Here is a 144179-nt window from a genome sequence, read left to right as displayed (position 1 = left end):
GTTTTTCTCTTTCTGACTTACTTCACTCTGTATGACAGACTCTAGGTCCATCCATCTCACTACAAATAACTCAATTTTATTTCTTTTTATGGCTGAGTAATATTCCACTGTATATATGTGCCACATCTTCTTTATCCATTCATCAGTTGATGGACACTTAGGTTGCTTCCATGTCCTGGCTATTGTAAATAGAGCTGCAGTGAACATTTTGGCCATGACTCTTTTTGAATTATGGTTTTCTCAGGGTGTATGCCCAGTAGTGGGATTGCTGGGTCATATGGTAGTTCTATTTTTAGTTTTATAAGGAACCTCCCTACTGTTCTCCATAGTGGCTGTATCAACTTACATTCCCACCAACAGTGCAAGAGGGTTCCCTTTTCTCCACACCCTCTCCAGCATTTATTGTTTGTAGGTTTTTTGATGATGGCTATTCTGACTGGTGTGGGATGATAACTCATTGTAGTTTTGATTTTCATTTTCTAATGATTAATGATGTTGAGCATCCTTTCATGTGTTTGTTGGCAATCTGTATATCTTCTTTGGAGAAATGTCTATTTAGGTCATATGCCCTTTTTTTTTTTTTTTTTGCGTACGTGGACCTCTCCTGTTGTGGCCTCTCCCATTGCGGAGCACAGGCTCCGGACGTGCAGGCTCAGCGGCCATGGCTCACGGGCCTAGCCGCTCCACGGCATGTGGGATCTTCCCGGACCGGGGCACTAACCCGTGTCCTCTGCATCGGCAGGCGGACTCTCAACCACTGCGCCACCAGGGAAGCCACCTTCTGCCCATTTTTGGATTGGGTTGTTTGTTTCTTTGATATTGAGCTGCATGAGCTGCTTGTAAATTTTGGAGATTAATCCTTTGTCAGTTGCTTCATGTGCAAATGTTTTCTCCCATTCTGAGGGATGTCCTTTGGTCTTGTTTATGGTTTCCTTTGTTGTGCAAAAACTTTTTAAGTTTCATTAGGTCCCATTTGTTTATTTTTGTTTTTATTTCCATTTCTCTAGGAGGTGGGTCAAAAAGGATCTTGCTGTGATTTATGTCATAGAGTGTTCTGCCTAAGTTTTCCTCTAAGAGTTTGATAGTGTCTGGCCTTACATTTAGGTCTCTAGTCCATTTTGAGTTTATTTTTGTGTATGGTGTTAGGGAGTATTCTAATTTCATACTTTTACATGTACCTGTCCAGTTTTCCCAGCACCACTTACTGAAGAGGCTGTCTTTTCTCCACTGTATATTCTTGCCTCCTTTATCAAAGATAAGGTGACCATATGTGTGTGGGTTTATCTCTGGGCTTTCTATCCTGTTCCATTGATCTATATTTCTATTTTTGTGCCAGTACCATACTGTCTCGATTACTGTGTCTTTGTAGTATAGTCTGAAGTCAGGGAGCCTGATTCTTCCAGCTCCGTTTTTCTTTCTCAAGATTGCTTTGGCTATTCGAGGTCTTTTGCGTCTCCATACAAATTGTGAAATTTTTTGTTCTAGTTCTGTGAAAAATGCCAGTGGTAGTTTGATAGGGATTGCATTGAATCTGTAGATTGCTTTGTGTAATAGAGTCATTTTCACAATGTTGATTCTTCCAATCCAAGAACATGGTATATCTCTCCATGTATTTGTATCATCTTTAATTTCTTTCATCAGTGTCTTATAATGTTCTGCCTACAGGTCTTTTGTCTCCTTAGGTAGGTTTATTCCTAGATATTTTATTCATTTTGTTGCAATGGTAAATGGGAGTGTATTCTTTTTTTGGGGGGGGGAGTGTTTTCTTAATTTCAGTTTCAGATTTTTCATCATTAATGTATAGGAATGCTAGAGATTTCTGTGCATTAATTTTGTATCCTGCTACTTTACCAAATTCATTGATTAGCTCTAGTAGTTTTCTGGTAGCATCTTTAGGATTCTCTATGTATAGTACCATGTCATCTGCAAACAGTGACAGCTTTACTTCCTCTTTTACGTTTTGGATTCCTTTTATTTCTTTTTCTTCTCTGATTGCTGTGGATAAAACTTCCAAAACTATGTTGAATAAGAGTGGTGAGAGTGGGCAACCTTGTCTTGTTCCTGATCTTAGTGGAAATGGTTTCAGTTTTTCACCATTGAGGACGATGTTGGCTGTGGGTTTGTGATATGTGGCCTTTATTATGTTGAGGAAAGTTCCCTCTATGCCTACTTTCTGCAGGGCTTTTATCATAAATTGGTGTTGAGTTTTGTCTAAAGCTTTCTCTGCCTCGATTGAGATGATCATATGGTTTTTCTCCTTCAATTTGTTAATATGGTGTATCACATTGATTTGTGTATATTGAAGAATCCTTGCATTCCTGGGATAAACCCCACTTGATCATGGTGTATGATCCTTTAAATGTGCTGTTGGATTCTCTTTGCTAGTATTTTGTTGAGGATTTTTGCATCTGTGTTCATCAGTGATATTGGCCTGTAGTTTTCTTTCTTTGTGACATCTTTGTCTGGTTTTGGTATCAGAGTGATGGTGGCCTTGTAGAATGAGTTTGGGAGTGTTCCTCCCTCTGCTATATTTTGGAAGAGTTTGAGAAGGACAGGTGTTAGCTCTTCTCTAAATGTTTGATAGAATTCGCCTGTGAAGCCATCTGGTCCTGGGCTTTTGTTTGTTTGAAGATTTTTAATCAAGTTTTAATTTCAGTGCTTGTGATTGGTCTGTTCATATTTTCTATTTCTTCCTGGTTCAGTCTTGGAAGGTTGTGCCTTTCTAAGAATTTGTCCATTTCTTGCAGGTTGTCCATTTTATTGGCATAGAGTTGCTTGTAGTAATCTCTCATGATCTCTTGTATTTCTGCAGTGTCAGTTGTTACTTCTCCTTTTTCATTTCTAATTGTATTGATTTGAGTCTTCTCCCTTGTTTTCTTGATGAGTCTGGCTAATGGTTTATCAATTTTGTCTATCTTCTCAAATAAGCAGCTTTTAGTGTTATTGATCTTTGCTATCGTTTCCTTCATTTCTTTTTCATTTATTTCTGATCTGATCTTTATGATTTCTTTCCTTCTGCTAGCTTTGTTTTTTTTTTGTTCTTCTTTCTCTAATTGCTTTAGGTGCAAGGTCAGGTTGTTTATTCGAGATGTTTCCTGTTTCTTAAGGTAGTATTGTATTGCTATAAACTTCCCTCTTAGAACTGCTTTTGCTGCATCCCATAGGTTTTGGGTCGTCGTGTCTCCATTATCATTTGTTTCTAGGTATTTTTTGATTTCCTCTTTGATTTCTTCAGTGATCACTTTGTTATTAAATAGTGTATTATTTAGCCTCCATGTGTTTGTATTTTTTACAGGTCTTTTGCTGTAATCGATATCTAGTCTCATAGCGTTGTGGTCAGAAAAGATACTTGATACAATTTCAATTTCTTAAATTTACCAAGGCTTGATTTGTGACCCAAGATATGATCTATCCTGGAGAATGTTCCATGAGCACTTCAGAAAAATGTGTATTCTGTAGTTTTTGGATGGAATGTCCTATAAATATCATTTAAGTCCATCTTGTTTAATGTATCATTTAAAGCTTGTGTTTTCTTATTTATTTTCATTTTGGATGATCTGTCCATTGGTGAAAGTGGGGTGTTAAAGTCCCCTACTATGAATGTGTTACTGTCGATTTCCCCTTTTATGGCTGTTAGTATTTGCCATATGTATTGAGGTGCTCCTATGTTGGGTGCATAAATATTTACAATTGTTATATCTTCTTCTTGGATCGATCCCTTGATCATTATGTAGTGTCGTTCTTTGTCTCTTCTAATATTCTTTATTTTAAAGTCTATTTTGTCTGATATGATAATTGCTAATCCAGCTTTCTTTTGGTTTCCATTTGCATGGAATATCTTTTTCCATCCCCTTACTTTCAGTCTGTATGTGTCTCTAGGTCTGAAGTGGGGTTTTGATGTCTGTCTCCAGTGGCTAAGGTTGGTTCAGTGGGCTGTGTAGGCTTCCTGGTGGAGGGGACTAGTGCCTGTGTTCTGGTGGATGAGGCTGGATCTTGTCTTTCTGTTGGGCAGGTCCACGTCTGGTAGTGTGTTTTGGGGTGTCTGTGGACTTGTTATGATTTTAGGCAGCCTCTCTGCTAATGGGCAGAGTTGTGTTCCTGTCTTGCTAGTTGTTTGGCATAGGGTGTCCAGCACTGTAGCTTGCTGGTCGTTGAGTGAAGTTGGGTGCTGGTGTTGAGATGGAGATCTCTGGGAGATTTTCGCCATTTGATATTATGTGGAGCTGGGAGGTCTCTTGTGGACCAGTGTCCTGAAGTTGGGTCTCCCTCCTCAGAGGCACAGCACTGACTCCTGGTGCAGCACCAGGAGCCTTTTGTCCACTCGGCTCAGAATAAAAGGGAGAAAAAGTAGAAAGAAAGAAAGAAAGAAGGGGGGGGGGAGGGAGGAAGGAAGGAAGGAAGAGAGGAAGGAAAGAGGAAAAAATAAAGTAAGATAAAGTTATTAAAATAAAAAATAATTATTAAGAAAAAAATTTTTTTAAAGAAAAAAGGGACGGATAGAACCCTAGGACAAATGGTGAAAGCAAAGCTGTACAGACAAAATCTCACACAGAAGCATACACATACACACTCACAAAAAGAGGAAAAGGGGAAAAAATCATAAATCGTGCTCTCAAAGTCCACCTCCTCAATTTGGGATGATTCGTTGTCTATTCAGGTATTCCACAGATGCAGGGTACATCAAGTTGATTGTGGAGCTTTAATCCGCTGCTCCTGAGGCTGCTGGGAGAGATTTCCCTTTCTCTTCTTTGTTCGCACAGCTCCCTGGGCTCAGCTTTGGATTTGGCCCCGCCTGTGCGTGTAGGTCGCCGGAGGGCATGTGTTCTTCACTCAGACAGGACCAGGTTAAAGGAGCAGCTGTTTCGGGGCCTCTGGCTCACCCAGGCGGGGGCGGGGCACAGAGGGCGGGGTGCGGCGGCAGAGGCCGGCGTGACGTTGCACCATCCTGAGGTGTGCCGTGCATTCTCCCGGGGAATTTGTCCCTGGATCCCGGGACCCTGGCAGTGGCGGGCTGCACAGGCTCCCCGGAAGGGAGGTGTGGATAGTGACCTGTGTTCGCACACAGGCTTCTTGGTGGTGGCAGCAGCAACCTTAGTGTCTCATGCCCGTCTCTGGGGTCCACGCTTTTAGCCGCGGCTCGCGCCCGTCTCTGGAGCTCCTTCAAGCAGCGCTCTTAATCCCCTCTCCTCGCGCACCAGGAAACAAAGAGGCAAGAAAAAGTCTCTTACCTCTTTGGCAGGTCCAGACTTTTCCCCGGACTCCCTCCCGGCTAGCCGTGGTTCACTAACCCCCTGCAGGCTGTGTTCAGGCCGCCAACCCCAGTCCTGTCCCGGAGCTCCGACCGAAGCCTGAGCCTCAACTCCCAGCCCTGCCTGCCCCGGTGGGTGAGCAGACAAGCCTCTCGGGCTGGTGAGTGCTGGTCGGCACCCATCCTCTGTGTGGGAATCTCTCCGCTTTGCCCTCCACACCCCTGTTGCTGCGCTCTCCTCCGCAGCTCCGAAGCTTCCCCCCCTCCGCCACCCGCAGTCTCCGCCCACGAAGGGGCTTCTAGTGTGTGGAAAGCTTTCCTCCTTCACAGCTCCCTCCCACTGGTGCAGGTCCCATCACTATTCTTTTGTCTCTGTTTATTCTTTTTTCTTTTGCCCTACCCAGGTACGTGGGGAGTTTCTTGCCTTTTGGGAGGTCTGAGGTCTTCTGCCAGCGTTCAGTAGGTGTTCTGTAGTTGTTGTTCCACGTGTAGATGTATTTCTGGTGTATCTGTGGGGAGGAAGGTGATCTCCGCGTCTTACTCTTCCGCCATCTTCCCGATTCCCGCAAATTTTTATTGATGCACATCACCATACAGTACAAAATTCTTTAGTTTGGGGATTACATCAAGGCCACTTAAAAAATATAGTTTATGCAGTTAATTGATGTTACAAGTTGAGAAATCTTTGAACCTGAACAGTGAATGTTTATAAAAATATATTAATGCATAGAGGCAAAAATAAAATAATTGAAATTAATTCCAAAATATTTATACATTTTTTGCATGTTGCATTTCTTCATAAGCATAATATAAAGTAGGAGCTGAATTAAATGTCTATGCTTAAGTGTAAGGTAAATTTAATCAAGTGCTGCATATCAAATTAACATAGAAAATTACAGAGCAAAACACAAATATTTTAAGTCAGTTAATGATAGCATTAGCTAAGAGATTTCATTTTACCTGTTTCAATTAACAATATAAGTATATTTGCATTTCAGAAATTGCTTCTCTTATGTTGTTATAGTTAGCAATTTGTATCAACACAAGTTTCAGTTATGTATATTCTTGTAATCATTTTAATTTTCAAGAGTTGCAGAATTTGATTTCATTGGTCTTTTTTAAAAAATTAATTAATTAATTTTTGGCTGTGTTGGGTCTTTGTTGCTGTGCATTGGATTTCTGTAGTTGCAGTGAGCGGGGGCTACTCTTCGTTGCGGTGCACGGGCTTCTCATTGCCATGTCTTCTCTTGTTGCTGAGCACAGGCTCTAGGCGCACAGGCTTCAGTAGTTGTGACATGCGGGCTCAGTAGTTGTGGCTCATGGGCTTTAGAGCGCAGGCTCAGTAGTTGTGGGGCACGGGTTTAGTTGCTCCGTGGCATGTGGGATCTTCCCAGACCAGGGCTCAAACCCGTGTACCCTGCATTGGCAGGCGGATTCTTAACCACTGCACCACCAGGGAAGTCCCTGTTTTCGTTGGTCTTAAGCAAATGCTTCCTGAATTTTATGATTAAATGAGGTAATTGATTTTATCAATTGGATATTGAGTATAGTGAGAGTATAGCTATTAATGGGCATAGATAAATATGTTTATAAAATTTATAAATATATTCCATTGGTTTTGAGAAACTGTGGAGAAACATTCTGTTCATTGTAACTGTCCTAAATTTTATGAACTTTACCTCATAAAAGAGGGCAGGAATTAAAAACCTGAGTCAGACTTAGGAAGAATTTATTCAAAAATAAATTAATTTTACTTATTTTTTACTTTTAAAATTTATTTATTTATGGCTGCATTGGGTCTTTGTTCCTGCGCACAGGCTTTTCTCTAGTTGCGACGAGTGGGGGCTACTATTCGTTGTGGTGTGCGGGGTTCTCATTGCAGTGGCTTCTCTTGTTGCGGAGCATGGGCTCTAGGCGTGTGGGCTTCAGTAGTTGTGGCTCGTGGGCTCTAGAGCACAGGCTCAGTAGTTGTGGCCCACGGGCTTGGGTGCTCCGTGGCATGTGGGATCTTCCTGGACCAGAGCTCGAACCCATGTCTCCTGCACTGGTAGGTGAATTCTTTACCACTCTGCCACCAGGGAGGTCCAAAAACAGATTAATTTTGTGTATAGCTTGAGTATTTGTCTTCTGTAAATCACTCCGAGTGTTAATTAGAATTTTTATTCTTCAGGATTCACTGCACACTCCGATGAGGGTACAACATGTGTAATTCAAATGTTAAAAAACATTTATGCGAAGTGGTTGAAGATTTGGGATTTTTCTAGGGAAAATGGGAAAAAATAAGTAATTAAATTAAGAGATCCATATGAGCAGATGTTTTCTTAAGGTGATGCTTCTCAAACTTAAGTGTGCATATAAATCATCTGTTAATTTTGATAAAAAATGTAGATTCTGATTCACTAGGTCTGGGGTGAGGCCCAAGGTTCTGTATTTCTAACAAACTCTCCCAGGTGATGCCCCTCCTTCTGGTTCGAGAAGCACATTTTGTTTCTAGTTCTTAGTACTCTGTCTCTCTGAAAGCAGTTTAGAGCAAGGTTTACTGGCTATATCACAGCAAAGGAGTTTTATACTGGGAAGCAGCAGAGGCTACCATGCCACCGTACTTCTGTCCCAACAGTATTTCACACTGGGCTCAATTCCTAATGGACATGGCCTGAGGATGGTGGTGGCTTTCGATTTGTCAACAGCTCACAAGTGCACCTAGCCTCCACTCTGAGAAATTGTCCAAATGTACAAAAGGGACATTCTCTGCTCCCCTCTTGGCCTTGAGTTGAGAAAAACAGCCACTGCCAACTGTGGCCAGGCAGGGAAGAAGCTGGGGGACTTCTGTTTTGTCCTACCCTTACATCCCCTGCTCATGCCTCTGATGGGCCAAGCCCAGCCAGAAGCCAGAACATAAGAGACCCAGCTGGTGCATTCCATGAAGATTAGTACAGGGCACAGGGAAGGGAACAATTAAATGGAGAGGGAAGCAGAGAATATTCAGCATACCCATTTAAAATACCTTTAATATAGCTCTGTCATGGTATAGCACATACCATGAACTGGTTAGAGCAATATTTTGTATGGAGTGTATGAATCGGAGTGGGGAGAGGGGTTATCACTTGGGTATAGATATGAGAAAACTCCTTAATTGGTTTTGCCCATTCTCAGCCCCAAAATATTTACTGCCATTGCCAAGTAGGGTTCAATCTGGAAACTCATTTATAACATATCTAGAGGGTCTCTGTAACTTTTATCTTTAGGAAGAGTACAAGAGAATGCTGAATACATTGATTTAATGGGAACTATAAGCAATTTAATATATAATGAATATTACATAATTATATGCAACCACTATAAATTAAATGAAGTGGGTTCTGATATTACTTTCCAGTTACTAACTCAAGGGACAGATGAAAACTCTTTCTTAGGAGTGACTAAAAGAATGGTCCCTAAGGAAACTTGCTCAAGCCTCTTAGATAGCCTCATGCACCAGAGGGCAGACAGAAGAAGCAAGAAGAACTACAATCCTGCAGCCTGTGGAACAAAAACCACATTCACAGAAAGACAGACAAGATGAAAAGGCAGAGGGCTATGTACCAGATGAAAGAACAAGATAAAACCCCAGAAAAACAACTAAATGAAGTGGAGATAGGCAACCTTCCAGAAAAAGAATTCAGAATAATGATAGTGAAGATGATCCAGGACCTCGGATAAAGAATGGAGGCAAAGGTCGAGAAGATGCAAGAAATGTTTAACAAAGACCTGGAAGAATTAAAGAACAAACAAACAGAGATGAACAATACAATACCTGAAATGAAAACTACACTAGAAGGAATCAATAGCAAAATAACTGAGGCAGAAGAACGGATAAGTGACCTGGAAGACAGATGGTGGAATTCACTGCTGCGGAACAGAATAAAGAAAAAAGAATGAAAAGAAATGAAGACAGCCTAAGAGACCTCTGGGACAACATGAAACGCAACAACATTCGCATTACAGGGGTCCCAGAAGGAGAAGAGAGAGAGAAAGGACCCGAGAAAATATTTGAAGAGATTATGGTGGAAAACTTCCCTAACATGGGAAAGGAAATAGCCACCCAAGTTTAGGAAGCACAGAGAGTCCCATACAGGATAAACCCAAGGAGAAACACGCCAAGACACATAGTAATCAAATTGGCAAAGTTAAAGACAAAGAAAAATTATTGAAAGCAGCAAGGGAAAAATGACAAATAACATACAAGGGAACTCCCATGAGGTTAACAGCTGATTTCTCAGCAGAAACGCTACAAGCCAGAAGGGAGTGGCATGATATACTTAAAGTGATGAAAGGGAAGAACCTACAACCAAGATTACTCTACCCAGCAAGGATCTCATTCAGATTCGATGGAGAAATCAAAAGCTTTACAGACAAGCAAAAGCTAAGAGAATTCAGCACCATCAAACCTGTTCTACAACAAATGCTAAAGGAACTTCTCTAAGTGGGAAACACAAGAGAAGAAAAGGACCTACAAAAACAAACCCAAAACAATTAAGAAAATGGTCATAGGAAGATACATATCGATAATTACCTTAAACGTGAATGGGTTAAATACTCCAACCAAAAGACACAGGCTTGCTGAATGGATACAAAAAGAAGACCCATATATGTGCTGTCTATAAGAGACCCACGTCAGATGTAGGGACACATACAGACTGAAAGTGAGGGGATGGAAAAAGCTATTCCATGCAAATGGAAATCAAAAGAAAGCTGGAGTAGCAATACTCATATCAGATAAAATAGACTTTAAAATAAAGAATGTTACAAGAGACAAGGAAGGACACTACATAATGATCAAGGGAATCAAACCAAGAAGATATAACAATTATAAATATATGCACCCAACATAGGAGCTCCTCAATACATAAGGCAACTGCTAACAGCTATAAAAGAGGAAATCGACAGTAACACAATAATAGTGGGGGACTTTAACACCTCACGTACACCAATGGACAGATTAAAAGGATCATACAACAACACATTAAACAACACATTAAAAGTATCATACACCATGATCAAGTGGGATTTATCCCATTGATGCAAGGATGCTTCAACATACGCAAATCAATCAATGTGATACACCATATTAACAAACTGAAGAATAAAAACCATATGATCGTCTCAATAGATGCAGAAAAAGCTTTTGACAAAATTCAACACCCATTTATGATAAAAACTCTCCAGAAAGTGGGCATAGAGGGAACCTACCTCAACATAATAAAGGCCATATATGACAAACCCACAGCCAACATCATTCTCAATGGTGAAAAACTGAAGGCATTTCCTCTAAGATCAGGAACAAGACAAGGATGTCCACTCTCACCACTATTATTCAACACAGTTTTGGAAGTCCTAGCCATGTCAATCAGAGAAGAAAAAGAAATAAAAGGAATGCAAATTGGAAAAGAAGAAGTGAAACTGTCACTGTTTGCAGATGACATGATACTATACCTAGAAAAACCTAAAGATGCTACCAGAAAACAACTAGAGCTAATCAATGAATTTGGTAAAGTTGCAGGATACAAAATAAATGCACAGAAATCTCTTGCATTCCTATACACTAATGATGAGAAATCTGAAAGAGAAATTAAGGAAACCCTCCGATTTACCATTGCAACCAAAAGAATAAAATACCTAGGAATACACCTACCTAGGGAGAAAAAAGACCTGTATGCAGAAAACTGTAAGACACTGATGAAAGAAATTAAACATGATACCAACAGATGGAGAGATATACCATGTTCCTGGATTGGAAGAATCAATATTGTGAAAATGACTATACTACCCAAAGCAATCTACATATTCAATGCAATTCCTATCAAATTACCAATGGCATTTTTTACAGAACTAGAACAAAAAGTCTCAAAATTTGTATGGAGACACAAAAGACCCCAAACAGCCAAAGCAGTCTTGAGGGAAAAAATGAGAGCTGGAGGAATCAGACTCCCTGACTTCAGACTATACTATAAAGCTACAGTAATCAAGACAACATGGTACTGGCACAAAAACAGAAACATAGATCAATGGAACAAGATAGAAAGCCCAGAGATAAACCCACACACCTATGGTCAACTAATCTATGGCAAAGGAGTCAAGGATATACAACGGAGAAAAGACAGTCTCTTCAATAAGTGGTGCTGGGAAAACTGGACAGCTACATGTAAAAGAATGAAATTAGAACACTCCCTAACACCATACACAAAAATAAACTCAAAATGGATTAGAGACCTAAATGTAAGACTGGACACTAAAACTCTTAGAGGAAAACATAGGAAGAACACTCTTTGACATAAATCACAGCAAGATCTTTTTCAATCCACCTCTTAGAGTAATGGAAATAAAAACAAAAATAAACAAATGGGACCTAATGAAACTTCAAAGCTTTTGCATAGCAAAGGAAACCATAAACAAGACAAAAAGACAACCCTCAGAATGGGAGAAAATATTTGCAGACGAATCAATGGGCAAAGGATTAATCTCCAAAATATATAAACAGCTCATGCAGCTCAATGTTAACAAAACTAACAACCCAATCCAAAAATGGGCAGAAGACTTAAATAGACATTTCTCCAAAGAAGACATACAGATGGCCAAGAAGCACATGAAAAACTGCTCAACGTAACTAATTATTAGAGAAATGCAAATCAAAACTACAATGAGGTATCACCTCACACCAGTTAGAATGTTCATCATCAGAAAATCTACAAACAGTAAATGCTGGAGAGGGTGTGGAGAAAAGGGAACCTTCCTGCAGTGTTTTTGGCAATATAAATTGATACAGCCACTATGGAGAACAGTATGGAGGTTCCTTAAAAAACTAAAAATAGAATTACCATATGATCCAGTAATCCCACTACTGGGCATATACCCAGAGAAAACCATAATTCAAAAAGACACATGCAGGCTTCCCTGGTGGTGCAGTGGTTGAGAGGCCACCTGCCGATGCAGGGGACGCGGGTTCGTGCTCCGGTCCGGGAAGATCCCACATGCCGTGGAGCGGCTGGGCCCGTGAGCCATGGCCGCTGAGCCTGCGCGTCCGGAGGCTGTGCTCTGCAACGGGAGAGGCCACAACAGTGAGAGGCCCGCGTACCGCAAAAAAAAAAAAAAAAAAAAGAAGACACATGCACCCCAATGTTCAGTGCAGCACTATTTACTATAGCCAGGTCATGGAAGCAACCTAAATGCCCATCAACAGATGAATGGATAAAGAAGATGTGGTACATATATATAGTGGAATATTGCTCAGCCATAAAAAGGAACGAAATTGGGTCATTTGTTGAGACGTGGATGTATCTGGAGACTGTCATACAGAGTGAAGTAAGTCAGAAGGAGAAAAACAAATATCGTATATTAATGCATATATGTGGAACCTAGAAAAATGGTACAGATGAACTGGTTTGCAGGACAGAAATTGAGACACAGATATAGAGAACAAACGTATGGACACCAAGGGGGGAAAGCGGCGGGGGAGTGGTGGTGGTGGTGTGATGAATTGGGTGATTGGGATTGACATGTATACACTGATGTGTATAAAATGGATGACTGATAAAAACCTGCTGTATAAAAAAATAAAAACAAACAAACAACAAAGAAAAAAAAAAACCCAAAACAAAACAAAAGAATGGTCCCTGGTCTGCTAAGACTGGATTTCTCTCTTTCATGACCCACTCTACTAGTTAGGATGTACCTTCTGCTGTCTGTAACAGAAATGGAAATTAAGAATGGCTTAAACAAGATAGAAATTTATTTTTCTTTTAGGTAATAGTCCCTGGCAACACTGGTCTACATGGCTGTACAGGGATCCAGTTCCCTTCAGTCTTCTTGCTCTTCTGTCTCTCCTCTGTGTTTGTTTATGCAGTTCCAGGTGGCTTGCCATAATATTCACGTTCCAGACAGTAGAATAGAAGAAGCCATAGGAGGGAGGGAACTAAAATATGCTTCTCTTTTTAAGGATGAGAACTAAAGTTTGCACATGTAACTTCTCTTCACACCTTAATGGCCAGAACTTTATCACATGGCCATACATAGCAGCAAAAGAGGCTCAGAAATTCAGCTTTTAGTTGGGCAACCATAATCAGCATAAACATTTTTTAAACATTTATTTATTTATTTTTGGTTGCATTGGGTCTTTGTTGCTGCATGTGGGCTTTAGTTGTGGCGAGTGGGCACTACTCTTCGTTGCGGTGCGCGGGCTTCTCACTGCGGTGGCTTCTCTTGTTGCGGAGCACGGGCTCTAGGTGCATGGGCTTCAGTAGGTGTGGCTTGTGGGCTGTAGAGCTCAGGCTCAGTAGTTGTGGCGCACGGGGTTAGTTGCTCCACAGCATGTGAGATCTTTCCAGACCAGGGCTTGGACCCGTGTCCCCTGCATTGGCAGTTGGATTCTTAATCACTGCGCCACCAGGGAAGCCCAGCATAAACGTTTGATTACATCAAAAATGGATCACAGATACAAATGTAAAAGGCAAAACTATAAACCTCCTAGAATATAACATAGGAGAAATTCTGGATAACCTAGGGTTTGGCAATGACTTTTTAGATAAAACACCAAAGACACAATCCATGAAAGAAAGAATTGATAAGCTGGTCTTCATTAAAATTAAAAATTTCTGCTCTGTAGAAGACACTATCAAGAGAAAAAAAGGGAAGCCACAGACTGGAAAAAATATGTATTTTACTTATATTATAAAAAAATATGGTAAAGGACTGTTATCCAAAATATGCAAAGAACTCTTAAAACTCAACAATAAGAAAAGAAACAGCCAGATTTAGAAATGGGCCAAAGTCCTTACAGACACCTCACCAAAGAAGACATATAGATGCCAAGTAAGCATATGAAAAGATGATCCACATCATATGCCATCAGGGAAATGCAAATTAATACAATGAGATACTACTACACACCGATTAGAATAACCCAAGTCTAGAACACTGGCAGTGTCAAAAACTGGTGAGGCTGTGGAGCAACAGGAACTCCCATTAATTGCTGGTTGGAATGCAAAATGGTACACTTTGTATGACAGTTTGGTGGTTTCTTATAAAACTAAACACACTCTTATACAATTCAGTAGTTGCTTTCCTTGGTATTTATTCAAATGAGTTGAAAATTGTATGTCCACACACAAACCTGCTCACAGATGTTAGTAGCATCTTAATCCATAATTGCCGAAATGTGGGAAGCAACCAAGATGTCCTTCAGTAGGTGAGTGGATAAATAAACTGTGGTACTTTGAAACAATGAAATATTATTCAGTGCTAAAATGAAATGAGCTATCAAGCCATGAAAGGTGTGGGGGAAACTTAAATGCCTATTATTTACTGAAATAAACCAATCTGAAAAGGCTACATACTGTATTATTTCCAACTATATGACATTCTGGAAAAGGTAAAACTATGACAGTAAAAGGATCACTGGTTGCCAGGGGTTAACGAGGAGGGTTGGCAGAATAGACAGAGCACAGAGGATTTTTAGGGCAGTAAAAATACTTTGTATGATACTATAATGGTGGATATATGTCATTATACATTTGTAGGGACCTATAAAATGTAGAACACCAAGAGTAAACTGTAATTTAAACTGTGGACTTTGGGTGATAATGATGTGTAGCTTCTTCAGTTGTAACAAACGTACACTCAGATGGGGCATGTTGATAATGGGGATAATGTGCATGTGGGGGCAGAGAATATATGGGAAATCTTTGTACCTTCCCCACAGTTTCGTCGTAAACCTGGAACTGCTCTAAAAAACAAGGCCTATTAAAAAAAAAAGATACTGGGGGGGAAAAGCCCATAGATTAAGGCAGGGTGACTTCAGAGGTAATCTAATTGAATTCATTCATTTTGCATTTGGGAAGAGTGAGGCCCAGAGAGGGTGAATGACTTGCCTGACATCACACAACTAATTACAGTATAACCAGAACGACTCTTGACTGAGGGATCCCTTTTTGGGGGCATGAAAGATAACCATGACTCCACAGTTGAGCAGAATCTCTATCTGACAAGATCATCCCCAATCTTCAAGGCCTGACACAGCTCATTATCTCTCTGCGAGTCTTGAGCAAGTTTCTGTGTATTTCCATGGCGTCCTCATGGCCACCATTTTCACATGGAGAACATGAGGCACAATGAGCCTGCTGTCATGCTGAGGTTCCACAGATAGTAAGAAGCTATCCAGAGCCTGGGTGCTAGGTCTCTTGATTTCATTCCTTACTGTCCCCATCTCCCTCTTGCCAGAAAAGAGACCTTCCCCTTTCACGTACATGTATAATGTTGAGCACCACTCAAGGCACCACAGACGAGGCACCTCCCTGCAGCCTTTTCTCATGCCACGACACGCAGCTTTTCCCCTGTGCTTCTGGAGCTTTGCCTGTATCAGTCATGGCCACTACCAAAAAACTGTATTACATAAAAGAAAAGGAGAGCAGATGTTGGGGGACAGCCAGCAGCCCCTCCCATACTTGGGTGCCTGTGATCTTCCTCTGGATCTTTTGCTGTCATTGCCACATAGCCATCACGCTTGGAAAGTCACCTGCTTGTATCAGGGCTCTTGGTATTTGTGGGAAATGCTCGGTATTTGACCCACATTTAGATATTTTTTTGGCATTGTATTTCATTTAATTAATTAATTAGTTAATTAATTTTTAATTGGGGTATAGTTGTTTTACAATGTTGTGTTAGTTTCTACTGTACAGTGAAGTGGAGTTCCCTGTGCTATACAGCGGGTTCTCATTAGTTATCTATTTAATACATATTAGTGTGGATATGTCAATCCCAGTCCCCCAATTGAGATTTTAAATGTTGTAATCTTTGTATTGCTAAGGAAATTTAAAAGTTTTGCTTCTTGCCAATATATTGTGCCTGCTGCTGTACCTTTTTAACTGGAAATTGTTTCTCGTTCTGTCTGTAGGACCTGCAGCTTTTGTCTGTTACATTCACCTGACCACCCTATTTTCTCGTTTCTCTAGTCGAATGCTGCTTACTGTTTTTATGTTTGACCAGCAGTTTTGCTCCTTTGTATGAGGATGTTTTGGTTATTTCTTTGTTTATTCCTTCAGGAATATTTATTGTGTCTACTATGCCCTGGGCAGAATATTAATTATTGGGTAGTGGACAGGACAGGCACAGTTTTTGTCCTCATGAAATTTATGGTACAGTGGGGGAGGAAAAAATAAACATTATATAATATACATATGTATACATATATACACAAACCACACATGTATACATGTATATGTACATATATACATGAATATATACACATATATCTTAGAAATGTTGCTAATTGCCTTAAATAAAATGAAAGGATGGAGTCAGAGTAAATAATGGAGATAAATATAATTTAGTTTGGGTGGGAAGGTCAGGAAAGGGTTCCCTGAAGACATGACACTTAAGCTGAGACCTAAAAGATAAGAAGGGATGAACTGGGGAAAGAGAGGGGAGAAGAGGAGGCTAGGCAGAGAGAAGAGCATGGATTAATGTTCTGAGGAGGGAAAGAGCTTAATAAAAATTGGGAAAAGTGAAAATAGGTGAGTTTTAATGGAACAACGTGGAGAGTGGTGCAAGATGAGGTTAAAGAGGTTGGCACAAGCTTGAAATTCATGGAAAGCTATGGATGTCATTTTGAATTTTATTCTAAGTGCAGTGGAAATTTGAAGAACTTTAGGAGAATAACATGATGTAGCTTACATTAAAAATTCCTTTGGCTGCCTTTCGGAAAGTGGAGAGCAGGAAGGCCAGAGTGGGAGCACAGAGACCAGCTCAGAGACTATCAGGATAGTCCAGGAGCATGATGATGGTTGCTTGATCTAGAGTGGTAGCGGTAGAGATGTGTTTGAATCATATTTTGGGGGTAGGTTTAGCGGGATATGGCAATGGGCTGAATATTGTAGATGAGGAAGAAGAAAGAATCAATAATGTCTGTCAGGTTTCTAAGTTTATCAATGGGCTGGATGGTGGTGGCTTTTTCCTGGATGGGTAAGAGTGAAAGTGGAATAGGTTTTGCAGAAAGATGAAGAGAAAGTTTGTGATTGGGTCTGGACTGAAAATAGCCTTATCTAATGGGTTAAAATCTACTCGTGGACACAGCAGGTCAAGGGTTTATGGTTAATCATAGTGCCTTGATTTTAAGATGCCATAAGTTTTAAGGCGCTGAATTGATTTAACATCAGCTTTTCATAAAGAAAGGAATGCTATCATATTAAATCTGTACATGGATGTAACACACATCTCAACTGAACTGTTAGAATGTGGAAAATACATCTTAGATTTGAGGAAATTTAATATTTCAAGCCCACTACCACATAAAGTACAATTGTAAATAAAGGATAATAATAATGGATAGACCCAAATAAAAAGTTTATTTTTAATTTCTAAAGAGCTTCAGGAAATCCTTTCACAACTTTGCAGAAATGGATATCCATTTGTCTATCGGATGTCTTTACACAAATGTCTCATGAATACCTCAAGGTGCTGTGTGTTTGAAATGGAATTCACTCTTTCCCATTAATCCCAAATCTGCTTCTCTTCCTAAACCTCCTATTTTGGTTAATGGTGCCACCATCCTCTCAGTTTTTCTTTCTTTCATTTATTCATCCATTCAACATGTATTTTTTGAGCTCTGACTAGCAGTTAGGTACTTTGTTTTCATATCCCTTTTTATATCTCTTATCTTTCTGAGGGATTAGAGTTGCGGTAGCTTGGGCATGTGACATGCTTTGGACAATGGGACGTAGTAAATGTGATACAAGTGGACACTTAAAAAGTACTTGCACAATGGGGTTTGACCTCTCTTGCTGCTCTTGGGAACTTTGTGATTATCACTGTGTGAATAAGCTTAGGCTAGCCTGCTGGAATGATGAGAGTTATGTGGCCAAGCTCTTCTTATTATCCCGTCTGACGTCAAGTCAACAGCCAGACATGTGAATGAGGCCAGTCTAGATCACCTAACCCAGCCAGGCTGGCCCAGACCAGAAGAAATGCCAAGACAATTCACAGAAGTATAATAATACATGTTAGTAGTTTTAAACACTAAGTGGTGAAACGGTTTGTTATGCAGCAAAATCTAACCAATAAGAGTCGTGGACTATTTCCTTAGTAACTCTGTAGGAGTGAGTGGGTGAAGGAGTCTGGTTTCATGTCTGTGTTCTGACATTTACATTTAGATACCTCAAGCAAGGAGAGTCCCATTCCAGCATCCTATGATGTTAGACATTAGCGTCTCCAGTTTTACAGAAGGAAAAACAGATCGTCGCGGAAGTAAAGTGGCTTGTCCAAGGTCACATGTAAAGTTGGAGAGCTATGATTTGAACTCAGTTCTTTTTGAATCCAAAACCCTTGCTTTTTTCTGTAATATCAAATTATATATTTCTCTAATATTCCCTCAAATCTTCTGGATTAATGTTAAAGGATATAGCATGATTCCACATATGCTAAGATGTTTCCAAATAACTTTTATGTTTCTGCAAAACAAAACAAAGCAAGATCAAAACTCCCGAAATCATGTCATATTGTGCATTTTGTGTGGTTAAGAGACTCTTAGCTAGAATAGTACTTAATACATTTCAATTTCAAAGCACTGGATTTGTAATCTGCTTTTAATTAGACAGATGTATGTATTTACATGTTCTTATATAAATAAACATCTGTGCAGTGCACTGTAAGTACTTGAGATGATTACATTTTCACTTAAGGAAGAGTCCCTTCATTCTGTGCCTACAACCTGTTTACTTATCCTCTTATACTTCCATTTCATATTCATGCTCAGCCCTAAATGGGCTCATACTGCGTTTCTCTTCTTAGTTTCCTTTGTGTAGCATCAGTTACTACAGAGAATGAAGTAGATCCTGTGGGGTGCACAAGCTCCTGCCTGGATATAAATTAGGAACCTAAAAATATTTAAAATATATATTACATTGATTTATACTATATTATCATATTTATAATAGCTTCAATTTTTAAAATAAAAACTGTGGGCCTTTAATTCTAAAAGGCAAAACATATGCTTGAATATATAGTACAATACACTGATTTTTTCCATTTTTATTATTGTTTAAGTATAAATATGCTCAATTACACATGTAGAATATAAATTTTCAATGGCCAAAACTTGAAGGTGGAGTGGGGACTGAAATTAGTCTCTATCTTGAACTCAGTTTATAGCAGAAAATGTAATTTAGTCAGTTCTAGGTAAACTCAGTCCCTTCTAGTTTCTGTTTTTCTGTGTCTTTTTCAAGTTAAAACTCTGAGTTTTCCATCATTCAGTTTTCTCCATGAGCTCCTAATTCCATTCTACTTCTATTACGGAGTTTCATCTTAATATAATTTATTTTATCTTTAGATGTATGTTACTTCTCTGCCAAAATATACATAAATGGTTTAAAAATTTTCTGTGTCCTTCATGGGGCTGAAAGTGTTAAAACAGTGGCTTTAAATTTAAATTAAATTTCTTTCACAGGCACTTCCCTTAAAGTCTTTGCACATTTAATCCCATTTTGGCATCTGTTCTTGAGAGGACCTGGACTAACACATCTGTCTTTCACTTATTGATTCATAGGAATCCTTTCTATAGTCTCGACATAAGCCCTTTGTTTTTTATATGTATTACAAGTATCTTTTCCCAGTCTGAGGCTTGCCTTTTCACTCTTTTGCTGATGTCTTTTGATGAAAAGGTGTTCTGAATTTTAATGCAATACAACTTATTAATGGTTATTTTTTTTTATGTTTAGTTTAAAAATGTTATTGCCTCAAACGTATGGACACCAAGGGGGGGAAAGCGGCGGGGGGTGGTGGTGGTGGTGGTATGAATTGGGAGATTGGGATTGACATGTATACACTGATGTGTGTAAAATGGATGACTAATAAGAACCTGCTGTATAAAAAAATAGAATAAAATTCAAAAATTCAAAAAAAATGTTATTACCTCATGCCTGGATCATGAAGTTAATTTCCTACCTTCTAGAAGACTTATTGTTTTTTTAGATTTCTGAATTTATTTTTGTATATTGTGTGAGAATGGAGTCAAGTTTGTTATATTTTCCATGTAGATATTAATTTGACTAAGAAGCATTTATTGAAAATGCCACCCTTCTCCTCTGATCTGCAGTACCACCTTTGTCATAAATCAAGGGTCTTTATATGTGTGAGAGTTTGTTTCTGGACTCTCAACTCTGTTCCATTGTTCTATTTTTCTGTCTTTGTGCCAATACCATGATGTCTTAATTTTGGTAGTTACAGCGTAAGTTGATGTCCAATAGACTGAGTTCTCCCACATTATTTTTCAAGAGTGTGTTGGTTGTTTGATTTCTATATACTAGTTTATGCCCTTATTTTTTCCCTAACTCTACTTTTTTGTTGTAATTTGCTCTTCTTTTTCTAACTTCTTGAGGTAATGCTTAGATCATTGTTTTTCAGGCTTTCTAATAGATGCCTTTAAGTTTATGTTACCCCTTAAGCATAGCTTTAGTTGCATCCATAGGTTTTGATACATTGCTTGTTTGTTTGTTTTCTGAAATTATCGTTCAGTTGAAAATACTTTCTGATTTTTGTCATTATTGCTTCTTTGAATCATGGGTCATTTAATTAATTGCTACTTAATTTCCAAATATATGAAAGATTTTCTAGTTATCTTTGTTATTTATTTCTAGCTTAATTCTATTGTGATCAGAGAACATACATTTGGTATATGATCAGCTTCTTAAATTTTTTTTTTTTTTTTTGCGGTATGTGGGCCTCTCACTGCTGTGGCCTTTCCCGTTGCGGAGCACAGGCTCCGGACGCACAGGCTCAGCGGCCATGGCTCACGGGCCCAGCCGCTGTGCGGCACGTGGGATCTTCCTGGACCGGGGCACGAACCCGTGTCCCCTGCATCGAGCAGGCGGACTCTCAACCACTGCGCCACCAGGGAAGCCCCTTCTTAAATTTTAATTAAATTTAAATAATACATTAAATTAAATTAATTCTATATAGAATTAAACAATATTAAATTATTAAAATAATAAACTTTAATAGTTGTTTTATATAGTTGTATTCTTTTATGTGTACCTACATATTTATTCATGTGTTTAATTTTCATTCTTTTTTATAGCTTCTTCCACCTAAGAATATTTTACTTGTGATTGAATATCATGATAGTGAAGATCTGTTAGTGATAAATTGATTCTTCTAGTATATGTCTAAAAATGTTTTTATTTTACCTTAATTTTTGAAAGTGGGATAAAATTTCAGGTTAGGGTCAGCACTTTAAAATTTTAATTACATTGATTTATGGCTTCCATTGTTTTGTTGAGAAGTTGGTTGTCAGTCTTATAGCTGCTTCTGTGAAATGAACCTATTTGTTATATCTATCTGTAGTAGGACTTTCCTTTTTGTCTATGGCTTTAACAAGTTTTCTGTGATGTGCCTAGGATGTTGTATTATGGTTCTTCAGAGAAACAGAACCTGTAAGATCTATCTATCTAGATACACATCTATAGATATCTATCTATATCATCTATGTCTATCTTACATCTATATCTATAAATAGATATAGTAATATTCCATTTTTCCCAGTCCAGGAGGGGATCTTCCTGGACCGGGGCACGAACCTGTGTCCCCTGCATTGGCAGGTGGACTCTCAACCACTGCGCCACCAGGGAAGCCTGCACGTACACTTTTGATTTTTTTATTTTTCCTTCAGTAAAGCTCAGAAGTTCTCAAATTTTAGGGGGCCTCAGAATCAGTTTGTGTGTAGTACACAGCATACCATTTGTTACAGGCAGTAAACTAATTATTATGAGTAATTTAAGGGATTTTCAAAAGTGATTTTTACTATATGCAATATTTGCTTTGCATGTTGAATTTAGTGACTAAATCCCAAGTAACTCTCCTCTGTAGGCTTAAAAACATCATCATGGCATGAAGGGTTGAAGGTAGTAAGGTGGAGAAAAGGGAAATGGAGACATGAGTATTCGATTTTGGAGGGTAGAAAATTTAGCAAATACAGAGAAGAATAATGTAGAAAAGCAATCAGCGTTAACTTCACCACCCCAGAGATGATTACTTTTAATATTTTGGAATATATTCTCCTAGCTTTATTTATTAATTTAATAAACATAAGATAATAATTTGCATATTATTCTGTAGCCTCCTCATTAATCTGTACTGGGTTACAAACCTTGTGTGCCATCTCATGTTTCTTTAACCATTTCCTTTTTTCTGCCCTTTTGATTAATGCTCCATCTGCACTGAGTTATCCTCCACATTCAGACTGAGAAGAAATATTACAGTGGGTTGTAGGATCTGGTTTCTTGATCAGCTGTCCAGGGGTCATTTGGTATTACTGGGGAATGTGCGAAATGGGAGCGGGAAATGAGTGATAAGGAGCTTGTCAGATAGAATTTGCCTCCTTCCTTTCTCCTCTGGAGTGCTCTGAAGTACCTACGAGTCCTTCTAGCAAAGCTTCTAGAGAAGTCCTATGTGCTGAGCAAATGCGTCTGCCGAGTGTATTATTACTGTGTCTCTTCGTGGCCCCTTGTGGAGGCAGTCATCATGCTAAGTAATTGCATGTTTTGCATTTTTCCTTATCTTGCTCCTTACCTCATCCCTTTTTTCCTCACTCTTACTGCCCAAGTTTGCACCTCCCAAATAAAGTTTAATGTCTTAATCCTTGCCTCAGGTTCTGATTTCTTCATGACCTGGGATAAGGTGGCACAAGCTTAACTATATATCGTGCATATTTTCTTAAATCATTTTTGGCATCTCATATATTATTTTTATGTATTTTTATTTTAATAATAAAATAATTTATGGAGAAATGTACACATCTTACATTCAGTGAGCATACAGTCAAATATATACACGTGTGGCATCCCAATCAGATTTGGAATGTTTCTGTCACGCAAGAAAGTTCCTTTTTCCCATCATTAAATATTATTCACTAATACCCTAGCTATAATTGTCCAGTGCTTCCTTGTTGAGAAATCAGTGCTGAAACTGGGGTTTCAGAGTTGTAGTGGAAAGAGCAATGAACTGTGAATAGTGAGACATAGGTTTAAGTCCAATTGTCATAAAAAATTAGCTAGGGTGACCTTGAAAGAGTCGTTAAAATGCTTTGGATCTGCTTCATTATATGTCAAACAGAAGGGTCAAATTAAATAACTCTTATTGTTCCTTCAATTTTAACATTCCAAGCCTCAGCTGTACTTTGGGAAGCCCCTTTTCTTCTTTACCTCATGAGCGTAGTAGTTGGATGCTTCTTAAAGCAACCCCTTTGCACCAGGAGTCACCATCAAGAGCCAATTCAGTCATCTTATGTGGAAATAGTGACATTATGTTTTGGGTTCTACCCAGAGTTTCGGTGACTGTTGGTGTAGCCTCCTTTGAGATGTTTGGGGGGATTTCCTTCACACTCAACCTCCCTTGATATCTCAATGAAATGAGAGCGACCTGTCATATAATCAATGAAAGTCTTCCTTGGGCCACAGCAAGGTAAAGTGCCACTTTGTCCCTTCTCAGGCTTTCCTTTTAGGTTGTGAGTAGTGAGGTGAGGGTTTACTTGGGGATCAAGTATGTACTGAATGATTATGCTTCTCTTTGATGAATAACATAGAGGTCACCCAAGACTGTAAGAATAGCTTTTCTGCAGGGCACATAGAGGTGTGTTCTTGTGTATTGCATGAAGGTGTTTAAGAGGAGGATACCATGTGGCCTAGAGTTCACATACACACACACACACACTTCATTTTATTTATAGTTAAGTTATAAAAACAACCGTCTCATTTTCCACTCAATTTTTTTTTAAATACAATTACTAGGATCGGGCTTCCCCAGTGGCGCAGTGGTTGAGAGTCTGCCTGCCGATGCAGGGGACACGGGTTCGTGCCCCGGTCCGGGAAGATCCCGCATGCCGCGGAGCGGCTGGGCCCGTGAGCCGTGGCCTCTGAGCCTGCGCGTCCGGAGCCTGTGCTCCGCAACGGGAGAGGCCACAACAGCGTACCGCAAAGAAAAAAAAAAATTCCTAGGATCGAACAGTTGGAACTTGGCAGCAGTTTCATATTTGCTTGGATTGTCTCATGTAAATTGATTGGAGTCTTGTTTGTGTTCTCTCAAAGAATAAATTATTGGCCATTTAAGTGCATAGTGTAGGATTTAATATGGATAGGGCATTTCTACTATAATTTGGTTTGGGATGATTCATACTAGTTGGAAATTTTTAAATAATGTTCACTTATGAATACCTAATTTGTCACTTTTTTAAGCATTCCCAGAGAGTCATAAGCATTCATGAGATTTATTATTAGCTGTTCTATTTATGACTGGGATTCTAAACTATTTTTGAATTAAGGAAGAAACAGTAGAATGCATAATCTCCAATAGTTTGATCTTGAGAAAATGATAATACCATTTACTTAGGTAAACTTCCACAAGAGAACAGAAAATGAAGGCTTCCCCGGTGGCACAGTGGTTAAGAATATGCCTGCCAATGCAGGGGACACGGGTTCGAGCCCTGGTCCGGGAAGATCCCACATGTCGCGGAGCAACTAAGCCCGTGTGCAACAGCTACTGAGCCTGCGCTCTAGAGCCCATGAGCCACAACTACTGAGCCCACAAGCCACAACTACTGAAGCTCATGTGCCTAGAACCTGTGCTCTGCAACAAGAGAAGCCATGGCAATGAGAAGCCCGTGCACCGCAATGAAGAGTAGCCCCCCCCCGCCACAACTAGAGAAAGCCCATGCGCAACAAAGACCCAATGCAGCCAAAAATAAACAAATAAAATAAATTTATTTTTAAAAAAAGAGAACAGAAAATGAGTACTTTAACATACACCATAAAAAATCCAGTTTCTCATAGTTTTATTAGTGCTATTTGCAAGTGGTTGATAAAAATTCATTGGTGCCCTTCAGAAGAAGATCAGTATTACCCCTTTTTGGGTAACTATTTTCATTTTTGAAATTTTCTGTATTTCTAGGTAATCATTGTTGTCTTCCTGCTATGTTCTCTAGGTGATTTTTCCCCGTACATGGATGGAATTGCCCTGTTCTAGTTATACTTCAAAATGCTAGTCCATTTACAGGATAATAGCCCAAATTAAGTGGGAAGTATTTGACCACAACCCAGAGGAAACTAACCATGCCACAGCTCACATAAGCCATGACCTTGGCCTCTTTCCTGCCTTGGGGACAAGAAATATTCTCTTTTCCTTTATCATACAAAGGGATTAGAAAGGGAAAGGAGAGAAGTGAATTGCTCTGATAGATTGTATTATTGTTCCCAAATACTAGCTCCCTTACTGATGAGAAGTTTTTATGTTTTTGCTTGTTGGCATTTGCGTTGCTGTGCCATCTTTTTTTTTTTTTTTTTTGCGATACGCGGGCCTCTCACTGTTGTGACCTCTCCCGTTGTGGGGCACAGGCTCCGGACGTGCAGGCTCAGCGGCCATGGCTCACGGGCCCAGCCGCTCCGCGGCATGTGGGATCTTCCCGGACCGGGGCACGAACCCGTGTCCCCTGCATCGGCAGGCGGACTCTCAACCACTGCGCCACCAGGGAAGCCCTGCTGTGCCATCTTGAAGGCAGAGTTTATAATACTACTACATTGACTTTAGGCTTGGACATGTGATGTAATTTAGCCAATGGAATGTGAGTAGACGTGATGTGTGCCACATCTGAGCATCACGCACTTCCATCATCTCTCTTGCTTGTTCTCTTTGCTATTAACATGGGTATGTCCCAAGTAGGGGCGTCGCCTGGAGTCTGGACCCCAGAATGAAATCACATATGGAATTGCAGCAGCACACCTGCAAGTGCACCATGATATGAGCAAGGAATAAATGCTTGTTGTTGTAATCTTGAGATATTTGAGACTGTTATACAGCAGAGCTGACATTAATACACTTGCTCTCTCAAGGTATGAAGGGTCCTTGGGATATTTTAGGGTAGGAAGTAGAAATATTATATGTAAAGGGGAAGAGATATGGGAGCATATGTATATGTATAACTGATGTACTTTGTTATAAAGCAGAAACGAACACACCATTGTAAAGCAATTATACGCCAATAAAGATGTAAAAAAAAAAAGAAATATTATATGTATATTTTGCTATGTGGCTTCAAAACTTTAAGGGACCTGAGACATTATTTATACTGGTGGCTTTGAAACTTTTTGACGACAACGTACAATTAAAAAAATAATTTTACATTATAATTTAGTACATTCAAACATATATGTTCATGTATGTGTATGTAGACATGGTATAAATGGAAATAAATATACATTATATATGTAAATAGCTATATACATGGAAATAGATTTTAAGAAACAATTCTTACTCTTAAGCGTACTCTAATATTTTCTAGTTTTCTGTTCTGGTTTATTTCTTTTAAAATGCTGCTTTTGATATGCTCAATCAGTTTTACAGTTCACCAATGAGTCTTAATCTGCAGGCAAAAAAATCACTGATTTAGAGAAAACTCTTCATTATAAAATGATGACGAGCTAAAAAGAGAGTGTACTTACAGTTACACTGCCATTATTTGGAACTTGGCAAAATTTAGATGCACTTGTAAAGTTCACACACTCAAAATATTTTTATCTATTTTTAAGGGAAGAATGGAGGCCACTAAGCTATGAAATAAAGAGAATTAAAGCTTGTCACTGCTTTACACATGGCAACTGATACATGAGCATAAAAATGAGCAGTTGATAAAATTAAGGTCAAAAGATACATGTGCAATCCATTTTGAGTTTATTCTTGTGTATGGTGTTAGGGAGTGTTCTAATTTCATTCTTTTACATGTAGCTGTCCAGTTTTCCAGCACCACTCATTGAAGAGACTGTCTTTTCTCCATTGTATATCCTTGCCTCCATTATCAAGCAGCTCAATATCAAAAAAACAAACAACCCAATCCAAAAATGGGCAGAAGACCTAAATAGACATTTCTCCAAAGGTATACAGGTCACCAGCAAACACATGAAAGAATGCTCAGCATCACTAATCGTTAGAGAAATGCAATTCAAAACTACAATGAGGCACCACCTCACACCGGTCAGAATGGCCATCAGCAAAAAATCTACAAACTATAAATGCTGGACAGGGTGTGGAGAAAAGGGAACCCTCTTGCACTGTTGGTGGGAATGTAAATATGATTATATTTTAAATGGCTGATTCAATACCAACCAGTTTTGCTATGCCAAACTGTTGCAAACTTTCCCACTCTGCCAGGATAATACTAATAAACTGGAAATTACCTGAACCTTAAAAAAACCCCATAAAACAAAACAAAACAATAACAAAAACAAAACACGAAAAAGCAATTCTGCCAGTGATACTCTGGATCCTATCACCCTTATCTTCGTAAGCCCTTGCTCCTTCAATTATGCTTTTTCTTTCCTGCAATATATATTTCTGTTTGTCTTATTTAGATCATTCGCCCAGCATATATGCTGTGGTCTAGACATCTTAAGAACCACTCTGCCCCTCAAAAAAGAAAACCCAATATTGGCTCTGCATCTTTCTTCAGGTACTAAATTATTCCTTTGTTTTACTTTACAGCGAAGTGCTCTAAAGTAGTCTACAGAAACTGTCTCACTTCTTCACTTCTCATTTACTTTTTCAAAGTTTAATTTGGTTTTATTTTTGTCAAATGCATACACATCCATTGTTAATAATTCAAATAATTCTACAAGGCTTGCTCTGAAAAACAGCTTGTTTCACCTAGCCACCACCATTTCTCACTTCCTAGAAGCAAACACTTAACTCTTTCAGTTCATTCTATTGGTATTTATGTCCATATCTAAATAACATGCTCACATTGTTATGTATCATTATCCCCCATTATCAACATTCTCCACCACAGTGGTACGTTTGTTATAATTGATGAACCTACATTGACAGATCACTATCAGTCAAAGTCCATAGTTTACTTTAGGGTTCACTCTTCATTTTGTACACTATATGGGTTAGGATAAATATATAATGACATGAGTCATTATGGTATCATACAGAGTATTTTTACTGCTCTAAAAATCCTTTGTGGGGAATTCCCTGGTGGTCCAATGGTTAGGACTCTGAGCTTCCACTGCAGGGGGGACAAGTTCCATCCCTGGTCAGGGAACTAACATCCTACAAGCTGAGAGGCACGGCCCAAAAAAAAAAATCCTTCGCGTTCTTCCTATTCATTCCTCCCCACCCTTTCCTACATGTTCTCTAAATAACATGCTTACACAACCTAAGTGCCAACTGACAGATGAATGGATAAAGAAGAGGTGGTGTGTATATATATATATATATATATATATATATACACACACACACACACACACACACACACACACACACACACACACACAATGGAATACTACTCAGCCATAACAAGAATGAATTTTTGGCATTTGCAGCAACATGGATGGACTTGGAGGGCATCATGCTAAGTAAAATAAGTCAGACAGAGAAAGATAGATGCTGTATGATATCACTTATATGTGGAACCTAAAAACCACAACAGACTAGTGAATACAACAAAAAAGAAGCAGACTCACAGATAGAACAAGCTAGTGGTTACCAGTGGGGAGAGGGAAGGAGGGAGGGGCAATAGAGGGGTAGGGGTTAAAAAAAGGGTTATTATGAGATTATATGAAATCATGTGTGTGAAACTTTTGAAAATTGTGAAGCACTATAGAATTTACTTTTTTCTGTTGAATTTTTATTTTTAAAATTTATTTTAATTTTAAATTTTTATTGGAGTATAGTTGATTTACAATGTTGTGTTAGTTTCAGGTGTACAACAGTGTATCAGTTATACATATACATATATCCACTCTTTTTTTTAGATTCTTTTCCCTTATAGGTCATTACAGAGTATTGAGTAGAGTTCCCCGTGCTATACAGTAGGTCCTTATTTGTTATCTATTTTATTTATAGTAGTGTGTATATGTCAATCCCAATCTTCCAATTTATTCGCCCCCTCCTTACCCACTGGTAACCTAAGTTTATTTTCGACATCTGTAACTCTATTTATGTTTTCTAGATAAGTTCATTTGTACCCTTTTTTTTTAAAGGGCGTATGCGTTTTTTTTTTTAAAGAAGATGTTGGGGGTAGGAGTTTATTAATTAATTTATTTATTTTTGCTGTGTTGCATCTTCATTTCTGTACGAGGGCTTTCTCTAGTTGTCGCAAGCGGGGGCCACTCTTCATCATGCTGCACGGGCCTCTCACTGTTGTGGTCTCTCTTGTTGTGGAGCACAGGCTCCAGACGCACAGGCTCAGTAGTTGTGGCTCACGGGCCTAGTTGCTCCGCGGCATGTGGGATCCTCCCAGACCAGGGCTCGAACCCATGTCCCCTGCATTAGCAGGCAGTTTCTCGACCACTGAGCCACCAGGGAAGCCCCATTTGTACCCTTTTTTAAGATTCCACATATAAGCAATATCATATGATATTTGTCTTTTTGTGTATGACTTACTTCACTCTCTGTGACAATCTCTAGGTCCATCCATGTTGCTGCAAATGGCATTATTTATTTTATTTTATTTTTTACGGCTAATATTCCATTATGTGTGTGTGTGTGTGTGTGTGTATACACACACACACATATACAATCACATCTTCTTTATCCATTGCTCTGTTGATGGACAAAGAATCTTTAATTCAATGAAAAAAAAGGAAAATGATAAATAAATAAACAAGTAAATAAATAAATGACATGCTTACGTTGCTACTTTGTGAATTTTTAGCTTTGGCCAGAACCATTGGTTTCTGACTAGAGAAGAAGAGGATTTAGTTTCTTTTACTACCATCCCATCCACACCTACATGCTTGTGCACACACAGAAGGACAAATCCTTTTATCCACCATTCCAATATTATAATTTTAGTTATATCACTGTTCAGTATTTATGTGATAATCCCTGTGTAAAATGTTCTTCACATTGGTTTACTCCTCATTTTGATGGAGCACAGCTGTGAATAGAGCACGTTTTCCATTGGCTTCCAGAGAAGGGATACATAGAAAGTAGATAGATTTTAGAAATTACATGTCTGAAATTATCTTATTTCTACCATCCCACTTAATTGTTAGTTCACTGATACTTTTAAGAAGAAGTAAAATAATATTTTATCCATCTTTTTTAGTTGTCCTCAGTGGAAGCATTGATCTAAATTACCTAGCCCACTGTTACTGGAAGTGGAAGATTCATATGTTTCTTTTTTATTTTATTAATTTCTTCTCTCATCTTTTGTACTTCCTTCTACTTTGTTGGGGATTATTTTGCTGCACTTTTTTCTAATTTCTTGAGATGGCTGCTTTAGCTCTTTAATTTTTAGTTTGTCTTCTTTTCTAATTTATACATTTGAGACTATATTCTCTAAGTTCCACTTTAGTTGCAGTTAATATGTGGTATTTCTTTATTCTCCAGTTCAAAATATTTTATAATTTTTATCATGATTTCCTTCTTGCCCAATGAGTTATTTAGAACTGTGTTTCTTAATTTCCAAACATGTGAGTATTTCTAGTTTTCTTTTTGTAATTTTTTTCTGTGTTAGTTGCACTGTTGTCAGAAAATATGCTCTGTATGATTTGGTCTTTTGAAATTTGTTGAGGCCAGCTTCATGGTCAAGCATTTTGTTTATAAGTATTGAATATTCTGAAAATAATTCTACATTGAGTATATTTTATTGTTGTATTTTATAAATATCCATTAGAACTTGTGTGTTAATCATGTTCAAATTTTCCATATCCATTCTGATTTTTTATTCTATTTATTTATTAATTACTGAGACGTGTGCTAAAATCTCTATGTTTATGACTTTGTGTATTTCTCCTTTTTCTTTCAATTTTTGCTTTAATTATTTTGATGCTATATTATTAGGTACAAGTTTTAAATGGTTTTATCTTCCTGGTAAACTTTACCTTTGATGTATATAAAGTGATTATCTTTATCTCTGGTAATACTTTTTGACTTACATATTTTCTGACAGTACTATAGCTAGCTATCCTAGCTTTCTTTTGATTAGTGTTTGCATGGTATATTTTTTTCTATCCTTATACTTTAACATTTTTCTAGCCTTAGTTTTTAGATATTGTCACTTTTGATCAAAATGTAGTTTTTTGATTAAAATGTAGTTTTTTTAAGTTAAAATATATCTTTTCTAAGAACCTTTGTCTTTTAACTGGAGTATTGGATTGATTTACATTTGAAGGAATTAGTAATAGGTTTTGGTCTTAATCATTCTGTTTTGTGCTTTGTATTTCTCTCTTTTATTGCATTATTTCAGATTGAGTACTTTTTAAATCGTTCTAATTTTTTCTACCAGTTTCAAAAATTAAACATTTTTTTCTTTTAGTGGTGCTCTTAGATTACAAAATGCTTACTTAATTTGTCAAGTCTAAAATTCATAGGTACCTTTATTTTTCTCTTGGATACTGTAAGGGTCTTAGAACACTTAATTTCATTATTTCTCTCTTCAGTTATAAATTATTCTTGTTTTGTAAAAATTATATTTTAATCTCAAAAACATTATTATTATTGATATTTTAAAGTAATTTTTAAAAGATTTTCCGACAGCTCCACTTCTTCCTTGCCTCTATATTCTTTGTTCCATCATAATTCTTCCTTCTGGAATTTTTCTGCCTGAAATGCATTCTCTAGAATTTTCTTTAGTGAGATTCTGCTGGAGGCAAATTCTCTCCATTTTTGTTTGTCTCAAAACGTCTTCAATTTACAATCACTCTTGAGAATTTTCAACATAGAATTGGTGGTTATTTCCTTTTAGAATACTGAATATATCATTTTACCTTCCTCTGGTTTCCATTGCTCTTGTTAAGAAGTCAGCTTTCAGTCTGTCATTCATCTGAATGCAGTCTGTTCTTTTTTTTCACTCATTGCTTTTGAGATCTTCTCTTTGTCTTAGGTGTTCTGCAGTTTTACTATTATGTGTCTAAGGTAAAAGTCCTTTTATATATCCGGTTGGGACTCACTGGATTTCTTACGTCTGCAGATCTGTGTTTTTCATTAATTCTCAGTCATTAACTTTTCAAATTCTTACCCTTTCTTTTCTTTCTTGGAACTCTAATTAAAAATGTGTTAAACCTTTTCACTCTACACTCTACATAGAGTCTCTTAAATGCTTTTTACTAATTTTCTATGCTTTTATATTCCTGTGCTGCATTTTGGATTCTTCTGACCTGTATTTCATTTTACCAACTCTCCCTTTTGCTATATGTAATCTGCTGTTAAACTAATCCATTGAGTTTTAAATTTTAGATTTTAATTGTTTTTTTTTAACATCTTTATTGGAGTATAACTGCTTTACAATGGTGTGTTAGTTTCTGCTTTATAACAAAGTGAATCAGTTATACATATACATATGTCCCCATATCTCCTCCCTCTTGCATCTCCCTCCCTCCCACCCTCCCTATCCCACCCCTCTAGGTGGTCACAGAGCACCAAGCTGATCTCCCTGTGCTATGCGGCTGCTTCCCACTAGCTAGCTATTTTATGTTTGGTAGTGTATATATGTCCATTTCTATAAGTTCTTTGGCTACATTTTCAAATCTCCCTGGAAACTTTTTGTGGTTTCCAGTAAAGTTACTTTCAGGCTTGTGTTTTATTTCATTAAGCTTAGTAGGAATAGTTTTAGGTCTGTGTCTTAACAATTCATTCCTATATTCAAAGTCTTCGAGGGTCTGTTTCTACAGTCTCTTATTTTTTCTTAATCTTAATTATGGTATCTCGTTTTCTTGGGGCTTTCTTATTTTTGTCTGTGTAATGGTTATTGTTCTTGAAAACGGTGTGGGACTTCTTTGCAACCTAGGAATGATGTGCCTTCCTCCAAATAGTATTTGCATTTACATATGCTTTAGGATCACTAACAGTGGTTCTTCAACTTGGCTATATATAGAATTGTCTGATGAACTTTAAAAAATCCTGATGTCCAAGCTGAACTATATAGACCATTTAAATCAGAATCTGCAGAAGTCGAATCCAGGCATCAGTTTTTAAAGCTACTCAGGTGATTTCAATGAGCATCCACGGCTCAGAACTGCAGATATAAAATAACAACCCTTTCTGACTTACTTATATACACTACCAAATGTAAAACGGATAGCTAGTGGGAAGCAGCCGCATAGCACAGGGAGATCAGCTCGGTGCTTTGTGACCACCTGGAGGGGTGGGATAGGGAGGGTGGGAGGGAGGGAGATGCAAGAGGGAAGAGATATGGGGATATATGTATATGTATAGCTGATTCACTTTGTTATACAGCAGAAACTAACACACTGTTGTAAAGCAATTATACTCTAATAAAGATGTTAAAAAAAAAATAACAACCCTGCTTGAAGTTGTTTTTGGCCCACCCAGGTGATTTGACTTTGGGATGCGAATCTGCTGGAAGCTACTGTCTTTACAAATTCTAAGAGATTTCCCCTTCATCCACCACTTGCTGAATGCCAGTTGGCATATGGTAACTTTTTTCTAATGTCAACAGTATATTGAAGATGAGGAATACAGGGACAGGATTATAAGAGATTTTGAGAGAGTATTTAATTCATCTACTTCCACCATTTATGAATCATATGCAAAGCATTTTTTACCTTATCCAATTATTCATTCATTACATTAGCTGTACTAAGTTAAAGGTAACGATGGTGAAAACGTAAAATGCTTTTTGAATTTTATGGTGTTGTCCATGAAACATGTTGGTTTTATCATGTATTATTTAATTTCTTCTGGGAAGCTTTCATGCTGACCCCTAAAGAATATCTGTAGGGTCTGATTATTCAACTTGTAAGTAAAACGATTAATTTTATTGAAGGTGGACCTTGCTATCTCCTGTTGGAAAGACCCCTAGACAATGTTAATGCATTATGAAATCATAAATTGAAATTGGCTTGCTTTTATCTGTAAGGATCTTGGCATGTGTTAGGATTAATCAGTATATTACTCCCATGTATACTTCATTTTTTGATAACACATTACATTTAGTATGAGCAACAGAAATCATGATTTTATGTTAACAGGGAATGACATCATCTTCCTTTTTTCCTTTCAGCATTAAATACCTCATTCCTGTGTTGGGAAATAACACGTTGCGGCATTTGTCAGTGTTATTTCCAGTCCAACTTCTCCTTTTTAAGTTCATTATTCTTTTAGGTTCTTAATTATGAGCTGTCTTCTACTCAGTGTAGTTCACTATTTCTGTAATCATAAGAATCCATTCTCAGTCCTTTATAGGTGAAAAAAGGACAAAAACTACCCAAGCAGCCATTGAGTGCTGGGTACTGGAGCGCGTCCATTAACCTGTCAGCATTTCCCAAGATGTGTGTTGGGCAGAATTAAGTAGGTTCATAGATATTCTGTAAAATATATTTCCATGGTCAGGTAAGTTCAGGGAGGGCTAGATTAAATGAAGTTAAGCTGGTTTGTTTAAGGGAGGCTTGGTAGAATCTTTAATATCCAAATATGCATTTTGAATTTCTCAAGGAAATATTTTATTTGAGCATTTAAAATGATTAATGTTCTTCAGAAATTTGGAAAATACTCATATATGATGATATTAAACCTTCATAATTGCCTTTTCACGTAATTATTGGTCCTGTTTTTACAGATGAGGGAACTTAGGTTTAAAGAAGTTGTTAGTTTGTTCAGTGTCAAAGAGCTATGAGGTGGAGTCTGGATGCGGATTCAGATCTGTTGTATACAAGAGTCTGCATTCACTCTTCCTCTCCCTTGCTCCCTCCCTCCTTTCTTCTCATCCTGCCTTTTAAAATTACATTTATTTATATGATTGTAAAATTAAGATATATTTTCACTGAAGACTCTGAAAAAACAAACAAAAGCACAATGAAGAAAATAAAAATTACTCATAACCTCCTTCCCTGAGATAACATTAGAATTTTAATTTAATTAATGGCTGTGTTGGGTCTTCGTTGCTATGTGCGGGCTTTCTCTAGTTGCGGCGAGTGGGGGCTACTCTTTGTCTTGATGCACGGGCTTCTCATTGCAGTGGCTTCTCTTGTTGTGGAGCATGAACTCTAGGTGCGTGGGCTTCCGTAGTTGTGGCATGTGGGCTCAGTAGTTGTGGTGCACGGGCTTAGTTGCTCCACGGCATGTGGGATCTTCCAGGGCCTGGGCTCGAACCCATGTCCCCTGCATTGGCAGGCGGATTCTTAACCACTGTGCCACCAGGGAAGTCCAGCATTAGAATTTTAACATTTTATTTTATTACTCTTTTTTTGGACTTTTTTTTTTGATGTGGACCATTTTTAAAGTCTTTATTGAATTTAATACAATATTGCTCCTGTTTTATATTTTGGTTTTTTGGCCACGAGTCATGTGGGATCTTAGCTCCCTGACCAGGGATCGAACCCGCACCCCCTGCATTGGAAGGCGAAGTCTTAACCACCCGACCGCCAGGGAAGTCCTGAATTTTAACATTTTAAATGTTTTAAACACACATGTAAATTATATCTATATAGTGTGTGTGTGTGTGTGTGTGTGTGTGTGTGTGTTTTACAAAATCCATATCACACTGTGTGTATTTTTAAACCTGCACTGTTAATGTAATGTAATTAAATAATCTTCTATAATTCAACTCTAATGGCTGCAAATTATTCCATCACAGGCATGCACTAAATTTACTTAGCCAGTTCTCTGTTGTTGGACTTGTAAGTTGTAGCCAATTTTTCACTGTTATAAATAGCATTATGATGAACAACTTAGTACATTACATCTTTGTGCACTTGTCTGATTTTTCCTTTGGATTAAACATATACACTCTACTAATAGTGTAGGAGAGTGCTTGTGTATTCATGTTCTGGTCAATATAAGTCTTACATATTTATTTTTATTTCTTGACATTTTTATAAGCAAAACATGCTTTTTATTGTTTAGCTCATTATTACCTCAGTTGTGCCCCTTTGGCTGTCATTAAGCTGCCCTCCCAGTAGTAGGGCTTGTGCCCTATATGATTCGTCCATGAGTGGAGGTTATTTTGCATCCAGCTTTCTTGCTGGTTTTGCCTTATGATATGAATTAGTCAAATCAATCAGTGAGGTAAGGAGTACAATCTGAGTATAAGACAAGTAATCCACATGGGTATTAAACCTACAGCCATGGTTTTCTTAGCTTCTTGTTCCAGTCTAGCAGTTTTCAACCCGTAGTACACATAACAGATGGCATTCACATGTTGGACACATCATATGGGTACACTCTGTGGACTTCTCACAATTTGTGACATGCTCCATATAATTATACTTCTTTTCTCCTGCTCTATAAAACATTTTGGAATAGAAGTTAGTGTGAGTAGTATTATAATAGGACAACTACTCTAATTTAAAACAAAATAAATAACTCGCAATCATCCATCCTTAAAATTTTATTAGTAAGAAATTACTTGCCATGTATCTGTAATAGTATAAAATCTCTGCTCTAGCAGAGATGAAAATGAACAATGCCTTAAACAAGATAGAGGTTAATTTATTTATCAAAGTAAAATCTCAGCAGTTATGATGCTGCTGTACTGAGATGTCATCTAGAGCCCAGGCACCCTCCATCTTTTTGCTCTGTCATTCTTAGAATGTTGACTTCATCCACATGATCCAAGATGACTCTCCTAGCATCTGAATTCCAGGCAGCAAGAAGGGTATAAAATGGGAGTAGAGGGCCACATTCTTGCCATTAAGGACATGACCCAAAAGATGTAAACTTTACTTTTGCTCATCTTCCTTTGACCAGAACATAGACACACAGAACCACACCAGTTACAGAGTAGCATGGAAAATGTTTTAAACTGGGGAGGCTAAGAGTCTAGCTTAAAATCAGGGGTTCTCTTATTGTGAGAGAGAAGGGGGACAGCTGGAAGTGCCTGTCATAATGTTTCTCATGAGTGTATTGTTTCTGGGTACTTGATAAAACTGCCTTAACAATCTCAACCCTCTGGACCACTGATCACTGCAGTATCTGCTGTCCTTCCCCTGCATCCCAAACTGGTCAATATGCATTCCCAGTGGTCCTGTGTCTAGATCATTAACCACATTAGTGGACTGAACTGAATATGGGATACATGGTTTGAGACCCACATTGTTCAATATTTAAATTGCTCTTTTGTTCATGGTTTGAATTTTAATGAGAATTTAATTTGTGCTGGGGTCCTGGCCTTAATGTGAATAAACCTAAATGGTTAGCCTTACCATTTTTCTATACTGTTTACACAGGAGCAATGCTAAGCTGAACTAAATGGAAATTATCATGTGTTAGTTATTGGCATTTAGAGAATAAAGGGTATACATATTAAGAAAATGTAAAAAGAAACAATTTTATCACTGCCATTTCAAAATGTGCCTTTAATATATCCCCCCTTTTTACCCAAAGGAAAATAAGCAAGTCAGCAATACATTTTAACTTGAAAAATTCTAGCTGAAACTTTCTTGGTTGGGGTGGGGTATGGATTGTGGAAAGGTGGGATGACTACTCTTATTGTTAAGAAGCTGGCATCACTGGCATTTTTTCTGCTTTATTTTCCTAAATATTTGATCATGTAATCTCCCAGTTACATAGCATCTGCTTCCTTCACGTTTTAGCCTAGGGCTGGCCTTGAACGTGGTTATATCGTCATATGAAACAGAGAGGAATAGCCCTTGAACAGTCTTTAGTCATGGTTGATATGATCCTGGAAATAAAGGATCCAAGCTAATGAACATTAATATTAATGCATGTTTTACAGGTGCAGCATGAGTCTTTGATGTGTACTCAATTCAGGCAAACCCAGCAACTTGGAAAGTGTCATATACATCAAGTTCAGATCCGTGAGTAGATATGAATAACAGATGCTTCTGTGTTCTGGAGCACAGTTCTGAAACTCAACATGTTCTGAAGGTTCTTTATACTCAGGGAATTTAACAAGCCAGATCAACATAATGACCATTAAACTCATACCCCACCCTCATAGCCAACCCTTTTTCTGAATACTCATTTTAGAGAAATATGGGACTTTTTAGGATATGTCTGGGTGAGTCTACCTGTTGAAAGACAATTTCACACCTCTACCAATTTCCTAATTCTCTGTAGACCCCGATGGCTTTTTTTTTCTTCTCCTATGTTTCTTTTTTTTTTTAATCTTTATTGGAGTATAATTGCTTTACAATGGTGTGTTAGTTTCTGCTTTATAACAAAGTGAATCAGCTATACATATACACATATCCCTATATCTCCTCCCTCTTGGGTCTCCCTCCCACCCTCCCTATCCCACCCCTCTAGGTGGTCACAGAGCAGTGAGCTGACCTCCCTGTGCTATGCGGCTGCTTCCCACTAGTCATCGGTTTTATATTTGGTAGTGTATATAAGTCCATGCCACTCTCTCACTTTGTCCTAGCTTACCCTTCCCTCTCCCCGGGTCCTCAAGTTCATTCTCTATGTCAGTGTCTTTATTCCTGTCCTGCCCCTGGGTTCTTCAGAACCATTTTTTTCTTTTTTAGATTCCGTATATATGTGTTAGCATATGGTATTTGTTTTTCTCTTCTGACTTACTTTACTCTGTATGACAGACTCTAGGTCCATTCACCTCACTACAAATAACTTAATTTCGTTTCTTTTTATGGCTGAATAATATTCCATTGTATATATGTGCCACATCCATCTTCTTTATCCATTCATCTGTCGTTGGACACTTAGGTTGCTTCCATGTCCTGGCTATTGTAAATAGTGCTGCAATGAACATTGTGGTACATGACTCTTTTTGAATTATGGTTTTCTCAGGGTATATGCCCAGTAGTGGGATTGCTGGGTTATATGGTAGTTCTATTTTTAGTTTTTAAAGGAACCTCCATACTGTTCTACATAATGGCTGTATCAGTTTACATTCCCACCAACAGTGCAAGAGGGTTCCCTTTTCTCCACACCCTCTCCAGCACTTATTGTTTGTAGATTTTTTTGATGATGGCCATTCTGACTGGTGTGAGGTGGTAATCACTGTTGTTTTGATTTGCATGTCTCTAATGATTAGTGATGTTGAGCATCCTTTCGTGTGTTTGTTGGCAATCTGTATATCTTCTTTGGAGAAATGTCTATTTAGGTCTTCTGCCCATTTTTGGATTGGGTTGTTTCTTTCTTTGATATTGAGCTGCATGAGCTGTTTATATATTTTGGAGATTAACCCTATGTCCGTTGATTCATTTGCAAATAATTTCTCCCATTCTGAGGGTTGTCTTTTCGTCTTGTTTATGGTTTCCTTTGCTGTGCAAAAGCTTTTAAATTTCATTAGGTCCCATTTGTTTATTTATTTATTTTGCAGTACGTGGGCCTCTCACTGTTGTGGCCTCTCCCGTTGCGGAGCAGAGGCTCCGGACACACAGGCTCAGTGGCCATGGCTCACGGGCCTAGCCGCTCTGCGGCATGTGGGATCTTCCCGGACCGGGGCACGAACCCGTGTTTCCTGCATTGGCAGGCGGACTCTCAACCACTGCGCCACCAGGGACGCCCCCATTTGTTTATTTTTATTTCCATTTCTCTAGGAGGTGGGTCAAAAAGGATCTTGCTGTGATTTATGTCATAGAGAGTTCTGCCTATGTTTTCCTCTAAGATTTTTATGCTGTCTGGCCTTACAGTTAGGTGTATAATCCATTTTGAGTTTATTTTTGTGTATGGTGTTTGGGAGTGTTCTAATTTCATTCTTTTACATGTAGCTGTCCAGTTTTCCCAGCACCACTTATTGAAGAGGCTGTCTTTTCTCCATTGTATATTCTTGCCTTCTTTATCAAAAATAAGGTGACCATATGTGCATGGGTTTATCTCTGGGCTTTCTATCCTGTTCCATTGATCAATATTTCTGTTTCTGTTCCAGTACCATACTGTCTTGATTGCTGTAGCTTTGTAGTATAGTCTGAAGTCAGGGAGCCTTATTCTTCCAGCTCCATTTTTCTTTCTAAAGATTGCTTTGGCTATTCGGGGTCTTCCATACAAATTGTGAAATTTTTTGTTCTAGTTCTGTGAAAAATGCCATTGGTAATTTGATAGGGATTGCATTGAATGTGTAGATTGCTTTGGGTAGTATAGTCATTTTCACAACACTGATTCTTCCAATCCAAGAACATGGTATATCTCTCCATCTGTTTGTACCATCCTTAATTTCTTTCATCAGTGTCTTATAGTTCTCTGCATACAGGTTTTTTGTCTCTTTACGTAGGTTTATTCCTAGGAATTTTTTTCTTTTTGTTGCAGTGGTAAATGGGAGTGTTGCCTTAATTTCTCGTTCAGATTTTTCATCATTAGTGTATAGGAATGCAAGAGATTACTGTGCACTAATGTTGTATCCTGCAACTTTACCAAATTCATTGCTTCGCCCTAGTAGTTTTCTGGTAGAGTCTTTTGGATTCTCTATGTATAGTGTCATGTCACCTGCTAACAGTGACAGCTTTACTTCTTCTTTTCTGATTTGGATTCCTTTTATTTGTTTTTCTTCTGTGACTGCTGTGGCTAAAACTTCCAAAACTATGTTGAATAATAGTGGTGAGAGTGGGCAACCTTGTCTTGTTCCTGATCTTAGTGGAAATGGGTTCAGTTTTTCACCATAGAAAACAATGTTGGCTGTGGGTTTGTCATATATGGCCTGTATTATGTTGAGGTAAGTTCTCTCTATGCCTGCTTTCTGGAGGGTTTTTTTTTTAATCATAAATGGGTGTTGAATTTTGTGGAAAGCTTTTTCTGCATCTATTGAGATGATCATATGGTTTTTATCCTTCAGTTTGTTAATATGGTGTATCACATAGATTGATTTCCATATATTGAAGAATCCTTGCATTCCTGGGATAAACTCCACTTGGTCATCGTGTATGATCCTTTTAATGTGCTGTTGGATTGTGTTTGCTAGTATTTGGTTGAGGATTTTTGCATCTATGTTCAGCAGTGATACTGGCCTGTATCTGGCCTCTTCTTTCTTTGTGACATCCTTGTGTGGTTTTGGTATCAGGGTGATGGTGGCCTTGTAGAATGAGTTTGGGAGTATTCCTCCCTTTGCTCTATTTTGGAAGAGTTTGAGAAGGCTGGGTGTTAGCTCTTCTCTAAATGTTTGATAGAATTCGCCTGTGAAGCCATCTGGTACTGGGCTTTTGTTTGTTGAAAGATTTTTAATCACAGTCTCAATTTCAGTGCCTGTGATTGGTCTGTTTATATTTTCTGTTTCTTCCTGGTTCAGCCTCGGGAGGTTGTGCTTTTTTAAGAATTTGTCCATTTCTTGCAGGTTGTCCATTTTATTGGCATAGAGTTGCTTGTAGTAATCTCTAATGATCCTTTGCATTTCTGCAGTGTCAGTTGTTACTTCTCCTTTTTCATTTCTAATTGTATTGATTTGAGTCTTCTCCCTTGTTTTCTTGATGAGTGTGACTAATGGTTTGTCAATTTCATTTATCTTCTCAAAGAACCAGCTTTTCTGCTAACTTTGGGGTTTTTTTGTTCTTTTTTCTCTAATTGCTTTCGGTGTGAGGTTAGGTTGTTTATTTGAGATGTTTCTTGTTTCTTGTGGTAGGATTGTATTGCTGTAAACTTCCCTCTCAGAACTGCTTTTGCTGCATCCCAAAGGTTTTGGGTCGTCATGTTTTCATTGTCATTTGCTTCTAGGTATTTTTTGGTTTCCTCAGTGATCTCTTGGTTATTTAGTAGTGTATTGTTTAGCCTCCATGTGTTTGTGTTTTTTACAGATTTTTTTCCTGTAATTGATATCTAGTCTCATACTGTTGTGGTCGGAAAAGATACTTGATACAATTTCACTTTTCTTAAATTAACCGAGGCTTGATTTGTGCCCCAAGATATGATCTCTCCTGGAGGATTTTCCATGAGCACTTGAGAAGACAGTGTTGTCTGTTGCTTTTGGATGGAATATCCTATAAATATCAGTTAAATCCATCTTGTTTAATGGATCATTTAAAGCTTGTGTTTCCTTATTTCTTTTCATTTTGGTTGATCTGTCCTTTGGTGAAAGTGGAGTGTTAAAGTCCCCTACTGTGGTTGTGTTACTCTCGATTTCCCCTTTTATGGCTGTTAGTATTTGCCTTATGTTTTGAGGTGCTCCTATGTTGGGTGCAGAAATATCTACAATTTTTATGTCTTCTTCTTGGATTGATCCCTTGATCATTGTGTATTGTCCTTCTTTGTCTCTTGCAATAGTCTTTATTTTAAAGTCTATGTTGTCTGATATGAGAATTGCTACTCCAGCTTTCTTTTGATTTCCATTTGCTTGGAATATCTTTTTCCATCTCCTCAACTTTCAGTCTGTATGTGTCCCTAGGTCTGAAGTGGGTCTCTTGTAGACAGCATATATATGGGTATTGCTTTTGTATCCATTCAGCCAGTCTGTGTCTTTTGGTTGGAGCATTTAATCCGTTTACATTTAGGGGAGTTATTGATATGTATGTTCCTATTACCATTTTCTTAATTCTTTCGGTTTGTTATTGTAGGTCTTTTCCTTCTCTTGTGCTTCCTGCCTAGAGAAGTTCCTTTAGCATTTATTGTAAAGCTGGTTTGGTGGTGCTGAATACTCTTAGCTTTTGCTTGTCCGTTGAATCTGAATGAGGTCCTTGCTGGGTAGAGTAATCTTGGTTGTAGGTTTTTCCCTTTCACATTCAGCCTTTTTAAAAAAGAAGGATATTTTGCCATTTGTGACAACATAGATGGACTTGGAGGACAGTGAAATAAGCCAGACACAGAAATTAATTCTTATTGTAGCATATCCCATCCAAAACCATTGGCAAAGACAGGCAGCAAAGAAATGTGCCACGCCTGGCTCATCATTTGCTAACCCCTCTCGACCTAATGCTGTAAACTCCTCATCACGTGAATGTTACATAAGAGCAGAAGCTTTGTTTTGTTCATTGCTGTATTGCCAACAGCTAGAACAGTGCCTACAAGCAGCAAGTGCTCAATACAAGTTGATGTTGCTGGACATATATATAGCTCTGAGCCTTGAAAGAACAAAGTCACCGTTTCATAACCAAGGTTATATATGCAAATATTAACTTCTTCTAATTCCCATTTCCATTATGAAAACTTTTTTGGCAAAACTCAAATTTACAGGTCCGCATCTGATCTGCTAAACCAGTCACAATACATGTCATTGGAATAAAAGTACATTTCAGATCTGAGCATTTGTGAGTATACAAGTATAAAGATTGTTATTTCCAAGGTTCATGTTTTACCAAATTAACATTTCATGCAAGATAAATAAGTTCTGTGCCTATAGCTAACAATACTGTATCATATACTCACATTTTTCTAATAGGGCAGGTTTTTTTTTTTTTTTTTTTGCGTACGCAGGCCTCTCACTGTTGTGGCCTCTCCTGTTGCAGAGCACAGGCTCCGGACGCGCAGGCTCAGCGGCCACGGCTCACGGGCCCAGCCACTCCGCAGCATGTGGGAACTACCTGGACCGGGGCAGAAACCCGTGTCCCCTGCATCGGCAGGTGGACTGTCAACCACTGCGCCACCAGGGAAGCCCTAAGGCAGACCTTATGTTAAGTGTTCTTACAACAAAAAAAATAATGAAAGTGATGATAGTAAACTTTGGGAGGTAATGGAGGTCTATGGATGTCTTAATGGTGGTGTATACTTATCCCCAAACTCATCAAGTTGTATGCATGAAATATGTACCGATTTTACATGTCAGTCATACCTCAGTGAAGTGTTTTTTTAGAGAATGTCTTAGTTTGCATTTCCCCAGAAGCAGAACTCAAGGCAAAGACTCAAGTACAAGTAGTTCATCTGGAGGTGAGGAAACATTGGTATGGGAGTGGGGAAGTGAGACAGGAAAGAGAAGGTGGCCAAAAAAACCCCACCAATGTGAGTGATTGTTGCTTAATGTCATGAGAAAAGTCTAGGAAACAGAGCCTCCCTCCTGCAGGGCAAGGGAGCTGGGATGTTTATATGCCAACTCCCATTAGTCATCCATTGAGGCCTTTTGGGAGCAAGGTTGATGCTAAGTCTGGCTTTCTGTGTGAGCAGCAAGGTGGGCTTTGGTAGTCTAAGAAAGCCCTGAGGCCCAGGCACACAGGTTCTGGATGCTGGAAGACAGCACAGCATGCAGTGAGTTTGTAAGGACTGAGGTTAGAGGATGTGGGCTGGGCTGCACAGATGTTGAGGGAGAGCTGGTTTTCCACAGTAAATGAAAGCACTCCTCCTGTTTCACAGATGGAACTGATGCATGGGCAAAGCAAACTGAAATAATTTTTCTAAGATTTCGTTAGTGGTGTAGTGAGATAGGTGTGTCACAATGGGCTACCTTTTTTTTGTTGTTGGAGTATAGTTGATTTACAATGTTGTGTTAGTGTCAGGTGTACAGCAAAGTGAATCAGCTATACATATACATGTATCCACTCTTTTTAAGATTCTTTTCCCATATAGGCCATTGCAGAGTATTGAGTAGAGTTCCCTGTGCTATACAGCAGGTTCTTATTAGTTATCTATTTTATATATAGTAGTGTGTATATGTCAATCTCAATCTCCCGATTTATCCCTCCCCCTCCCTTATCCCCTGGAAACCGTCAGTTTGTTTTCTACATCTGTAATTCTATTTCTGTTTTGTAAATCAGTTAATTTGTACCCTTTTTTAAGATTCCACATATAAGCAATATCATATGATATTTGTCTTTCTGTGTCTGACTTCACTCAGTTTGACAGTCTCTAGGTCCATCCATGTTGCTGCAAATGGCATTATTTTGTTCTTTTTTATGGCTGAGTAATATTCCACTATATATATGTACCACATCTTCTTTATCCATTCCTCTGTTGATGGACATTTAGGTTGCTTCCATATCCTGGCTATTGTAAATAGTGCTGTGATGAACATTGGGGTGCATGTATCTTTTGGAATTATGGTTTTCTTCAAGTATATGCCCAGGAGTGGGATTGCTGGGTCATATGATAGTTCTATTTGTAGTTTCTTAAGTAACCTCCATACTGTTCTCCATAGTGGCTGTATCAATTTACATTCCCACCAACAGTGTAAGACGGTTCCCTATTCTCCACACCCTCTCCAGGATTTATTGTTTGTAGATTTTTTGATGATGGCCATTCTGACCGGTGGGAGGTGATACCTCATTGTGGTTTGATTTGCATTTCTCTAATAATTAGTGATGTTGAGCATCTTTTCAGGTGTTTGTTGGACATCTGTATGTCTTCTTTGGAGAAATGTCTATTAGGTCTTCCACCCATTTTTGGATTGGGTTGTTTGTTTTTTTGATATTGAGCTGCATGAGCTGTTTGTATATTTTGGAGATTAAACCCTTGTCGGTTGCTTCATTTGCAAATATTTTCTCCCATTCTGAGGGTTGTCTTTTTGTTTTGTTTATGGCTTCCTTTGCTGTGAGGAAGCTTTTAAAGTTTCATTAGGTCCTGTTTGTTTATTTTTGTTTTTATTTTCATTACTTTAGGAGATGGATCAAAAAAGATCTTGCTGCGATTTATGTCAAAGAGTTTTCTGCCTATTTTTTCCTCTAAGAGTTTTATAGTGTCTGGCCTTAAAGTTAGGTCTTTAATCCATTTTGAGTTTATTTTTGTGTATGGTGTTAGGGAGTGTTCTAATTTCATTCTTTTACATGTAGCTGTCCAGTTTCTCCAGCACCACTTATTGAAGAGACTATCTTTTCTCCGTCACTTTAGCAGTATAATTTTCTCTTACTGCTAGGTAAAACATACACTGGATTGGAGGTGGTACCTTCTTGTGGAGACACTAGATGGTGCTGTTCTCTAAGTAGAAATCTACAACTAGCATTCTGATGCTGGTCTATTATTACAGCTTAGCACACAATTTTAAATCAGTTGGGCTTCAATCAATCAGAAAGTATTTACTGAATACCCATTAAGCGCCAGAGTTGGGCCTGAAATAGAAAGGAAAATAGCATTAAGAAGAGAAAGGCAGCAAAGCCCCAAACCTAAGCAGGAGCTTTCCAATTTAAATCAGCCTGGATTTTCCCTTTCTTTAGAGAACCTGTAGAGAATTTATGTAGCATAAGAATTTTATTTTTTGTGTGAAAGAACTTTGTATTAATGCAACCATATTTAGCATCAGTGTTTGACTATATTTTTGATTGAATGTTATATATTCAGTTACTGATTAACTATATTTGCTTTCTGACTTTATAACAAAATAAAAAGCCATGTTTTCTGTAAAATAATGTTTTAATATCCTTCTCAAATATGTCTTCTCCATGAAGCTTTACCTGTGAAATCCCACTAGCTTTAATTACTCCAAACTTCTCTTCTTTCCCTTAGTAACTCTAGGGAGTCCTTAAAGCAGTGCTTCCTAAACTTTCATGTGCATAACAGGTACCTGGGGATCCGGTTAAAAAGATTCCGAGTCAGTGGTCTGGGGTACAGTCTGAGATTTTGCATTTCTAATGATCTCCCAGATGATATTGATACTGCTGCTCCATAGGCTGCACTCTGAGTGGATTTTCACTGGGAAATATGGTGGTTGAATGAGTTTTGCCCCAGTTAGAAACATGTTTTAACTTTAATTTCCTGTAGGAAGAGTACTTTCTTCCTTTGTGACTCTCCTTCCATCTTCAACTTCCTTTACCCCAGCCCCACCATGTTTTTATAACTGTGTACATTGCATATAGTAGACACTTACTATATGAAGATGATGCTTGGGAAAAGAAAAACTCTTTTGCCCTAAAACATGGAGTGTTGGATAGATTCCATTTGTCCTTCCAGAGCCAGTCTCCTTTTGTGTTTGCCCTGGGATGCTGACCTGTGTGGATCTCATCAAGGTGTTTTATGTCCTCTGGCTTCCAGGCAGGTTCAGCCCATGGTAGCCCCAGCAGAAGTTCAGAGAGGGAGTGAGATCAGGTATTTATCTCTTGGCTCCCACCCTCCAAAGTTACCTTGGGCTGGCTGAGAACTTCTGAAGGTCAGTGCCCTTCACACAACTCTCTCCTTTTGCTTTCTGGAAACTGTTCCCTTCCCCCGCTCCCTTTCAGCCTAGGGGTTGTAATTGTCCCTGTATTATTAACCCTGGGCTACTTGTGGTTCCCCTGCATCTTGCCCACACCTTTTTAAAAGAGGTCCTTTTAATATAAATCCTCGTCAAATTAACCTAATTTGAGAGTGCCAACCCATTTGGACCCTGACTGAAACACTTGGTTGCCACTGATTTTGGAAATATAAATAGGTAAAATTTGATGGAGCTGTAGGAAGACATAAAATAACAGAATTTGAGCCAAATAGAAAAGGCTTGATTTTGACAAATATTTAATTGCTTTACAATTTCAGGGACATGTCAGTATTGTATGAGTTTATCAACTCTGTGGGGCAATGACTGAAATTTGACTTAGGTTTTCCATTATCCCTGTGGTATTTGAAAGATTCATACAAATTCTTCTATTTCTCGCGTCAGTGTGGGTCAGAGTCTAAGTTAGATGTAGCTGAGCAGGGGCTTCTGGCTTGTTAGAGATTTCCCAGACTGCTGGTCTTTATTCTCATTACAATGGATTATGACAAACAACAGAAATGTAAATTTCACTTACTCTGCAAAACAATGGTAATCATTGTCTCTCTTTGACTCACCCTTTTTATCTGAACAGATTAATTTTGCTATTCTCTCATCTGATGGTATCTGTGCATATGTATGGGCATATAAAGATACTCAATCCAAGTATTTACTTACAAAAAAAGAGCTTTATAGTGGTCTGATTGAAGGAGATATGCTTTGTGTTAAATGTACCTATTACCATATTTAATTTACACCTATTAAAATGTCAAAGAATGATCCATTTTGAATTTGACCTGGAATATTCCAGGGTGATAAAGTTTCTAGTCCTCTTTGCAACAGGGATTTTCTTTTTGGCTGTATTGGCTCCTTCTCCACGAGACTCTAGCACTTGAGGCTGCAAATTCATTCTTCTCCTAAATAAATGGTCACGGTGTTTACCAGAATTTTATTACTATGGCAGAGACCTCATCATTGGGATTTTTTTTTTAATGGGGAAATTGCATGGCCTGTTTTCAAGGTTATTACTCAGAGCACCAGATATGTAACAAGGTTTTATTTTTCTTTTATATATTGTCACAGTCGATGCCAACATAGCAGTTTCAATTGCTCAAATGACCATGGCAGCAGGAACTTTTTCATTCAAGACAATTAGGAAATCTAGTCGGAATGTTTAGAAAAATAAACCGTCGTTGATGGTTTACTAATTGATTTCTTCTTCACTTTAATCATTCATCCATTCACCACCTGGTGATTGAGAACAAGTGCTAAGTATGTAGATAGGAACAATAAATAATCTTTCCTCATAGAGGTTATCTTTTTAGATGAGTAGCACCTGTACACAAATTAATTATAATTTATTTTAGCAATGATAAGGATACTAGGTACGTGACATAGAGGAAGGAGGGCCTAAGTGGTCTGTGGGGAGAGGGGTTAGTTAGGAGAGCTTCATAGAAGAGTTGACATCTGAGTATGGTTTTGAAGGTTGATTAGGAGATAAAGAGATGGCAAATAGGTAGGAGCCAATTTATAAAAAGTCTAAGGAAGTTGGGTTTTATCCTGTAGACAATGAAAACCTCTAGAGAATTTTACCTAGGGAAGAAATATGGTCAAGTTTGCATTTTGGAAAGACAGACCTTTTTTGGTGAGGATGTAAGGGATGCCCTGGAAGGGAGGGGTGAAATTGTGTGTGTATGAAGAAAAGTAACTAGTTGCTACAGAAAGAGCCCACATAAGAGCTAAAGACATTCTGGACTAAGGTTATAGTAGTGAGAATGAACAGAAAGAGGCAGATTCAAGAGATAATTAGGAGGTAGAATTGGCAAGACAATGTATGAGAAATTATTGCTAAGATATGGAGTATACATAAGAATATGTTGGGAAAATGGATAGGGAGAAAGGATGAGTTTACTTTTGGATTCTTTGAGATTGTGGCATCCCTAACAAGACAGCCAGACTACTAGATAACTCTGGAGCTCAGAAAATAAGTCTAGAGTAGAGCCACATGTTTGGAAATCAGGAAGTTGTTAAAAACCAGAGGAGTAGATGGGATGTTTGAGAGGTTGAGTGCAGAGCAGAGCCCTCCAAACTGCTTTTTTGTCTTCAGCTTTTCCTATGTGCAACACTCTAATGTCGCTAATTACAGGAGGATTTCCACCAGGATGCGGAGTGGGAGGGACATGCCCTGAGTTCAGTTAAGAAGATGGACTGCGAAGTTGCCTGTAAATGTAGGAAAAGAATGAGGAGAAGCTAAAGTCCCAGAGTCCAAGGAAAGAAAGAGTTTTAAGAAAGCAAAACTCAATTGCTTAATGGGATAGGTTGGTTTAGATTAAAAAAAAGAGAGAGAACATTAAAATTTTTTTAAACATGTGCAGTGATAGTCATTCTTAAGCAGAGGTCTCATTTTAGCATGGAACATGGATGACTCTGAAGTCAGAAATAATTGAGAAGGACCCCGAAGCATTTGAAATGGTTGTCATGGACTGCTTTGCTGAAACCATATGTCCTTGATAGGCTTATCTTCACTTCACTTTGAGCCATCTTTGCTATTTTTAATACCAGCAAGAGGTACTTTGAACACATATTTAAAATTATTTTCTTCAGAATTTGCCTAATCATTGTTTTTTCTATTCTGAAAAAATTTCCTCTGGTAAAATCAGGGGTGCAAAGCCTGCTTTTCTAGAAACAGAATGATATATTCAAACTGCTGAGAGTGATTATTAGAATTCAGGGTCCAAACAGGGACATGACGGTAAAGTTCCTTCTGTCTATGCTGTGAGTAACCTTTGGTGAATCCACTTTGCAAAAACTGCTGCATGAGAGCCTGAGAGTGCTACATCCAGGCTCCCCACTGCTCCTAGTTTGCGACTGTTGATCAGACTTATTGCATTCTGTAGCAATAGGGATGTCAAGCTGCGCTATACTTGAATCAACAGAGAGAATAAAAGGAGTTGTTTATCTGTAAAGAGCGTCACAGAAGTGTTACAGGAAACATGCGCTTGCACATATATACCTATGTTTATGTCTCGTTCAGTCTTCTGAAGTGAGGCTGGGAAGGTGATGCCCCTTCTCTTGGCCGCTTGTATGTAGGGAGAATCTGGGACCCTGCCAAGAGGTCTGTCAGTGAGCTACATGCCAAGACCGGGTGAGAAGGCTTGGTGGGGTCTAGGTATTAAAGTATTAAAGCAGGAAGATTATGACTTCAGAAGTCAATGGAATGGCTGGGAAGGGCTGAAAACAAGCTCAAATAACAATGGAAATGCCCAAATGTGGATAGTCATTGTTGAGATGAGACCCAAATGGAACTAATGCTGACCTCCTAGAAGCAGGCAGTGGCCAGATGGTTAAAAGCCACATACATCCAACTAAGGGAGTTAGATTTTTTTTTTTTATCCTGAAGGCAATGGGAAGCCATCTGTTATCTCAGATCTTTGGTTTAAATATGGCATAGGATGTCCTAGGATTTCTATGCATTCCTTCTACATAAATGGCTTTCATTCAGGTTTATTGAGATATGATTTACATACATAAAACTCAGTCATTTTAGTGTACAGTTATAAAAGTATTGACGAACACATACAGTTCTGTAACAGACAGCACCTTCAAGCTATAAAATAGTTATATCACTCACTTTGTTCCGTTGTGGCCATCTGTAGCCAACCCTTCCCTCCTCCCCAGCCTCTGGCAACCACTGGTCTGTTATTGTCCCTGTAGTTGAGCCATTTTGGCACAGCCGGTATGGAAAATAGTTTGGCAGTTTCTTCTAAAGTTAAATATACATTTACTATGTGACTCAGCAATTGCACTCCTAAGTACTTACCCTCAAGAAATCTAAATTTATGTTAACATTAAAACCTATATGTGAGGGCTTCCCTGGTGGCGCAGTGGTTGAGAGTCTGCCTGCTGATGCAGGGGACACGGGTTTGTGCCCCGGTCCGGGAAGATCCCACGTGCCGCGGAGCGGCTGGGCCCGTGAGCCATGGCCGCTGGGCCTGCGCATCCGGAGCCTGTGCTCCGTAACGGGAGAGGCCACGGCAGTGAGAGGCCCACGTACCTCAAAAAAACAAAACAAAACAAAACAAAAAAACAACCTGTATGTGAAAGTTTATAGGCAGCCTTACTCATAATTGCCCCAAACTGGATAAAAACAACTGGTTTATCCATAAAATGGAATACTACTTGGCAATAAAAAGCAAGTAACTATAGATACAAGCAACAACGTGAATGAATCTCAAATGCATTATAAGTGAAAGATAAGTAAAAGAAGGCAGCCTCAAAGTGCCTCAAAAGGCAGCATGCTGTATGATCCGCAATGGCTGTACCGTTTTGCATTCCCACCAGCAATGTATGAGAGTTCCAGTTACCCTACAACCTTGCCAGCACTTGGTAGAGTTAGTTTTCTTAATTTTAACCATTGTAATAGATTTGTAATGTTATCTCATTGTGCTTTTGATTTGCATTTTCCTAATGACTAATGATGTTGAACATTTTTTCATATGTCTATTCAGTATCCATGTATCTTTTTTGGTAAAGTGTTTTTCATATCATTTGCCCAGTTTTTATTAAGTTGTTTGTTTTTATACTGATGAGTTTTGAGAGCTCTTAATGTATTCTGGAGACAAGTCCTTTATCAGACACATATTTTGCAAATATTTTCTCCCATTCTGTGGCCTGTTGGTACATTACTTTAGTGTCTTTTGATAGAGAAGTTTTTAATTTTGATGAAGTGCAGTTTATTATTTTTTTCTTTTACATAACCTGATTTTGGTATTGTATACAAGAATTCTTTGCCCAACTCAAGGTCACAAAGATTTTTTCCTATATTTTCTTCTAGGATACTTATAGGTTTAGGTTTTACATTTAGGTTTATGATCCATTATGAGCTAATTTTTTGAGCCATTTGATGTGACATCAAATGTCACATTTGATGTCATCACATGTCACATGTCACATGTGACATGTCATCACATGTCACATTTGATGTGACAAATGGACTAAAATTATTTTTTCTTTCCTTTCTTTTCCTTTTTTCCCCTTTCCTTTCCTTCCTTTCTTTCTTTTCTGCTTACATGGGGATGTCCAAACGTCCCAGCACCGTTTGTTGAATACACTGTTCTTTTTTTTTTTAATGTATTTTTTATTTTATTTAAAAAAAATTTTGGTTGCATTGGGTCTTTGTTGCTTTGCACACACTTTCTCTAGTTGCGGTGAGTGGGGCCTGCTCTTCATTGTGGCCCCCAGGCCTCTCACTGTGGTGGCTTCTCTTGTTGCGGAGCACGGGCTCCAGGCCCATGGGCTTCAGTAGTTGCGGCTCGTGGTCTCTAGAGCGCAGGCTCAGCAGTTGTGGCGCATGGGCTCAGTTGCTCCATGGCATGTGGGATCCTCCCAGACCAGGGCTCGAACCCATGTCCCCTGCATTGGCAGGCAGATTCCCAACCACTGTGCCACCAGGGAAGCCCTAGACTGTTCTTTCTCTTTTGAATTTCATTTGAACTTTCGTTGAAAATCAATTGACCATGTGTATGTGGGTCTGTTTCTGGACTCTCTTTTGTTCCATTGATTTATGTGCCTGTCCTTTGGCCAATAGCACAGTGTGTTGATTATATATAGTAAGTCAGTTAATCAGGTAGTGTGAGTCTTCCAACTTGGTTCTTTTTGAAGACTACTTTGACTATTCTGGTTCCTTTGCCTTTCCACAAACGTTTTAGAATCAACTTGCTGATTTCTATAAAAATCCTGTTGGTATTTTTAAAATATTACATTCATCTATAGATGAATTTGGGGAGAATTGCTAACTTAAGAATATGAGTCTTCTAATCTACTAAAACTGTATATCTCTCCATGATTTTTATAGTTGCTCTGATTTCTTCGATAAGTGTTTTATAGATTTTATCATATATTTCATCACTTGTTTTGCTAAGATTCATACCAAAGTATTGTATGATTTATTTGATGCTATTTAAATAGTTTTTAAAAAATTTTATTTTCCAATTTTTCATTGCTAGACTATAGAAATACAATTGATTTTTGTACATTGATCTTGTTTACTGCAACCTTGCTAAAGTCACTTGTCTGTTCTAGTTACTTGTTTGTAGATTCTTTGGGATTTTCTACATAGACACTCATGTCTTCTGCAAACTATATGCCTTTTATTTCCTTTTTCTTGCTTGACTGCACTGGCTAGCAATTCCAGTTTGTTGAATAGAAGTAGTAAGAGTGTACAGCCTTGCCTCATTCCTGATCTTAGGCGGAAGCATTCAGTCTTTAACTGAGGAGTCTGGCTCCTATATAAAATACCTATATGTGATTTATCAGGCCTGATCATAGGCAATTCCAAAGGCTTTACCTGGCAGACCTCACAGGGGAAATGCCCTTCCCACCAGACTGCACTGCAGTCTCTGAAGGAGTTGCAGTCAAAGACTCAGATCTCTCTGGACGGCCATGTTCTTACACATGTTTTCATTCTTAGCCCAGGTACTCTTTGGGCAAGGCTTTCCTCAGGAGCCTCTGTGAAGGGTTCCTTTTGGGGGTTAAGGGGAAAATTGAAGACACTTGTCCCCATTCTGAGTCAGTACTCAGTATTTTTCCATGCCTAGCCCTCCCCCCTCTCCCTCTCACTGGCCTGAGTCCATACAGGAGCCTTTTGTTTGGGATACGTCCACAGTGAGAGGACCCTCACCCACATCTGTGCTGATTTACCTGACCCTCAACTGCTGGGGAAAATCGAAGTGGGTGTGGAAGGGTAGGGAAAGTCAGTACTTTCTCTAGCTTTAGCCATTTTGCTTATACTATTACAATAAATGTTTAAAAGCTTTATTGTTTGTTACTTTCATTCTTGGCTTATTTTTTTAATTGTCTACTCTAGACACCTGGCAGCTTAGCTCTCTTAACTCAGCTGAGCTCCTGCCATTCACCATTAAGTATGATGTTAGTTGCAGGGTTGTTTTGTAGCTGCCCTTTATCAGATTGAGGATGATTCCTTTTATTCCTAGTTTGATGAATTTTTTCCTAAACCTTGAATAGATGTTGAATTTTGTCAAATAAGTTTTCTACGTCTGTTGAGATGACTCTACACATTTATTCATTCTCTGCTTTAACATTGTTTTATGCTTCCCACTCTGTATCTAGTTTGTTCTTTATAATGTGTAATTCTTGATGCCAAAGGATTTGAGTCATTCAAGAACCATATAAAACATAAGGAGCTAGGTCCTTTGGTTTATTCTGATGAACACTCTCCCAAGCCCACAGTTTCCTTAATGGGAATGGAGAGGTGAATAGTATGAAAGCAGTTAAAGATTTTGAGTATTTGGATGTGGCTTCATTCTTTTCTTAAAATAATATTTATTTCTTTAGTATGTAATGAATACAGATATGCACACTTCTGCCATCTTTTCTGTGTTTGTACCCCTGATGCAGGACTTGGGAGGCGGGACAGGAAAAAAACCAGATGCTTTCTTATATGATTGTTCATGACAAGTTGACTCTCTTCTTTATTTTGGTCACAACTGCTTTTCCCATACAGGAGCAGCAACACTTTTGGTAGTTGGAAGAGTGGTAGTCCTTTCTGTGTGTCACCCAAGTAGATCTGTCTCATTTGTAGACTTATCATGAACTGATTGTGTCCCTAACAGGCCTGCTGGAGGGGAGCTCAATCCTAAGAACCTCTCCTAGTCTCCTAGGCCTTGGTGGTCCTTTGGGAATTTCACCTACCTCTTCTGACTGGTGACCTCATGCCTCTTTTCTCAGATCTTCTTCTTTGTCCCATGTTGCATTGGTTCACAGAAAGTGGATAGACCCTATCTTTCTTCTCTCATTCATTTCTCCAACTCTGGTAACACTGGTATATTCCAATTTTTGTTTTTAAAAAATTTTTTAAAGCTCTGTGTTTCTATTTTATTTTATTAAAAAAATTTTTTGGCCACACCACGTGGCATGTGGGATCTTAGTTCCCCAACCAGGGGTTGAACCTGCGCCCCCTGCATTGGAAGTGTGGAGTCTAACCCACTGGACCACCAAGGAAGTCCCTTTGTAAATCTTTTGAGACCTGAGAACTTCAAGGGAGAGCAATCTTTGCCCACTTTATACCTGGTCATACTATGACACTATTTCTGAACACTTTAGACCTCCCTTCTTTCAGAATCCACCAACTTAAAAAATAATTATTTTTTCTCCCCCTTCTCACTTTAGTTTTAAGGACAGAAATATGGCAAGTCTCCCCTTCTTTAAGGTGAAGTGAAGGCTAGCTTCTCTTTATAAATTCAATATTCTTCTTAAAAGGCACATTTCCTTCTCCCTTACAGTCCTGCTTTTTATATCAGTTTAGCTTGTCTTGTACCTAGAGGAAGGCTAGAAATTTTATACCAAGGATGAGGCCTTTATTAAATTTGAACTTGGAGAAATAAGTAACTTTGCTCTCAACAGGGTTTTTAAAAATCTTTGATACTATCCTTGTAGTAGTTGTTAAACACCAAGGTAAATAAAATATTTAAATTATCATCTCGTGAGATTTTTGTCACACGTTCAATATTCTTTTTCCTGTGAGTGTTAAGATACTTTGGGGTATGAGGAAAAGAACTTCAGAACTTGTAAAGCAACTTGAACTTGCTTCAGAAATGGAAACTTACTCAAAGAGTACCTGTTAGTAGATATAATTCAAGGAACGAACGATGGAAGGTCACATTCACAGGTTCTGGGTAGACATGAAGTTTGGGGGGGATACTATGCAACATAGTATATATATGCAGTCAATAAAAAGAATATGTATGTGTATACATATATATATATATATATCCGTCTGAAGAATGCTTTTTAGTGGCTGCATGTTTTTTAATCATATGGTTAACTATAAGTTATTTTTCTAATTTTTGCCATCTAGGCTACTATTAATGAGTTTCTATTGTAACCAACACTGTAGTAAATATTCGTTTTTTTTTGGTTCCAGCATTGTGATTTTTTAAATTTAATTTCTATTTTATATTGGGGTATAGTTGATTTGTAAATGTTCTTGTATATACATCCTTATGTGCATATCCAAAAAGTTCCTTGCAACAAATTCCTAGGTGTGTAATTCGGGATCGGTTCCATTACATTTAATGTAATCTTTAATTTTTAAATTTTATTTATTTTTATTTTTTTATTGGAGTATAGTTGTTTTACAGTGTTGTGTTAGCTTCTATTTTACAGTGAAGTGGAGTTCCCTGTGCTATACAGCAGGTTCTCATTAGTTATCTATTTTATACATACTAGTTAGTGTATATATGTCAATCCCAATCTCCCCGTTCCTCCCACCCTCCTTTTCCCCCCTTGGTGTCCATACGTTTGTTCTCTACGTCTGTGTCTCTATTTCTGCCTTGCCAACCGGTTCATCTGTACCATTTTTCTAGGTTCCACATATATGCGTTAATATACAATATTTTTCTCTTTCTGGCTTACTTCACTCTGTAATGTAATCTTTTATAAGATACTTCTTGTAAAAGCATTTTGCCAAAGAAATTGCAGACAACTTCCTGTTCCAAAGCTAGAATTCTAGGTAGTGTCATTCTTTGTCTTTGAATTAAAAAAAAAATTCAGAACCTAAAAGGGAAATGGCTCTGCTGAAATAAACACACATACAAATACACAGATACCTTTTTGCTTCTTTGACAAAAACCTTCTAGCTGGCTTCCTGTATGCCTCTTATATGGTTGTCCTTAAAACTGATGCAAGGAAAAGTAGTTGAAACCACATTTCATTATATTACCAAAAAAAAAAAACAGTCACACACAAACAGTTCAATGGATTATGCACTGTTTGTTCCTATAGTATCAACCTCTTGTCAGTGCAAAGAGAGAAGGCCTTTGTGAAATCTTTTTTTGTTATATTGTCAAAATACAATTTGTGTCATAGTGTTGTGAGTGTCTACTTATAAGGTGCTTCTGATATTCATGGTAGCTACTCTTGGTTGAAGTGCAGTCACTGCTAATGGCCAAGCTTTGTCGTTTATTTGGAAGGGATTGTTGCTATTGAAATTCCTCCTATACAACTTAAGAGAAATACTTAGGAAATGCCTGTAACTATTTCTGGTGCCAAGCTGACCTTTTGGCTTGGTTTGCCTGTAACAGTCATTTTGGATAAGCTAGTTTGGTTACTTGAGTGTAATTTCTATGAAAGTGTAAGAAAAACTCACTAACTTTTATACTAATTTCTGGGTCTTTGGCATGGATAAAGCTTTCTGGTGATTCTGTTCTTTGGGAGAAATGATTTATTTAAAATCTGATGACTGAATTATGGGAAAGTTGTAAAGTGGTATTACTGTTACTCCCAATGACATTGTTTTCTGGTAGAGCCAAATGTCATGACCAACAGCTTTATGATTACTTTTAAAGGATTGCTGGCTGGGGTTGAAAAAAATTACGTTGGCTTCATTGAGTATGCATTGGCTTTATACATGTTGGTTTAAAATTTATAGACAAGCAATGGCCTGAAGCAAATTCAGTCAAGTACATCCTATAAACAGATTTTGGTATCAGGGTTATTCTAGTCTTATAAATCAAATTGAAAGTCTCTTCCTCCTAGTGAAACCAATTCCCCCTAAAACTGAGTTCCCCTGCAGAATTTATAATTAATCTCTCTATCCAAAACTTTATTCCCTTTCTTGCCCCGCCCATGTTCCCCTCAGGATTGAGGAGTGTCAAAGAAAAGGGATTGAAACCAAGCAGGACTCTATAGGGCCTTCTTGGGTACAAAAGTCCTCTGTGCCCCCTGTCTCTTGTTTGTAGAAAAAAGACTTTAGTCTCCTAGGCCTTTCCTGAGTTCCAAAGAGCAGACTCAAGCAGTTAATGATTAGAATAACAGAGTCATGGGACTCCTAGTTCCTCCTGAAGGGATATAGATAACAATGTGATGCATATCTCTGAGTTGTTCTGCAGAAACTAAGACCCCTCACCCAGTGGAGGATGGTGACTCCATGCTGATCACAAGCACGTAGACCTCAGACTGGTTGGAACCAGAAGATTGCTGACTGAGATTCCCAAAACATCATCCTATGACCTCACCACCAACCAATAAGAAAGAAGGTCCACAAGCTAATCAGGCATCCTACGACCCTCTCCCCTAACACTGTCTTTAAAACCTTTGCCTGAAAGCCATCCAGGTGTTCTGGCTGAGCTGCCCATTCTCCTTGCTTGACACCCTGCAATAAATACTATACTTTCCTTCACCATAACCCGGTTGTTAGTAGATTGGCATTGCTGTGTGTTGGGTGAGCAGACCCGAGTTTGGTTCAGTAACACCGGGTTTTCTGAAAGATTTTGTGTAAATTTGCTGTAATTCTTTCTTAAATGTTTGATAGGATTCACAGGTGAAGCCAAACTTGCCTTCAGTTTTCTTTTTAGGAAAGTTCATAATTTCTTTAAAAGATATAAGGCTATTCAGATTTTTGATTTCTTTTGTTAGATTTTATAAATTATAAATTTTGTTATTTTGTTTTTCAAGGAATTTGTTCATTTATGTTGTCAAATTCATTGGTATAAAGTTGTTCAAATATTACCTTATTACCTTTTAATACCTGTAGTAGTATCTGTAGTAATGTCCTCACTTTCATCCCTGACACTGGTAGTTGATATTTTCTCTGATTTTTTCTTCATCAGCCAAGCTAGAGGTTTATCAATTTTATTAACCATTTAGATAGCCAATTTTTAGCTTTTGTTTTTCTGTTTTCTATTTTATTTATTTCCCTTTTATTATTTTTCTTACTTTCTATCTTAAACTTACTTTGGGTTTTGTTTGCTCCTTTTTAAGTCTGGCTTCCTAAGGTAGAAATTTTCTTTTCTCCTAATACAAGCATTTTAAAGCTATAGGTTTCCTTCTAAATACTGCTTTAGATAAATCCTACAAATTTTGATATATTGTGTTCTCATTATCATATAGTTCAAAATATTTTCTAATTTTGTGTGATTATTTTTCACCCATGGCTTCTTTCAAAGATATGGCTTAATTTCCAAATATTTGCAGATTCTCTAGTATCTCTTTGTTATTGATTTTTAAATTAATTCAGAAAATAAATTATGTTTGATTCTATCTTTTAAAAACGTATTGAGACTTGCTTTGTAACAGCATATCTTTGTGAATATTAACTCTACACTTGAAAAGAATTGTTTATCTGCATTTGTTGAGGGCAGTGTTCTATACATGTTAATTAGGTCTAGTTGGTTGATATTATTGAAGTCTTTTATGTCATTACTTATTTTTTCCTACATTCTGTCTATTACTGAGAGAGACAGGGAGAGAGAGACAGACAGAGAAGGTCATAAGAGAAAGAGAGGTGTTAATATTGCAACTATGATTAGTTGTCTATTTCTCCTCTTAGTTTGGTCAGTTTTGCTTCATACATTTTGAAGTTCTGTTATTAGGTGAATAGCGATTTAAAATTGTGTCTCCTTTGCAGACAAAGATGTCACAAAAAAAGAAAAGTATAGGCCAATATCACTGATGAGAATAGATGCAAAAATCCTCAACAAAATACTAGCAAACCGGATCCAATGACATATTAAAAGGATCATACACCATGATCAAGTGGGGTTTATCCCAGGAATGCAAGGATTCTTCAATATGCGCAAATCAATCAATGTGATACACCATATTAACAAATCGAAGAATAAAAACCATATGATCATCTCAATAGATGCAGAAAAAGCTTTCGACAAAATTCAACACCAATTTATGATAAAATCCCTCCAGAAAATAGGCATAGAGAGAAATTACTTCAACATAATAAAGGCCATATATGACAGACCCACAGCCAACATCATTCTCAATGGTGAAAAACTGAAACCATTTCCTCTAAGATCAGGAACAAGACAAGGTTGCCCACTCTCACCAGTATTATTCAACATAGTTTTGGAAGTTTTAGCCACAGCAATCAGAAAAGAATAAAAGGAATCCAAATCAGAAAAGAAGTAAAACTGTCATTGTTTGCAGATGACATGATACTATACATAGAGAATCCTAAAGATGCTACCAGAAAACTGCTAGAGCTAATCAATGAATTTGGTAAAGTAGCAGGATACAAAATTAGTGCATAGAAATCTCTTGCATTCTTATACACTAATGATGAAAAATCTGAAAGAGAAATTAAGGAAACACTCCCATTTACCACTGCAAAAAAAAAGAATAAAATACCTAGGAATAAACCTACCTAAGGAGACAAAAGACCTGTATGCAGAAAACTATAAGACACTGATGCAAGAAATTAAAGATGATATAAATAGATGGAGAGATATACCATGTTCTTGGATTGGAAGTATCAACATTGTGAAAATGACTATACTACCCAAAGCAATCTACAGATTCAATGCAATCCCTATGAAACTACCAATGGCATTTTTCACAGAACTAGAACAAAAAATTTCACAATTTGTATGGAGACACAAAAGACCCTGAATAGCCAAAGCAATAATGAGAAAGAAAAATGGAGCTGGAGGAATCAGGCTCCTGGACTTCAGACTATACTACAAAGCTACAGCAATCAAGACAGTATGGTACTGGCACAGAAACAGAAATATAGATCAATGGAACAGGATAGAAAGCCCAGAGATAAACCCATGCACATATGGTCACCTTATCTTTGATAAAGGAGGCAAGAGTATGCAATGGAGAAAAGACAGCCTCTTCAATAAGTGGTGCTGGGAAAACTGGAGAGCTACATGTAAAAGAATGAAATTAGAACACTCCCTAACACCATACACAAAAATAAACTCAAAATGGATTAAAGACCTAAATTTAAGGCCAGATACTATAAAACTCTTAGAGGAAAATACAGGCAGAACACTCTATGACATACATCACAGCAAGATCCTTTTTTGACCCACCTCCTAGAGAAATGGAAATAAAAACAAAAATAAACATATGGGACCTAATGAAACTTAAAAGCTTTTGCACAGCAAAGGGAACCATAAACAAGACCAAAAGACAACCCTCAGATTGGGAGAAAATATTTGCAAATGAAGCAACTGACAAAGGATTAATCTCCAAAATATACAGGCAGCTCATGCAGCTCAATATCAAAGAAACAAACAACCCAATCCAAAAACGGGCAGAAGACCTAAAGAGACATTTCTCCAAAGAAGATATACAGTTTGCCAACAATCACACGAAAGGATGCTCAACATCACTAATCATTAGAGAAATGTAAATCAAAACTACATGAGATATCACTTCACACCAGTCAGAATGGGCATCATCAGAAAATCTACAATCTAAACAATAAATGCTGCAGAGGGTGTGGAGAAAAGGGAACCCTCTTGCCCTGTTGGTGGGAATGTAAATTGATACAGCCACTATGGAGAACAGTATGGAGGTTCCTTAAAAAACTAAAAATAGAACTACCATACAACCCAGCAGTCCCACTACTGGGCATATACCCTGAGAAAACCATAATTCAAAAGGAGTCATGTACCACAGTGTTCATTGCATCACTATTTACAATAGCCAGGACATGGAAGCAACCTAAGTGTCCATTGACAGATGAATGGATAAAGAAGATGTGGCACATATATACAATGGAATATTACTCAACCATAAAAAGAAACAAAATTGTGTTATTTGTAGTGAGGTGGGTGGGCCTAGAGACTGTCATACAGAGTGAAGTAAGTCAGAAAGAGAAAAACAAATACCGTATGCTAACACACATATATGGAATCTAAAAAATAAAATGGTTCTGAAGGACTTAGGTTCTGAAGATGCAGATGTAGAGAATGGACTTGAGGACACGGGGAGGGGGAAGGGTAAGCTGGGACGAAGTGAGAGAGTGGCATGGACGTATATACACTACCAAATGTAAAATAGATAGCTGGTGGGAAGCAGCTGCATAGCACAGGGAGATCAGCTCGGTGCTCTGTGACCACCTAGAGGGGTGGGATAGGGAGGGTGGGAGGGAGATGCAAGAGGGAGGGGATATGGGGATATATGTATATGTATAGCTGACTCACTTTGTTATACAGCAGAAACTAACACAACATTGTAAAGCAGTTATACTCCAATAAAGATGTTAAAAAATTTTTTTGTCTCCTTGACGAATGTATGTTTTATCATTGCAAAATGAACCTCTTTACCTTCAGCAAAACTCCTTGTCTTGAAATTTACTCTGAGTTTAATAAAGGTTAGTGTTTGTGTGATATATCTTTTCCTATTTCTTTACTTTTATGCTGTTTGTGTCTTTGTACTTAAAATTGTCTCTTACAAATACCATATAGTTGGATCTTGCTTTTTAAACAAATCTCGTCTGATGACCTCTGTCTAATTGGAGTCTTTAGTTCATTTTTATCTAATGTAATTTTTAATATTGTTGGATTTAAATTTATCTTCTTGATGTTTGTCTGTTTATCTCCTCCATTCTTCATTCGTTTCTCTTTTCCTATCTCCTCTAAGTTAAAGTTTTTTAAACTTTTATTTTTTAGTATTCCATTTTACTCTCAATCGGCTTTTTAAAACCATACCTCTTTACTATTTTTTTAAGTGGGTTCTCTATGGATTTCAATATGCAACCTTAACTTACTGCAGTCTACCTTGAGTAATATTATACCACTTCTTATATAATATAAGAAACTTACAATATAATTCCACCTAGAGCCATTCCATCGTTTATGCTGTTGTTGTCATATACTTCACTTCTACATATGTTAGAAACTCCACAATATACTTTAATATTTTTGCTGTTAAATTTAATATTTTTGCTGTTAAATGTTGATATTAGTATAGTGGCCATACTAATATCAGACAAAATGGACTTTATGCCAGAAATTCTTACTAGAGACAAAGAAAGACATTTTATGATAAGAGGGTCAACCCGTAAGGAGTATATAACAATCATAAATGAGAATAAGAAGTCAGGATCTGTGTATTCCTCACCATTTCTCCCATCATTTACTTCTTCATAACCATAGTAAAATATCAAAACCAGGAAATAGATATTGGTACAATGCATGTATATAGTTCTATGCCTTTTAGCACATGTGTAGATTTGTGTAACCACCTCCACAATCAGGATATAGAACTATTCCATCACTACAAAGATCTCTCGTTGTACCCCACTGTAGTCACACCCGCATGTCCTCTCCCCTCCATGGCTTCTGATGAGAAATCTGTTGTCGTTTAAATTGTTGTTGTCTATGGGTATTGCTCCCCTCTTGCTGCTTTCAGTTTTTTTCCTTTGCCTTTAGTTTTGAGAAGTTTGATTATGATATGTCTAAGCATGGGTTTGTTTGGGCTTATCCTGTTTAGGATTCACTCAGAAATTTAAATCTGTAGGTTTATGTATTTTCCTAAATTTGGGAAAATTTCTGCCACTCTTTCTTTGAATAATATTTGTGCCCCACCCTCTTTACCACTCCTTCTGAGACACCATTGATCAAGATATTAGATCTTTTTTTTACAGTCCCAGAAGTCCCTGAGGCTCTGTTCATTTTTTTTTGCAGTCTGTTTTCCCTCTGTCGTTCTAATGGGATAATTTCTATTGTTCTATTTTCAAGTTCACTGATTCTTTTTCTATCATTCCCATTCTGCTTTTAAACTCATCCAGTGAGTTTTTCCTTATAGATTATTGTATTTTTTTTCTTTTAGCTCTAAAAGTTCTGTTTGGCTCTCTTCATATACCTTTTGTTTCTTTGCTGAGACTTCCTTTTTTATGATTTGTTTCAAGCACTTTCATAGTTGTATTTTTATGATGGCTACTTTATTTTTTATTTATTTTGTGGCCACACTGAGGCAGCGTGCGGGATCTTAGTTCCCCAACCAGGGATCAAACCCGTGCCCCCTGCAGTGGAAGTGTGGAGTCTTAACCACTGGACCACCAGGGAAGTCCTAATGATGTCTACTTTAAATCCTTATTATGTAACTCTAGCACCTCTGTCATTCAGTGTTGATGTCTGCTAGTTGTCTTATTGTCATTCAAGTTGAGCTGTTTCTTGTTCTTGGTGTGACAAGTGCTTTTCATTGTGCCATGGACATTTTGGGTGTTATTTATGACTTCGGTTCTTATTTAAATTTTGTGTTTTAGCAGGCCTCCTCTGACCCCAAGCAGGCAAAGTGAACAAGCATGCCACCTCATTATTGTCAAGTGGGGGTAGAAGTCCAAGTTCCCCACTTGGCCTCTTTTGACATCCTGTGGGTGAGGGGCACTTTATTATTTCTGGGCAGGGGTGGAAGTTCATGCTTCCCATTAGGCTTCCACTGACACCCACCCCGTGCTGGGAGGGAGCAGGATAACTTGTTATTGCTCCCTGTGTGGGCCCCCACTGACACCACAGGGAGTGGAGTGAGGTTTATTATTATCCAGCAGGGATGAAAGTCCTTAGCTCTCCACTCAGACTTTTCTACCACCACCCCAGTTGGGGAAAAGGAGCACTTTGTTGCTGCTGGGCAAGCATCAAAATCTAGGCTTCCTATTAAGCCTTTGTTGATGGGGGTGGTGGGTGATGGGGCTGCAGTTTTTTGTGGTGCTAGGCTGGATTTGTGTGGTTATTGTCTAAAAGTTTCTGTCTTGCCAGGCTGCCCTTTTCCTGGTCCTTTGGCTAGAGGTACAAGCTATTCTTGCAGTTGTTTTTGTCTCTGCCCACTGGCATTTCTGGGTTACTGGCTTCTCCAGTACTCAGCATAGGATATATTAACCAGAAGGAGAACCCAGAGAACTTACTGCTAGGTTGTTTTCATGATTCCTGAGGTCTCTAGCTAGTCTGCTTTCTTTTCACCACATTTCACAGTCTTAGGTTTTTTTAATATGTAATGTCCAGAGTGTTTAGCTGTACTTAATAGGAAGAACTGGGAAAAGTACATCTACTCTCTCTTATCCTGGACCAGAAAAACAATGTTGGATGTTATATAGCTTTTTATTTTTTATTTTTTTAAACATCTTTATTGGAGTATAATTGCTTTACAATAGTGTAAAGTTTAGTTTCTGCTTTATAACAAAGTAGCTTTTAATTTTTCAAATCTGATAGGGATTAAATTGCATTGATGTTTTATTTATGTTTATAAATATATTTATACTGAGATAAAGCATCTTTTACTATGGAATTGATTATATTCCCTTTTTCTTTAACTTTCTATTCATATTCTCTGCCTATGTTTTATAAGATTGTTCACCTTTTTTATTATGTAAGTTATAAAAAGAAGCCATTTCCTATAGTTAAAAAATATTTTCCCTTGCTTGCTGATTTTTTTTTTTTTGGTTATAATATTTTGTTGCCGTGTGGATATTTTATAATTTTTTCTTGTCAATTTAATCAGTATTTTACTTTATGACTTCCGGATTTTGCATCTTTTTTAGAAAGGTCTTCCCCACACCAAGATGAAAAGTAAATTCACTCTTGAGTTAAATAGATAAATTCCTTCTAGATCTTTCATTGTTTTATTTTCTCTATTTATACTTTTGTTTCGTAAATAATTTATTTTGGTGTAGGGTGTTAGCTAGGAATTCAGCTTTATCTATTTTGCCTTATGTTTAGTTAGCTATCCTAGTACAATTTATTAAAAAGAAACTTTCTCCCACTGATTTGAAATGCCACTTTTATCACTAACTAAATATCTATAGTGAACTAATATGTAAACTGCTTTACCAAGCAAACCGTTTTCAAGAATAAACTTTCTAAATATTTTCTGGCACTTTTGAAGTCAACAAACTATATACTAATTAAATATAATTCTCACCTATTTATTAAAAGCAAGTTTCCTGGTGTCTTCATTAAGCAACAATTTATTAGTCTAATTCTATCTATTGTATTTTGAGAAAGACCTACAATTGGATATCTTTAAACATATTCTAAAATTTAGGCCAGCTTTCATCTCATTACTTAGAATTAGTGGGCTCTCCCCATTACCTTTTGATTTCTTTATGTTTCTATTGTTGTTAGTTACAGTATTTTTTTACAGCTATTGAAATAACAGTACAGTCTTGGATAAATTGAGTCTCAGTCATTTTTGAGATACCAAACAATTCTATTAGTCTTTAATTTTTATGTTTAAAGATTGATTACATATATGGCTGATTTAACCCTTTATAGTTTGAATTTTTATATTTTTCCTCTCTATTTAATGAGAGCCCTATTGATGCATTTGGTCAAAGATGTTTGGGTTGCTCCCTCACATATAGGTATATCAAGAAATTCTTGTTACCATACCCGGCATCTTCTGCCACAAGCCTTTTATATTTCAGTAGTGTTTTTCAACCCTGGCTGCACATCAGAATCACCTGGAAGGTTTTTACAGCCCTGATGCGGAGACCACAGCCAGGACCAATTAAATCAGAATCTCTGGGATGGGATATAAGTCATTTTAAAAGTTCCCCAGGTGATTCCAATATGCAGGCAAGCTAGAGAAATACTGGGTGAAAGGTAATTGAAAAGCTGAAATGTCATGCAGAATTTCTCTATACAAGGGTTTTGAAATTCTGAAATTCTAAAATAGAGTACTTAGAGTTGATTATGGTTCAGTTTATAGTTGTGTTTTTCACTACACAATGCCTTTATTGATTTTTTTTTTTTTTTTTTTTTGCGGTACTCGGGCCTCTCACTGCTGTCGCCTCTCCCGTTGCGGAGCACAGGCTCCGGACGCGCAGACTCAGTGTCCATGGCTCGCGGGCCCAGCCGCTCCGCGGCATGTGGGACCCTCCCGGACCGGGGCACGAACCCGTGTCCCCTGCATCGGCAGGTGGACTCTCAACCACTGCGCCACCAGGGAAGCCCCCTTTATTTTTTATTTTTTTAATTTATTTATTTTTTTGTGGGACGCGGGCCTCTCACTGTTGCGGCCTCTCCCGTTGCGGAGCACAGGCTCCGGACGCGCAGGCTCAGTGTCCATGGCTCGCGGGCCCAGCCGCTCCGCGGCATGTGGGACCCTCCCGGACCGGGGCACGAACCCGTGTCCCCTGCATCGGCAGGTGGACTCTCAACCACTGCGCCACCAGGGAAGCCCCCTTTATTTTTTATTTTTTTTATTTATTTATTTTTTTGTGGGACGCGGGCCTCTCACTGTTGCGGCCTCTCCCGTTGCGGAGCACAGGCTCCGGACGCGCAGGCTCAGCGGCCATGGCTCACGGGCCCAGCCGCTCCGTGGTTTGTGGGATCTTCCCAGACCGGGGCACGAACCCGTGTCCCCTGCATCGGCAGGCGGACTCTCAACCACTGCGCCACCAGCGAAGCCCTCCTTTATTGATTTTTAAAAATTCTGTAAAATTGGTGTGGATGTTCCTTCTGTTTTCTCAATTCTGTCATAAGCACCTTGAAGGTAAGCACATTGTTTTTGTTTATTTGGGACTCCTCCTGTAGAGTTAATACTGAAGTTACCGAAAACTGTGAATATCATTGATTATCTTGAGCCAAAATCTCCTTAGGGTTATATATACACAAATCCTATAAGGACAGTCTTTTTTTCACTCAAAACGTGTTTATTGAGTACCTATTCTCTTCAATCCATGGCTTTACTATACTTAGTTGATTTCCAAATATCTCTCTAGGTGTGACCTACCCTCTGAAATCCAGACCCATATATTCAGTCGCCTATTCCATATTGGCATTTGATTGTATAATAGAATTCTCTAATTAACATGTCCCAAAGAGAACTCTTGATTTACCTATCCAAACAGTATTCACCCAGTGTTTCCCATCTCAGTAAAGGGCATTAATATTCATCCACTTGCTTAGTCTAATTCCTAGATTCTTTTCCTAGTAACACAACCCCATCCAACTCATTAGCAAGTTTGGTCTATTCTACCTTTCAAAGCAGACTACTTCTTAACCATCTCCACATATACCACCCTTGTCTACTAGGGGTTGTTAGCCTTCAGGATTTTGTGACATTTAGATAAAGGACTCCTTTCAAGTGGAAATTTTCTTTTATTGAGATGTAATTGACATATAACATTATGTTAGTTTCAGATATATAGTATAATGATTTGATAGTTATATATTGTGAAATGATAACCATAATTAGTCTAGTTAACATCCATCACTACACATAGTTACAAATTTTCTTTTTCTTGTGATGAGAACTTTCCTTTTTTATTGTAGTTGATTTACAATGTTGTATTAATTATTGCTGTACAGCAAAGTGACTCAGTTATACATATATATACATTTTAAGATCTACTCTCCTAGCAAATTTCAAAGGAAAATTTTATATTAGCACATTACTGCTCAATCTGAAGTGGTTGGTCCAGGGATTGTGGGTGGCTGATCCCTCTGGGTGCCATAGGCAACCCAGGACATGGCTCAGGAGTGAAGGTGGGGAGGGAGAGAGGAGCATGGGGACTCTACTTGTTGTGTGCCTGTAAGTATGTGCATGTATCCTTTCCCAAGTGGGGGTAAGGCTGCATGCTTGGGTGGGTCTGTGTAAGAGGAGGCTCTGTCCTCCATTGCTCCAGGACTCAGCCAGGAGACCTGGAATCTCTGTACCTGTACATTTGCCTACAGCTCTCACAGGAGTTACTCTAGGTCTATTTTGTGAATAGCACTTTCATGTAAATGACCCGATTGTGTCTTGTTCAAACTAACAACTGAATGTGCTTATCCTGTTTGTCCAAATATCATCTAGATTGCTTCAGTAGCTCTTAACTAGTGGCCTTGCTGCTTCTCTTAATCCCCTACAGCCTGGCATCCAGAATCATCCCTTTAAAACACAAAACATTATGCCACGTTCCCAGTCCAAACTCTTCATTAGCTTTCTGTCACACTTGGAATGAAATCTAAAGTTCCTACCAAGGCTTACGTGATCTGGTCGAGCTACCTCTGTGACCTCATTTTCTACTTTTTCCCTTTTTCGCTTTGTTCTAGGTGCTTTGACTTGCTTGCAGCTACTCAAACACATCAGGAACGCTTCCAGCTCAGGTTCTTTGCAGTTGCTGTTCCCTCTTCTTCGAATGCTCTTTCTGCAGATACTCACATGGCTCACTCTCTCATTTCCTTCAGGTCTGTTCAAATGCCACAGTCTCAGAGAAGCCTAGCTTGACCACCCAGTGTTGGAAATACATTTCCCCTTCACCTAACCCCGATTTGCCTCTGTTCTCTTACCCTGCTTTTATACCCTGCTTTTTATACATTATATATGTTTATTTGCTTATTTGTTGTTGTCTGTTTCCCACCTTAGAATGTCAGCTCTAAAGGGAAAAGACTTTGTCTGTTTTACTCATTGTTGCACTCCCTAGAGCTGGGACCATTTGCACATAGTTTGCTGTTAATAAATACTTGCTGAATTAATAAATGAAAGACACTGTCCTCTGTAATCTGAGGAACATAAAAGTATATACGATACAGAAGCATGGTGTGCTGCTAAATGTTTAACGACTGTCTCTTTGTGTGTGTGGGAGCCCTGATGTGTGGCATTTGCTGATTTCCGTGGTGTAAATACACCCACTGTGACCCATTTCAAGCTACCAATATGACATCAGTGAAAGTGGAGTTAGAAAGAGATGCATACTTGGTGCTCAAGAGCTGGTACAAACTGGCTTCAGCACACAGCTACAGGAATTTAGTGGGATGGATAAGGTGTGTCCACAAATACCCATAATACATGATAAAATAGAATAAGTATGGAAAGAAATGGGTAAATGAAAAGTTATGAAAATTTAAAGGGCGATACTATTTTTTTCTGGATGTTGTAAGGTGTTTGCACATTGGTGGGGTCAACGTGGATCCTAGGACTAGTCTTCAACTTGCTGAGGATCTTCAGGTTTTCAGTTTACCCTGAACAAAGGGAGATTGTTATTTTATACAGAGTGGTCCAGCTAGGGTTCTCCGAGGAAGTGGCGTTTGAGCAGAGACGTGAAGGGAGTGAGGGAGCAAGCCATGCGAGTATCTGCAGGAAGAGCATTCAAGGGAGTGGGCAGAGGGCACTTGGACATTGATTTTCAAAAATGGTATTAGTTGGGATATTTTTGGCTCTGTGTAACTGAATACAATTCAAAATGGCATAAATAATAAGAAAATTGTATTAGCTCACATTTGAAGAAGCTCGGTAGGTGCTCAGGGTTGGGTAATTCAGCGGTTCAGCAATGTCATCAGGGAAGCAGGTTTTCTGTCCTCCTGCTCTTCCACCGTCAGCATGCCAACTTTTCCCTTCAGCCTTGCTCTCCTGATGGCATCAAGACGGGTGCCTCAATTTTGGGGATCATGTGCAGAACCAATAATATCCAGTAGAAGAGAGACTCATTATCACTTTTGGGGGGGACTGGTTAAAGTTTAATTGCTCATAAAAGTAGAGAGCATAATATAAAAATTAGCCATATCTATCACATAGATATAATCCCATACCTATCACATAGATATAATTATTAACATTCTGACATATTTGCTTCATCTCTTTTCTGATGAATAATTTTAAATTACTGACATCATGAAATTTCTTTAGAATGCATCCCTGAAAAAAGGATATTTCCTTAACTAATCATATTATTTTCATACCTAAAATTTAATAACTATTCCTTAATAGCATCTGATATTCCAGGCCATATTCATATTTCACAGTTTTCCCCAAAATGTCTTCTATGGCTGGTTCAAACAAAAATCCAATCAAGGATCATTCATTACATATTATTGTTATATTTCTTAAATCTCTTTTAATAGTGATTCTAGAACATTACCTCCTTCCTGTTTTCTGCATAAAATTGAAATGTCGAAAGGCCCAGTCTGTTGTCCTGTAGAATGACTCAGATTCACTTTGTTTGGTTGTTTCTTTGAGGTGTTTTTCTGTCCTCCAATTTCCTGTAAACTTGATGTTGGATTTAAAGAGTTATATAGGTTCAGATTAAACATTTTAAGAAGGAATACTTCATAGGTGATGTTGTGTACTTATTGCATCATGTTAAGAGTCAAGTAATATCTGACTGTCCCATTCTTAGTGGTGGTGAAATAAGGGGATTTCAGCCTCCTCTCTTCATTGTGAAATAACATCGTATAGTAACATTTTCCTTGCAACTAGTAAATAATTTGGGATATGGTACTTTGGCACTTAATGTAACTATCCAGGTCCCCATCAACCTTTTTTGACCTAATGGCTCTGGCTTCCACTGAAGATAGTTGCCTGACTCAATTATTTCATTAGTGTTTTACAGAATGATATTTATTAGCTGAAATTCTTATGAAAAAAAGAGAATCAACTAGGACTATTTGTTAGGATACCCTTAAGGACTAGAAGGGTAAGATAAATGGTTGACTCAACTTTTAATTACCAATTTTCAAAGTGAAGTTTTGGTGTAATGGTGACAATTGAGTTTGTTTGTTTTGACTTTTTTTTTTTACATCTTTATTGGAGTATAATTGCTTTACAATGGTGTGCTAGTTTCTGCTTCCTAACAAAGTGAATGAGTCACACACACACAAATGTTCCCATGTCCCTTCCCCTTCCTGTCTCCCTCCCTCCCACCCTCCCTATCCCACCCCTCTAGGTGGTCACAAAACACCGAGCTGATCTCCCTGTGCTATGCGGCTGCTTCCCACTAGCTATCTATTTTACGTTTGGTAGTGTATATATGTCCATGCCACTCTCTCACTTTGTCACAGCTTACCCTTCCCCCTCCCCAAATCCTCAAGTCCATTCTCTAGTAGATCTGTGTCTTTATTCCTGTTTTACCCCTAGGTTCTTCATGACATTATTTTTTCTTAGATTCCATATATATGTGTTAGCATACGCGATTTGTCTTTCTCTTTCTGACTTACTTCCCTCTGTGTGACAGACTCTAGGTCCATCCACCTCACTACAAATAACTCAATTTCGTTTCCTCTTATGGCTGAGTAATATTCCATTGTATATATGTGCCACATCTTCTTTATCCATTCATCCGATGATGGACACTTAGGTTGTTTCCATCTCCTGGCTATTGTAAATAGAGCTGCAATGAACATTTTGGTACATGATGCTCTTTGAATTATGGTTTTCTCAGGGTGTATGCCCAGTAGTGGGATTGTTTCTAGATTTTTTGATGATGGCCATTCTGACCGGTGTGAGATGATATCTCATTGTAGTTTTGATTTGCATTTCTCTAATGATTAATGATGTTAAGCATTCTTTCATGTGTTTGTTGGCAGTCTGTATATCTTCTTTGGAGAAATGTCTATTTAGGTCTTCTGCCCATTTTTGGATAGATTTTTTTGTCTTTTTGTTATTGAGCTGCATGAGCTGCTTGTAAATTTTGGAGATTAATCCTTTGTCAGTTGCTTCATTTGCAAATATTTTCTCCCATTCTGAGGGTTGTCTTTTCGTCTTGTTTATGGTGTCCTTTGCTGTGCAACAGCTTTGAAGTTTCATTAGGTCCCATTTGTTTATTTTTGTTTTTATTTCCATTTCTCTAGGAGGTGGGTCAAAAAGTATCTTGCTGTGATGTATGTCATAGAGTGTTCTGCCTGTGTTTTCCTCTAAGAGTTTGATAGTTTCTGGCCTTACATTTAGGTCTTTAATCCATTTTGAGTTTATTTTTGTGTATGGTGTTAGGGAGTGTTCTAATCTCATACTTTTACATGTACCTGTCCAGTTTTCCCAGCACCACTTATTGAAGAGGCTGTCCTTTCTCCACGGTACATTCCTGCCTCCTTTATCAAAGATAAGGTGACCATATGTGTGTGGGTTTATCTCTGGGCTTTCTATCCTGTTCCATTGATCTATCTGTTTTTGTGCCAGTACTATACTGTCTTGATTACTGTAGCTTTGTAGTATAGTCTGAAGTCAGGGAGCTTTTCCATACAAATTGTGAAATTTTTTGTTCTAGTTCTGTGAAAAATGCCAGTGGTAGTTTGATAGCGATTGCATTGAATCTGTAGATTGCTTTGGGTAGTAGAGTCATTTTCACAATGTTGATTCTTCCAGTCCATGAACATGGTATATCTCTCCATCTATTTGTATTATCTTTAATTTCTTTCATCAGTTTCTTATAAACCTCCTTAGGTAGGTTTATTCCTAGGTATTTTATTCTTTTCGTTGCAATGGTAAATGGGAGTGTTTCCTTAATTTCTCTTTCAGATTTTTCATCATTAGTGTATAGGAATGCAAGAGATTTCTGTGCATTAGTTTTGTATCCTGCTCTTTGGTTGGGCTAATGGTGGACTCTGGGAGGGCTCACACCAAGGAGTACTTCCCAGAAGTTCTACTGCCAGTGTCCTTGTCCCCATGGTGAGCCATAGCCACTCCCCGCCTCTGCAGGAGACCCTCCAACACTAGCAGGTAGGTCTGGTTCAGTCTCCCCTGAGTTCACTGCTCCTTCTCCTGGGTCCCGAAGTGCACACTACTTTGTGTGTGCCCTCCAAGAGTGGAGTCTCTGTTTCCCCCAGTCCTGTCGAAGTCCTGCAGTCAAATCCCGCTAGCCTTCAAAGTCTGATTCTCTAGGAATTCCTCCACCTGCTGCCAGACCCCCAGGTTGGGAAGCCTGACGTGGGGCTCAGAACCTTCACTCCCATGGTTGGACTTCTGTAGTGTAAGTGTTCTCCAGTCTGTGAGTCTCCCACCCACCAGTTATGGGGTTTGATTTTACTGTGATTGCGCCCCTCCTACTTTCTCACTGTGGCTTCTCCTTTGTCTTTGGACGTGGGGTACCTTTTTTGGTGAGTTCCAGTGTCTTCCTGTCGATGATTGTCCAGCAGCTAGCTGTGATTCTGGTGTTCTCACAAGAGGGAGTGAGAGCATGTCCTTCTACTCCGCCATCTTGGTTCCTCTCTCCATCCGGTAGGTTTTTGCCAGTTTATTAATTTACATGGAGAACTATCTCTGGCAGGATAATGGCTCACAGTAATTTATACTGGGGATGCCCATTTAGGAGGAGACATCACACATTTTCTTCATAAGAAATAGAAATTGAATGGACTTAGGGAGTACTGTCATCAAGTTTTGTAGCTGGTTATAAAAGTATTTTGGTATAGGGAATTCCCTGGGGGTCCAGTGGTTAGGACTTTGACTGCCGAGGGCCCGGGTTCAATCCCTGCTCAGGGAACTAAGATCCTGCAAGCCAGACGGCGTGGCTGAGAAAAAAAAAAGTATTTTGGTCTATAAAACTATGACAGCATTAACAGAATCAGAGCATTCTCTTGCTGGAAATATTTCTGTTAAATACTGACATTTTACTTGGAATTCCAACACCTTGGAATAAGGCAGTCATGGATTGGAATGCCAGCTCTTCTACCTACTAGCTATTTATTTCCTAATCTCTCCAAGGCCTCAGTTTCTGCATCTAAAAAGTAGAAAGAGTAAAATGCATTTCACAGAGTAGTTTGAAGCTTAACTGATATAAAGCACCTAGCCCAAATGCACGCATGGTATTCAATAGGAGTTAGTTTTTACCACAGTCCTATTTCTCCCTCGTTTTTTGATTATCACAGTTTTCTGCCTTTCTTTCTTGTTTCAGAGAAGTTGGTTTCCAAGAGTATAGTTTATCTACCAGTAGTAGTTATATTTTAGATTTCATTTTAGGGAAGAACCCAAGCCTCTTTATGAGATTCAGCAAATCATTTTCTATTATCAGCAACCAATGTCTTTAGAAGTTATCTTTTAGATGAGTTCTCTATTGGGGAGGCATCTATCTTTTATATGCTAGCTCTTATTAACTGTAATTTCAGAGGGGCTATTTTCCAACCTTTCACCAAATTCAGGGGCACACCTGTTGGGGGCCTTCTGCTTTCTATGTACTGATTACAAATGAGTTCCAGAAAGTGGTCTCTAACAGCTCAACAGATGATCAGAGAGGATAAAGGAAGCAACACAGAACTCCCTCCACTTAATGCACTTGGTAATTGCCCTTCACAGCTTTAGACATTCATGGGAAAGTGAATGCACAGTCAACCTTGATTATCTGAAGCTAGTTATCATCTCCGTCAGCTTGGCCCCTGTGATTTTTCTCTGCTCTCACCTGCTGATTGACCAGTTCACTGTTCATTAACAGTTTTTAGAAAGATGGGCAGAGAAGAAAAATGTTACATTTTAATCGGTCTACTTAGGTTAAAAAAATTAGTTCATATAAAATGGTTTCATAAAAGTAAAGGAGAGGGATGAGGTTAAAAAAGAAAACTAAAATGATGTTTCTTGGTGTATTTGTTGATTTGGTATTATTCATGAGTCTTCAGCTCTAATCATGGCAACTTGACAGCTGTAACTACATCTATTTAAAAATATTATTATATAGAATGATCCTAATTTTGCAGAAAAGAAAACTGTACACACACACACACACACACACACACACACACACACACACACACACGCACTATATATGAGTAGAAGAAAATACACCAAAATTCAATAGTGGCTTTCTTTGGTGATGGAACTTTTACTTTTCCCTTTTTGTTGTGCATTTTTTTCAAATTGTCTACAGTGACCCTCTATTACTTTTAAAATAAGAATAACAGGTATTATGGAGATTTTATTAAAGTGCACTTTGAAAGGTGAAGAACAAATGGCTGCAATGATTTAATATTTTGTAAGTGTATGTTAAGTACTACTTGAAGCTTTTATCAGATAGATGAGGCAATGTTCCTTTAGGAAGCCCATCAAATTCTGTGGAACAGACAGAAGAGAAAATGCTGAAGGACCAGGGTAGATGAGGATCTTTGGCAATCTAGTACTGGATTCAGAAATGTTCCTTTAGATTTAAATTTTTGGTCAGTAAGCCTGAGGCCTTTGAATCCCAAGGGCTTCATTTTGCCTTCATATCAAACTTTTTAGGAGACAGAATTCAGGGACTTAAGGGCTTATGTCCTTTGCTTATTTGTTAGTTGGGATTCCAGACATTTAGATTTGTGTCTCTTCCCTATCTTAGGCTATCTTCTCCTAGAAGTAGATTCTGAGGCGAAGATTCCAGTACAAGTAGTTAATTTGGAAGATGATCCCAGGAAGCGCTGGCAGGAGAGTGGAGAAATGAGTTAAGGACGGGAAGGGTGTGTTATCAAGCAAGTTAGTACCATGGATAACTGGAGTATAAGTCTACTGGGAACACTGGGAGCCAGTATAGAAGAAGTGCTTCAGAGCTCTCTCATTCGGTCGCTGGTTGAGGGCTGCTCCTGGCGGCACCGATTCGCTGCTGGGCTCTGACAGCCAGGACAGTTCTTTAGGCAGAGAACTGCAGGTGCGGCAGTCAGCAGCGGGCCCGGAGTTCACGACAAGGGTAAGGCCTGAGGTGCTAGAGGCGGGCTCTGACATATCTGCCACACTCGCCCTTTCAGAGGACATTGTACTGTCACAGTACTTGTCTGCATGGAAACAAAAGCAATTGTTTCCTTGCTTGAAAATGCAGCCTGTGTTACAAAATGCCAAAAGCGTATTTGGCACATTCCAGTAAAGGTCACCAGTGTGGCTAAATGAAGCTCTGTCTTACTGGGGCCTTTGAGAGATGATATAAAACATGCCTCAGAGTTATCCCGTCCAAGGGGCGAGGAAGCTTGGGGTTTTAGCTTCCGGTTCAATCATTACCAGCTGGGAATTGCTCCCCGGGTATTTGCTTGGTATTCCCACCTGCCCGTTCATAGGCTGAGAGGAGGCCCTCAGGTGGAGAACTGTCGGTGCTGGCAGAGGGAGGAATGGTGAGTCAGGGCCCTGCTGCTCTCTCCTACACCTGCTGTGGCCGGGGCAGCAGTAATGACAGTCGTCCCTGTGGCAAGGGGAGGAGGTGACCTCTTTGTCCGAATTGCAGTGGGCAGAAGGGCCTAAGACATGAGCTCTGGTGGCACCCATGACTGAGTTCCCCCTAGGGAGAGTAGCAGAAAAGACAAATGCAGAGCCCACGTCGGGCGCCCCTTAGAAAATTCCGACTTTGGGAAGGCTTTAAAGAGGGATTGGAGAGCCACGACACTTTATTACGGTCCGCTTTTGTGTCTAAAGGCTGTCGTGGCCTGGGCAATCCAGGTGCCAATAGAATTTTAGCGCTGGAAGGAGCCTTGGGCATCCACCTCCCCCGTACAGGGTCCTGCTTCTCCTTCTCCATCCACTGTGTGGGCTGTGCGTTGTTTAGGTCTGTCTGTTCTGTCACTGGATGCTGCGGGGACCTGGGGCTGAAGCTGGGAGTGGGGATGGTGTAATAGCTATTAAGATCTCTCACACAGTAGAGCATCTGCAAGACAATCAGACCTTTCCCATTGCCAAGATTTACTCCCTCTTAAATTTCTCCTGTGTGTGGTTATGCTAAAAACATGCCTCTTTCCCAGACTCTTGCGTATATTCTAGTATCTTTCTCATATGCTTGGTAATTGCTGCTACATGTTGGTTCATAAACCTGCTTGGTGTATCCATCCGGGGAAATGTACTCATCACCACTATCGGTGTGCTTGACTCTGAGGAACCAGGAAAAACTGAAAGTTACTGTGGAATACAGAGCAAATTGCTGGGCAGGGAGTTAGATAAAAATTCAGGAACTCTGGCCTAGCTTTTCTGCTCAGCTAGGCTATCAGTGCAGGATAAATCATTAGACAAACTCAAAAACAATCCCGACAATACCTTGTATGTGTTTCATTTCCCTTCGTGAGATTTAAAATTTTTCTTATATTTCAATAGGATTTTATTTTGTCTAGGGAAACAAATCCTTCCCCACACTCCCCAGAAGAACACAGGTACCATTTTATAATGGTAATTCTCCAAAAATAGTATTTGATAAACTTTGTTGAGAACCTTTTTGTCTCATTAATTAATCAGCTATTTAATCAACAAATATAGCAACAAATATACATGGAGCTCCTACTATGTGTCTGTCATTGTGCTCAGTGCTAGCAAGTGATCAAAATGGACGCAGGCCACATCCCCCCGAGAGGTAGGATGGGAGGGTGGCTGCAACACCTATGTAGAAAGTGCAGCCCATTTGCCTCCTTGAGAAATTTAAATGCTAGAGATGCAGCTGGTTAAGCTGTAAGCTCAGCTCTGTTTTGTCAGTCCCTGCTTCACTCCCGGCTTCTTTCTCTTGTTTCCTGTTATCCCTCTGTCTGTCTCAAAGGGATTTTCTGGGCTGTCTCTTCCTTCCGATGGCTAGGTTCCCCTGGCGCTGGCTCTTGTCACACAGCCAGTTCTTGAAGGTTGTGAAGAGAACGTCACCTTGTTTTTTTCCCCTAAACTCTCCTTACATATTTGGAAATCGAAGGTGATTTACAGCAGTGATTCATACCCTGCAGCCGTGGGATTGAATGACTGAATCTCGGGAGCAAAGGAGCAAGGAATGGTCTGAACCCCTCGAATTCAGACATCTAGTTGCCTTAAGCATTTGGGAATTATGCATTCCAGAAACGCTTTCTTCTTGCATTTTACTTGTTGTGTGAGCAGGTGGGCGTAAGCCTGGTAGGTGTCATGGGCTAGAAAATGCTGTGAAGAATTCCTAACAGCTCCTGCCTGAACCTTCCACAGTGAAGCTGATTTGCATCTGAGCCTACAGTTCTGGGGCTTCGAGCTTTATTGAGTATGTGCTTATTTAATCGCCCTCTTTACACTTGGTTCCTTTCTGCACTTCTGAATTTGGTCTGTTCCCTGCCGAACAGACTTGACTATTTTTAAACTGGTTGGCATTGAACGTGATGTGATTTCTCCTTTAAATTTGTTGATTGGGTAAATTAATTTAGAAAAACTGTGGAGATAAACATTTAAGGGAGGATTTTTAGGGAGAGGCTAGGATTTGATTCACTATCTTTTCAGGCTGCTGTTAATGCAAATGAATTTCTTGTAGTCACATTCTCGGGTTTGTCTCTCTCAAGTCAGGATATTGTTAAGTACAGATGCTGCAAAAGGGAGGATTTTTCCATCGTTTGTTCAGAGAAGTAAGAGAAAAAAGCATGTTCACAGCAAAGAAGAAATTGACTTTAAGACTATATCAAGAATAAAATGGCCTGGACTGCAGTGGGGAAAAGGAAAACATTCACTAGAGGGGGAGAACATATACCTATAGTAGTATAATTAATTTACTAGTCATTCACATTATTATCCCAGATTGATTAACTATGACAAGGGATTTAACACAGAATCCTTCAGAGTGCCCTACTTATAGGAGAAAAAAGGGTGACACATTTGTCAATTAAAGTGTTGCTCTAAATATTAGGTTTTTTTTTTCCACAAGGATTTCTTTTTCAAGGAAGAGATGTTAGAGACCAAGAACACAAATGAAATACGTACGAAATGGTGCATTGTGCTCACCCTCCTGGACGGTTGGTATATCTGCTTTGAATTAAGGGTTTGATGTCATGGAAACAGCTTGTTCATTTGGAAAGCTGCTGACACTCTGTGGGAAGGCAGAGGACCTGTGTGTGTGTGTGTGTGTGTGTGTGTGTGTGTGTGTGTCTGCCTGTGTGTGTGTGTGTCTGTGTGTGTGTCTGTGTGTGTGTCTGTGTGTGTGTCTGTGTGTGTGTGTGTGTGTGTGTGTGTAACGGTCCCTATCAACCCTCAGCAAAACAAATACCCATTCCTGCCAGAAAGTATGGAATTATATGGGAGGGTTAGGCTTCTTTTTACTTTTGGCATCAGAATTTTAGAACAGAGCATGTGCATCATCTGAAGAAAAATGTTAGAATGAGAATTCTGATTCAGTGGGTCTGGGATGGGCCCTGAACTTCTGCATTTCTAAGGAGCTCCCAGCTGATGCTGATGATCTGGGGATCACACTTGGAAAACCACTGCTCTAGCATTTTTATCAATTTGGGTGAACATTAGAATTATCTTCCTCTTTGGCTATTGTGAAATATCAATACTTAATGTTTGGCCAGAATTTTTAAAAAGAATCATAGTTTTAAAGTGCTGCTTTCATTTTTGCTGATTGCTATGTCAGTTTTAACTCTTATCTAGAGCTAGATGTCTTGGAAAATAAAAAGGTAAAAACTACATACATGTTTAATACATTATTTTGAACTGGGCACTGTTTGTAGACTATCAAATTATACTGGAGTTTGGCGACCTGGAAGGAAAATGGTTTATAGTCTCCTATCCATAAGTAGAACCAAGCAGCCATATAGGAAATCAGTCTGGTAAGAGCGGGGACTCTTTGGCAAATTGAGAATGCCCACTATAGTGGGTTGGATAGTGTCCTCCAAAAATTCATGTCTACGTTATAACTTCAGAATGTGACCTTATTTGGAAATAGGCCTTTTGCAGATGTAACTAGTTAAGATGGGGCCATATTGAATTCAGGTGGGCCTTAAATCCAATGACTGGTGTCCTTATAAGATGAGGAGTGGTCACACACACACACACAAAGGGAAGAAGAAGGCCATGTGAAAATGGAGGCACAGGTTGGAGTGATATAGCTGCAACCCAAGGAACTCCAAGCATTGCCAAGAGCCACCGGAAGCTAGGAAGAGGCAAGGAAGAATTCTTCTCTAGAGCCTTCATAGGAAACATGGCTCCTCTGACACCCTGATTTCAGGCTCCTGGCCTTTAGAACTATTAGAGAATAAATTTCTGTTGTTTCAAGCCACCAAGTTAGTGGTAATTTGTTACAGCAGCGCTAGGAAACTGATACACCCACCATAGCATAATGAGCTTGTACTGAAACCTGTTCTCATCAGAGTTGGATAATATATGCTCTTCTTTACTTGAGGTGGACAAGCACTCTATTTCCTAAGGCAAGTGTGTGATTTTCATTCTATCGGGCCATAAATTTAAATCCCTCAATAAATTCAGAGATCATCTATTGTCCTGTAATTTTTGAATAGCCTGTAGTTAAGTACATGGTTCCAATCACAGCTATGAAAAGATAATGATAAAGTAGTACATCCTTCACCCAGCTTTCTTCAGCATCCTTAGGTTATACTTGAGGAGCTCTATAGTAGTTGTGCTGCTGATTTCTGCATGATTCGCTATGACTGCTTAGATACTTATGGGGTCATGGTCATGGGTTTGATTCCCTGGTGAAACAGTTGGTTATATCTTGGCCTTAGACTGTCACTTAACCCTAGGTAATGTCCTTGAAAATGTTGATCAGAATTGGAATTGAGTGGAGATGTCTAGAACAAGTTCACTACTGTAACAAACAAAACATCTCACGATCACAGCCTACTAAAAGTGGGTCAGTAGGTGTCAACTTCTGATACAGAGGACAGTGTGATGATGATGATGATGATACTTAATCTGATAGCTATATGTGGGTCAGCAGTTTCACTCTCCATCAGCATTTGGTACATAGTTTGGAAAATTGAATTGTGTCTCAGGTTTGATCTCAATCTGTGCTGGATTTGTAGGCACAATTGAGATGGTTTTGAAATTTATTAAGTCAATTACTAATACAGCTGCTTTTATTTTTGAGGGTGAAATTAATTTCATGGATTTTTATAGTTGCATCAGATATAGCTTTGGGAGTTCCAGGGAGACATTGAAAATATTGCCCATTAATTTCTCTTAAGTTGTAGAATCTTAAACTGACAAATTTGATCTGGGTTTTATAACAATTTGTAGCAAGGTGTAAGCAACTTAACCTGTAGGATATTTGTGTCAGTGCAAATTTGGTCTTATGATTTACATTCTAATAAAGGTTATGAAAGATCTTGGGAGTTATTTCCTTTATGGCAAGATGCTGTGCTCTCAAGAAAATAGTTTAATGAAAAGCTTTTCTGGATGCAGTGCTACAACAGGTTCACTCTTTACAGTATATGTTAGTTGGTAAAATTGTCTTGGTAGAGGCAGGAGGCAAGGAGAGGAAACGTGTCTTTCCAGAGTTTGAATAACGATTTTATTAACTCTAAGATGAAAGAAGGAAGTGGATTTGTCTTAGAGCATTTGGGATTTGAGATAAAATTTTTAAAAATTCTCTATCATAATACAGCATTTCATAGTCTTTCAGAGGTTAAATATACTATGCAGTAGGTTTAGTCAGAGAAAGGGGAATTTGGCAGAATACCAGCTGATTATATTAACAAGATGCCTATTGCTCCGGCTGCCCAGTCTGTCTTATTTGGTGTCATTTATTACATTTGGGGATCGGGGCCTCCCTAAATATCTTTCCTATTTCTCATTTTCCTCCCATCAGGAAAAATTCCAGGAAATTTTCAGAGAGAACCAGAGGTACTATGCCTGATGACTTTTATTTGTCCTGTTTGCTTGTCCCTTTGGGTTGTTAGAGGGGAGAAAGGCTTAGAGTGTTAGTACACTCGTAGAGGAACAATTTCAAGGCTCTTACATGTACCTGATTAGGGAGAGGATTAAAACCAACGTTTATCTGAGCACCTATCAAATGCCAGGTGTGGTGCAGGTAAATTCACATATCCCAGCAGCCCTCTGACATAGGGATTATGATTTCAGCTTCACTTTTGGGAAACTGAGGCTCAAAGAGATGATGTATTTTCCCAAGATCACACAGCAATTAAATGGCATTCAGATTAGTCTGACTCCAAAGCCCAAGTTCTCTTACTGTACCCTGTAACCTTTCAAAGTGTAAAATGTGAATGTAAAGTATTGAGTCCCAGCTCCATTTTCACCAGGCATGCATTTTCACCTCCTGAGAAGTGACAGAGCATGGTGGTTAAAAGGGCAGGCCCTGGAGCCAGGTTGCCTGGGCTCAAGCCTTACACCTGCTACTTTTTAGCTGTGTGACCCTGAGCAAGTTGCGTGCTGTCTCTGTGCCTCATTTCTTCATATGTATAAAGGGTAGTAATATTAGCACCTACCCAACAGGGTTGTGGTGAATCTGGAATGAGCAACTAGAGCAGTGCCTGCCACATGGTGGGGACCAGCTTAATACTTATCATTAAGCCTTGTGATAACACTATTTGACAGGTGAAGAACTGATGAACTTGCCTGGAGTGGTACAGCTAGAATGGAGTAGCACAGCTGAAACAGGGTTTGAGCACAGCCTGATGATATGTCCAAGGCTCTTTTCACTATATCTCAAGTGAAAATTATCAGGAGTCATGAAGAATTAGAATTAGGGAGAAAATAATATACTCTTCTGAGTCCCTGAAACCTTTGCATTGATCTTTTTTTTTTAATGTATGGGTATTTTTTTTTTGCATTGATCTTTGAGCATGCGCACATACACACACAAACAGACACACTCAGAAAAAAGTGCATGGAACAGCTGTTTTTAGGGGTATGTGAAATCCCGCGTCTGTAACCAGAGGGTTCTGATTTCCAGTTCCAGCTCCGGAAGCTAGTTATTAAGAAGGCCGTCACAGCTTCCTCACTCAGTATTTTTCCCTAGAATTCTGACTCACTGCACCCTGCATCCCCTCTCTCCCTGCCCAACACAAACCCTGGGAATGCTGTGAAGGCAACAAGGATCTGATGACTGTGAAGTGACCATGACTTGGGTCTCCTTGCAGAGCCAGTCCTCACATTGGTTGCTGGGTTGTCAAAGCTTTAGAGAAGATGGCCCTGGTACCGGCTGCCAAGCCCCTTCTGACTGTTGGTTCAAATGTGAGTGGGTGAGGGCAGGGACACTTTACAAGCTTCTCAGCAGGAAAGACTAAGTATCATGTTGTCACCTCTTACCACTACTACCCATGTCTCCTCTTTATTCTTTGTCCTTGATGGGCAAGGGTCATTTTTTCTTCACATGTAAGTGGACCACAATTCACCCAAGATAGTTTAATACAAATCTCTCTAAACGTTTCTGATGGTGTTTGATTTGAGGTCGCAGTTAGCCCCCAAATCTCCATTCCTCCTGCTTGCCATAGTTTCTTCCTCTCCTGTTTCACTGGAATTGATAATAATGGTGCCATGAAGAGACTTGCTCCAACTAACCTTGTTTTCTTCTCATCCATTGAGCACCCCTTGTACATACCCAGTCCTAGGACTTGACTCCTGCCATGCCTTCTCCATTCTGCCGTTTAGAGCATTAGGACACCCATAGAATAGCAATTTAAGACTCCCCATATTCTTGGCTGGGGGAAAGATAAAAACTAACATTTTCTGAGCACTCGTCAAGGGCTAGGTGTGATGCTGATAAATTCACTTATCCCAGGAGCCTTCTTTCATGGGGACTGTGATTTCCATTCACATCCTGCTGCTCCTTTAAGGATTAGTTCTACTTCCTCTGCACTGGAAGATCTCTCTGAGCTGCCTTTTGGCATTTATCATATAGCCCCTTTGGCAGACACTGTCAGCACCTCTGTCATATAGCCCCTCAACAGACGCCGCTGATTCATGTAAACACAAATATTGGCTTCTCACTAGGAACACTTGCTACTTGTTAACTTCCTCCCTATGGGGTTTTTCTGCTGAGATTATTCTCAGCCTATGTTTAGGGCAAGTGAATGCCCCAGAAGCAGTCGTCAGCAAATGATAGATGAGAAGTTGGTGAATAAATTCTGCTGCTCCGTCACCCTTTGCTGAGGATAACTCTGAGATGTGTTCTACAGTATCTCAGAGGTCCCCAGCAGGATTGAGTCTCAGTTGCCCACAGCAGTAACCTGCTCTGTAATGAACCCTTTTCTGGCTTCTTTCCCTTCCCTGGCTTACTTCCTGTCACCCTTACCAGAGCTTCCTGGGATCATCTCCAGAGTAAACTACTTGTATGTGAATCCTTGTCTCAGGGTCTACTTCTGGAAGAATCTAACCCAGACAAAGCCTTTAGATTCATTCATTTTATGTGGTTGTTTTCCACAGCTTTGTTGCAAATTCTTTTGTGGAGTGGGGTGGGGAACTATTCCTTCTCTTGTTTCAACAATATTTATGGAGCATTTAATGTGTATGAGACACTGTGTTGGATTATACAGAGGATTAAAAATTGAATGAGTTAAATGATTAAAAAATAGTTCTTGACCTCTAGGAATTGTGATATGAAAATAAATTTCAAAATGGCAGTCTCAAGATTTCTTTACAGTTTCTTTCTATTGGTTTTTAATTGGTGTACTAACAGAAACAAAGGAAATGCTCTTATGGTAACACTGAGATTCAGAGATGACACATTTTTTTTTTTACATCTTTATTGGAGTATAATTGCTTTACAATGGTGTGCTAGTTTCTGCTTTATAACAAAGTGAATCAGTTATACATATACATATGTCCCCATATCTCTTCCCTCTTGCGTCTCCCTCCCTCCCACCCTCCCCATCCCACCCCTCTAGGTGGTCACAAAGCACCGAGCTGATCTCCCTGTGCTATGCGGCTGCTTCCCACTAGCTATTTTACGTTTGGTAGTGTATACATGTCCATGCCACTCACTCACCCCATCACAGCTCACCCCTTCCCCTCCCCGTGTCCTCAAGTCCATTCTCCAGTAGGTCTGTGTCTTTATTCCCGTCTTACTCCTAGGTTCTTCATGACATTTTTTTTTCTTAGATTCCATATATATGTGTTAGCATACGGTATTTGTCTTTCTCTTTCTGACTTACTTCACTCTGTATGACAGACTCTAGGTCCATCCACCTCCCTACAAATAACTCAATTTCGTTTCTTTTTATGGCTGAGTAATATTCCATTGTATATATGTGCCACATCTTCTTTATCCATTCATCCGATGATGGACACTTAGGTTGTTTCCATCTCCTGGCTATTGTAAATAGAGCTGCAGTGAATATTTTGGTACATGACTCTTTTTGAATTATGGTTTTCTCAGGGTATATGCCCAGTAGTGGGATTCCTGGGTCATATGGTAGTTCTATTTGTAGTTTTTGAAGGAACCTCCATACTGTTCTCCATAGTGGCTGTACCAATTCACATTCCCACCAGCAGTGCAAGAGGGTTCCCTTTTCTCCACACCCTCTCCAGCATTTATTGTTTCTAGATTTTTTGATGATGGCCATTCTGACTGGTGTGAGATGATATCTCATTGTAGTTTTGAGTTGCCTTTCTCTAATGATTAATGATGTTGAGCATTCTTTCATGTGTTTGTTGGCCATCTGTATATCTTCTTTGGAGAAATGTCTATTTAGGTCTTCTGCCCATTTTTGGATTGGGTTGTTTGTTTTTTTGTTATTGAGCTGCATGAGCTGCCTGTATATTTTGGAGATTAATCCTTTGTCAGTTGCTTCATTTGCAAATATTTTCTCCCATTCTGAGGGTTGTCTTTTCGTCTTGTTTATGGTTTCCTTTGCTGTGCAAAAGCTTTGAAGTTTCATTAGGTCCCATGTGTTTATTTTTGTTTTTATTTCCATTTCTCTAGGAGGAGGGTCAAAAGGATCTTGCTGTGATTTATGTAATAGAGTGTTCTGCCTATGTTTTCCTCTAAGAGTTTGATAGTTTCTGGCCTTACATTTAGGAATGACACATTGTTGACTATTCAGTTTTAGTAATATTAGGTGATCCTCTGAATTAAAAAATACTCATAGTCCTACATTGCTAAAGCATCAAATGTCATTTTATCTCATGTTCTTTTCCAATCTTTATCTATAGTTATATTACTGTAACAGACGGCAATCAGAGCATACTTACAGTTTTGAATTCTGCTTTTGAATTATCACTCTTCTATGTATGTTTCCATTTTTTAGACAATCTTCATAATTATTGTAACTGAGAGTACTGTACTGAGCTGATGTATCATAAATTACAAAATTGTTTTCATATTGTGTAACTTTTAGATTATTTATAAATCTTTACTATTATGTATAATACTTCAATGAAAATCTACTGACAGCTTTTTTTCCCCTGTTGGAATATTTCCCTTTTATAAATTCTCAGGAGCAGGATTACTATCCCCAAAGAGGCTGAATATTTCGGTAGCTCTTCTTGTCTCTGACACTTCTTTTCTTTGCAGTACCTAGAGCAGAGAGAACTGTTTAAATGTACATGTTAGGGAAAGTGGATAGATGAAAAAAGTAGGTGTCCGTTAAAACTTTTTCTTACTGCTCCAATAGCATGGATTAATGTAAGAGGCCAGTTAATGATCATGTTGGCAGTCGCCAAGAGTCTAGCCCTAAGGAGCCAAGATACAAGGCATCTGAGCAGGATTGTTCTCTGGGCCTGGAAGTAAGGGTCCAAGTACACTTCCCAGTGGGGTGAGTGGAGTGCTCCAAGTAGCATGAGGCAGACAGATGGGACTAATGTCTGGCAGGTTTTGACCAGGGCTGCCCTTGGCTTCATGGGCTGCGTGGACTTGCTCAGGTCAGCCAGGAACTCTTAGCAACTGCTGCTTGCTTAGAGCTGGGCTGTGATTTGAATGTGTCGTCATCTGCTCCAGTGGTCCCTGACTCACCCGGCGTTGTGCTCACTGATGACCAGAAGGAGAAATTCTGGGTGTTCCTTGCCTACTGGGCTGCAGCTGAGGACTGTTGTCTGCTTCAGAAGTTCCCTGATATCCTCAAATATCTGGTTTTAATTTAAGCAATACAGAGGACATATATAAAGTTCAAGACAGTATCTAGATACCTGTTTGATTAGGTAATCAGTTAGTTACTTCATTATTAGTTAACAAACAACTATAAGTATTTTTTGAGGGGTTACCATGTACTAGTCATTATTTCACCTGCTAGGAATATAAATACCAGTAAGACTTGGTACTAGCCCTTGCAAAATTGGTCTGTGACACAGTACTACACTATAACTATATTATTCTTCAGGATAAGAACAGGAAGTCAAAACTCCAAATTGGTTTTGTAGTTTATGAACATGCATTTCCAAAAGGGATTTAAGGATCATAACCCAGGCCATGTCATGACTAGCCCTTCTATAGGTACATTGTTTCTCTCATTTGAAAGCATCTTTTTAACAGCCCTAAACTCACCATCCTAACTTGGCTCCAATTTGTAACCTCTTCCTTCAAAACCTGCCTCAAAGCTTACTTACCCTGAGATATTTTCTTAGTTACATCCTGTTTGATTCGGATTCCTACATATTCCTACAGGATTCCTTGGTATTTAGGATGGACTGTTAGATTATCCTGAAGGTATTTGGATTTTAGTGTTATATAAATGTGTATATTTTAATGTAAGTTTCTTATATATATATATTAACATCTTTATTCAAGTTTAATTCCTTTACAGTGGTGTGTTAGTATGTCCCCATATCTCTTCCCTCTTGCGTCTCCCTCCCACCCTCCCTATCCCACCCCTCTAGGTGGACACAAAGCACTGAGCTGATCTCCCTGTGCTATGTGGCTGCTTCCCACTAGCTATCTATTTTACATTTGGTAGTGTATGTATGTCCATGCCACTCTCTCACTTCGTCCCAGCTTACCCTTCCCCTTTCCCGTGTCCTCAAGTCCATTCTCTACATGTGTATCTTTATTTCTGTCCTGCCCCTAGGTTCTTCAGACGATGTAAAAAAAATTCCATATATATGTGTTAGCATACGGTATTTATTTTTCTCTTTCTGACTTACTTCACGTTGTAAAGCAATTATACGCCAATAAAGATGGAAAAAAAAAAGGAGTATCCAAATGGCAACAAGGGTTTTTTTTAAACAATAATTTGAAATATAATACGTTAAGTTCAGGAGAATAGCTAACATTTTTTGTATCACCAGTGATGATTCTGAAAGGGTTATTACCCTACCACCCTGCCCATCTATTAATCACAAGACGAATAAAGAGCATGCCCTGCTGTTTATTCTGGGATGATACTGGTTTGTGATTAAGAGTTGTAGGCTATGGATTCACATTTTCTGGGCTTAGAAACTCACTCTATAAATGATCTTTAACAGAAGAAAGTTTAGGGGTTTAGTGGAGTGGGCCATTGTCATTAATAGAGCTTTATAGAATCATAGGGATTTGATTACTGAATATATCTCTTGCTGAATTCTAACAAAGTGAAACAAAAAACATGATTTCAGGATGTTTTATTTGGGTCCTTTATTCTGTGGGCCCTTCAGACTTTGGGGTTTTTATTGGGCACAGCTATAACCATTGCTTGATTCTCTTTAATGACATAAATCGAATTTAATATAACAATAACGAGAAAATGCTCAGTATAAGATGAGCAAGGCATTAGCCAAACAGAGCCACTTGGAACATGTTCTCTAACAGAAGGTGGCTGTTACTGGAGGGAGGTGTCGAGTAGGCATTCTAGAAAGGCAAAAACTACAGCTATCATAGTTTCCTACAGATATATCCAGGTAGAGTGAAAAGTGGAAGAGACCTTAAGAGATCTAAACCAGTGGGTCACAAACCTGGCTGCACATTAGAATCACCTCAGGAGTGTTAAGAATGGTCCTTGGCCAAGATCTATCCCAGAGATATTTGACTGGGGAGGGGTCTGGGCATTCTCCAGGAATTCAGATGTGCAGCCAGTGTTGCATCAATATAAACCAACTTTTCTGAAACGTAGAAATGTTAAAACAGATTCCTCAAGTCTATGCAATTATATGTGGTGGCGCTGGCTCTAGGCCTGTGCTTTTTCTAACGTACCACCCTTCCTGCTTCATTACCTTGGCAAATTCTATCTCCCTCTCCCCCTCCATCCTCATTCACAATCCTACCTTTTGACTTGACAAAATGTCTTCTTCTGGCAGTGAAATGGTATGTTTTGGCTCCAAGAGGTAAATTACTTCTTATGACAAGCACTTTTCCTCCAAGGGAAGCATACTTCACTTACCCTACTTCATAGCACTGTAGGGGGTCCACAGAGATGTTAAGCAACGGGAATTCTTTGGGTGATACAGGAGGCATTGTATTAAAAGGGCATGACAGCTCTTTGGAAATACAAAAAGAAAACACTTTTAGGAGCCTCCTGAATCTTGTACATTTTGCTTTGGAAATGAATTCTTAGTTCTTGGGGTTTTTCTGGAACATATGAACTATTTCTAAGATAGAAGTCTTTCAACTCTACTTTGTAGGACTTGTAGGCTTCTGCTAAGCTTCTAAAGAGTGGTATTACAGAGATATTTGTGAGACTGGTAAAGTTTACATGGGGAAGATGTAGAATTTTCTTTCTAAAATGAAACAATATTTCAAACATATAGAAAAGAGTAGCAGAAAATATAATGAATAACTGTGTACCTGCCTCTAGCTTTTACAAATCTTAATAATATACCGTAATTATAGTACATCACAATATAATTTGGTATATAAAAACTTTTTACTAGAAAAATTTCAAAAATACACTAAAGTAAATATATAGTATGCTGACTACTCATGTAGCCTTTTATCCAACTTTAACACTTATCAATATTTTCCCAACTGTTTTTCATCTATCCTCCACCTCCTTTTCTTATATTTCTAGAATACTTTTTAAGAAAATCCTAGACTTCAAGTAGTTTCAGTTGCAGATATTTTGGTATGCATCAGTGAGGTTTGTTTGTTTGTTTGTTTGTTTTTGCGGTACGCGGGCCTCTCACTGTTGTGGCCTCTCCCGTTGCGGAGCACAGGCTCTGGACGCGCAGGCTCAGTGGCCATGGCTCACGGACCCAGCCCCTCCGTGGCATGTGGGATCTTCCCGGACTGGGGCATGAACCCATGTCCCCTGCATCGGCAGGCAGACTCTCAACCACTGCGCCACCAGGGAAGCCCTGTTTGTTTGTTTATTTTACATGACCACCATGTCATTATTATACCTGACAGAAATAGTGGAAATTTCTTAATATTGTCTAATACCCAGCCCATAATCAGATTTCCCCAATTCTCTCAAAGTGTTTTTTAAACTGTTGTTTGGTGTAGTAACTTTTTTTTTAATATATAGATTTCTTTCTTTCTTTTTTGGCTGTGTTGGGTTTTTTGTTGCTGCATGCAGGCTTTCTCTAGTTGTGGTGAGCGGGGGCTACTCTTCGTTGCGGTGCGCGGGCTTCTCATTGTGGTGGCTTCTTTTGTTGCAGAGCATGGGCTCTAGGAGCACAAGCTTCAGTAGTTGTGGCACACGGGCTCAGTAGTTGTGGGTTGTGGGCTCTAGAGCACAGGGTCAGTAGTTGTGGCACACGGGTTTAGTTGCTCCGCAGCATGTGGGATCTTCCCGGACCAGGGCTTGAACCCGTGTCCCCTGCATTGGCAGGTGGATTCTTAACCACTGTGCCACCAGGGAAGTCCCAGTATAGCAACTTTTTAATCATCAAAATTTTCAAACATAACCCAAAGTGGAAAGAATGGTATAATGTAACCAATATTCTATCACCCATCTTCAACCATCAGACAGATGTAGTTTTTAAAGAGCTAAAACATTATTGTATACCTCTTCTGTTGTTTGTATTTGGTTTGTTTTATTTCTGCGAATATTTTAAATAATGTTATTACATGTAGGTAATATATAATGTAAACAATAAATGTATGGTGTTTGCACGCTTTGAACCATACTTGAATGCTGTACCTGTTCTTTGGCAATATGTCTTTTTCACTTAATATCATATATTTTTAGGTTTATTTTTAAATGTTCCTTCTGTGGGTCAGTGGTTTTGACTGGGCTCAGCTTTTTCTGCATCAGTTGAGATGATCATGTATTCTTTTTTCTTTATTCTGTTAATGTGGTGTATTACATTGATCGATTTTTGTATGTTGAATCATCTTTGCCTTCCAGGAATAAATCTCATTCAGTCATGGTGTATAATCTTTTTAATATGCTGCTAAATTCAGTTTGCTAATATTTTCTTGAGGATTTTTGCATTAATGTTCATAAGGGCTATTGGTCTGTAGTTCTACTTTCTTTTAGTGTCTTTGGCTTAATATCAGGACACTGCTGGCCTGATAGAATCAGTTAGGAAATGTTTTCTTGTCTTCAGTTTTTTTGAAGAGTTGGAGAAGGATTGGTGTTAGTTCTTTAAAGTGTTGGTATAATTCACCATGAAGCCATTAGGTTGAGCTCTTTGTTGGGAGATTTTTGATTACTGATTCAATCTCCTTACATTTATAGGTTTATTCAGATTTTCTGTTTCTTTGTTATTCGGTTTTGATAGATTTTGTATGTCTAGGAATTTGTTTCATCTAAGTTACCTAGCTTTTTGTCAAATGATTGCTCATAATATTCTCTTATAATCCTTTTAATTTTATAAGGTCAGTAGTAATATCTCCACTTTCATTTTTTATTTTTGTTATTTGTGTCTTCTTTCTTTTTCTTTGTCAGTCTAATTAATGGTTTGTCATTTCTGTTGCTCTGTTAAAAGAACAAACTTTTGGTTTCATTGAACTAGTATTTTTAACAATTCTGTATTTTATTTGTCGCTGCTGTAATATTTATCATTTTCTTCCTTATGCTAGCTTTGTGTTTATTTTGTTCTTCTTTTTCTAGTTCCTCTAGATGTAAAGTTAGGTTTGGATTTGAGATCTTCTTTTTTAATGTATGCATTTATAGCTATAAATTACCCTCAGAGCCCTGCCTTCACTGTATCCCATAAATTTTGGTATATTGTGTTTTCATTTCATTCATTTCTAAATAGTTTGTAGGTTCCATTGTGATTTCTTCTTTGACCCATTGGCTGTTTAAGGTTCTATGTGTGTGTGAATTTTCCATTTTTCTTCTGTTACTGATTGTGGTCAGAGAAAATACTTTGTGTGATTTAAATTTTTTAAAATTTGAGTCTTGTTTTGTGGCCCAACACATGTTCTGTGATGGAGAATGTTCCATGTCCACTTGAGAAGAATGTGTTTTTTTTGTTAGGTCTAGTTGGTTTATAGTGTTGTTTCACTATTTCCTTATAGATCTGTCTATTTATTCTGTCCATTATTGAAAGTGGGGTATTGAATACTGCAACTGTTATTGTAGAACTATCTATTTCTCCCTTCAAATCTATCAATGTTGCTTTTTATATTTTGGGGCTCTGTTGTTTGGTGTATATATGTTTATAATTTGTATATCTTCTTGATGGATTGATCCTTTTAACAATATATAATGTCCTTTGTCTCTTGTTATGGTTTTTTACTTAGACTATTTTGTCTGATATTAGTATAAACACCTCGGCTCTCTTTGGGTTACTATTTGTATGAACTATTTTTTCCCATTCTTTCACTTTCAATCTATTTGAGTTTTTGGATCTGAAGTTTGTCTCTTGAATACAGCATATAATCATATTTAAAAATCTCTTCTGCCAATTTATGCTTTTCTTTTTTTTTTTTACTGAAGTATAGTTGATTTGCAATATTATATTAGTTTCAGATGTACAGAATAGTGATTCAGTATTTTTAAAGATTATACTCCATTAAAAGTTATTACAAGGTAATGGCAATGGTAATTCCCTGAGCTATATAATATACCCTTTTTGCTTATCTGTTTTATACATAGTAGTTTGAATCTCTTATTCCCATACCCCTAACTTGCCCCTCCCCCCTTCTTTCTTCCCTTTTTTGACCACTAGTTTGTTTTCTGTTTCTGCGAGTCTGTTTCTATTTTGCTGAATAAAAGCATAAGAAATACGGGAAACTAACAAAAAGGCAGAAGTAATTCCTTCTTTATCATTAATTACTTCAAATATAAATGGATTAAATTCTACAATTTAAAGGCTTAGACTGTATTATTTGCTGTTGAACCTCTTTAGTGACTTTTTCATTTCATTTATTGTACTTTCCAGCTCTAAAATTTGATTGTTTTTATAACCTATTTTTAAAGTGATTTTCTCGCTTTGTTCATATGTAGTTTTCTTGATTGCTTTAGTTCTTTTTCCATGTTTTCCTTGATCTCTTTGAGCATATTTAAGACAGCTGTCTAGTGAGTTTGATGCTTGCGTTTCTTCAGGGATGATTTCTGGAGATTTGTTTTGTCCCTTTGAATGGGCCATACTTTGCTGTTTCTTTGTATGCCTTGTGATTTTTTTGTGTGTGCAAAACAGACATGTGAATGTTGCAGCTCTGCAAACCAGATTCTTCTCTTTCCTCAGGGTTTGCCTTTGCTTTTTTTTTTTTTATTGTTGCAGGCTGTAGCAGTCCATTTGTTTAGTGACTTTCCAAATTATTCTTGCAAAGACTGTTTTCCTTGATGTGTATGTTCTCTGAAATCTCCGCTCCTTAGCTTAAGTTCAGCTAGTGTGTTGACAGATATCGCTTGAATGCCAGGAGCTAAAAACAACAAGAAAATAAGAAAAACCAAAACCAAACAATATAAATGAAAAATGTCTCTCCCAATCTTTGTACCTTGGCTTTGTTCTGGGATTCTCCTTCCACACTTAACCTGGCTTGCACTGAGCCTAGGGACTGGCCCAAGGTGAAAGACTGGAGTCTTCTCAGTTCTTTTCTGAGCATGTACCTTGCCCTGGGCATGTGCACACCTTTGTAAATTCCCACATATACACAGGTGCTATTGAATGTGCTAATTTGCCAAAGAAATTCTCCCCAACTTTTGCTCCTGGGACTTAGGCAGTTTATTGTATATTTCAACATTAATCTTTGGCCCCAGGTGTCAATGGGCTGTTAGTTGGGCTTCCAGTGTTTTTGAATAATGCCCCTTGCTTTTCTGGCCTTAGTTTGAGTTAGGTGAAAGGGAGATAAATACCTTGCATCAGTACTTCAGATAACCCCCCAGACAGGTTAGAACAGACATACACAATAATCTGTAAATAGACTCTGCTTTGTTTTCTCTTGGACCAGGAACCAGAATCCCACACTGACCATGGGCTACAACTCCTGCCATGCCAGAGAAGGCTTGAGGTAAGGACAAGTAACAACTCCACAAAGCTTTCCCACTGTTTTGAAGTTGCCTTTTTCCTCATTCATTGCCTGCTTGATTGCTGTAAACCTTTGACTGTTTTCCAAAGTTCTGAGACAGTTGTTTTTCATAGTTTCTGCTTGTTTTTTTGATGTTTCTATGGGGGAACGAGAGCTTGGAGCTGCCTACTCTGCCATTTTTTTCTCTAAGTTGTATCATGAAGTTCCTTTTAAGGGAAACTTCCCACTCATTGCCCCTAAAGAAGGGCTATTCTTACACAGGTCAGGTGACTCTACCCCCTTGACCATAGTTGTTGGGACCATGGAATGTGTACCTGGTACATAGCTTGGCTTGAAAATATTTTGTTAGTAAAACAGATTACCTTTCTTGGAAATCTGAACTGAGAAAATGAAGCAAATAGTATAAGGAACTGAGGCTAAAAGTATGTATGTCGGGAGGTCTCATGATTTAGAATCAGCAGTCAGGGGGCCTCATGGCAGATTTTGAGGAAGCAGATATTTAGGAAACAGATATTGAGAGCTACAGAGAAGCCATAATTAAGAGATGATGTGGCTGGTGAGAGAAGAGATAACAGCCAATCCCCAGATTTCCCTTGGCTCCCAATGTCTTTCCATTTCCAGTGCCTGTGTATCCTTAAACAAACTCCAATTGTCGAAGTTCCTTGTATGATTTCCTGTTTTTCACAACCTGTAGAACTCAGTTGGAACCTGGCACCATCCTCAAAGGCTTCCATAACTACTCAGACTTTTATGAAATATGTGTGAGTCACCTCCCTAGCATGGCTTACATTTCTCTTACAAGGCCACCAACATAAATAATGAAAAGGAAAACATCAGAGCAAATGTCTCCAATGAAAGCAACTCATGTGAAAAATAGTTCACAACACCAGATATGACTGGATTCATTCATCCTTAAAAAATAAGCAGTTGCCCTCTGTGTTTTTTGTTTGGCCAAATTCAAAGCGTAGTAGAAATTTGAATTTATCTTTGGACCATGTAAATTTCTCTTTTTCCCTGCAATGGAGTACCATAGTGGAAAGGCTGTGTATGAAAAGATGGTAGATACACCTCAGGCAAGCTTCTTCAAGAAGAGTTACAACTGTATTTACTCAAAGGATTGGCATGGAGAAGCACATAAGAAAGGAGACAACTTCTTTCTAATAGGGTAGTGGAGACAGAAGGCAAAATAGGCACTAAGTTAGACAGTTGTTCTGTGTTTGTTTTTTGAGCAGAAGAGGGAAATGTGCTCAGAACAGCTGTGTAATACTGAGGGTGAGTAATTATACTGCCTACAAAAATGCCCCTGCTATTGCTGTTATAAGAAGCTTCTACAGTGGGTGAGACACCAGAACCAGTTTGCCTGCTTACATGCTGAGTCAAAAAAATGGAAGATCCCTTGGGGAGATTTGAGTACTCAAATGATTCTCGTGGAAGTGCTGCTGATTGAAAAGTGGCAGGTGGTATGTTCACACTGGGATAAATGCCTTTTGAGTCCATCGACGTGCACCTTAGGGGCCCACGTTTGAATCAAGCTGAAGGGACACAAGGGGCATTTTTCCTCATTTTATTATCAGAAATACAGTTTAGGTAAATGACATGGAGTAGTGTTTCTTAATCATTTTTTTCCAACTCATTTCTTTTTTTAACAAGCATAAAAATCTCATGCCCTCCATTAATGTTATTTCAAATTTCTAAGTAAATTAAAATGTGATTTAAACTAAATCAATGTAAAGAGACAAAGGAATACTTCATTGTCCCACTAAAGACTGATCCTTTTAAAATCACTAAACAAGATAACCAAGTTATCAAGTTGAACTTGCAAGTCAATTTATCAAGTTATCAAGTTAATCAGGTTTCTTGAATGCTCTAAACATTCTGTAGCCTTCATGTTTGTCTCTTGTGCTTCTCTATATATAGAGATAGAGACCTGTATCACATATATATCACACCTCTCCTGAGAGTTATAAAAGAGCACAAAATAGTTGTTGTTAATACATTTGTGAAACAAGACTTTCACATCTAAGTTAGGTACACATCTAAGTTAGAGTTATGATTCTACTTTGAATCAAGGGAAGATGATGTAAGTGCCAGAAAAAAGGCATAAACAACTACTATTGGAAGGAAATGATAACGGTAAGTTGTTTATGCCAGAAAAGACTTCTCAAGGTGGGTTAGAGTTGTCCTAGGCCTTGAAAAATTAGTAGGAAAATTAGATAGGAAGAGGAGATGGGGTAGTGTTTTTAGTCTTTAAGGCTTGTGTGATTTTTCAGAGAATGCCCTGAGTCTGAAGACTCTATGTACACAGTCTCCACATCCCAGTGTTAAGCCTCCAAAACTTTATTGAGATCCTTGTAAAACCCTCTCTTCAGTGTCAGTTGGTGGTGTTGGAAACTCACAGGAGGACATGTAGTTGTTTTGGGTAGGCCAAGATGCAGCCGGTGACACATATAAAAGAATGTGAAGAGACTGGCTGCAAAGAGGAAACACTTCTCTAGGCAAAATGGTAGCTAGCCTGTGGCTGAACTTCATCATAGTCTAGGTTGACTCTGGGCACTGATGTTGAATTCCTGTCGTGCTGTTACATGGGAAACCAAAATAATGTGCCTTCTAAGATGGCTTGTAGTATCTTTGTCTCCCTGAGATGTTGGGTCCGAAATAGAATGGATAGACATTTAAAAAAAAGATCTCAGCTTTTCATATATAATCACTGTCTAATATGCCAAGAAAAGCCAACAAGCTGTCTCAGTTCAGTGGGCAAAACGTGGTGAGCAACAGACAATTTTAAGGACTCTCATATTGAGTTTTTATTAAGAAATAAACTAGAAGAAGGGAAGAAAGAACTGTTACCAAGGCTAAGGGCTGGAATGCAGCACAAGCTCCTTTTAATTGTGCCTGTCAGCCACTTTGCTCTCTACCCCCCTTGCTCTGTTTTTATTTTCTTCCCCTGCTCTGCATTCAGAACCAAGTCTGGAGTGTTTTGAAAGCTCACTATGTGCCCTGAAGCTCTTTTCTCTGGAAATGGCATAGAATTGGCCACTTAATACTGTTTCGCTCCACTATTGTTCTCTTTTGAGCTGAGTCAAGTGTCCTACAGTTGGTTTGGGCTCCATTTCCACCTCTATTGCTCTATGGGTATATCATTTAGCCTCGTTTTCAGTTTAAGGGGTTCTAACCTTGAGGGAACAAAAAAAACCCCCTTCAGATGTTTTCTTTGTAAACTTTCAGTTGATTTCAGCTTGATTTTGGCCACAAACTCATTCAAGCATCATCAGCGTTGGCCTACTCTTTTGCTTTCCCTCTTGTCCCACCTTTAGTCCTGGGACCCCACAGTTATCTCGTCCATGCTAGTGCTTGCCTAGAGCATTGCAGATCAAAGCATCAAAAGATAACCGAGGCTTTATGCTTAGAATCTTTAAAAGCTTTATATGGCTTCTAAACAGCAACAGGGTAAAATCTGTACTCTTGGCATGCCCAATGGATCTTTAATACGTGACTCCAGCGCACTTTTTACAATCCAGTGTGGTGGGTAACTTGCCTACACAGGATATATACTTCCACACCACCAGGTCTTTGCTCACCCCAGAAACTCTGCCCTGAAGACCCTTTCCCTCACCTACTTCTACAGCCTTCACGGTCCAGCTAAATATGTCACTTCCTCTGTACATTTGACTTATACCCCACTCCCAAATTAATTTTTTCTTAATGGTGGTTTCAGTGAAGATAGGCCAGGTTTTTACTGTAGTAACAAATGACTTCCAAATCTCAGTGATTTAAGTTTAGTTCTCCTTTTTGTTACATGTCTATCTCAAATCAGCTGTGTCTCTCCTCTGAACCATGTTCACTCTGGGGCCCAGGCTGGCAGAGCAGCCTTTATCTGCGATATTGTTGTCAGTTGGCATAGGGAAAAGCAACGGCTCTTAGCTCAGAAGTGGAGAGTGTCAATTCAGTTCATATTTCCTTGGCCACGAGAAATCCTATGTCATTAGTCATTGTAATGAGGAAGTATAATATACACCCAGAAGGGAGCAGATGATATATTTTTAAATTGAGGAATAATTGACATATAACATTATACTAGTTTCAGGTGTACAACATAATGATTCAATATTTGTATGCACTGTGAAATGATCACCACAGTGTCTAGTTACCATCTATCACCATATAAAGTTACAAACGTTTTTTCTTGTGGTGAGAACTTTTAAGATTTACTCTCTTGGCAACTTTCAAATATGCACAGCAATATTATTGGCAATCGTCACCACGCTATACATTACTTATTTTGTAACTGGAAGGTTGTACCTCATGACCCCTTTTACGCATTTTGCCCACCCCCAATGCCCCTTCCCTCTGGCAACCACCATTCTTTTCTCTGTAAGTTTTGTTATGTTTGTTTACTTGTTTTGTTTTTAGATGCCACATGTAAGTGAAATCATTCAGTATTTGTCTTTCTCTGTATGACTTATATCACTTAGTATAATACCCTCAAGGTCCATTCATGTTTTTGCAAATGGCAAGATTTCATTCTTTTTTATGGCTGAGCAATATTCCATTATATATATAGTCAAAGGGCATAAAGTTTCGTTAAGGCAAAATGAATTAGCTCTAGGGATCTGCTGTACCTGTAGTCAACAACAATAGAGGTATATATACATACACATGCCACTTAGGTTTTTTCCATATCTTGGCCATTATAATAATGCAGAACATAGCGGTGCATATATCTAATTATATCTAATTAGTGTTTTTGTTTTCTTTGGATAAGTGCCCAGAAGTGGAATTGCTGGATTGTATGGTTGCTTCACTTTTATTTATTTATTTTTTTTGCAGTATGCGGGCCTCTCACTGTTGTGGCCTCTCCCGTTGCGGAGCACAGGCTCTGGACGCGCAGGCTCAGCGGCCATGGCTCACGGGCCAAGCCGCTCCGCGGCATGTGGGATCCTCCCAGACCAGGGCACGAAACCGTGTCCCCTGCATCAGCAGGCGGACTCTCAACCACTGTGCCACCAGGGAAGCCCCACTTTTAATTTTTTGAGGAACCTCCATACTGTTTTCCATAGTGACTGCACCAATTTTACATGCCCACCAACAGTGCACAAAGGTTCTTTTTTCTCCACTTCTTCGCTAATACTTGTTATTTCTTGTCATTTTGATGATAGCCATTCTAACAGGTTTGATGTGGTATCTTATTGTGGTTTTGATTTGTATTTTCCTGATGATTAGTAATATTGAGCATCTTTTCATGTGCCTGTCTGCCATCTGCATGTGTTCTTTGGAAAAATGTCTATTCAGAATTCACTGCCCATTTTTTCAGTCAGATTGTTGTTTTGCTCTTGAGTTGTATGAATTCTTTATGTATTTGGATATTAACCCCTTATTGGATGCATGATTTGCAAATATTTTCTCCCATTCCATAGGTTGCCTTTTCATTTTGTTGATGGTTTCCTTTGCTGTACAGAAGCTTTTTAGTTTTATGTACTCCCACCTGTTTATTTTTGCTTTCATTGCCTTTGCTTTTGGAGTCAGATCCAAAAAATCATCACCAAGACTGATGAAAACACCTATGTTTTTTTCTAGGAGTTCTACAGTTTCAGGTCTTACATTCAAGTCTTTAATCCATTTTGAGTTAATTTTTGTGTATGGTGTGTGATAGTAGTCTAGTTTCATTCTTTTGCATGTGGCCGTGCAGTTTTCCCAGCACCATTTATTGAAGAGACTGTCCTTCCCCATTGTATAGTCTTGCCTCCTTTGTCATAAATTAATTGATCATACAGGTATACCTCATTTTATTGTGATTGATTTAAAATTTTTTTTTCAGACATTGATTTTTTTTTTACAAATTGAACGTTTGTGGCAACCCTGCATCAATCAAGTCTGTCGGCACCATTTTTCCAACAGTATTTGCTCACTGTGTTTCTGTGTCATATTTTGTTAATTCTTGCAGTATTTCAAGCTTTATTATTATTATTATATTTGCTATGGTGATATGTGGTTAGTGATCTTTGATGTTACTACTATGATTTGCTGAAGGCTTAGATGATGGTTAGCAATTTTTAGCAATAAAGTATTTTTAAATTAAGATATGTACATTGTGTTTTTAAACATAGTGGTATTACACAGTTAATAGACTATGGTATAATATATATATAACTTTTATATGCACTGAGAAACCACAAAATTTGTGTGACTCTATTGCGATATTCGCTTTCTTGTGGTAGTCTGGGAACCTAATCCATAGTATCTCTGAGATATGCCCATATATGCATGGGTCTATTCCTGGACTCTCTATTCTGTTCCCTTGATCTATGTGTCTGCTTTTACGCCAATACCATATTGTTTTGATTACTATAGCTTTGTAATATAGTTTGAAATCAGGAGCGTGATGCCTCCAGCTTTATTTTTCTTTCTCAAAGTTACTTTGGCTATTCAGGATCTTTTGTGGCTCGATACAAATTTTAGGATCATTCTATTTCTGTGAAAAATGCATCGGAATTTAGGTAGGAATTGCATTGAATCTGTAGATTGCTTTGGGTAATATGGACGTTTTAACAATAATTGTTCTTCTAGCCCATGAGCACAAGATATCTTTCCATTTATTTGTGTCTTCTTCAGTTTCTTTCATCAATGTCTTATAGTTGTCAGTGTATGGGTTTTTAATATCCTTGATTAAATTTATTCCTAGGTATTTTATTCTTTTTGATGCAATTGTAAATGGGATTGGTTTTTTAATTTCTCTTTCTAATAGTTCATTGTTAGTGTATAGAGATACAACAGATTTTTGTAAATTGATTTTGTACCCTGCAACTTTACTGAATTTGTTTATTAGCTCTAACGGTTTTTTGGCAGAGTCTTTCAGGTTTTCTGTATATAAAATCATGTTCTGTAGGTAGTGATAGTTTTGCTTCTTCTTTTCCAATTTGGATACCTTTTATTTGTTTTTCTTGCCTAATTGATGTGGCTAGGACTTCCAGTACTATGTTGAATGAAAGTGGTTAGAGTGGGCCTCCTTGTCTTGTTCCTGATGTTGGAGGAAAAGCTTTCAGCTTTTCACCATTGAGTATGATGTTAGCGGTGGGCTTGTCATATATAACTTGTATTATCTTGAGGCATGTTCCCTCTATACCCACTTTGTTGAGTGTTTTTATCATAATTTGATGTTGAATTTTGTCAAATGCTTTTTCTGCCTGTATTGAGATGATTATGATTTTTATTTTGCATTTTTTTAATGTGGTATATCATGTTCATTGATTTACAGATATCGAACCATCCTAGCATCCCTGGAATAAATCCCACTAGATCATGGTATGTGATCCTTTTACTGTATTGTTGAATTTGGTTTACTAATATTTTGTTGAGGATTTTTGCCTCTATGTTCATTAGGGATATTGAACTGTAATTTTCTTTTTTTGTTGTGTTCTTGTCTGATTTTGGTATCAGGGTAGCGCTGGCCTCATAAAATGAGTATGGGGGTATTTCCTCTTTCTCAATATTTTGGAAGAGTGTGAGAAGGATAGGTATTAAATCTTCTTTGAATGTTTGGTGGAATTCACCAGTGAAGCCATCTGGTTCTGAACTTTTATTTGTTGGGAGGTTTTTGATTATTGATTTAATCTTACTAGTAATCAGTGTATTCAGATTTTCTGTTTCTTTATGATTTATTCTTGAAATACTGTATGTTTCTAAAAATTTATCCATTTCTTCTTGGTTGTCCAATTTGTTGGCATATAATTTTTCATAAGAGTCTCTAATGATCCTTTGTATTTCTTTTGTATCAGTTGTAAGTTCTCTTCCATTTCTGACTTTATTTATTTGAACTCTCTCTCTCTTCTTCTTGGTGAGTCTATAGCTAAAGTTTTATCAATTTTGTTTGTCTTTTCAAAGAACTAACTCTTAATTTCACTGATCTTTTCTATTGTCTTTTTCGTCTTTATTTCACTTATTCCACTCTGATCTTTGTTATTTCCTTCCTTCTACTAACTTTGGGCTTCATTCATATTTCTTTTTCTAATTCCTTTAGGCATAAAGTTATATTATGTATTTGAAATTTTTCTTGTTTCTTGAGGTAGGCCTGTATTGCTATGAACTTCCCTTTTAGAACTGCTTTTGCTGCATCCCATAGATTTTGATATGTTGTTTCCATTTTCAATTGTCTTATGGTATTTTAAAATTTCTTCTTTGATGTCTTCATTGATCCATTGATTGTTCAGTAGAATGTTGTTTAATTTCCACATTAATCATGATTTTTCCCATCTTACTGTAATTGATTTCTAGTTTCATACCATTGTGGTCAGAAAAGATGCTTTATGTGATTTCAGTCTTCTTAAATTTATTGAGACTTGTTTTGTGGCCTAATGTATGACCTATCCTGAAGAATGCATTTGTAAGAATATGTATTCTGTTGCTTTTTGATGCAATGTTCTGTATATGTCTGTCAGTGTTCCAAAGGAAGGGATCTCATTCAGCACCTAGTTTCAGGCTGATTGGAAGCCAGATCCTCATGCAACAGCTTTCAAAGTATGCAAATATATACAGTCCTCTGGGACCACAGTTGTAAACCCTGTTGGCCTCCAGACCAGGAGATCTGGAGGTGTCTCTTGGGTGACAGTTGGAAAAATTGAGGCTCCTGATGAGGATATAAGCTCCTTTCTGTGAGGTACTGGTGAGCCGTAGCAAAGCTGAGGGAGAGTGTGGAGGTGGCATCCCTTGGCCTACATTCCCTGATAGCACCACTGTACCTTTTAGATTTGTGACAAACTTGAAGCATGTCCCTCAGGCTGAAGCTCCAGGACAAGTAAAAAGACCTTTTTCACAGAGACTGGGGGTGTGTTTCAGTTTGCTGTCTGTGCAGTGCCCTGAGGATGGTAGCCTTCCTAGAAGTGTCTCTGATTGTCATAGTCCTGTGGGACCCAGGAATGGAAGGCCCCCTGGCCACAGGAGCCAGGCAATCAAGGAGTGTCCCCTGTGTGCACTGCATGTGCCTGCTAGCTCTGGCATGGCAGAGGGGGAGCATAGGCTTGGTGCCCACCTGATGGTTTTAGTGAGACAGTGGGAGCGTGCAGGGCCATGGCACACCCGTTGTTTTTAGTGAGGCAGTAGTAGAGTACAGGGTTGGAGTAGGCTGCACCTGCTGGCTTTATTGGGGCAGTGGGAATGTTCAAGGACTGTGCACACCTGCTGGGACTAGCAAGGTAGAGGGAGAGTGCAAAAATGGCACCTACCAGTGCCTCCATCCTCAGAGAGATTCCCAAAGGGCCCCTACCCCTTTGGCAGATGCTCCAAGATTAGCAAGCAAACCTTCACAAATAGTCTAGGCACCCTTCAAACTGCTGGTTCTGCACTGGGCCTTGAAGCAAGTGAGTCTGCATGTGGACCTTTTAAGAGTAGTATCCCAGTTCCTTATAGCCCTTTGGATTTCCTAGATGTAAGCCCCATTGGTTGTCAAAGCCAGACACTTCGGGGGCTTGTCTCTCCAGTGCAGGTCCCAAGGGTTGGGGTACCTGATGAGGGGCACAAACCCCTCACTCCTCAGAGAGATGCTTCAGACTTGTGAGATCCCTCCCTATTGTGGGTCACCATGCTGGGGGTGGGGCTCTTGGCGAGACTGCGCCTCTGCCTCACCTACCCATCTTGACGTGGACCCTTTATCATTCATTGTGAAGGAGCTGTTCATTTAGCTTTCAGGTCTTTTTCTGGGTGAATTGTTCCATATGTAGCTGTAGATTCAGTATGTGCACGGGAGGAGGTAAGTTCAAGATCTTCCTATGCTGCCATCTTCGACCTGAAATGAGCAGCTGGTATTTTGAATATTAATATAATCAACTCAACAATTCCCCATAACACGTTGACTGTGTCACAGTTGTATTTGTTGTATAGTGTTATCGTTTATTTATCTTGTCCCTCTGACCTATGAATTCATTAAGAGCAGGGAATGCGTTTTATTTATTTGTTTATTTCTATAGTTTACACTGTACCATCAAGGCACATAAGAACTGCTTAATTGTTTGTTGACTAGCTGGATACATAAATGAATAAATAATTTTTGGCTTGAATCCTGTTGGGACATTTGAAAAAAAACCTACTCTATTTAAAATTGCTCAGTGTCTTGGGAAAATATATTTTTGGTGAAATATCCTTATGGTGTCTTTTGGACCTTCTGCCTCTGAATTATTTTCACAAAATATGAAATCTTTGGGAGCCAGTTGGCATCATCATTAGTCACTGGAAATCATCCATTTGACACCAGGAAAAATATAGGCATGACACTTTTTTTTTTAAGTCTTAATTGAGTTTGTTATAGTATTGCTTCTGTTTTATGTTTTGCTTTTTTGGCCCCGAGACATGTGGGATCTTAGCTCCCCGACCAGGGGACCAGGGATCGAACCTGCACCCCCTGCATTGGAAGGCGAAGTCTTAACCAGTGGACCACCAGGGAAGTCCCACAGGCATGCCACATTTCTCACAAAGGCTCTGAGTTAGTGAAACACCCAGCAGTAAGAATACATCATTGTCCTTTCTGTTCTGAGATGACACAGTTGATGATCTCCCCTTCTCCTGTTTGGATAAGGAGCAGTCTTATACAAATGAGCCTTTGAATACTGAATCAAATTTGTCCATAGGACAGGGCTAGCTTCTCACAAGTTGCTGTGTAAATGATGTTGCTTCAAGTGACTCCAAGAAACTCTTTCTGCTTCCAAATGATCATTCCTATAGTGTTTCAGTGCCCCAGATTTCCCCATAAGAACTATTACCATGCTCGATTCATTGTTCAGTCGTTCCACCTTGCTTCTGCTCCTTTCTTTGCGTCCTACGCAACACCGCCCCCCCCCCTCGCCATAGAGGCAGCAGTTATAGCTTGGCTCTTTTTTCCACTCCCTAACACAGGCACCTTACATTTTTATAATTTAATTTGGGTTGAGAAATGTAATTTATGTGACAAAAATCTATGCATTGTATACTGGGTGTTAGGCACTGTGCCTTCTCTTAATAAGTTCACAGTCTAGAGGGGATGATAGACAATTAAACCAAGAATTAAAGTGTGGTGTGATAAATGCTATGATAGAGGCATTCCTGGAGTGCACAGACATGGGCCATCTATAAGGTGGAGGTGGTCAGGAGATGACATGAATCTTGAAGGATGAATGGGTGTTGTGTAACTCAGCAGTAGATATTTGAGACTGAGGAAATACCAGGTATATCCATATAATATATAGCATGGGGGTGAGGAAGATCATTTGAACGTTTTGTGAGCTGGCTGGAGCCTAGGATGGCAATTCTAGAAAATGATGCCAGGTCATGGAGAGTCTTGTTTAAGACATTAATGGAGGCACTGGGTCTTTAGAGTTGAGTTGTAGCATGTTAATTTCAGGTGGAAGAATACAGCAATGAGTATAAGTGGAGAGAGGGCATTTCTGGTGGTGAGAAATGATATGAACTATAACCTTAGCAGTTGGCACTTAGAAGTCATTGTGATAGGAGGAAGTAGAAATAGTAGAATCTGACTGCTTGCATGTGGTGGTGGGGCTGAAGGGAAGGAGGGAAATAGAAGAGTCTAGGAAAGCTAACAGGTTTCTCATTTGGGTAAATAGATAGTAGTATCTTCTACCCAGATGAAACTGTGTACCAGGTTAAGGGGCTGAAGAGTAAGAGAGATTAGGGTGAGAGGTGAAATGACAGGTTTTAAAATAGTGGATTTAAGGAGCTTTTATGACACTTAAATGGTGATATGTTGATGTCTAGTAGGTAACTGAGTTAATAGGTTTAGAGTTCAGTAAAAGGGAGTTGACAGCTACCAGTGCATAGATTTCAATTAAATTCAATGGAGAGAGGGAGAGAAAATGAGAGAAAGATTGAGAGTGAGTAAAGAAGGGAGGAAGGGAGAGAGAAATAAAACTATGATCTGAGAAGAGAAAACAAGAGTCCTGTATCAGTCAGGGTTTTAGGTTCCAAGTAATAGGAATTGAGATTGAGCCCTAGTTGATTTAACTAGAATTGCCAGGAAGGCAGGAGGACCAAGCATGGAGGTTTCATAACCAGGATAAGTGCTCCAAATCATGCCAGATGACTGTTACGCTGCAGATCCCACTGCTGCTAGTATCATAGATTTCACCAACTCTGAGCCACTTTTTACCAGGATGGATTTAACAAGGTTCCTGCTTTATTCTGTTTTTAGTTTTTATGTCGGGCAGGGTTCTGACAGGAAATAGATGGCATGCTCAAAAGGGTCAGAAAAGAGAATTTGAAGAAGGGACTAGATATTTTCAAAGGAACAAGAAGGGATGGTGAAGCCCTCGAGCTAGCAACAGAAAGAAGACTCTACCACCCCTAGGACTGAAGGGGGATAGGAGGGAGCAATTACAAAAACCCAGCAAGATCTAGTACCATAGGAGTGAGGCTGTGGCCTTACCTAGAGGAATACAGCCATTGCCAAATTGCATCTCAGTGAGGAAGAAGCAGAGGGAATAGATACCTCAGCCTCACTCTCCTCTGGCCCTCTTACCTCTTTTTTTTTTATTATTTAATTTTATTTATTTTTTTTATACAGCAGGTTCTTTGGGCCTCTTATCTCTTGCTAGTGTGTTTCATCGGCCAAGCATAGTGGGAAGGATGCTGGCAAGGGGAGCCAAGGGGATGTGGTGTCTAGAGGTCCACTTCTTGAGCACAGAGCAGGGTGGAAAGTGGATCCAGAGGGGTAAATGGGAATATCCAACATAGCTTCCAGTTCAAATTGTGATTGACAGAGCCTGGATTATTTAATCATGGCTTGGTTTCTAGGGAACTTGGGGAAGCAAGCCACTGACATTTTCAGAATGCATACTGGGAGTCAGGCTATATTCAGATGATTGGGGAGAAAGATCAGCCATAAAGAATGACAACTGTCCCCTCAGTGGTCAAGGTTAGTGCCCTGGGAAAAAACAAATATTCAGGATAGAGGCATGTAAAGAGCATACCCTGAAAGGCAAGTAAAATGGTGCAGCTAAAGAGGAAGGAAGGAAAACCAGGGAAGATCATAGCCAGATAAGCAGAATCACCAGTGTCAAAGGCTCAGAAGGGTGGATTGAAACAAGAGCTGTTTCTCTGGGGTGGTAGGTGTGGAAACTATATCACCAAAAAGTGAATGAGAGGTTATGAGGTGCTGAAAGGGATTGTGTATTACTCTCTTTAGAATGTTATGGTTTTTGAGGAAAAGGAGAGAGACAAAATAATCACTTGTTTGGGGATGATCATGAATTTGAATGAGGATTTTATTTTTTTTAAAGAAGAGAGAACTTGAGTGTTGCTTATGTGTGTGAAAAGAGCTTGTAAAGAGTTGGTGGAGGTATACTATGCACTAGCAAGAGAAAGCCCTCTTACCCTCTTTCTCTCTTTTTTCTCATTTGTGTATGCTTTATCTTTCTACCTATCTACCTATCTGTGTATATAAATTTTTAATGGGATTATCCCAACTATGCTATTTATGGTTCATATTTTTTTACTTATTTCTATAAAAATAACTACATATTGCTACCATAATTTTTTCTAACTTCTTGAAGGAAAATTGAGAAACATATTTGTGTTTATTTAAAGTGTACAACGTGATTATTTGATATACATTGTGGAATGATTACCAAGGTCAAGATAATTAACACATCCATCACCTCACATAGTTATTCCTTTTTTTTTTTCCTTTTTTGTGGTGAGAACACTTAAGATCTATTCTGAGCAACTTTTGAGTATACAGTACTGTATTATTTATTAAGTCACCATGGTGTACTTTAGATTCTCAGAACTTATTCTTATAACTGAAAGTTTGTACCCTTTGACTTACATCTCCCCATTTCTTCCTCTGCTCAGCCCCTGGAAACCACTGTTCTATTCTCTGTTTCTATAAAATTGACTTTTTAGAAATCTCCCCCCACCAGTTTTATTGAGATTTAATTGACATATGGCACTGTATAAGTTTAAGGTGTACAGCATAATGATTTGACTTACATACATCATGAAATGGTTACTACAATAAGTTTAGTGAACATTCATCATTTCACAATATACAAAATTAACGAAATAGAAAAAATATTTTCTCCTTGTGATGAGAACTCTTGGGATTTACTCTCTTAACAACTTTCGTATATAACATACTGCAGTGATAATTATATTTGTCATGTCGTACATTATATGCCTAGTAATTATTTATAACTGGAAGTTTGTACCTTTTGACTGCCTTCATCCAATTTCCCCCTTCGCTTACCTCCCCACTTCTGATAACCACAAATCTGATCTCTTTTCCCATGACTTTGTTTGGTTTTGATGTATAGTTGACCTACAACACTATGTTAGTTCCTGTTGCTCAATATAGTGATTCAGTATTTCTACACATTTCAAAATGATCACCGCAGTAAGTCTACATGACTCGTTTATTCTGCAGTTGGAAGTTTGTGCCTCTTAATCTCCCTTACCTATTTCTCTCCCTTCCCCCCTCCCCTCTGGCAAACACCGTTTTGTTCTCTGTATCTATAGCTCTCTTTCTGTTTTGTATTCTTTGTTCCTTTGTTTTGTTTTTAGAATCCACATATAAGTGAAATCATATAGCATTTGTCTTTCTCTGTCTGACTTATTTCACTTAGCATAATACACTCTAGATCATCCATGTTGTTACGAATGGAAAGATTTCATTCATTTTTATGGCTGAGTAATATTCCATTGTATACATGTACCACATCTTTATCCATTCATCTATTGATGGACACTTAAGTTGCTTATCTTTTCTTGGCCATTGTAAATAATGTTGCAATGAACATAGGAGTGCATATATCTTTCCTAATTAGTGTTTTTGTTTTCTTTGGATAAATACCCAGGGATGGAATTGATGGATTGTATGGTAGTTCTGTTTTTAATCTTTTGAGGAATCTCCAAAATGTTTTCTATAGTGGGTATACTAATTTACATTCCTACCAATAGTGCACAAAGATCCCCTTTTCTCCACATCCTTTCCAACTTTTGTTATTTGTTGTCTTTTTGATAATAGCCATTCTGACAAGTGCATGGTGTTATCTCATTGTGGTTTTGATCTGCATTTTTCTGATTATAAGTCATGTTCATCATCTTTTCATGTGCCTGCTTGCCATCTGTATGTCTTCTTTGGAAAAATGTCTATTCAGATCCTCTGCTTATTTTTTAAAGTAAAGTATAGTTGATTTACAGTATTGTATTTAATTGGGTTGGTTTTTTTTTTTTATAGAGAGTTGTATAAGTTCTTTGTATATTTTGGATATTAACCCTTTATCAGATGAATCTAAATCATTGCAAGTATCTGTCTGGCCTTTATTATGTTGAGGTATGTTCCCTTTATATCCACTTTATGGAGAGTTTTTAACATAAATGGATGTTGAATTTTGTCTGAAGCTTTTGCTGCATCTATTGAGATGATCATATGATTTTTTTTCTTCATTTTTTTAGTGTGGTGTATCACATTGATTTATTTGCAGATATTGAACCATACTTGCATCCCTGGGATAAATCACACTTGATCATGGGGTATGATCTTTTTTAATATATTAAATTCAGTTTGCTAATATTTTGTTGAGGATTTTTGTATCTATGAAGGCCAGTGACATTGGCCTGTAATTTTCTTTTTTTGTGGTGTCCTGGTCAGGTTTTGGGATCAGGGTGATCCTGGTCTTGTAGAATGAGTTTCAGAAACATTCCTTTCTCTGCAATTTTTTTGGAATAGTTTGAGAAGGATATGTATTAACTCTTCTGTAAATGTTTGGTACAGTTCACCTGTGAAGCCATCTGATCCTGGACTTCTGATTTTTGGAGTTTTTTTAAATTACTGATTCAATTTTATTACTGGTAATTTGTCTGGTCATATTTTCTATTTCTTCCTGGTTCAGTCTTGGGAGATTGTACATTTCTAGGGATTTGTCCATTTCTTTTAGGCTGTCCATTTTATTGGTGTATAATCTCTCTGGGTTTTCTTATTGTTATGTTGTCAGTTGTAATTTCTCCATTTTCATTTCTGATTTTATTGATTTGGGCTCTCTCTCTTTTTTTCTTGATGAGTCCTTCTAAAGGTTTATCAATTTTGTTTATCTTTTCAAAGAACCAGCTCTTAGTTTCATTGATGTTTTCTATTGATTTTTAGTCTCTATTTCCTTTATTTCTCCTCTGATATTTATTATTTCTTTCACTAACTTTGGGTTTTGTTTGTTCTTCTTCTAGTTCCCTTAGGTGTAAGGTTAGATTATTTATTTGAGATTTTTCTTGTTTCCTGAGGTAGACTTGTATCACTATAAACTTCCCACTTAGAAGAGTTTCTGCTGTGTCACATAGATTTTGGATCATTGTGTTTTCATTTTTATTGGTCTCCAGGTATTTTTTATTTCTTCTTTGATTTCTTCACACTCATTGGTTGGTTAGTAACATATTGTTTAGCCTCCATGGTTTGTGTTTTTTGCATTTTTTCACGTCATTGATTTCTAGTCTCATAGTGTTGTGTTCAGAAAAGATGCCTGATATGATCTCAGTCTTCTTAAATGGACTGAGACTTGGTTTGTGGCCTAGCATGTGATTTATCCTGGAGAATGTTCCATGTGCACTTGAAAAGAATGTGTATTCTCCTGCTTTTGGATGGAATGTTCTATATATATCTCTTAAGTCCATGTGATCTAATATGTTATTAAAGCCAGTGTTACCTTATTGATTTTTTGTCTGGGTGTTCTGTCTATTTATGTAAGTGGGGTGTTAAAGTCCCCTGCTGTTATCGTGCTACTGTCAGTTTCTCCCTTTTTGTCTGTTAATATTTGCTTTATGTATTTAGGCACTCCTATGTTGGGTGCATATATGTTTACAATTGTTATATCTTCTTCTTGGATTGATCCCTTAATCATTATATAATGTCCTTCTTTGTCTTTTGTTACAGTCTTTGTTTTAAAGTCCATTTTGTTTGATACAAGTTTTGATATTCTGGCTTTCTTTTTCATTTCCATTTTCATGAAATACCTTTTTCTATCCCCTCACTTTCAATCTGTGTGTGTCTTTGGATCTGAAGTGAGTCTCTTATCAGCAGTATATATATGACTCTTGTTTTTGCATCCATTCAGTCACTCTGTGTCTTTTGGTTGGAGCATTTAGTCCATTAACATTTAAAGTAATTATTGATAGGTATGTGCTTTATTGCCATTTAGTTAAATGTTTGGTGTTGTTTTTGTAGTTCTTTGTTCTTCTTTTGCTCTCTTCCCTTGTGATTTGATGACTATCTTTATTGTTATGTTTGGATTCCTTTCTCTTTTTTTTTTTGTCTATATCTATTATAGGTTTTTGGGTTTTGGTTACCCTGAGGTTTATATATGGGTATCTGTGCATATACATGATTATTTTAAGTTGCTGATCTCTTAAGTTTGAATGCATTTTAACAACTCTGAATTTTTACTCCCCTTGTCCCCCATTTACTGCTCTTGACATCATATTTTACATCTTTTTGTTTTGTGTATCCCTTATCTACTTATTGTGGATATAGATGACTTTGCTGCTTTTGTCTTTTAACCTATTACCTTTATACATGTTGATTTACTAACTTTACTCTATATTTGCCTTTACCAATGGGATTTTTCCTTTTGTACTTTTCATATTTCTTGTGGCCTTTTCTTTTTCACTTAGAAAAGTCCCTTTAACATTTCTTGTAAAGCTGGTTTGGTGGTGCTGAACCCCTTTAGTTTTTGCTTGTCTGTAAAACTTTTGATCTCTCCTTCAAATTTGAATGAAAGCCTTTCTGTGTAGAGTATTCTTGGTTGTAGATTTTACCCATTCATCACTTTAAATATATCATTCCACTCCTTTCTGGCCTGCAGAGTTTCTGCTGAAAAGTCAACTGATGGGAGTTCTCTTGTATGTAACTTGTTGCTTTTCCCTTGCTGCTTTTAATATTCTCTATTTATCGCTAATTTTTGCCATTTTAATTACTGTGTGTCTTTTTAAAAAACATTTATGTATTTATTTTTGGCTGCGTTGGGTCTTTGTTGCTGCATGGGGGCTTTCTGTAGTTGCGGCGAGTGGGGGCTACTCTTCGTTGCAGTGCACGGGCTTCTCATTGCAGTGGCTTCTCTTGTTGCGGAGCATGGGCTCTAGATGCACGGGCTTCAGTAGTTGTGGCATGTGGGCTCAGTAGTTGTGGCTCACGGGTTCTAGAGTGCAGGCTCAGTAGTTGTGGTGCACAGGCTTAGTTGCTCCGTGGCACGTGGGATCTTCCTGGGCCAGGGTTCAAACTCATGTCCCCTGCATTGGCAGGTGGATTCTTAACCACTGCACCACCAGGGAAGTGCCTTACTGTGTGTCTTGATGTGGTTCTTTTGGGGTTGATCCTGTTTGGGACTCTCTGTGCTTCCTGGACCTGGATGTCTGTTTCCTTTCCCAGGTTAAGGAAGTTTTCAGTTATTATGTCTTCAAATAATGTTCTCTGCCCCTTTCTCTCTTCTCCTTCTGAGACCTTTATAATTCAAATGTTAGTATACTTCATGCTATCCTTGAGTTCTCTTAAACTATCCTCATTTAAAAAAATATTTTCTTTTTTCTGTTTGGCTTAAGTGATTTTCACTCTCTCTTCCAGTTTGCTGATCTGTTCCTCTGTATCATCTAATCTACTATTGATTCCTTCTAGTGTATTTTTGTTTTAGTTATTATATTCTTCAACTCTTTTTAAAAATATATTTTCTGTCTCTTTGTTCAAAACTTTTCACTCTGTTCATGCATTCTTTTTCCAAGTTCTTTGAGCATCTTTATGATCATTACCTTGAACTCTTTATCAGGTAGATTTTTTAATCTCCACTTCACTTTGTTTTCTTGAGTCTTATCTTGTTTCTTTATTTGGAACATATTTCTCTATCATTTCATTTTCCCTAATTTGCTGTTTTTCTTTCTGTGTATTTGGTCAGTTATGTTTCCTGATCTTGTAGAAGTAGACTTTTTTAGGTGATGTCCTATGCGTCCCAGCAGCTCACTCCCTTTTGGTCACCAGACCTATATGCTCTAGGAGTGCCCTGTATGTGGGTTGCATGTACTCTTCTGGTATACTGGCCTGACTTCTGTGGGTTTTCTGGAAGCCATGGCTGGCCCCTGGTCCAGTTGGTTGTTAGGCTTTGCCTTGTGTGGAGGTTGCCATTCGCTAACGCTAGAGGCTGGGTCATAAGGCAGCTGGACCCCAGCATGGGTCCTGGGGCTATTGCTGGCTCACTGGTGGGTAGAGCTGGGTTTTGGAATGTGTGGTTTCAGGGCCATTGGTTCCTCATCTAGTGTTGGCTTGCTGGTGGGTGGGGCCAGTTCCTGACATGCCTGGCTGCAGGGTCTGTGGTGGCCCAAAGCTGGAGCCAGCCTGCTGGTGTGTTGGGCCTGATCCTGGGATTGGGTGGCTGAGGTTCACAAGGTGTCTTGGAGGTGGTGTTGGCCTGCTGGCAGGTGTGGTTGGAGCCCAGTGGATCCTGGGGCTGGTGCCCACCCACTGGTAGGTGGAGCCTTGTCCTGGGGCCTCTGTCTGCAGGGCCCTGGGTGTCCCAGAGCTTGTGTTGGCTGGCTGGTGGGTAAGGCTTGTTTCTAATACTGCTCATTGTGGAGTCTGCGATATCCCACAACTGGTTTTGGTCCACTGGTGGGTGGGGCTGCAACCCAGCGTGGTTGGTTGAGGGTCCCAAGGTGTCCCAGAGCTGGTGTAGGTACACTGGTAGGTGGAGCCAGGTCCTGGGATCTCTGGCTGCAGGGCCTGGGTATCCTGGAGCTAGTATCAGCCCAGTGGTGGTCACAGTCTGGGCCTAGGGGTTCCTGGGTCTAGTGCCAGCCTCTGGCGAGTGGAACCATGTCTTGGGGTCTCTAGTTATAGGGCCCTGTGCATTCTGGCATTCGTGTTGGTCTGCTTTTCAGTGAGGCCAGGTCCTGCAGGGGGCAGCTGGGGGCTCAGGGAGTCCTAAGGCAGCTGGTTTTCTGGTGGGTGGGGCATTGTCTATGCCTGGCTAACTGCTTGGCATGAGGCATCCTGGTATTGGTGCCAACAGGCTGGTGGATGTGGCTGGGTCTGGTGGTAATAAATTAGAGGGAGGATTCCAAAATGCATTCCAGCACCATTGTCCTCCCCAAAATGGCTGCTGCCAGCATCTGTATCCCCAAGGTGAGCTCTAGTTGCCTTCTGCCTCTCCAAGATCAGTAGGTAGGTCTGATCCAGGGTCCTTTCAAATTATTGCTTCTGCCCTGGGTCTTGGAGCTTGTGAGATTTTGTGTGTGCCCTTTAAGAGTGAAGTCTCTATTTCCCACAACCCACCAGCTCTCCCCAAGATAAGCCCCTGTGGCCTTCAAAGCCAAATGTTCTGGGGGCACGTCTTCCCAGTGTGGGTCTCCTGGGCTGGGAAACCTGATGTTGGGCTTGGACCACTCACTCCTTAAGGAGAACCTCTGCAATTGTAATTATCCTCCCATTTGTGGGTTGCCCACCTGGGGTTATGGGTCTTGACCACACCCCATTTCTGCTTCTCCTACCCATTTCATTGTGGTTCCTTCTTTATATCTTTAGTTGTAGAAGACTTTTGCTGCTAGACTTCAGGTCTTTCTCGTCAGTAGTTGCTCTGTGAATAGTTTAATTTTGGTGTGCTTGTGGGAGGAGGTGAGCTCAGGGTTTTCCTACTCTGCTATCTTGGCCACAACCTATGAAATTTACTATAAAAACTGATTCTACATATAAGTGATACCAAACAGTATTTGCCTTTCTCTGCCTGGCCTATTTCACTTAGCCTGATGTCCGCCAGGTGCATCCATGTTGTGACAAATGGCCGAATTTTCTTCTTTTGTATGGCTGAATAATATTCCATTGTATCATTATGTACCACATTTTCTTTATCCATTCAACTATTGAAGGACATTTTAGGTTGTTTCTGTATCTTGGCTCTTGTGAATAATGCTACAGTGAACATGGGAGTGCAGATACCTCTCTGAGGTACTGATTTCATTTCCTTTGTATATATACTCGGGAGTGAGATTGCTAAGTCATATAGCAGTTCTAGTTTTAATTTTTTGAAGACCCTCTGTACTGTTTATCATAATCACTGTGCCTATTTACATTCCCACAACAGGGTATAATGGTTCTCCTTTCTCCACATTTTTGCCAACATTGGTTATTTCTTATCTTTTGGGTCATAACGATTCTAACAGGTGTGAGATAGTATTTCATTGTGGTTTTGATCTGCATTTCCCAGATGATTAGTGATGTGAGCACATTTTCATGTACCTTTTAGCCATTTGTATGTCTTCTTTGAAAAAAATATCTATTTGGGTCCTTCACCCATTTAAAAATTGGATTATTTGCTATTTTGCTATTGAGTTGTGTGATTTCTTTATTTTGGATATTAGCCTTTTATCAGATATAAGGTGTGCAAGTATTTTCTTCCATTTGATAGGTTGTCTTTTCAGTTTATAGATTGTTTCCTTTTCTGTGCAGAAGTTTTTTAGTTTGATGTACTCCCACTTGTTTATTTTAGCTTTTGTTGATGTGGCTTTGACGTCTTATCCAAGAAATCATTGTCAAGACCAATGTCAAGGAGCTTTTTCCCTATGTTTTCTTCTAGGAGTTTTATGGTCTCATGTTTTAGATTGCTAAATTTTGGGATAATTTGTTACACAGCAATAGATAACTAAAATAGTGGATTGAAATAGCATGTCCCAGACTTACAAAGGGTGAAACTCATTTTAAAGTGAAATTTATTAACTATTTTAACATTGAAAAGCACCTTAATCTGTTAATTAAAAAATACTTGATCCCCAAAGCTACTACAATTTCACAATTGCTTTAAAATGAATATGTGTTTTATTAAACAAGCAGTATCTACATATATCTGAAAAATATCTGTGTATGAGACATGTGAAAGTGTTCAGATTTTAAAACTTCATACCTGTTCCTCAGAACCCCAAAGATCTGTGGCCCATTAGTCTTAGAGGTCAAACTAATTCTACTTGTCTTAATAGATGTAAAAAAGTTGGATATGATTTGGGAGCTAGTGGAACCAGCCCTTTGAAGCCCACTGATGATTTATCAGTGAAAGATTTTTCTCCATAGGCCTAAGTTCATACATTGACTGAAAAACGATTGGTATCTAGGCAATGGCTAAAATATATATATATATATATACATATATATTTATATATCACATATACTTATATTTCATGATGTTCAGAAATGAGCACTGTGATTATTTTCATCTTTATATATTTCCAGGGATTATTTTCTGAATACTCTAGTTTACCACTGAACATACTATAGGTACTAATAAATTCTCATAATAACATTTGACCTTTGACACTTGTTTTGATCAAATGTTGCTTTAAAATGTCTCATACTGGAGAATGGGAAGCCTTATCTAGAAAAGTAAGTTAAGGAAAATATTAGGTTTTTTCCTTAAAGGTAGGGTGTCTGATTTTAAGCTAGTTCAGTGTTGTAGCCGCATCTAGTATCAATGTAATTTCTTTCACATTACTCGGTATTATGTGCCTGGTATATTTTCAGAGCAGTTTGGAAAGCAATTGAGTAGACGATGTAAGTGTTCTTTCTACTGAGCATTACCTGGTACGAATGGATTATATAATAAGACCATTTACTTTTGTGGAATTCAGTGTGTGATACATAGATCTACTGAATTTACTCCTGGCCTCCCATAACCCAAAGGAAGTAAACGTAAAACTAGAAGAAAAAGCAATATCTGAGACTAAATTTACTGATGTTGAATCCTTACCTACAAGATGAATGTAGCTAAACATATGAACCTATCTGAAAATAAAAGGAGGATAGCTCATAAAATAGTGTTGGGACATTTCACTGTCCATTGGAAAGAAAAAGTTGGTTTCTTCCTCGTACCATTAACAATAGTAAGCTCCAGAAGGATTAAATATTTAAATGTGAAAAATAACATCATATAATTATTAGAGGAAAAATTAGGAAATCATTTTCAGTTTTTGGAGGGGGTGAAGGATTTTCTCAGTTTGGCCCCAAGGTTTTACCATATTAAAGAAAAATTGTATCACTTTGACCGTGTAGTAGTAACCGTAGTAGTAATAATAGTAGTAGTAGTAGTAAAATCATTGACGTGACAACACTAAAACAAATTTTGAAAACCCATAACAAACAAAGATGTCACAGGGTTAAGAACATATTCTTATTATATAAAGATATTTTAGAAATTAATAAAACAGATAAACACTTAAATAGAAAAATGGGCAAAAGATTTAAATAGGCAATTTTCAAAAGAAGAAATTCATATAGAGGCCAATAAACAAGAGAAGATACTTAATTTCACAGTAATTAGAGAAGTACAAATTAAAATGGCAATATTGTGGTACTTTGTTCAGGTACCATACTGTCAAAGATGGAAAAGATTGATCATAGCCAGAGTGGATGAAGGTGCCAGGAAACAGGCAATCTCCTGCCCTGTGGAGGCAGAGTCTAAGTTGACTAACCTTTCTGGAAGGCAAAATTGCATTAAAATTTATTTACCATTTTTCACTGAAGAATTCACTTCTAGGTAATTAGTCTAAAGAGGTAATCATATAAGTATCCCAAAGGTGTTTTATTTCAGTTGTATAGAATAGCAAGTTTGGCATGAACCCAAGGGTCCATCCATGCAATAGAAAAGTAGGTGTTTATTTTAAACAAATAAACCAGGCTATATTTATAGGCATTGACATGGGAGTAATACCACAAACTACTTCATACTTTTAAATTTTTATTTATTTTTAACATCTTTATTGTAGTATAATTGCTTTACAATGGTGTGTTAGTTTCTGCTTTATAACAGAGTGAATCAGCTATATGTATACATATATCCCCATATCCCCTCCCTCTTGCGTCTCCCTCCCACCCTCCCTATGCCACCCCTCTAGGTGGTGACAAAGCACCAAGTTGATCTCCCTGTGCTATGTGGCTGCTACCCACTAGCTATCTATTTTATATTTGGTAGTGTTTGTATGTCCATGCCACTCTCTCACTTCCTCCCAGCTTACCCTTCCCCCTCCCTGTGTCCTCAAGTTCATTCTCTACATCTGCGTCTTTATTCCTGTCCTGCCCCTAGGTTCTTCAGAACCATTCTTTTTTTACATTCCATATATATGTGTTAGCATATGGTATTTGTTTTTCTCTTTCTGACTTAACTTCACTCTGTATGACAGTCTCTAGGTCCATCCACCTCACTACAAATAGCTCAATTTCGTTTCTTTTTATGGCTGAGTAATATTCCATTGTATATATGTGCCACATCTTCTTTATCCATTCATCTGTCGATGGACACTTAGGTTGCTTCCATGTCCTGGCTATTGTAAATAGAGCTGCAGTGAACATTTGTACATTTTCAAAAGGCCACAGAATAGTGTGTGTGGAATGAGCACATTTAGTTTACATGCACATAAAAGTTGGGAAGACTAACAGCAGAGAAGTTTCTCTTGGTGGTGGATGGGGCTTTGCTTTCATTTCTTTTCTTTTTTGTGTTGCTTAATTTTTTTGTTTACAGTGAACTCGTATTACTTTGAACTATGAAAAGACACTGCAGGTTTGCATTTTGAGTAAAATTGAAAATTAAGAGGAACTTTTCCATAAAGTACCCACATTTAATATAGTTATCTTGGATCCCTTGGGCCTTGTTTTAATCACTGTAAATAACTAAGGTAGACAAGAAATCCCTGGCCTGAAGAGTCTTCACAGAAAGAAAAATGGGGAAGGACCAAAAATTGTCTGAGTTTAACCCCTTTTGAAGGACACTCAGCTTTGTCCATATCAGATTGGAGTGTTGTACACACACCTTGACAGTGACACTTTTTGGGAGGGGGTGTGGCTGAATATTTTCTTCCCTACTCCTTCCCACTTCCCTGTTTTTCCACTTCTTTTTTTTTTGTGCCCTGTTAAACAGTAGCATTATAACAAGAACAGATACTTGAGACCTTCTTCTCAAGGACCTCTGGACAACACCTTGTTTTGCATATTCAGAGAATCAAAATGAATAAATAACCCATTCCAAGTTCAGTTTAAGGCAACTATAATGACTGCAAGCCTCACCTAAAGTATTGGTGAGCTGAGGCCTTCAGCAGTTTAGCCTTTGCCGCAGGGAACATCTGTGAATAGCTGCCGTTAGGGAAAGGAGGTCACCAAAAGCTTGGCCTTGCCGAGTCCCTCTGTCTCCCTTCACTTCTCCTCTCAGTAAATAATCAGAATGCTGCTTTTTGCTTGGAGGTGTAAGGTCTATGCAGTGGTTCTAAATTAGGGATGCATATCAGAACTTAGGGAAGATTTTTAGAAATAAAAATGCCTGGGAAGTACCTCTAAGAGATTTGGTTGGATTGCTGGAATCTATTTCACTTTAAACATTCCTTAGGTGATTCTCATGGTCAGCCAGCACTGGGAAACATTGGAAACCATAGCTTATTGCATACATCTGCAAAGCTTTGAAGACCTGGAGGCTCATTATGCCGTTAGAGATGTCTCAGGACTCACTTCTTTATAAATCATATAAAAATTGGCTTTTGGTATTCTCTCCAGTTAGCAGTGAGCTCTCCCTTCTCTGAGTGCTTATAATACTTCTCGTATGTACTACATTACTCAAATGGTACCCTAATCCAACATTATGTCACTAATTCATGTAATTAACATACTTATTTAGCACCTACTACATTTCAGGCTCTATCATAGGGATCATTTCATATTTACTGTTCCTGATTATGTGTTGCATCTATCCCTGTAGGTACTGTGTTCATCTCAAACCACTGTAATAAGGAATTCACATGTCTGTCTGCCCATCCCACTATGGCTGAGTTCAGAGATTGTGTCTTATTTTAAATTGTGTTTCTAGTGTTTAGTGCCTCCCCTGCACTTAGTGAATGCTCAATGAATATTAGCTTATGTTATTATCCTTGAGGGAGCTGGGAGAACTGATGGTGTGTTCTAGGACTAACAGGTCAGTGATAACTACTCAGCATGGCTAGTACATAGCAGGCATGGGAAGACGTGGTGGGAGTAGAGGTTGAAGGGGCATCGAAGATGAGACCATGAACAGTCTTATATGCTATGTTAAGAAGTTTTGATTTTATATACAATTGTCAGTACTATGATCTGAATGTTTGTCCCTCCAAAATTCATATGTTGAAAACCTAATACCCAAGGTGGTGGTATTAGGAGGTGGAGACTATGGGAGGTGAGATTAATTTCTTTATAAAAGAGATCCCATAGAGATCCCTTGCCCCTTTCCACCACTTGAGGACACAGTGAGAAGTCAGCAGTCTGCAAACTGGAACAGGGCCTTCACCAGAACCCAACATGCTGGCACTCTGATTTCGGACTCCCAGCTTCCAGGACTGTGAGAAATGAATTTCTGTTGTTTGTAAGCCACTCAGTCTCTGGTATTCTGTTACAGCAGGTTAAACAGACTAAGATAGCAAGTCATTCAAAGTTTTATGCACAGAAGAGGCATGATGAGAGTGCAGCTGGGAGGAGGTTAAGAGGAGAACCAGGAGTAGGCCGTGGTTGGTCAATTAGGGTTTATTGCAATAATCTAGATGAGGTATGATACAGGCCTAAGCACAGGCCATAGTGGAGGGGTAAAGGAAGAGAGGATAAAATAATTCATGAGACCTTTTCAGTGGTTTGCTGGAGCTGGTTTGTACTAGTTTGTGGCAGCTGATTCTGTACCTCTTTCCCCAACTCCGTGATCCGTGACTTCACATTAGTAGCTTACAACTGGCCATGGTGGGAGTATTTACACTATGGAAATTGGCAAACACTACAAATCACGGCTTTTGCTTTTTTTCCTGGGAAGCCATTTTACCAAGACATCACTGCATTTACCTTGGTTTAAAGGTCATTTCAGCTAGAAAGCCTTACCTTATTGCAGTGCGTGGATAAGGTGCATCCTCTGTGCTCTCATAGCACCTACTCCATGTACATTAGACTACTCAACACTCTGTAGTTTAATAACCTGTTTCCTTATTTGCATATCATGCTGGGGTGTAAGCTTTGTGATGGCAGCAACATGTCTGCCATGTTCATAACTGTACCCCCATGCTTGTCATATAAATAACTGTTCAAAGATAATACTGTGTGAATGAATAATGTTTTTTCCCAGTAGTTAGTGTGGCAGATATGTTTCTACAGCAATTCCAGAACTGATGTATTTTCACAGTTCATACTTTTATTTTTTTAGGATAAGTTGAATGAGTCAGAAGCACAATGTAATTATCAAAAAAGCCATATATGTCTTCAGCTCTTGAAAGAGAGTGGAAAGAATATATCATTTCTCTGATCATAACATAAAAGAAATATTTTAAGAGAGAAATTATTTTTCATTTTGTTTTAATTTTTTCTTCCTTGCAGATATGAAGACTACAATTTTCTTTGCATTTTTAAGTGTAGCATGGGAAGAAAGAGACTTTTGAAGATCTAAGCCAGCATTTTATAATAGCTAGGAAAGTACTCTTTCAGTGTTGAGATTTGGAGAAGAAACAAAAAGTATTGGGAAAAAACTGAGACTTCCTTTTGCTTTTTCATGTTGTTAACATTACACCTGTCAAAATAGATAACTTTCTGTCAAAATAGATATGTATACTTACATGCACATATAAAACATATATAAAGCACAGTTATTAATTTAATATTTGTGAAAAATTTATAACGTAGCCATGTTCATTACCTACTATTGCATCACATGTGGCCCTAAAACTTAGTGGCTTAAAACAGTGCGCATTATTGGACTCAGTTTCTGTGGGTCAGAAATCTGGCAACAGCTTAGTTGTGTGGTTCTGACTTAGGGTCCCTCTTGAGCTTGAAGTCAAGATGTTGATCTGGGCTACGGTCATCTGAATTCTTGAAAGGAGTTGGATGGAGGATGAACTTCCAAGGTAGCTCACTTGCATGCGTGGCAGGTTAGTACTGGTTTTGTCAGGAGACTTCTCCATTGGGCTGCCTGAGTGTCCTCATGACATGGCAGCTGACTTCCTCCAGAAAGACTGATGTGAAAGAATGAGCAAAGAGGAAGCCACAGTGCCTTTTATTGACCTAGTGTACACCTTTTGTTGCCTTATTCTGTTCTTTGGAAGCAAGTCACTAAATACAGCCTACACTCTAGAGAGAGGGAATGGTCAGGCTCTACTCTTTGAATGGAAGAGTATGAAAGAATTTGTGGACATATTTTAAAACCACCATGATGGCAAAATGGTTGTTTTGTAATTCTGAGTGACAAAAGTCAAATTCACAATTACTTGTGTAATATCAAAATTGGGTTAGAAAAATAGCATAAAAAGTTAAAGAGATGATAATTATTAATAGACCAATAATCACGTAAGAGGTGTTTGAAAAGAGAATAAAAAACTTATGACTAAGAAGGCAAAATAATTGAATCACAGGACTTTAAAGGGTTCTTACAAAAGAGTAAGAAAAATTTTTAAATGACTTAGGATAGCAGTCAGGGCATGGGGAATGGACAGAATCCAGAGGTGGAGGCAAGATGTGAAGACAGCTGATCAGACTATGGTAAGGAGATCCTGGAACAAAGGCACATTTTGCCCCAGCCAGAAATCTATATGTGCTTTCTTAAGGGCGTAGGCTTGTTTCAGAGCAAGCCAAATTAGGAGAAAACAAGGTGAGTTAATTGGCATGGAGGAAGAACTGTGAGTGAGGCTGGAGGTGAGGCCTAATTCTGGTGTTAATGGTTTATCATTAAACAAGCTATCTCCCCTAGGTGTTTGACCTTCCATCCCCATCCTATCTTTATTCCATGTGTATGTATTACATAATGTTTTCGTGCTTTCTTCTGCCATACTGAGTATTGATTTTCTGTTAATCAAGTCTCCAGCTTTCCAAAGCTGGACATTCCAGGTGAGGGGATGCAAATATTGCAGGTGAAGGGGAAAAGATAATTGCCCCATGAGGACTCAAATGAAATTAGAGACCGTATTCCTGAGGTATAAATTGGGAACTGATGGCAAACAATGGAATAAAATGACTTAGAGAAATTAGAAATCAGTGCTCTCAACAGTCAAAGCACAGGTCCCAAAGATAGACAATGACACTTAATGTTCTTTCTGGCAAACTGCTTTGCAGCTTTGAATGTTTAGTGTGAGTCTGCTTTTTTGGAATCATGGCACAGAGCATAGCATATTCTTAACGTATGCAGACTCATCTAAGTGGCCTCTTAGGAAAAGAAGGAGTCTCTAGAAAGGCAAGTTGAGTGGTGTCTTTCCCAATAAGCTCTTGTATGTATTGAAAAGTAGCTTTGCAGTGTAGAAACTGGCTATACCTCAGTGGAATGGATGCACATTGCTTTGTTTCTCAGAAGAGTTGGTGGTCTTAAAATATTTCCTTCTCAGATGCTGCAATGATGTATTCTAGTTCACTTCATAACCTTCTGATGAAGCCAGGATGTTTCCCAGGATTGTCTTCCCTCTGTAACCATGGTTCCTACTCTCTCCTCTGCCTTTGGGCCTTGCCCCAATCCACCCTGTCCTTCAGTTCTCTCAAAATCTGGCCCAAAACTTAACCCTTCACAGAGTCTTCTAAGATGAACTCCCTCTCTCTTCCATCACTACCAACTTAGAGTCTTAAGTCTCAAGTCTTTAGTTGATGGTGTATTATTAATAACTGGTTGTTTTTAATCATTTCCAAGCTGTGCCCTTTCTATTGTCCGATGTAGTAATATAGTAGTAGTTGAGACCATGGGCCTAGATCCTAAATTGCAGCTCCACCACTCGTTCGTTACCTGTGTGACTTTGGGCAAGTTACTTAACTTCTCAGCATCTCCATTTTCTCATGTGTAAAATGAGAATAATATTAGCGCCTCTCTTACAGGGTTGTTGTGAGTATTGGAGGATAATATGTATCAACTGCTCAGGAAGCCCTCAGTAAATATTAGTTATTAATAGTAAGAGAAGCTGCATCAGCAGGGCTAGTATGTGTAGAGGAAAAAGTGTGATATTGTTGAAACGCAGATCTGCAATTTAGTAGCATACTGACCTTGGGCATGTTATATAAGCTCTCCGAGCCTTAATTTCCTTGCGGTAAATGAGGAAAATAATAAACACACCTGCTCATGGAATGAACGCAGGGCTGGTACTTAGAGGTGCTAGCAAATGCCTGTGTACTTCCTCAACAACAACAACAACAACACAACAATTGCTCATTTTAATGAAGCCCAAATCTTATTTCCTCATTACCTCCCCCCTCCTGCTGATCAGGTAATTTAGTGGTGCTTTAATGAAGAAAAAAATTAATCAACCTGTATATTCAACGTCCCAGAGACTGAACACACAGCTGCTTGAATTTTTCACTCTGCATCTGGCTGGACTCACATTGCAGGCATTATTGCGTAGGTTTGTTTACCTCTTCCTAGGGAACATTCACATTTCCAGGTAATATTCTTGTGTCCACAGAATTTCCTGCCCTAAATGAAAGAATAGGGATTTGTGAAATGGAGGCAGGAAAGTAGGTAGTCAAAATTGACCTGAACCAAATGGTCAACCCTTTCCTTGGGCCTATAGTATTAACCTCAATAGCTGATTCTGGAACCTGATTTTAGTGTTGCCATTGTTTCCACATGCTCAGTGAATATGGTCATTGTCTCTAGACGCATCCCCTATAGCTCTCATGACAGTGACAATGAGAGCAAATACTGCATTTGCTTTTTCCTTTGTCCTTATTATACCCCATGAAAAAAGGTAAGGAGTTTGGGGCTTCATCTTAACACATAATGTAGACCCTAGTTTTGTGAGGAATCCTTTAGAGTCTCTGATGCATGGGCTGGCAGCATCGGCATCAACTGGGAGTTTTTAGATATGCAAATTCTTGCGCTGCACCCAGACCTACTGAAGAGTCTTTGGGGGTGAGGGACACGCATCTGTGTTTTGCATCTCTCCAGGTGATTCTTGGGCCAGAGTTTGAGAAAGACGATAATCCAGAATCTTGCCAGATTTGGGTGACTTGTAACAAAATGCTTTAAAGAAAGAGTCAAACTCTAGCCATGAAAACCTAAAGAACGTTGGCCTAGTTTAAATCCAAATCACTGATTCTTCACTTTAGATTTTATGACAATCCTGGAGCTTTCAGTGTCCTTGACGGTTGTCATGGAATTCTAAAAAAATTAAACCTCAAAACAAAATTAATTTTAGTATAATAAAATAATCCACTCTGGGCAGATTATGGAGCCATTGGAAAAGAAACAAACAGAAGAATGGCATAACTTTGTAGGTTTTAGAATCACTGTCCTCAGTATTGGCCAGGAATATTTTATGATCATATCACTATTTATACATGTAAACATGACTTGTACTGTTGTTTTCACTTTAAACCCATGCTCAGTTGTAATCTGTAGAATTATAGTTCTTAATATAAAAACATTTCCTCACAAACCAGACATGATAAATAAGTCTGAATGTGACCACGTAAATACACAGCATGCTGGACTTCCACGGTGCAGATCCCTCTTGAATTAGCTCTCACTCCTTTGGAGCAATACGTAATATCAGGGCCACCTGCCGTAATGCAGCCAAAACAAAAACAAGCCATCAGCTGCCAGGCACACCTCTGTCGCAGAGGTGAATGATTCAGGTAGACTTCAGCATTTAACGAAGCCCATTGTTTCCTATAAATTAACTGAGTGCTATTAAATTTTGCTGATAGAAAATAACTGTTCTGACCATGAGCCCCTCCATTTATCAAGCTTGAAAGACAAACAAGGATCTGGAGTGGCACAGACAAGAGAACATAGAGAAAATCCCCCTAAAGGAAGTAATTCTTTTTATGGCCTTGTAACACGTTGGCCTCCGTATAAGGAGATACTGTTGGTGATCCTGTCACTGCCCTAGGATAGGTCATGTGAGTAGTTTTTCCAGTGCTAGGGCATAGAGTTGCAGGCATAAATTATGGCTTGGACATTCACTCCCAGCTGGCTTAACTCCTTTCAGAGGGAAGTATTTTGGAAGCAAGGCCTGATGTACCTTGTGGGCCCTGGAGAAATGTCCATCCAGAGCAGAAACCACAAGAGGGGCTGGCTTCCCCCTTCTTGCCAGTGAGATATTCCTATGACTGGTGTTACAGCTTCTTGCTCCTCGGTAACTTCATCTGTTGATGAAGTGGGACACCTGTAGGTCCTCCAGTTTTTGCTTAAAAAATAAGTACAAGGATTAAAATATCTAAAGTGAGGCCATGCCTGATGAGAGAGCAGAAGAGCAGTAAGGTGATGCCCCCTCTATTGACATGGGTGCTCTTGTCCTTTTTGCTGCTGAGAGGTGAAGCCTTCTGAGCGGGAAGTGGTGAGGATGGCAGGGAAGTGAATAGATGATGGCCACAGATGAAAGTGGCGGGCTCCCAGACAAGCAGAGCACTTTGGGAATTACTCTTCAAGGGTGCCTGCCTCCACCCTTTGCTATGGTACAGAACTCTCCTACGTTCTCGAGTCCTTTGACAGCCGTTCTGCTGGGCAGCTCCTTTCTGTGTGCTCATGGTCCCCAAATCACTGGTGTGTAGAATTGCTTGGTGTGTTGTGTGTGTCAGTCATAGTCCTGTAGCAGCCACAGCCCCTGCCGACGCTGTTTAGCCTGTGACCCACTATTGACTAAAATCATCCAGCTTTTAAAAGTGGCTCATTTTGTTAAACAGGAAAGGAATATTTCTGAACTCAGCCCTGTACATGCCATGCCCTCACCCATTTCTTATCTTTCAAAACACAAAACACCCGATCTGAGCTCTCCTGATGCTTAGGTATGAGGAAAGCAATGAGGAAGGACGAGTGTGGCTGGTGGCTTCTCCTCGTAGGAGAAGAGTGCTCCTCTGTGGGCTTCCTTCTTCAGCCTAGTAAGCACAAGTGTATTTCCGCATAGCTTTTGCTCACCTGTGAGAGTTTTGGGGAAACTGACCCTACCCTTGGCACTAGGGGTGAGATCTGTCACTTAGGCCTGAGCTCCTCAGAGTAATCCCATTCCTTGGTCATAGATATTGGTTCACGGGTGGAATTGTGACACAGTAATAGGCATTCCTGGGTAAGCAGCTTCCAGGCCCTTTAGAGCTAGGTTGACTCTCTCCATATCTTGAAGGGGATGTAGCTCTGGGAGTCACTAGAGTTACCTTGAGACCAGAAAGGGGAAACAGCCTGAATATAAAATTGACACATGGAGGAAAGAACCTAGGACTTCAGTTTCGCTGTTGAACTGCTGAGCCAAACCTGCCCTGAAACCTGCAGGCCCTAACACTGAACTTTCAAATTACACAAGCCTTTTATTGTTTAACCTATTTTGAGTTGGCTTTTTGGTTACTTGCAACCTAATTCATCCTAATAATACAATGGGTGGAAGTGGGATTTGAGGGGTATGTTTAATTAAGACAAATTTCCACTATGCTTCCAAATTAACAGAGGAGACGTCTTGGGAGTGGAAGATTTCAAGGAGGGGAAGGGGCTAGTAGAAGACATTGCAGACACGAGTGAGGCTCTTGGATGCTATTATTGACGTGCGTATCCTCTTTTTCTGTCTAGGTATAGGTTCCCCTGTAGGCTGAATTTCTCCCATAGCTACCTATTATTGAGCAGATACTCAATGACTATCACGTACAATTACATGAAACCAAAGCTATGCTACTGAGAAAGCATGTACACCTCCTCCATTCACTTCTTGGTTTATTTAGTAGTGTCACAAAAAGGTCATATTTCCACAGTCCATCAGATTCTGAGTCATTTGGGCTTTTTACTGAAGAGTAGATCTTTGGGATTATGGGTGATGACCCTTTGTAGGACACTGAAAACAGATAGTGCCACAGAGCAGAGGAAGGGCAGGCAGCACAAATTAAGCCTTCATTCTTGTTGTAGTTGCCTTCAAAATGTTTTGTCACTCCCTTGCCCTCTTTAATTCTTTTCTGAGCTATATTGACCCCTGCATCTTTCAGTGTCACTTGTACTATATACTCATTATTCCTGAATGAGTGTGTATCAAGGAACTTCCACTTTGTGTAAAACCAGTCAAGAACAAATAACACAGTGTTCACTCCTGTAAGATGCTGATAGTACATACTTGCTTCCAGTAAAATGACTGAGATGTGTTTCTCTTGGGTGAGGGGGTCCCATGTTACGCTTCACACCCTATGGTCCTCACCATGGGTCCCATCACAGTTCATGCCCACCACAACATAGGGCCAACAGTTGATCCGAGTAGACTTGCCTTTAAAAATAATCTACTTAGTATCTGTTTTCGAAACAAATGGTACAGTAGGCCTCCAAGTTAATGCTGCAATGAATGTAATCTATTTTATGGAATTACCAGGTTAGAGGCAAGAAACAATTTTAAGACTTTTAATATATAAAGTATCCAAAAAATCCCCGTTTGGTTTGAATTTTTCATACATTTACTTCTATATAAGATAAACAATTTATAAAATATAACAGAGAAAGCTTTTACACAAGATTTAAATAAAATTGTTAATGATTCATTTGTTATAACATTTATTTTGACTTATATTCATAGCTGTATACAGATGTATCAGAAATGATGGCAGAAATGAAAGCTAACATTGCTGTGATTAAATGAGCTAAATTTGGAGTTTTCCAGCAGTGGCAAAAATTTACAAATATCCTTTTCCATGAGATATGAAAACTTCTTTGATTTCAGAGAATTGTTTCTCACTTTTCATCATCTGAAGCAACTTATTATATTAGTAGTAAATTAGAAGCTGGTATGGGCAGGAGAAATATTTAAACCCCACTTAATTTCCCACTGCATTTTCCCACAAGTCTCGTAGATTCTGAGTATCCTTTCTGTTTTCTTTGGTGAGTGATTTGAGGAAAACTTAGGTGACTTTTATGTAGGAGCTTGGAATGTTTCATGGGTGAGTGGATGCAAGGAGTTTAAGAGGAATTGTTAATTAATAGTAGCAGAAAATTATGATTTGTGTGCAATAGCTAATAATCAAGTTCACTCCTTACAGAGGACCACTTTGCCAGACATGCTGTTTTTCACATGGGCCAATTAAGATGTAAAGCTTGAAATCAGATCAACGAAGTGTTTTTTTAAATCTTCCTGTCAGGTGGGGGAAATAACCTTACTCCATAGAACCTCTCTTTTACAGTGATACATGTTGTGATTCCATTTAACCAAGGGATTCTTTGAAATAGCAGCCTCCCTAGTTCATTAAGGAATTTGTCTGGCAATCATTAGTCAAAAGACTGGTGAGCAGAACAGTTTAAACCCAAGAGGAACTTAATTGAAAATTAATTTGAAATTAAGAAAAAACCTTCTGGGATGATAACATAAATCATTTGGGTTTCAACAGGAAAAAAATCCATTTAGGTATCTTTTTTATTGATGTATAGTTGACTTATAATATTATATTAGTTCCAGGTATACAACATAGTATTCAATATTTTTATAGATTATATTCATACAAAGTTACTATAAAATATTGACTGTATTCCCTGTGCTGTACATTATATCCTTGTAACTGATTTATTTTATACCTAGTAGTTTGTGCCACTTAATTCCCTTCACCTAAAAAAATTAGGTATCTTTTAACAATATTATATATTTTTTAAAAAGGTATTCTTCCACCATTGACAAGTTCTAGGATAGAGATGACAGCTCCAAACAGCCAAACACCTGATGAGAAAAAAATACTGTAAAAAATACTGTGTTAAGGAAATAATGAAGTTTATTTAAATACAGATTAGGCGCTCCACTCTTCCTCTTCCCACCCCCACCCCCTGTCTCATCTCCTTCTTGCCTATCCAGATACTCTAATCCTGTGGTGATTCCTAAGTGACAGCCTGCTATCTTGAATCCTATCACTGTCCCTCAAATTTAGTTCAGTTTTGAGATGAAGCTAGGGGTTTAGAAATGTTGCCTTGGGGGCTTCCCTGGTGGCGCAGTGGTTGAGAGTCCGCCTGCCGATGCAGGGGACACGGGTTTGTGCCCTGGTCTGGGAAGATCCCACATGCCGCAGAGTGGCTGGGCCCGTGAGCCATGGCCGCTGAGCCTGCGCGTCCGGAGCCTGTGCTCCGCAATGGCAGAGGCCACAACGGTGAGAGGCCCGCGTACCGCAAAAAAAAAAAAAAAAAAAAAAAAGTAGAAATGTTGCTGGGACTTAAGATGCTGGGAAATGTTAAAGCTGACGCATTCTTGCTACCTGGAACCAAGAGTGAGTAATAGGGAAAAATATATCAGGCAGTATTTCTCATTGTTCAAAGGCCAGTTGTTCTTGTCTGATTATTTCTTCAACTAATAAGTACTGTCGGGCTGCTGTGGACAGAAGGATGGGAGACATGTAATAGAAAATGAAATATTGTATAGGTCACAATTTCTCCAAAGGAAAATCTGCCAGGGAATAGTAAAGAAATACTTCTCTTTGAATGCATCTTGAGGAAATGTTGGAACTTAATTGAAAAGTTGTTGTGAATGACATTGCTATTTGCTGCTACTAGGCTTCAGATGAGAGCAGAAAATTTTACAAAGAAGTTTAAAATCATAGCGTTGATTAGAGGCTATGCTCAAGGGGCAGCTACCATGAAGGGAAGCCCTAGAAAGGTAAAGAATTGTGAACTGGATGGTTCCTTCTGTTCCAGGCCTTCCTTGAGATGCCTTCTGAACGCTAGAAATTGCAAAGCAGCAATATACAAAGAATTGGAACTTTGTAGTCTTTTATCGTATAGTACTCCAATAGACATAATTTAAAAGTCCTTTGTCATAAAACATGGGAACACAAGAATTCAACTCCAGTTTGCCACCTTAGCAGGGGAGAGGTGTGAGGAGAATTTACTGAGGTGCAAAGAAATCTGAAGAGTATATGAGAGGTGTCTTAGTTTAAACTTATGGAAGACCAGAGAAAAAGAAAAGGGAATATTTTACTTTGAAAGTAGATCTATCCTGCTTTCTGAATAGAGGAGAAACAACCAAGAAATTGGAACACAATTCAGTATGAATCCGGAACAGAACTGGTATGGCTCTCAGGGAGTTTATAAAAATGTAGAACTTAATAGTTAAAGAAACACAGGTTTTTGGTGATATAAATCACTTGGAAGGCAATAGTTATTTTAAAATGTGAACGCTGTGATGAATGCCAGTTAGTGGCGTGCAGCGTTTGAGCCATTGCTTGAAAAGTGGTTGCTTTTTTTTTAAACCATTTTTAAAATTGAAGTATAGTTAATTTACAATATTCTGTTAGCTTCAGGTGTACAGCAAAGTGATTCATATATATATTCTTGTTCAGATTCTTTTCCATTATAGGTTATTATAAGACATTGAAAAGTGTTTCCTGTGCTGTACAGTAGGTCCTTGATGTTTATCTGTTTTATATATAGTAGTGTGTATCTGTTAATCTCATACTCCTAATTTATCCTTCCCTCTCCCCCTTTCCCTTTTGGTAACCATGAGTTTGTTTTCTATGTCTGTGAGTCTATTTCTGTTTTGTAACTAAGTTCATTTGTGTCATTTTTTAGATTCTACTTATAAGTGATATCATATGATACTTGTCTTTGTCTGACTTCACTTAATATGATAATCCCTAGGTCCATCCATGTTGCTGCAAATGGCATTATTTCATTCTTTTTTATGGCTGGGTAATATTCCTTTTATATATATATATATATATATATATATATATACACACACACACACACACACACACACACACACACACAGACAGACAGACACACACACACACACACACACACACCATATCTTATTTATTGATTCATCTGTTGATGGGCATTTAGGTTGCTTCCATGTCTTGGCTATTGTAAATAGTGCCGCTAAGAACACTGGAGTGCATGTATCTTTTCTTTTTTAAAAAAATTATTTATTTATTCATTTTTGGCTGCGTTGGGTCTTCGTTGCAGCACATGGGCTTTCTCTAGTTGTGGCGAGCAGGGGCTACTCTTCACTGGGGTGTGCGGGCTTCTCATTGCGGTGGCTTCTATTGTTACGGAGCATGGGCTCTAGGCACACGGGCTTCAGTAGTTGTGGCATGTGGGCTCTCGCGCGCAGGCTCAGTAGTTGTGGCACACAGGCTTAGTTGCTCCCTGGCATGTGGAATCTTCCCCGAGCAGGGCTCGAACCTGTGTCCCCTGCATTGGCAGGCAGATTCTTAACCACTGCACCACCAGGGAAGGCCTGGGGTGCATGTATCTTCTCAAATTAGAGTTTTTTCTGGATATATGCCCAAGAGTAGGATTACAGGATCATATGGTAACTCTATTTTTAGTTTTTTAAGGAACCTCTATACTGTTCTCCATAGTGGCTGCACCAATTTACATTCCCACCAACGGTGTAGGAGGATTCCCTTTTCTCCACACCCTCTCCAGCATTTGTTATTTGTAGACTTTTTAATGATGGCCATTCTAACCAGTGTGAGGTGGTACCTCATTGTAGTTTTGATTTGCGTTTCTCTAATAATTAGCGATATTGAGCATCTTTTCATGTGCCTGTTGCCCACTTGTATGTCTTCTTTGGAGAAATGTGTATTTAGGTCTTCTGCCCATTTTTTTTTTCTTTTTTGTTTTGCGGTACGCGGGTCTCTCACTGTTGTGGCCTCTCCCGTTGCGGAGCACAGGCTCTGGACGCGCAGGCTCAGCGGCCATGGCTCACGGGCCCAGCCGCTCCGCGGCATGTGGGATCTTCCCGGACCAGGGCATGAACCCGTGTCCCCTGCATCGGCAGGTGGACTCCCAACCACTGTGCCACCAGGGAAGCCCTGCCCATTTTTTGATTGGGTTGTTTTTTTTTTGATATTAAGCTGTATAAGCTGTTTGTATATTTTGGAAATTAATCCCTTGTTGGTACCATTGTTTGCAGATATTTTCTCCCAGTCTGTGGGCTTTTTGTTTTGTTTATGGTTTCCTTTGCTGTGCAAAAGCTTTTAAGTTGACAGTGACTGATGGGGGAGAGACAGGAATCACTGTCCTCTCCGTGAGGTAGAAGCTAGATGTTGTGTGAACTGAACATGTCTCTAAGTTGAATTGCATGTGCAACATTTTGTTCATGGTTTGGGGCAGATACAGTCTGCATCAACTACAATATCCAGAAGAGGGCTGTGCACAGGGTTGTGGCAGTAAGAGTTCATTAAGTTAAGTACTCATGCCAGTCCCAGGTTCTTCTGCTTTTGGATATGACTATAGTTTGATTTTCTTATAAATACATGGTGCAAATGTTAGGGAACAAGCTATTGGAACAGACATGGAATGAAATAAATACATTATAGATGCCCATGTGCAGGTGGGAATAAAGGACTGCCACGGTCTGACCCAGAGGCACTTCTGCCAGCATCTTAATTTCAGACACAAAGGGCTTCAAAGGCTCTAAGGAAGATAACAATGAAGGGGAATCAGAGCGTACCAAGAGGGCAGTCTCCACTGAGTAACCCCAAAACCCAAATCAATAGTGTCTTCTACCCACAAAGGTACTGAGGTAGTTACAGGATAACCTCTCATATTAGGATCTGGATATGTTCTAGTGGTTCGCCCTTAGCCCTTCAAACCTCAAACGGTGGCTGGATGTTGGGTGGAGAGCAATAGGCAGTGGTGTGCTGGAGCCGGCTCATGCTAGCTTGTGAGACAATTATTAAATTTTTAGGAATTTTTGAGCTAGTTACTAAACTGTGAATAGCTTGAAATTGGCTATGCCCTCCCCCCACCCCGCCCACTTCCCCAGAAAGCCAGTTGTTAAAGTTTTTCAGCACACCACTGGATATGAAGCTTCTTGTGTACACAATGGTAAACCTAGAATTGGAACTCTTCTTGGTCCGAACACTGAAGACCTGGTTTTTCTGGAGTCATCTGGTTTCTTTGTTTTGTTCATACTTCACGATGACCTAGCTGCCATGGCACCTGATGGGCCATGATCTTTATCTGCGTTGACCGTGCCTATAGCCTTAGTTCTTCCATATCCTTGACCAGTTTTTAGTTTTCCCTTGGTGGTGTTAACTCTGCTGGAGACCTTAACTAGGCCTCAGTTTGCCTGCCTTGAGTCCTGGCTTATGGCACTACAGCTTCAACACCCATGATGTCTCAGAGAATTAAATAAGATTCTGTTCATTATCTGTGTGTATCTTGAAGAATGTTCCTCCTTGTAGCAGACATTACTGGTGCTCTGTCCATATCCTTTGACACTCACTATTTTAGTGTATGCCAACAGCATCTACAGAGAACACCTGCACTCCAGTGTCTGATGGCAGTTGTAAGGTAAATCCCTCAGCTTCCTCATTTCTCAGGTGGAACAATTCTGGCACATTTTCCACAACTATCTCCCAGAAATCTCCAGTGGGATTGAGTCCCAGTTGCCCAGAGAGGTAACGGTTCATTTACATATCCCTTCTTATCTTCCTTCCCTATATCACTTTCCCTCTCCCTTGCTGGTGCTCCGGAATCACCTCCTAAATAAATGACTTGTACCCACATCCTTGTCTCTGGGTCTAATTCTGGGGAAGAACCAGCCTAAGACACTCATCCCCCTCATTTTTATGCCAACAGCAGAATGGAAGGCACTTATGAACTACATTCTGAAAAATTCTTGAGTTATAATACCAAGACAAAGAAGATTCTTGATTGGCAGATCACATATTAATAAATGTTCAACTTGGCATCTCCTTATTTTTAATGCTGTGTGATGGCCAAACATTTTTGCAGTGGTGCTTGTTGCTTTCCCTTTGTCATCATCAAAGTGAAGTAAAAGGGACACACACATATTTGGTTTTAGTCCTGTGCTTTATTTTTAATTCTGTATAAATAAATACAAAATGACAAAAAGATATACGTTTACTGAACATTGCATTGATAGTGTGGCATTACACAGTGTGTCACAATATTTCAGCTTATAATTGTGTCCTTTAGCTGTTGATGCATAATTCTATAACTTTTAGGGTACAATTCGTCTGGAAGCTTTAGTGGAACCCCTGAGTGCTTACACTTGCAAAAGTTTGTTTGGGGAGTATTTGAGCCACAATGGCTCAAGTCTAGGGATATTTCTGGAACATCTAAAACAGTAAAAGAGTAAGGGATGGGGAGGATATTCTTTTTGCGTTCATGAGAGGCATGCAGGGGTACAAATCTCAGACTACCACACTATAGTTATTTCAAGTTTAAGCATTGGATTCAGTATGTATATTTATAAAAATTATTCAGTAGTACTGATTCTTTCTAAAATTTGCGTTTTAACCATGGGAGGTCAATTGGCAAGGCCTGTTAACAACATTAGGGTTTTTTCTTTTTCTTTTTTTTTTGTCATTTTTCTACAATACAAGGTCAACAAAAGCGAAAGCTTAAGTGGGACCCTTTGCCAGCAACCTCACATTTCTTAATTCATATAAATGCAGACAGATATAACAGCCTGGGATCTTTTATTTAATGACCTCCAGTTCATGGGACTCAACATTCTTACAGATTCCACATCCGCGTTCCTGTTCAAGCTGCTGTGATAAGTATTTATTGCACATTCGTTTAGGGCTCCCTCTCAGTGGATCCTCTTGAGTTTGGTGAGTTAAGTGCTATGACTCAAGGGAATTTTTTAATATTCTTGTGAATCAGTGATGCCTTCTGCAGAAATGAAGATTTTCATGTAGATGATGAAATGTCATCTCAACATAATACCCTGGGGAAGATAACACTTGCTCCCAAGAGGGAGGGGCCTGGCATCTTGAGTCCTGCCTTGGTGATGAGAATTTTTAGTTTTTCCAACCCTCACTCCTGATTATTTTTTTAATCCTAAGAAATGACTTTTCCATTTTAAAATCTTTGCCTCCCCCTCCCCCCAGGTTTTGATTACAGACTGTCAGCCCCCTCATCCCTGTGTAAGACCACCCATTCAAGTATAAACACAAATGAGAATGTGGTGCAGTGAGGTTGAAAACAGAAGTCTCATGTTTAATATCTAACATGAGTTTTGTCCTGATGCCCTGTTGATCTTTGCTAAAACATACAGCTTTCCATCCTGCTTTGGATTCCAGCAAAAGCTAAAATACTTCATGAGTTACAGGACTCACCACCTTTACTGAGGGGTGCGGTAGAAGAATCTACTTTGAGCTCCAAAATGATCATCTACAATTCATTTTTAAGTGACATTCTTTAAAAAGAAATCCCGTCTTTATCTTTTCCTATGGAACAAAGACAGAAATGGAAAGTAAAATATTTCCCCTATCAGAAATTGTCCATGTATTGAAGGCATCCAGGTTGCCTGATGACATCATCGCAGGAGTATGGAGAGGGGCAGTATTCGTTCTTCTTCCAACCTTACTGAAAGTTTTAGCAGTGCCCTTTTATAGGCAGCAGCTTGAGTGTTGGTCTATTTTTAAGGGAGATTTGGACTAAGATGGAATCATTTACTAAATATCTGCATAAGTCTGGAATGTGAACGTATTTTGCCATTAGGATTGAAACTTAACTAAGTATATGTTGAAATATGAAAATGAGCTCATTCATGTTCGCTTTTCCCTTGGTCCTTATTTTCTGGGCTATTTAGGGAAATGTTGATGCTTGAGAGTAGAGCAAAGTGGCAAAAATCCAAGGGATTAAATTTAGTTCTTATGTATGTCTTCCTGCCATAAAATATTTCCAAGTTAGTTAACTAAATTAATTGAACATGCAGTTGTGAAGTGGAATTCTTCAAGGATTTGCTAGTCAAGGCCTGGTTTTCTGACCTAAGTTTTTTTATCTGCATTACAGGTTGGCTTCTGAAAAAGGAAGCCATTCTGGCCTTTATTCCATTTGTTGGAGAGTTAGCACTGATGAGAGAGTGTCCACACAGAAATGAGCCTGTGGATGTTTACACACACACACAGGCACCCACCAAACTCTAGACAGCTTTTTTCCCGTGTGTGTGTGTGTGTGTGTGTGTGTGTGTGTGTGTGTGTGTGTGTGTGTATGTGGGTGGTGTGAGAGACAGAGACAGAGAGAGACAAAGAGAGAGAGAGAGAGAAACAAAGGGGGTGGGGGCAGAGAGGGAGAGAGAGAGATCTGATTTCAGTTTCCATGGAAATGGGCTAAATAAGGACTTTAACAGACAGGAGTATGAGTGCAACTTCTTTGCTATTCCCAGCTCAGAACTATTGAGAGAAAATTTGAAATCATTCCAATCCTTACATTTTTACAAGATCAATATTGTAATTTGGTACCTGTGACATATAATTTTGGATTCAAACTTTCTTTGTGATGGTGAAATCATGCATCCATTCAGTTAGCCCTGTGAAATCAACTCAAATGAACCCCCACCACACCCCGCAACCACTGATTTGACACTGCACGCATATATACTGCTTTGTCACTCCCCTCGCAGGCTTTTCTGCTCCCTCTCCATGTAGGTGTTGACCTACACCGAGCATTTCCTTCTCAACTCTAAATGCCTGTGGGAGATCAGAATTCTGTGGAAAAGAGAGACCAAATTTATATTTTTCTTTGGCCTCTGTTGACTTCCTTTGAGCCCAGGCATGTAGGTACATAGGATTCTTCCTGCTACAGTTTTATTCGACTGTTTGTGATCATATATTAAACTGAGGCCAGGAAATGTGTTTTTCTTTTCTTTCTCCAGAGACAGAGATGTAACACTGTGACCATTAAAGCCAAAGAAGGCACCAATATGCAGGGTTTTAATTAAATGACATCTGCTGCTAAACAAAAAACCCAAACCTCTACCTGTAAGACATTAAGTCATAAAACTTCTTTGATTGCTCATTTGGAAAAAAAAAAACGACAACAAAGAACACATACTAACTGCTTTTAAAAAGCACTGAAATATCTGAATGTAAAAAAGAAAGGAAAGGGAAAAAAAGTAAAACTGAAGATATTTCCCTGGCCCACTGCCATTTCTCTCTTTGGTGGTGTCTATCAGAAGATTAGAAACCTGTATGAAAAAGTGAAAGCAATAAGTTTGAAATCTTCTTTACCCTTGGAATTTGCTCTCAAGATTGAAAACAGGATGCTTTATTGGAAGATGGGGTTTTAATATGAAAGGATAGTCAGCTAAGGCCTCAATGTATTTGGCATGAGGCATTTCCCAGGTTTAGTGTGCTAAGTGGCTCGGCGGCTGCTACAGCCTATAAGTTCCTTGTGTAAGCCTAAAGTATTGCCCTCTGGTGAAAGCTGGTCAGATGGAGAGGAACTGTGGGATTGCCAATCATCAGTGGGATGGTTTTCCCTGCTGATTTTGTTTTTGTGTAGGTGTGAGATGACGTAAATACATATTTTAGGTGTCAGAGGAACTCAAGTGCTACAGAATATAGGACATCATTTTTTGTTTCCTGAAGGAGTTGGTCATTTTTTATTCCTGATTTTCTTTAAACATCTTTAACATGCCTTGACTTTAGGTAAAAAATATAGTTGCTTAATTCTCCTTGATAGACAAGTGTTTTAACTCTTTGTGGGAAATTTTTCTGGGCAAGTTTTCAATTAATTCTACCTGAGCAGGTGTTGCCTGCCACGGATCAAAGTGGTGTGACTCACACTTTGTCAAGCGCGGGTTGCAACTGTGGTATTTTTCCCAGTAGGGTTTGATGCTTATCTGTCTCAAACCTGACCAAGCTGAACTAATAATGTGCTCTAGGATTTGAATATTCCTTTTTAGTTTAAAAGTAATTTATTACTTTCAGAATCACCTACTTTCCTGTTGTGAAGAAACCCAACTAAAATAGTGGGAAACACAAGGTAACACTGGGGTCTCTGTTGAAGAAACAGATAAGACTTCTGAAGGCTGAATTTAGTGATTAATCTGACTGACAAGATATAATCTTCAGATCAATTGCCATGGATACAACTTTAAAATGCATTGTGATTTAGCCCAAAACTTTACAGAATAATATGCAATTTCAGGAACTTCTTTCATTAGCTATGACAATAAGAGAGGGACCACATTTTGCTCTCTAAACTATTTTATGTCTAGGGTGAGGCTCTTTCCCAGCATCACTAAATGTTTGATATAGATTCTCTTCCCTTTTGTCACCCTGCTAAAGGAACGTTTAGCTGTTATGACTACTAAAGGAACGTTTAGTTGGACTGCTAAAGGAACGTTTAGCTGTTATGACTACTTCATTGTTAATCATTGTTGGCAGGAGTTACCTTTGATGTTAAAAAAATGCATTGGCTATCTAGACATCCTTTTTATAGCTTTGAAACATCTGCACATTTAGAGGAATGAGAGAAATTTGGCCAAGGAATTATTAAACCCAAGTTGAAACTGTCCTTGTTTGGGCCTAGCATTCAACAACTCTGCTCACAGAATCTAAGTGGAGTGTGAATACGTAACTGTGGGCGGGTGAATTATGGGATCATAGACAATAAAAATAGAACCTGAGTGTGTTTCATAAAGTTACTAAGGAGGAGTTATGGATCGAGAATTCAAAAGAAAATGTGGGGTCCTTCTATTTAAAAAGTATAGATTCAGGCTCCATATCTTTTATCTTATGGAGATTCCTGAACAACTCCATCATTCTCAGCTCATGTTTCTACTCATTGCACACAAATTTGATTCATTTCACCTTCCCAATAATTACCTTTTTTCCTGCCACACTCTAAATCTTAGGAACTGCACTAGGGCTCCTCTCGCCAACTTTTCTTTTTTTTGCGGTACGCGGGCCTCTCACTGTTGTGGCCTCTCCCGTTGCGGAGCACAGGCTCCGGACGCACAGGCTCAGCGGCCATGGCTCACGGGCCCAGCCGCTCCGCGGCATGTGGGATCTTCCCAGACCGGGGCACGAACCCGTGTCCCCTGCATCGAGCAGGCGGACTCTCAACCACTGCGCCACCAGGGAAGCCCCTCCCCAAGTTCTCTTAATGTCTACTCCCTGTGTTTGTGTGTGTGTGTGTGTGTGTGTGTGTGTGTGTGTGTGTGTGTGTGTTGTGGGGTGGCTGTAAGTTTCTGGTGTTGGATAGTTCTTTCTGTTACTTGTGTGACTTTTCTCCCAAACTGATGTTTCTTATCACTAGGCTTCCCTGGGTGGCACCTCCTTTCCTTGATGTGGATGAAAGGTACTGGCTTTCCCATCAAACTAATGCTGCAGATAAACGGCAAATGCCCACTCCTTCTTAAGACTGGGAGTTGGCAAAGCGAAGTGACCACCCCGTATGTACTTCTTCCTTCCTCTCCACTCCTTTTCTCCTTGTCTGGATTGCAAAGCAAAAATTCTAGGTAAATTTCCACAATTCCAGACTTTGGGAGAGATCTCTGTGGTTTGGGGTCACTGCTGTTCTCACCTATGACTTAGAAAAATTCCATCAAATGCAGTTTTCCACTATAAAGCTGTTAGCACTTTGTAAATTCCAAGAAACATTCACTTCCTCAGGTTTCTTTTTCTTAAAGTGTATTATATGGCTGGTCTCAGACATGCTCACGCACAGGAAACATATAAAAGGGGAAGATAATATTTTTTATGGTTCCCTACAGATAGCTGAAGCCTTTGGCTTGCCAAATCCCACCGAACCACAGGGCTGGGCCTACTAAAGCATTTTAATGTGCCTCAAATGTGTCAGGTATGTTGTAAAAGGCAGTGTGCATGTGCATGTATGTACTTATGTGTGTACATGTGTTATAGGTGTGAGTGTGCATGCATTATGTGTGCCTGGTGTGTGTGTGTGTGTGTGTGTGTGTGAAGCAGCGCTAATGGGTCATTACCAATTTTGGCCAGTCACCTATGGTCCTGGGAGGCATCATGGAATTTGCCTTGGTGATTCTGGAAGGGGGCAAAAGCAGTTCTGGCAGAATGTTAATTTAAAGAATAAAGATGTGAAAGTCTGAGCCAGACATGTTGAAGTTTCACCCTGGAAATTAAGTACATTGTTTTGCCAAAGAGAATCGTATGGGTTTTCCCCAGGATGAGCCTGGAATGGGTGGGTAATAGGAATGGGCCGAGTCTTTGCCATTTTGTGGGAATTAAACGAAGCACTTTATAGATCTCAGTGAGCAGAGTCTTCAAACTTCATATCACATGCTACAAAGTGGGGCTGATATCCCTCCACCTCAACAGAAGGCTTCCCTTTTCACGGCTGGGCAGAGGGTTCTGTAAATGGCACTGTTCAGTCACCCGTGCCTCCTTTGTGCTTCAGGGAGGGCTAAGCAGTGCTTCCCCAGCCTTGCCCTTAGGACAACCCAGGTACATTCCTTGTGCCTAAAGTTATGCCAGAGGAAGCACAACTAACAGGTACACGTAGAGTCGTTTATTCTCTAGCTTCCTCCATCCATGTCTACGATATCTAGCTGATGGTTGGGAGTCAAGAGAACTGGGCTTCAATTTGTATATCTGTGTCCAAGACACATCTGTCCTTAAATGTAACCATATGTCCATGGCCGTGATTTCCTATGTGTTCACTACAAGTATTACCGAGATGAATGAGACACATTCTCTCCCTCTCTTGAATAGAGATCACTTGGGAGCGCCCCTTCAAGGATGGCATGCTGCTGCCACAAGCATAGACCCGTAAAGCTTGGAAATAGGCTGCTCTGCTTCTTCTTCTTTAACAGGGCCCACGTCCACATGTCACCTTTGCTGGCTGCCCCCTCTGTGTGTGTCTATGTGTGGGGAGTGGTTACTGTAATTCTGAGGCTATATATTCCTTTGTTGCAACAGTAAGAATGTGGTAGCGGCCTAGTATTCTTTCTGCCAATAAGAGCATGATGCAGAGGGGTCCTTTCCCCAGTCTCGCCCTGGAGAGTGTGTTTAACTGCTGCTAGAACATAGATTGGACAATGAAAACATGTTTGCAGATTAAATAAATGAATGAATGAGGAATAAAGGAAGGGTAGTAGACACTTGGCTGGGCATGAAGAGACCAATACGTAGAAGCAGTTTTGGCTCCTTGGAGAAAAGATGGTTGAGAAATTGTTGATTGCCCGTTAGCCAAAATGAGGACACTAGGATCACACTCCCAATGAGGTCTTTATTAATTGAGGACAGTTGCTCTTCACCCTTTTGGGGTCGCAGACCTCTTTTGAAACCTGATGACAACTATGAACTCTCTTTAGGAAAATGCACATATGGAACATATAGACACATTTTTGCGTATAATTCAATTTTAAGGAGTTCAGAGTCCCGCCCTCCCACCAACTCATTCATGGCCCCCAGGTTAAGAGCCCGTGATTTAGACACATAGAATTTGGCAGTAAAGTGGCAGAATGGAGAAAGGACTGAGGCTAGGAGCTAGGAGACTTCAATCATAGTCCTGTATCTGCTTCTAACTGGCTCTGTGCGTGTAATTTCACTTCTGCAGGTTTCCATTTTCCTAAGTGAAAAACAGAAGGGTAAGCTTAATTCTATCCAACGGTTCATCTGGTGTCAACATTCTGGAGGGGGAAGAGGCTGGCATGTCCCACAGGAACAGCATTCCTTCCACCAAGGGCCCTCTGTGGGTGGCCTCCTTGGTAGACGTTGCTTTCTTTGTACTTTGAAAAGAAACCTTCTTTCCCCGGGTCGGCTCCTCCAAACCTTTGCCGTGCTCATTTTAATCTAACCTGAAAATTGACACACAGGCCATAGCTGTCTGCTCACCTCACTTCCTCTTCCTTGCATGGTGCCCTCACAGATATCAGAGGACTTCAAACACATCACCTGGGCAGACGGGGGGCAGGTGAGAGGCGGGCTGGGGAGGACAGTCTGACACTGCCTATTCAGGTGAATGGATTTTAGCTCATTCACTTTCCTCTTTGCTTTCTCCTGGACTGGCATGAAACAGAAATAAACAGTTGTAACCACCACGGGGAGGTACTCTGCAATGTGTTGGCTGAAGCCATTCTCAGTTCTTTGCCAGAGAATCTGGTAGTACTAATTTAATATTTTCCTTCGTGTTGCAGATTTACCATGCTTTAAAAAAATAAGAACTTTGTCTTTAAATACCTGGTGCTTTTTATGTAGCACAGACTTAAAAGCAAATTACCCCAAAGGAATGTTCAAATGTCTTCAGACAAGCCGGGCATAGTAATGAAATAAGCGCCCTCCCCTCCCCACTCCATTCCCAACTACCTGTAATCCCTTTCTTTCAAGGATTACAATCCAACTCCACCATCTAGGGCTTGTGCCACCTTCACACTCACTCCACTAAGTGATGATCCAGCCAAATTTTGCATGTCTTAAAATGACCAGGACAACTCTGCGTTTTTACATAGCCCTAATCCTGGGCTCTGATCTGCACAAATCTGCTTCTCTGTAGCTTTCCATCCTGAGCTCTAGTGCTACTGTGTGGGATGGACAAATTACAAATAATAATGTCTTGAGTTCCTTCTCTATGCCAGGCCTTGCCACGAGTGCTCTCTGAACATCTTCTCATGTCAATCCTTACAGTAAACCCACAATATCACTCAAATGTAGGCTCTCGAGGGCAGATTTTTTTTTTATGTGATTTGTTTACTGCTGTCCCCAGTCTCTAGAACAGTATCTGGGTGATATTAGGCACTCAGTAAGTATTTGCTGAATTGAAAGATAGTCACTGTTATTATCGCCATTTTACAGATGAGAAAACAGAGATTCACAGAGATCAAACACTACTATAAGCTGCAGGGCTACTTTAATAGGATCCGAAGGAATAAAAAGCCATTATAAGGAAGATATCATTTGTGTCCAAGAGGCTCTGACTCATGCCACACCCCCAGGGCGGCTGCCCAGCCCACTCGTTCTTGAGATAGACACAGCCACGCTCCATTGCTGGGGCTGGAGTAAAGTG

At 39.0% G+C, this 144179-nt stretch overlaps 1 long non-coding RNA gene across 1 annotated transcript; it reads left to right on the top strand.

The window, feature by feature from the left end:
* Nucleotides 1-37956: 37956 nt before the first annotated feature.
* Nucleotides 37957-102095, top strand: LOC309978341. Its single transcript, XR_014327119.1, has 3 exons — nt 37957-38040; nt 94474-94533; nt 101804-102095. It is a non-coding gene; the product is annotated as an uncharacterized lncRNA (long non-coding RNA).
* The last annotated feature ends 42084 nt before the right edge of the window (nt 102096-144179 follow it).

Source organism: Leucopleurus acutus, assembly GCF_964270905.1.
Source record: "Leucopleurus acutus genome assembly, chromosome: X".
Lineage (NCBI taxonomy): Eukaryota > Metazoa > Chordata > Mammalia > Artiodactyla > Delphinidae > Leucopleurus > Leucopleurus acutus.
This window is presented reverse-complemented; position numbering and strand designations above follow the sequence as displayed.